This window comes from Battus philenor, unplaced genomic scaffold (genome assembly GCF_028537555.1).
Source record: "Battus philenor isolate CCGP_79_NKW_IND1 unplaced genomic scaffold, ilBatPhil1.0.hap1 SCAF_2, whole genome shotgun sequence".
NCBI classification, from domain to species: Eukaryota; Metazoa; Arthropoda; class Insecta; order Lepidoptera; family Papilionidae; genus Battus; species Battus philenor.
Window position 1 is genome coordinate 9091529 of NW_027181682.1, and position 121896 is coordinate 9213424.

General features: G+C 33.0%; 7 protein-coding genes across 12 annotated transcripts; 3 read left to right on the forward strand and 4 right to left on the reverse strand.

Annotated features, from left to right (window-relative positions):
* The first annotated feature begins 30138 nt into the window (after positions 1-30138).
* Positions 30139-36411, forward strand: LOC137921920 (uncharacterized). Its single transcript, XM_068764715.1, has 7 exons — positions 30139-30216; positions 31214-31327; positions 33272-33467; positions 33708-33928; positions 33996-34256; positions 35012-35170; positions 35357-36411. Exons 1-7 carry the CDS (start codon positions 30139-30141, stop codon positions 35504-35506), a joined length of 1179 nt encoding a protein of 392 aa, XP_068620816.1. The 3' UTR covers positions 35507-36411.
* Positions 36412-38548: 2137 nt separating this feature from the next.
* On the forward strand, positions 38549-51987 carry Cul3 (cullin 3). 2 transcript variants are annotated; one of them, XM_068764666.1, is made up of 16 exons: positions 38549-38661; positions 38979-39135; positions 42019-42216; positions 42435-42620; positions 42718-42921; positions 43789-43968; positions 44348-44542; positions 45178-45354; positions 45569-45739; positions 46740-46847; positions 46933-47057; positions 48157-48427; positions 49921-50090; positions 50798-50936; positions 51355-51507; positions 51878-51987. In XM_068764666.1, exons 2-15 carry the CDS (start codon positions 39076-39078, stop codon positions 51505-51507), a joined length of 2337 nt encoding a protein of 778 aa, XP_068620767.1. In that variant the 5' UTR covers positions 38549-38661; positions 38979-39075; the 3' UTR covers positions 51878-51987. The 2 variants fall into 2 exon arrangements, with proteins under 2 accessions (XP_068620767.1, XP_068620766.1); XM_068764665.1 differs by lacking the exon at positions 51878-51987 and having other exon boundaries at positions 38969-39135; positions 51355-51770.
* A 2-nt stretch (positions 51988-51989) lies between these two features.
* tctn (tectonic) lies at positions 51990-55349 on the reverse strand. The gene is made up of 5 exons (XM_068764720.1): positions 54852-55349; positions 54513-54743; positions 53934-54060; positions 53093-53271; positions 51990-53026 (listed from the first exon to the last, which is right to left on the reverse strand). The coding sequence occupies exons 1-5, from the start codon at positions 55347-55349 to the stop codon at positions 51998-52000; spliced, it is 2064 nt and encodes a 687-aa protein (XP_068620821.1). The 3' UTR covers positions 51990-51997.
* Positions 55350-55353: 4 nt separating this feature from the next.
* B9d2 (B9 domain-containing protein 2) lies at positions 55354-56607 on the reverse strand. Its single transcript, XM_068764668.1, has 4 exons — positions 56517-56607; positions 56311-56436; positions 55635-55860; positions 55354-55447 (listed from the first exon to the last, which is right to left on the reverse strand). Exons 1-4 carry the CDS (start codon positions 56605-56607, stop codon positions 55354-55356), a joined length of 537 nt encoding a protein of 178 aa, XP_068620769.1.
* Positions 56608-57771: 1164 nt separating this feature from the next.
* On the reverse strand, positions 57772-76030 carry tefu (Serine/threonine-protein kinase tefu). Its single transcript, XM_068765024.1, has 35 exons — positions 75745-76030; positions 75163-75259; positions 74852-75016; positions 74391-74620; positions 74173-74271; positions 73842-74075; positions 73633-73769; positions 73314-73547; positions 71960-73047; positions 71453-71874; positions 70671-71126; positions 70269-70589; positions 69657-70195; positions 69398-69569; positions 68779-69022; positions 68061-68278; positions 67715-67983; positions 67332-67539; positions 66932-67223; positions 66067-66537; positions 65791-65992; positions 64848-65013; positions 64669-64775; positions 64487-64594; positions 63852-64081; positions 62917-63147; positions 62277-62438; positions 61895-62001; positions 61691-61807; positions 61109-61210; positions 59704-59891; positions 59273-59379; positions 59065-59179; positions 58806-58942; positions 57772-58053 (listed from the first exon to the last, which is right to left on the reverse strand). Exons 1-35 carry the CDS (start codon positions 75943-75945, stop codon positions 57857-57859), a joined length of 8373 nt encoding a protein of 2790 aa, XP_068621125.1. The 5' UTR covers positions 75946-76030; the 3' UTR covers positions 57772-57856.
* Positions 76031-77245: 1215 nt separating this feature from the next.
* On the reverse strand, positions 77246-78998 carry LOC137922436 (pyruvate kinase-like). The gene has a single exon (XM_068765423.1). It carries the CDS (start codon positions 78996-78998, stop codon positions 77310-77312), a length of 1689 nt encoding a protein of 562 aa, XP_068621524.1. The 3' UTR covers positions 77246-77309.
* Positions 78999-98320: 19322 nt separating this feature from the next.
* On the forward strand, positions 98321-121076 carry tai (taiman). Of its 5 annotated transcripts, none has more exons than XM_068765427.1 (19): positions 98321-98790; positions 101458-101577; positions 104239-104536; positions 105167-105453; positions 106639-106835; positions 106922-107991; positions 108264-108509; positions 108591-108841; positions 109299-109526; positions 109939-110122; positions 110330-110455; positions 110530-110673; positions 111195-111309; positions 111414-111490; positions 112360-112519; positions 113134-113352; positions 114951-115166; positions 116664-116737; positions 119621-121076. In XM_068765427.1, the coding sequence occupies exons 1-19, from the start codon at positions 98597-98599 to the stop codon at positions 119726-119728; spliced, it is 4314 nt and encodes a 1437-aa protein (XP_068621528.1). In that variant the 5' UTR covers positions 98321-98596; the 3' UTR covers positions 119729-121076. The 5 variants fall into 5 exon arrangements, with proteins under 5 accessions (XP_068621528.1, XP_068621527.1, XP_068621529.1 ...); XM_068765426.1 differs by having other exon boundaries at positions 109296-109526; positions 119621-121075; XM_068765428.1 differs by having other exon boundaries at positions 109296-109526; positions 112360-112477; positions 119621-121074.
* The last annotated feature ends 820 nt before the right edge of the window (positions 121077-121896 follow it).

The window sequence follows — 121896 nt, forward strand, 5'->3', positions numbered from 1 at the left end:
TTACCGAGTTAAACAATTTTATTTGACTACATTTACAACAGAATACATTAAATTTAAAAGTGTACAGATTCCATTCACCTTTTTTAGACATTTAATTTGCTTTCATTCACATTTCAAATTATTAACAAAATTGTTCTGGAAGTGGAACCTTTCACCTCAGTTCCTTTATTCCAAACTGCATTATAAACGGAGTCTCGCACAAAAGTATTCTTATTGTTTTTCTTATTATATAAGTATTTATTGTTTATATTATTAAGTAATGAGGGTTCAGTATTTCCCTAACCTTAACGACCAATACTATTTTTTTACCGCATGCCTCTATCCTATAAATAGTACGTGGGATTTTTCTTAGGGCCGGTAGGTCTTGTAGGTAATGACAACGCGAAGCCCAAAGTAGTTTTAAAACCAATTCCAATTTTATTTTCATTTCATTTAATTAACCAATTTTTCATCACAAGGCGGGAAGTATTGTTATGCGCTCTAGTGTAGAATACCCGTGTTCGTACGCCGCTGACGACAACGTAATGTTGTTCCCACGTATAATAAATCATGATAAAAGAGAGTAATAAAAGCTGTAAATAAGTTATACCGGGTCTCATGATTATAATAAAAGGTTCAAACAATCACAAACTTGAAATAACCTTGCTGTGATTCCCTACTGGCATAAATCAATCAGTCAACAGAGGCTGTGTTCCGCGAATGAAATATACCATGCCAAGAAGATAAATTTAAGATTGTACATTTATTTATTTAACCAAAATATTTCATACAAAAAGTAACTAAACAAACTGTGATACACAAGATATTCTCGAAACTTCTAATCATAACCAGCACACTAGTGATTGTATAAATTAAACGTTGGTCTAGTTTTTTAAGCTGATGGTTAATAACGTAACAGTAGGTAAGTAAGTAGGTACACTGGAGATTTCTACACTAATTTCCAAGTAAAAGAACATACAAGTATAATCATTAGAAAGTTCTGTTAAAGTAACTAGAAAGTTTTGTTAAAGCAATTAGAATTTCCAAAGTCATTGCTACTGCATAAACAAGCTTAAATCACGAAAACATACAAGGAACAGAGCTTCCAGTAAAATTAACTCACGCTACGCAAGAACATTAGTAGAAGTTTCTATAATACACTGTCCTACGAATATCTTTATATAGTATATCGTAAACATCTCGTGAGATAGAGTTGTTATTAAACATTCAGCGTAAATTTATTACTTCTTGTTGCTATATGGAATACTGGTGTTGTTTTGTTTTTGATTAACAATTTTTTTATAAACTTTAAATTTTAAAATTTAATTTTCACTGCGCTTTTATGTATGGGTCTCGTCACCATACACTAACCTTTTGATATTTGATTTAGAAAATTCTTCTTTGAAAATTCGTATTTGACTATTTATACTTATCGTTTTTTGTACATACGAAAAAATTTTGTCCTATATCATGGATACAATAATATTGAATAAAGTAACCATACAACATCAAAGCATCCACTGGGACGGTAAAGATCGTTAGTTAACATGACTTTGTTATCGACAATAGCATTACCGAAAATACATTACAACTAAAATCCACGTTAGGTAACTCTATAATGACAGTTTTAAATTCATTATAACACTTAGCTTCAATTGCCTGATTTAGCCTAAAATTCTCCAAAGGCATTTAATAAGCTCATAAATATTATCAAAATTTAGCATGTTGCATCACGTCAGTAATTTGTAAGTTAATATTAGGAAACTACAAAAATTGGAATGAAGTTTGTTGAATCGTTTACCGTGGCCAAAGAAAACATGAATTCATATTTATGTATACAGATTATGACCTTACAGGATTAATATTAATGACTTACGTAACATTTACGAGCCGACGACATTATGATACTCGTGTAAGAGAAATATGTTTGCAAAATCCCTTTGAAACAAGGTTAAGTCCAAAAAAGTTTAGTCAAGAGATAATAGACGGACGTTTTAAAAGGAATGTTTTAGAACAGATATTTTGTTTGGGGAAAATTTCAATGTTTTATTACACACGCTTGTTTACAATAGCTTTATCTCTTTGAATCTCTATGTGATTAGGATTTTTTTAGTAAAGATGATTTAAAAACCGTTTGATTTTATTGTTCCCGTTATTCTAGTTTGGTTTCGAGCCTGGCCAAATTGAAAACCTACACTAAACTAAACTTAAAGTAAAATAGTCGAACCATGATTTTAAGGTTTTTTTTAAAGCTACCGTATTTATCTAACATGTTTTGATTTATTAAAAACAATACCACTTGTGGCATTTCTTACGATACCTATACCGCGTCACAAATCGCATCACACAAAAATTGTGAGTTTCCACTATTATTTTTTGTACGTATTGTTTCAAGCTTTTTATTGCTTTCATATAATTACACAAATATCTCATACTATAAAAGCAATACAGTTAAATAAAGAATAAAAGCCGATCATAAAGTTTTCCATGATCAAACTTATGTGCTCTAGAAAAATCTTTTATCCTCTTCCTTATCTATTTTAATCACCGTAATTAACATAAAGATACTGTTCGTATCCTATTAAAGTACTATTTCACATTTCAAGGTAACAGCTGCAGACGACTGCTTTCAAGTGATTATATTATATTTCAAAACTTTGCGTTAGTGTTTTGTTTGTAAGTGATAATTGTAAAGACTGTGCTGTTATTATTTACTAAATAACAAAGTAATATTCAACATGTATATCGTATTTTGCAACATTATATTGTAGATCCTAATCAATCTAAATCTGTCTGAATAAATTAGACAACATGTCTGACGTATATATTTTTGACATTGGCTTTTTCTACACCGCTTCTGTCCTTCTCTCACTAATTAAAATGAAAATTTTGAATATCCTACGCTTTGAAATATGATAAATAAGAACAAAGTGCGCAAATAAAATCCGTCATTAATAAAACTTTCTTAAGCATCGCGGTACTTACAGGGATCTATGTTAGGTCTGCAATTTTTCTCATATATATGTCGGAAGCTCACTGGAAAAACACTCGAATTTACTTCTAAAACTTTAATTTATACAATTGCTTAACAAGTCCTCCTCTAATCATAACAACAACCGACATCGGTCAACATTTGCCAGACGTCATTAAGTTTATTTTAAATGTTGCTACTGAAACTAAATACTCTCACACGGCCATTATACTATTTTCTGTCCCATATGAACTGATATTGTGTCAACCTACCGCGTCTTAAGTAAGGTGTTTAGTAGTAGCCTCAAGAAGCTTACCAGTTCCTCCAGCTCTTTGTCTTCTATTACCTACCAGGAATGACCACGTTTTACTTCTAAAAAAGTGACAGATTTCTGTACCAGTAGGTTCAAAGGAAGTGACGTGGCAAGTATTAGAGCCGAGTGCGGTGGAGTGGTCCTGTGGCTCTTCGCAATTTCACGCGAAACACGCGGAAAAGATGTCCTAAATATTTATTAATAGTATAGAGCATTGATAGATAATCAACCAATGCTCTATATTCAGAATGTAAACTACTGACTGTTAGACAGATGTAGAGCTGTTCTACAAATCATCCTAAGGGAACATTGTGTAGCTTACAGTAGAAGGCAATTAATTTGCAAACATTTAATTCAAATACTTTATACAGTCTTTTTTACTTTCCTACTCCAGCTTTAATCACATATTTTGAACTGTATTTTGGGCGATAATATTATTTGAAGTCAGATGCCTCTAACGGAAATTAATTTTTATTATGATCACATAGGCCTACTAAATAATTTATCTGTCCACAGTTATGTATGTCAATGTTGTCCGTATATTGGATAAATTTATTTCTTTTTTTAAAATTGATTTAATTTATTTATTCATAAATTTAAAAAAAAAAACAAGTATGTAACAAATATTCTCATCAGTTATAACTGAGAAAAGATAAACAAGCCTCAGAGTTGAAACTTTTAAAGCTATAATGTTTTATTTGGACATGTTAATTAAGAGCCATATAAGTTGACAAAAATTTAAATTTTACTGTGCAAGAACAAGATAGACAAAATTTAGAAGAAACATTATACAGCAAAACGTTTCTGCAGAATTTTTTTTAAACAACTCTTTCTCGTCGCATGCAAAAAGAAGAATCTAACAAACGCATAAATTAATTATACCGGTAAATAGTTACAATAAATGCTTATTGCAATTAGTCTTATAATATCCCTATTGCTGGGATAAGAGGCTCTTGTCATAGTGTGATTATTGAATGTCACATGCTTTATAATATGCCAGATTCCCTTGATACTTTGAACAGTGATCATGTTAAGTAAATCATATGTATAATTATATAAGTCATCATCTTCATCCACTAAACAGTGAACATGTGACATGGTGCGCAGAACTAATGGCCACAGGCTTCTTAAAGTTCTGGAGTTGAAACCACGACCCGGCAGGGGCAGCGCAAGGCATTCACCCACAACGTGGATAGACGAACTTGTTAAAATCGTCAGAAAACAGAGGTTGCAGGCCATTACCGCTTCCAACCTTTTTTGGAAGTCTATAGGAAAACTCATGTTCAGAAGTGGCCGTACTACAGCTGAAATTATGAATAATGCTGATGACTTTTTTCGATTATTCGATACACTAAGAGCTTTTGATCAAACGATTAAACCCATAATAATAAAATATACACCTAACAGCAATATAAACCTTAACACAATTGAAATGTCCAGAAAACACAGAATATAATAAAAATGGTTTATAATAAACAAAGTACTTAACAAAACAATCTAATACGTCAAAATACAGTTTTATACCATACCCGGCGATAAATATTACACATCGACCTTTGGAAAGAGACAATCGGCTAATTTAGGCTTCGTAGAGCGTTATCTCTGTCGCACGAAATACAAACAGTCTGGTATCTATTAGAAAACGTCACATAGGTAGTCTGGGACAGAGATAATGCTGAAAAGGTCGATGTGTAATATTTATCGCCGGGTACTATACCTATACGTAGAATTAACTATTAGTATTAGTATTAACTATCCTATAAGTAGTATTTTACACATCATTTTTGGAGAGAATATAATTATTCCGGCTTGTTTACTTTTATGTTTAGTATCTTTAAACGACGATCTACTAAATAAGGAAAAATTTTCAAAATCAATTTAAAGAAATTTTTTAGTGAATAATTTCACATTCTACTTTTGTTCTTAATAATTAAGATAATGAAGGTCTACACAAGAAACCTTTGTATGTTAACAAGAAATAATATTTACATTTAAATTCTTGCTGACTTTAGAATAGAATGATGTAATTTATGAGTATTCTGCAGCAATTTATTTTGTTAAAAAGAAACTTTACTGTACGAACTGTTGTTAGGTTGGATATTAAATTGGGTTCCGTGTCCCGCTGTATATTTCAAAAGCTTTACCAACATTGCCATTGTATAGAAATGTATCAATATTTTCTGTTGTTGTCCAATGCTGTAAACGATTCCTTAGAAATGAAGGATTTTTAAAAGCGATGAAATTGTCAAAGTACTTTATTTTAGATTCTTAAGAAATTAACACATTTTAAATTAAGAACTAGTCTATTGCAATTCTTCTATAATTTTACATTCTTTATCTTGTCTTTGTACTTAGTTCACAAACCAAAACATGGATTTTATAACAAAAATTTAGCTCCATCCAGATCCAATAGCAAGCTATTAGAATAAACAATACTAGTGGAACGCATGAAATTTGTATATCTTTTATAACCTTACTTGTCATGAAACGCCCAGAGAGAAATATAAACATGGACCTTGAGATCGAACCCAGCGCCGCAAGATACTGACAAAGTGAAACAACATCGGCAAGATGTATGCGTAGTGAAGCCTAAAGCTCAAAACTGTAACATCTGGTAATTTATGGAGAACGTCCTCTATCCCTGTATAAGAAATGCATGGCTAGGAGTAGTGCAAATAAAATTAACTTATTGTTATTAAAACAAAAGTACCTATAGTTACAGTTACAGCTCCCGGATACTGGATGATGGTGAAGCGATGAGAAATAAGTATGCGAGAATTCTTAGTTTAAGCTAATGATAAGCGGCGCACATTGTAAATGCAAAATGTTGATGTTCCATAAAAACAAAGAAATGACTATTCGACATTCGACAGTCATAACCGATAGCATCTCAAGTTTTAAAAGGCACAGCAACATTTCTAAGTTAATAAAATCGTTCAAAGATTCGGAAGTTTTAATACCCATATGCAACTCTATGATAAAATGTACTACAATAAACAAATGTATACGTTCCCCAAGGTACACTCTAAAAAACTATATGTAATGCAAAAAAAATTATTACCCTAACTTTCCAAAAATAAGAATACGAAAAGGTGGTCACTGTCTCATTTTAGCCACATATTAAATTTTTACAAAACAAAACCTTTACACATACGCCGTAAGGCATGTAATATAATATACATATGTAAAATTATTAATGATCTTTTAACAAGCAGTGACAGCCCATCTTTTGGGGAGAGGCCTAGGCCTTGTAATAGGCGTCTAACGGCTGACATGACGATGAATTTACAGTTTTTTTTATTAGAAGTAGCCCAGCGGTTCGTCGCGTTTTTAATGCATGTTTCGTTCACTTTTTTAAGATATTACACTATTTTATTGTATTTTCGAAGTTGTGAATCAAATAAATAAAAAAATAACAAGATATAATACAATATCTTTCACAACAACATATTTTCCACTAGTTACAGTGCGTTAATACCAGCACACAGGAACGCTTACTTTGCGGTAATATTTATTTAGACAGCCTCGAGCAAGAGAGATCTACTTCCAGAGTCTGTTAACTGGTCTGTGCAGATAACAGTGTTTCTAGCTAGAGAAATACATTCATGTTATGTCATAATAAATCATAAGAATTTTTAATAAGGGAATTTAACTTATATTATATCGTGGCTGGGCAAATATTTCCTATATCGATTCTCCTTCTCGCGTTTTCGTGTACTCTAATTGCGCAGTTCTCAATAATATGAATAATAAAAACCTGATTATAATTTCGTCGTCCATTCGTGTGAGTCGTTCATTTTAATGATGATCATAATCAATCATATTTCTTTATCACTCGTCGATAATACCCGCCTAGCATTCAGACATAAAGACGTCATAAAAGGTCGAACCTCGGCTTGGTCGATTGCTATTGCCTAGCTCATATCAATTCGAAAAGTGTTAGCACTGTGAGAAGAAATGGCAAAAGAAATTCCAGCAACGCTTCTATATAGTATGATCGGGGGCTGTCGTCCCCTGTGACATACGATTCGATCTCGTTTCCGCACAATGCTTGTACAATCACGTTCAAACCATAAAGTTATTTTAAATCACTCCGGACACACATTTAAAAGTGCTGCTAGTTCTCTATAACATTGCTTTCGGAACAGTTAAGGGACTCGGACACATCGATTGAAAATATTTATTAGGGAATTCGTTCGAAACTTAATAAAAGAATACTTTATTAGTGAAACAATTATTTTTCTACGTACTCGGTAAGTCGTACAATCATTGGTGTTTAGGAAACCGAAATTGGATAGTTTTATTACGATATTCCCATGGTATACGACCGCTCAATAAAATGCTCATGCCGTAATTATGGATAACTTAACGTCTCTTAGCACCGCATTTGTAAATAATACCGGAGGAATTTATGCTTTACGTACTTTATAATAGCAAAAGTAGCCATTAGTAATCCTTTACAAAAATAAAAAATAAAACATTTATAAGAGTGTCCACTTCTTTTATTTAACGTCTGGAATCAAATAGTATTCTTATTCGAATAGGCTGTTTCAAGCACTTTCGATCAACATGAAATGTCGGCATTGTCAGGCCTGCAGGAAGTTACCACCGTCTCGGAAGACAGTTCTGCTGAAAAGAGCCTGCCAGAAATTCTACAGTTGCTGTTTTTAAAAGAACGTTAAGTACGTTTAATTATAGTTTTAATTACTTTGTAATAACAACCACGTAAATGAACAAACCAAAGTCCATAGATTTCAATCAACTAAAAACTGTTGAATGATATGACAAGATTTATTTAATAATATACTCTAAATTTTTGATTTTAAACTAAGAATAAGAAGGTCTGAGTTATCTCGTGGAACTTTACTTAACTTTTATACATGGCTACACTTTTGTAAAGACAAAATTTATGTGTTGCGTATTTATTTTTATATTTTGTATTTATCGTGTCTGTCACTGTTTTTATATAACATGTTAAATTTTGGCGCATAATAATAAATAATGTGATGTGATTAGCCAAGTATAATACGACAGCTAAAGAGTTTAATTTACTGTGTGTCCCATACAAGGAAAACGATAGTGTTTTTAAACAATTCCAATTCCCCATGTCTCAAAGAATATATGATATATTAAAATGTATCGAATTGATAAAATTTCTCGATTTTCTCGCTGAGCAACACATCTAGCGATTCATTTTTATTTATATAAGTAAAACGCATTTCCAAAAGTCAGTCAACGATGCAGTCTGAACGAAAAGTTCGACATCAGCGATCGGCGACTCTCTTGACAACTACCTGTTAAGGAATCGTTACTTGATAAATGACTTCATGTCGTCTTAGTACAATAAAACACAGTAACTGGAATTAATTAATTTGAAGAATTTATTTTTGCGAAGCGTTTAACCGATCACAAAGAACTTCATTACTGATCAACTCAACTCGAAACTGGAAACAATTCTAGAATATTTTCACCTAATTTAATTGTTTTGTTATTAACTTTGAAAATATTATACATGCATTTCTGGATAATTTTACAATTTTTGATAGACTTTTGCTTCAGACTCAAATTTCCAATATTGAATTCCGAATATTAAGTATTCTAAACATTATAAGGATTATATAAACAATTATTTAATGCAGAGCTACATGACGACACTCATATATCAATGTCTTTCATCCTGTCGAAATATTCCTTATCGATAGAGCATCCGTTATCGTAAAGAAAATTTGAAATATTTTTTCTCTTTAGTGAAACTGACATTGAATTTATACTGTTCATAAATTATGAAATAACATTATTTTAAAGATTAAATAATTAAAGCTCAGTTATGCACTAATCTTTATTTACTAAAGCTACATATTCATTTAAATAGTTCCAAGGTCCAAAAGTCACATAGGAGCCATACTTATTAAGCCTGCATTCTGAACAACGATATGCGAGCCCTTGACGGATTGATTGATGACACATATCTTTGAGTTTGTTATTCATCCTTTCTCCTTTTTGGTATATTTACGTAGAAATATGTCACGCTATTTATGCTGGTATTCGACAACATGTATTGCTTCAGCTACTCTGGTATCGAGTGTGGTTCGGAACTGATCGAACCAGCACCACGGGCTACGACGTTATGGTCGCCGTCCATCTATTATACCAGCGATCCAAAATTTTTACAGTTTTAAAAATTTTTAAAAACCGCTTTGTGCATATAATGCAAAGGCAAATAGACACTCCAAGTTCCATCAATATGGATGCGCTGGTTCTACGAGTAGTCCACGGAATTAGTAACATTCGCCTCTGGCATCTCATCTCCAACGTATCCATAATCGTGAAAAGTCGTTACTTTTAGAATACCGCTGTTATATTTATGCGTAGTAGGCATTTTAATGAGTTCGCATACTGCTTAAAGTTCTTTTGTTTGACCAATATTTCTTTTTCTCCGCTAAAATCATTCATTTTAGTTCAGACTTTGTATTTAGTAAACAGTTCAAATCCATTAAACACGAACAAATGAGTAAAAGTATTTCTTCTTTCGTATAATTTATGTGTTTTATTTACCGGAAAACATTTCATTAAGAATTACGCTCTAAGACGTTGAAATGTCTAGAGACTTATATTTGGGGCGCCAGACTCCTTCGCTTATCCCACAAAGCAAATCAAAAATGTTACAAAGGTTAGAAATATTTTTTATAAAAATAAATAGATGGATTGTTTATTCCTGATCGTAATGCGAAAACAAAATATAATTCGTTAAAATACATTGTCGTTATGTACCTACACAGATATATGTACAAATATATGTGTCTGTGTGTATATATATTGCACATATATATATTTACTCAACGTAAAACGATATTTTACCTTTTATAAGTGTAAGGGCAATATCTGATCTAAAACATTCTCTTTGATGTGTACATTAACGAGAAAAACCTAAGGGGATAATTCGGATATAGAAATTGTTCAGACCCATTCAGTATTTATAGCCTCCACTAAGCATCGAAGAAGGAATGATCAACGAGGGTAACGTATAGTAAAAAAAAAAAGAATTGATTTCGTTGATGGAACTCAATTATACTTCGAACACAATTTCAATACAATAGTTACACTTAACTCCTTCCTATTTGAATCTCAAAATACAATATAAAGTCAATAAATTTTCTTTTCCATAGTCTCTTTGGTTATTCTAAGTTCCAGCAGTAAAATACCTGTATATATTGTCATGTAAAAAGTGTTCAACAGTATACATTTTAAATAATAAAATAATTTTAACCCTCTGAAAATAAGGATTTGGTAACAGAAACGGACATATTTTATTCGAAGTCGATCTACACTGCTGCCTTATAGGCATTTACAGATTTCACGGCCTTATGGGAGCCGAGACATAACTTAACTCATGAGCTCCCTCGGGAACCTCGGCTCAGATCCTCAGATCGCACGCAATATCACCAGATTGAAAATGAAAACGTAGTATACCCATTCCTATCTATTAGGAATTACATGGCGTAGTCGTGTGCGGTAAAAAAAATTACTGATTTAATTAATGTAGAGTTCAACTTTGACGTTAATGATAACGGTTATTATATACACATAAAACACTGTATTACTATTACGTTGTAAATAAATTGTATGTTCAGGGTCATCGGCAGGGCTTAATTTACTTTAAATTACTTCCCAATAAATAGTTTTTCATTGATTTTCAATTTTGTTTTACCTTTTGGCTTGAATTCGACTAGGCAATATCATAAAATACTGGACATCTAAAAGTCTTAAATATTGTATAAATAAGCGACAGCAAATTTTTGTTATTCAAGACCCAATGCCCAATTGGCTAATATAGTTAAAAATAGTGGTCGAAGCCCAGGAACCCAGGAACTTTGTTAACTGTAAAAGAAGGGGCTGTCGGCGTCTTTCCCCTTCGAGCCCGCAAAAATTACAAATGCCACTTGGATACCCGTGCAAACCCAATCTAAAAATTACAAAGAAATAGAACTTCCAACATATATATAGCCGTGGCTTCCATATTTAGCCAACAGTACGTAAGTATTACAAGTCTCCAAGTGATGAGGTAGAATTGATATTAAGAAGAACTCTCTGTCACAAATTTCTGTATAGCATTGTTTGTTAGGGGCGGGCCTTTACGCTTACCTTCAGACATTCTCGTCACGTCTTTGTTTCACATTACAAAGCACCTTAAGAGGGGTGACGTACATATTTTCACTTAAAAATAAAAATCATTAATTTCATAAAGATACATAACTGTATACAAGTCGATGAATGTGTTAATAATTTTGTATCTTGAAGACATTGCTGATGGGGTCACAAAAATCTCTATTATGGCCATATGCCACCAAACAAGTTACTACAGGACAGTATTTTGTAGAAATTTTTGCAAGCCTATTTTAAATTCATTGGACTAATAATTCAAGTTTTTTAAAAATAAAGGGTTTTTATAAAAATATTTTGACTTTGTAAATTAAGTGCTATAATCAGCAAAGTTGTATTAAAGCCCCTATTAACCCTTTATTCACAGAAAGTAAGCACGCGGTTTAAAAATTAAAATGCTCATTTCCGGGTTACTAGAAAGTCTAAATAGATAACGAAACAGTAAATAGGGAATTGTAATCCGGTGATCGTGGATTCAAATCAAAGCCCGTTTAAATTTTCGTACTCAATTTTTCAATTATTGGACTAAAAAACATGATCTATTCACTGAATTTATATCGCCCACAGCGTTAAAAATAATTTGCAAATGTTTTGGCTGATCAAATTGCATAAAAGCCATGACTATCTTAAGTTATTTATTTTTAGCACAAAAATAGTAAAATTCGACTACAAAAAAACTATTACTAAACATATTTTTAAACTTAAAAAGTTAACATCATTGCAATATAGTTTATATTATCTTTAGCACAGGCGGTATATCAGCTATAATGTACCGTGCCGGCTTCGTGTAGTCTTAGTTAAAAGTTTACAAATTCTGAACTTCTTAATAGGTAGCAAATAAATCTGTTATAAAAAGACTATAATATATACTACACAGCTTCTACATTCCTTTACTTCAATTAATGTATTGAGTAAATAGAAACTTAAACACTAACAATTATTATAACGAGATTAATTGTAGACTATCACGCGATTAGTTAATTAAATATAACATTAAACAATGCGTAAGTTTTATTATTCTTTCTAAATAGATTCTTCGTGTAGAGAGTGGGAGAATTTTTAAATGTAAAAAACCAAACTAAAACCGAAATTTAAATGATCGCCTGAGAATAATTATGTAGCAAATTCTTATGTAACCGCTCTGTGCTAATTTTATTAGATAGTTTTGTTTGTAAAAATGGTGGTAAATAGTGTTTTAAAATAACAATATTTTAGACAGAAAGGCAAAACGCCAATACAATGCCAAATACTTTACCATTTTTATCAATGGATGCAGGATATATTAAAAGAAATTGTTTCTGAATACAAACTATAATAAATGTGTCAACCACGTGAATATTGATTAACGTTGATATTTTATCCTAACGACTAATATCTTTAATGATTAATGATTGTAATGTATACGTTTTGACTATTCCACAACATCCATCATTTTTCCAATATCGCTTAAGTAGTTTTCTAATTAGAAGAAGCAAAACCTTAATATCTCTTTGAGATAATTTTAGTATTCAATAGCCGGATCAGGGTTTTATCCAACCTTTACATAGTACAATAATACTTAGTCTAGCAATAAATATTGTTATGAAGAAAAACAATTTTTTTGTAGTACCTAATATTTATTACTATTACAAAGTACTAGTTTAATGTATTAATATAAGACGATTAAAATATATAAAGCTTATTCGAAGTGGTCTCCATTGGCTGCAATGCAATTTAAACGTTGAGGCCAGATATCTACAGCAACACGCACTCTTTCTACAGGAAAATTCTTCACTGCGAATCATGTGGATTGAATCAAGCCTTACTCTCTAAAAGTAATCATTAATCATGATCCAGTGGATTAAGACCAGAACCGGTCCGGAACGTCGTTCGTAACCATTATTGGGTGGATTTTTATGACCCGGCGCCGAGTCCATTAAGGGCCATCCTTTCAGCAGGACTTGGTTATAAAAATCCGATGTTGTGAAGGGGCTTAAATACCTTCTCAAGAATAATATCTTTATATACTTGTGCCGATGTTTGGATACCTTTCCGCAAAAATATGGTTCAGTCACTTCTTCATAGCAAACAACCCTCCCCCCTCCCCCTCCCCTAACCACCGCTCGAGCAAGTCGGGTACTGCTTATGTTATTCTCCTTTTACTAATTGAGAAGCTTCTCTACAGCATTCAGCATAAATACGATCATTTCTTATGATAATATTAAAAATATTTTAATATTATACCATTTATTAGCTCAATTGTAAAAAATTTCCTTCCATATACTATTATTTTCTGTGACTTCTCTTTTTGTACTGTTTAATTAGTTGTTTTGATTGTACCATTCTATTTTTTTTAATTATCCGTAACGAAATAACTAGTGCATCGCTTATAGGCTGGAAGTCCTAAAATATATAAAGTACGCGACATGGTTCTAGGTGCTATCTTCATCTCCCGAGATAAAATCTTTTCCTTTCGGACATGATTTCTTAGAATTCTTTCCAGTACTGCTATGATCGCTTTTTTGTATGAACGGTCAAATCTTTTTCTGTCACAAACAGAGGAGGTTTCATTGCACATGTCAAAAGACCAGTATACAAACATTTGACTAACATCAGCCGTAAAGAGGATTTTAAAATTTGTATTCGGTGCCATACCTACTTTATATAATGTAATCACAGCGATTCGGTTTTCATTATCTCTCCACTCTATTTTAATAACCCAGCACAATGATCAATCATATAAAAATGACAGATACCAAATTCAATAATATTTTTTTGTTATAACAGTATTTATAGCCAGACTAAGTATATTATGTACGGTGTATGTGAAGTGTGTCATCATATTACTACTATTAAAAAAATCATTTACATAGCTGTAGATAATTCGCCCAGTTCTTATTCTCTTAATAATTTTATACAAATTATTTCCCATACCTTTATTTTGTACATTTACGGATGGAATAAAACTTTTTAGAAGTAAAATTTGATTGTAGATGTTAATCACCTAAATGATATCTTACTTGCTAATTTTCAACTTGAAACAATAGCGTGACTCAACAATGCTATTTCCAGGATACAATCATATATAATTCGCACTTTGTGCGTTAATTATATAGAATTGCCACTGCTCACAGACAATTTTTTAAAATTTAAATAAATTTTCACTAAATATTAATATCATCATGCTCCTCTCTCGTCCTTCTTTATCCTTCATTTATTCCTTTTTTACCCTTCACAATATCTAACATCCCGTTTTTTACTTTTCGTTTTATTTTTTATTCTTACTTCTGGGATAGGATGGAGGATTTCAGACCTTGCGACTATCTCCGCACCATCCCTCAGGCAAGATAATTCCACAAAAAACTGATCAGACAGGTGTGGAAGTTTCGAGTAGGTGACCAGTACCACCGGGCTCAATCTCCCTACCGCCCTGCCGGGAGTGACCACGCTTCATTTCAAATATGCGGATTGGTTCATAGACCCGAAGGTCCAGCGGAAGCAACCCGGCAAGAATCGAGCCGAGTACGGAGACGCGGTCCGGTGCAGTGAGCGTCTGTGGATTGTAACAGCAACGACTAAGCCGTAACAGTTACAATACGCCATAGTTGGTGACGACAAACCAAAAATCGAAGGTATGAGTAAATCTTATTGCAATGCTTTATTTGTATTTTTCACCATTTAGAAAAGATATAATTTGAATGTAAATATTTAAACATTAAAGTGAACATAATATTTGTCACCATTAGTAAAGGTATAATAGTAGAATTTGAATACGAGATAAGAGGAACAAAAAATTTTTTACCGAGTACAATCTACGATTAGACTATTAAAAAATATAATTAAAAGCTACTTTTTAGCGATTAATAGTATCATCATATTTTGTATCTCTTACAGGCGCACACAATACAAAACACAGAAACATTCAAATAGCGAAAAAAAAAACCAGCGCTTATAAACCAAGGTATCCTACGGGAAAAAAAAACATATAACCATAGCGAATTCGTTGACTGGGGTGATTTGCATCTCTTTGAAATAGGACATCCTTCTTGTTTTGTATACCTCGCTGCTGAATAATTTGACCGTTTCTTAAAAATTTGTCATGCACTATGTAACGCTATCTGCGCCGGTCTGCGGCAATATATTAATTCGGCTATTGTGGTATATGTTTCATGTGGTATCTAAGGTGGACCAACGCTTACAGCTGTGACCTCGTGGCAGCCCGTCATCCACTTTTCCGGTGACAAAACAATTTCCAAGATCTCACTGCTTATGAATGGCTGAATTATGTTAGAGTTTTAAAAACATTTATGTCGAAATTTATGGTCTTTTAAAAATAAAACACGTCGCTCTTCAGGGATCATCATAAAAATAATCGTAATGATTACAAAATTTTCTTTACATAATTTTGTAACAAACCATTGATGATTTGTTTTCGTTATCCATGTCCTAATTTGCAATAAAGAAGTAAATAAATAAACAAGCAAAATTAATACGACTCTACTTGTTATTTTAATTTAACTTGTGTAGTAGAGTGAGAGCCCGCGACGCCCAGACCTTCGTTATATTATAAAAGCTGAAAATTCTTCTATATATGACTCCTATACAGGTATAGGCAAACTCGGCCTATACAAACTGGGTCGCGGTGGCTTTGGCCGGTAACAGGTAGTAAAGTTGAGTAAAATTGTGTTTTAAATTTGTGATAGTATAAAACTTAGTTTAAATATATAAAAGAAAAAGTTTAAATATAAAAAATATAAAAGTTAGTTTTAATATATTTTAACTTACAATTATTATACTTCAATGTGTCTGGGAAGATAGAGGAACCATCGAAAATGACTGGGCATTGTGGAAACATTATTCGTATAGTTTTCTGAATAACATATATAAAAGTCAGATTTTATACTATAACGAAAGTAGATTTATAAATAATTAGACTGTGAGTGTGTCTGGAAAGGGGTTGTGACCGTCCTAAGTGTCCGCCTATAGACGGGGCGGTTTCTAATATGATTGTAAGTTAAAATATATGAAAACTAAGTTTTATACTATCACAAATTTGAAACACAATTTTACTCATCTTTACTACCTGTTACCTGCCAAAGCCACCGCGACCCAGGTTGTATAGGCTGGGTATGCTTTTACCTGTATAGGGGACATATATAGAAGAATTTTTAGCTTTTATAATATAACAAAGGTCTGGGCGTCGCGGGCTCTTAGACTATAGACAGACATTAAAATTCGAGCACGTCAAGCCTGTCATAATTTATTCACCGAAACTCTCGCGTTAGCATTTTACTACGATCTTCAAAAATATGGTAATTATACTAACACATTACCTAGCGCTCTGCGTGAATGCGAAATGTCCGCGCATAATTATGTCACGACAAGAATGCAATGTAACCCGTACATAGGGGCACTTGGACGTTCTGGACGTACTCAGATGAATGCATTACCTTTAAGATAATCATGCAAAAGCACATCAGAACCATTTTTTTCTTAATTACGAGAAAGATATTGACACGTTGGTTTTATGAAAAAAATAGTTATATTCATGGATATTGTGCGCGAGCTCACGAATATTACAAAAGTACCTAAAAACTAATTAAATTGTGTATTTTTTGCGTAATTTAATATCTAAAACATGGATATAGAGATAATTTTGCAACAAGGTATAAAGAATAGTTCACAGTGCGAATAATTTTTTTTATCTTTAATTGATAAATACGCTTTATGAAAATACATTCAAAAATATTTGTTACTTTTATGTACGTGTGCATGTTAACTACATTTTTAATCTTTCCACTATTGAAAGCCTATTTTTAAAAAGGTGATACAGGTCGAACATCGCGGGCTCGCTACTTGTGTTAACTCTCTTCCAAATCATTAAATTCGGAAACGTGTATTCGATTCGTCCAGGTATTTTTCTTTACCGTTCGTGAATAGTAATGATGCTTCGCACAAAATGTATATCTGTAATATATATGTAATGGGATTCGATCTAACCACCGCACGAATGTTGTTTACTGGAAAAACAAGAAACAGACGTCTTTTTTATGGATCTAATTGACATCGCTTATTTGTGACTGAGAAATGAATGGACATAATATATATTTAATTATTAACAAATATTTACTGCGACTTATTTTTATTTCGTAAGAATTTTCTTTAGGAATAACAAATCAAAATCAAGACATTCTTTATTCGAATACGCTGCTACAAGCATTTTCAAATCGTCGATCAACATAAAATGTTGACATTATTGTTCCAACAAGAAGTTACCACCCGCTCGGAAGGCAGTTCTTCTAAGAAGAGCCGACGAGAAACTCAACGGCTGCTGTTACCAATATAGTTTTATAAAGAGTACTTGACAATAATTAACTTCCTGAATGAGCAACAACGTTTAATTCGACTTTTATACAGAAAGTCCCTCTGATAGCAGAAAATGTGTTTTTTTTTTAAATAATGAATAAAGTTTCTGGAATACTTTATTATATACACCTCTTCCCTCCAATTTATCTGTTAATGTCAATATTAAATTTAATATTACTTCTAACATGTATTCGTTAATGGTATTGTCTAAATATTTTATTGCATTAAGGATAGAGTGAAAATATTTTACTATCTAAGCACAGCAAAAAAATGTAGTAAAATATTTTCATGTTTAACAGGATTGAGTAATTAAGTAAAAACTTTCATCGGATAAATGTGTAGAAAGCGAGTAATTTCATAAGACCAGATTTGGTGCGCTGCGATGTTAACAACAAACAAGAAAAATGGTCGCTGCATGTGTATCAACCGGCATTTTTAATGTGCTTAGTTGATAAGCGAGAGCCGCGCGTGGCGGTCGTGCCCTACCCGTAACGCACAATGACGCGCACTGCACTCCTTACCCATCAAACGCGTTGACCCATTTTCACTCAACAATTCCTGTCAAATAAATTGTCAAATCTATCTACAAGCACAACAGCATAAATTAATGTGACCAAACTTGAAACGCAGTGCCATAAAATAAATCGAAGCTACCGGATCGGGTGTCTTTAGAAAAACCTACTGAACATCACGAGAGTTGCAGATAACAATTACTTCAAGGTATATAGCTTTCTTTATTAGCATACGTGATTAAATGAATAGTGCTGTGTTTTCAATCTAAATAACACAGCTGAAATAACTCTATTAAATTTAAAAATGTTATTACCATCGGTAAACTACATGCCATATTCTGATAGTAAAATATTTTAATTGTGATTAAATTTGATGACAACAAAAATGAATACAAACTACATCACAACTACACTCTTAATTGTTATACAATAAACATATGAAAAGTCACAGCCCAGCGATAGAATACAGAGACTTGCGATCGAAAGACGCAGGTTCCATTCCCGGGATACAATCTTAAATAATTCACACTTTCTGCATTAATTTTGCCACTGCTCACAAAGAAGTTTCTACTGGATGGGCAGCAGCGTCCTCTGCTAAACGTGGCGATTATGTTATATCCTCCCATTCACATCTTTGAGGGAGACCTATGTCGTGTAAAGAGCGTCTGACGCATAAAACGAATTGTTATACCGAAATCTTATCGCCATTTTTCACATTCTGCTTATTTATTAAGAGCGATATTACAACCTTCTTTTTATTTTCTGACCATTCTGAATTTGTTCTTAACGAGTTTATGTATTTTTCATATTTTCTCATTTATGTATTTAACTACTGCATTATTTTAAATTAGTACGTAAATGAAATTATTTATGTAGAATATTATGTGTTACGTCGTTAAATCAATGGATTATTTGCATATTACATATATGAAAATATATGTAATATATATAATATATACAATATATGAAAAGAGTAATTCAATTAAGGAGAAAAGATTATGGTAAACAATCCGCGCTCGACTTGCTTGGTTTGTACTCCTGTGGATTACGGTTCAAACCTTCACTCTTAGGCCTGTATCGGGTCAGTGGAAATATTACAAATCTAATTACAAAAACTTAATACTAACAAATTTGCCACTAACTAAAATTTTCAAAGTAAACTTTAGGAAAGAAAAAATTAATTTTATGTTAAATATTAATTATTTTATTTACGTTTTCTAACTTAATCAATTATTTTTCATTAGGTTGAAACAGAGGTTTTTAATTAACCACTTCATTGAGAAAGCTAATTACAGAAAGGTACTTCATTATTTTTGAAACTACGAAAGCAAGTATGCCAAGTATATCTGATCCTTCCATCAACTCATAAAACTAATATAGCTTGTCAACGTCGTCCTATAAATTATATTGTTTTGGATATTAAATTTGCCGGTAATTATCAAGTTTTAATCTAGCAAGTACTTGTTTATAAAAGATAAACAAATTTTCGGGTATTTAATATTATTATTACATAGTATAACGACGTGAACATCATGGCGTTATTATGAAGAAAAAAGTTAAATATTTAGAATAGATAGACAGATATAAAATTAAAATAGAATGTTATTCGCTTTGTAGATTTCATTGTAAAGAGTAAGAAAAACATTACTATTTTTAAACGGTTGTTTCATATGTAATGAGATTTATATAAACTGATCTTTTATTCAAAAATTATCTATTATACTTTGACCTGAATATGGTTTGAATGAATTACAATACCCATCGAACTACGTTGTGAGATCTTCTATTACAGATATGAAATATAATAGAAAGTTTAGAGTAAGCTGTAATATACTTATTGCATCACAATTCTCCTGAGACATTATTCAGCAGTGAGAAAAACACACTTCCTGAAATATAAGTTGGATCACTTTTTGAAACTTATAAATCATATCTTGAAAGAAAAACGCTGGATGCAAACCGCTTACAGTTCGTCCTACTAAACCTACTACAGAAACGTTGTTTCTCGACGTGTCTTTTTAAGGTATATTATTATATATTATGGTTTTTTATTATAGTATTTAATATCATAACAAAGTAACACTTATAATATATTACAAATACATATACCTAAATTTCGTACAAAGGAATTTTTAAGGCGAATTCCTTACTGACAATTTTTTAGTAACGACGAAACACTCGAAAATTTGTTTTTGTCGTGCAAATTAGATGAATATGACAGGTTTTATTCAACTTTTATCCTAATATTTAATCAAATATTTTGTAAATATCTATTTGCAAGACAAAACTCAGCAATAATACTTTCAAAAAATTTACGGGACTAATCGGTTTAAGCAACTTGAATTACATTTTTTTTGTTTTCATCGTACAATAAATTCTTACTTAGATAAGCAGGATGGAATTTCTGTGAAGCGGTCTCATAAATTACTTGTAAATAAAATCAAATGAAATTGTTTTTTTACGAGGTATGATCAAAAATACGGTGACAAATTTTATTGCGAATAAAATATTAAGTTTATTCTTCAAATTACTCTCTTTGGCTAGCGATGCACTTATCCCAACGTTGGTTTTTTTTTCATCCTTTGTAGGTGAAGCGTTTGACCTTTGTTACAATTGTCTGGAAACAATGTCGCCGGCAGGTTGTTCCATTGCTTGGCCGTTCGCACTATAAAAGTATTAGCAAAACACAGTGCGGATGGAATGAATTTCAACCGTTTACTGATGTCGTAAATCCGTACGTCTTGTTGTTCAATGAAAGAAATTAGATGTATTAGTGTTGGTGCAGTTCCGCTGCACACTCTCCAAAATTGATTCCACGGTTGGAAGCACTCCAGACATGCTTCTTTCGGAAGGCCCTTAGCTCTTTCAATGTCGGGATTGTGTCAAAACGGTTTCCTTTCAGCACTTTTTTTATTTTAGTTGGGTGTAAATATGCAGTCATTTTTTTTGTCAAAAACTCGCGAATTAGTAGCGTTGTGTGGCTCTGTGCGTTGTCGTAATGGAAGAAGGAACCCTTTGCGCATATTCTGGATCTCTTTCTCCTTTATAATTTCTCAGCACAGATCCACCCATATGAGATGTGTAGTTCCCGAGGAAGCTCTCGCATCGTCAATTAATCGAACGATTTTTGTTACTTAATACACGTTTTCATCGGTTTTTAAGATCGAAGGGCGCCCATGAATCGGTTGAGAATGAGCAAAGGTTTGCTCATTCTCAACCGATTCATTCCTGCTTTTGAATCGCTCATACCAATTTTAAACCGTCTTCAAAGTCATTATCACATTACATTAATTTTAATATTACATGAGCTTCTTTGGCACTTTTTTGCAGCATTAAACAAAATTTTACGTTAACGCGTTGTTCAAAATCCATGATGCGCGACAATTACAGCGAACATGATCTCACTCTTCTGGCTGTGGAAGCCGATAGATAATTGCAACTTACAAATTGTTACAGACTATCTCAATGAATTAGATTATCGAACGAATTCATTCAAATGGACAAAGAAACGTTCCTGGTATATTAATTCGTCCATCGTTTTTTTATCACACCTCGGATTACCCGTTTTGTTTGCTATACAAGTATTATTGTTAAATAAAACAAAACAAAGATCACCAAAAATATGTTGTGTAGTAAATGTTTATTATATTATATCATATGTTTATTAACAAATGTCAAATGATTCGTCCTATGTAACATATTCAGATTCAGTAAAATTGAGTGAATTTATAAAATTTAATTTACTATTCCAAGCAATATTGCGAGTGGAAGCACCGTTTTGAAAAACAATAAAATAAATGAAATTTATTTCATGAATACATAATAACAATAAATGTATTCATGAAATAAATTTCTCGCGTTAGTATTTCAATCATTAGTTTCTAATCCGAAACGAATAAATAACATTATATTTTTCATAACTGACATTTCACGTGCACAAAATAAATTAGTACATTGCGATAAAATTCCTTATTTTACGGTACGCTAATTTAATTGTAACAACTACGTTAATAAGGCAACCTCTAATAGAAATTTGGTACAATACAATGAATGGTGTAATTGAAAAACCAATTATGAATCTCCTCTTTCAAATTGTGTTTATTATTCACATTGTTTATTATCCATTTAAACAAATTATTTATGACTTAATAATACTTTGGGTACTCTTTTGACGCGAGCTCTTTTTTGATTAAAAAGATTACTTTTAATTTTTAAACGGTAGTCCACCTAATGAAATTAATTATAAATGGACAGAAAATAAGTATCTATATCTATCAACTCTAAACACTCATATACCTTGTAAATCATTTTTATAATCATTCTATAAATGATATTGTTTTAGATATTTCAATTACCGTTAATTATCTACTTGTGATATAAAAGTTATGGTAACTTATTTTAAAAGGTTTACGACAACTCATTTTCCAGTAGTCCACCTTAAGTAACAAGAAATTAAACATCATTGGACACAAAATAAAAAATATTATCAATATTTTTATAGCATTTCTTAACATAATACCTGGTATACTACAGATAGACTATGGACTCGTTGTTTTTCTCCTTGTACTTATTAGATCGCAACAGACGATTAACTTCTTGTTATTCTGGTAATTCTTTAAAAACAGAAAAAATAAATTCATATCCAATAACGTGGCACCGAAAAGCCCCAGAGTACTAAATTTGGAACTATTATTCGCGTTCATATCGTCGCTATAGTATGTACAGGATTACGCGTACTAAGATCGTTATCATAGATGATTCGCAAATATGTCGCGTCATTACAGACGTTTATTACTTTATTCTTTAGATTTTTTTGTTTGTTTAATTTATTAAAACAATGAGCTGCGTCCTTATACAAAAAGTTTTATTACTTTGTTAATAGTGCTGTCTTGGTATAAATAACTACTTTTTCATTGTTTTAATATGATAAATTAATTACAATACAGATGTAACATAATTTATAAAGAAAACTTTATAACAATCAAATCGAATGAAAAATCGTTTCAAATCGTGAAGGTTCGCCTAGAGAAACAACTCTTTTTCATCATAAATATGTACATCCGCAACTTTTAAGCATAAATTCTTGAGTAAACCCAAGAGGCATAGAAATAAATTACCATGTCAGTCGTTTCGGTTGTACTATCAACTATTTCCGAACGATAGATAGATACATCACATTTCCGTTTACGAGCGTAGACCCCAGAACACACAGTAAACAGAATCGAATTAAACATAGAACAAAGTGAACTGTGTTCATAAATTTTATAAAACTTTTTTTAATTTCTTTTGTCCACGATAAATAAACACAGCATTTGAAATAATATTAACTATAAAAAAAACATTTGCTTTGTAAAATGTCTTATTACCATTTCTTTTCACGTGTGACCTTTGCAAGTCGGAATGTACAAACTAAAATATATATTTAGAATCTTTTATAGCGAGTTAGATGTAATATTTTATGTTGCTAGAACTTTTGCGCTAAATTAAAAATAATCCTTTTGGTAACAGAAAAAGTTAAAAAAGCAATTTGTTTGTTTTTGGCCAAACAGAAAATAATTTTTCTAAATCACATCAATCAAATTGTTCACATAAAAAAAAAACATTTTTATAAGCACACCTTCCTTTTATTTAGGTACGAATGATGTGAAAATATATAAAACGTGATGATTTTTTGTAGTAAAAACAAAATTCATCGACTACGAAATAATATCAATTATTTATAGTACAATCATTTATATAGAAATATTTCGTATTTAACCCTTATCTAAACTGGACGTTGATGGGCGATTAGAGTATGTAATGATGCACTTAATAATAATCTACATTTTATTATGTGTATACATAACAGGTACGGAACACATACAGGTACTGAAGCGAGAAAGCAAACAATTATTAAAATTATTATGTCAATCTTTAAAATATGAGAACACTTGAAATGAATATGATCACACTTTTTATATTCACATACACAACTACTTTTTTATACTTTATTTTATACAATAATATAATGAGAGGATAGTTATTAACAAATCATTAATTAAACTTCATTATCACTGTATATAAGAAACTCTTGTAAAAAAAAGAGTTTCACTATGCAAGTTTAGCCTTGTGTAGGACGCCGATGGTAATAACTGTTAATAATAGAACGTAAATGAATACATTACATTTTAATTACAAAAACAATTTCGTGTTTCAAATGTGAATTACAAAAAGCAGGCACTTTTAATAACATAAAGTAAAAGTTTCCTGTTTTATCTTCAAGTTTAAAGATGAAATGTCAACTTGAAATTACTTTTTTACCATTTCTTCTAAACCAATTCGAAGAGTTATATTTCAATTTAAATAAATTCAAAGTGCTCCAACAAGTAATGTTAGATAAATCACGAATAACCAAATTAATCATACGCAACAAGCATAATTTGACGAATTGTTACCACAGAGCCATGACTCATACCTACGTTTGAAATATGCAAGTAGGAAAGGTAACCACTGTACATACCTCTTAACTATCCACTACAGTAGACAGGTTAGGCTTAAAAATATATTACAGAAATATTGTCGTTGGTTCTACTAACTAACGACAATATTTCAATATTAATAATTCTTCGATCCTTCGAACATTCGTCCTTTTACTTTCATTTATGACTTTAGTGACAGATAAACATGTATGATTTTCACAGTAAAAAATCTTAGGTTTATATGGTATTACTTGAGAATTAATGTTTAATTTCAACAATGTATTATATATTATTAATTAATATAGTTACCGAGGAAACCATAGAAGGGTTAAATGTAAAACTATCAACCAAGATTTGCGAGAAATAATTAGAAATACATACACAAGTTACAATAAACAAGCCTTACGAATAGCAATAACGGCAGAAAATAAATTACTAAACGTGAAATTGCTTCTTATTTTCCCCGGTTCTTAAGAATGTACATACATATGTATACAGCATTCAAGCAGTCCTGAACATTAAAAGCAATGCGGTTTGTTTTTACGGATAATAGTGAAAATTTTTAAATTAATCTTAAAATTTGGGACAAGAATGATTTTAAAAACATTAATTAGTTTGAAATTAAAGATTTTAACAGGGTCACGGATTCGGCAGTCACGTTTAAATATAATATAAATCGACACTTTTCCTTTGTAGTTACAACTTACTTTTTTATTATACAGTATAAATTTAATTTATCTCATCTGAAACAAACATGGAGGTAAAAAGTGCGTTCAAATAGGAGCAAAATATCTTTCTAAAACTGTTATTTGTATAGCGCAGACGCGTTTTGGACTGATTTCTATATGACCTGTGATAGTAACTAGTTTGAAAATTAACGTAAGAAATTCATAAAATGACAGTGAAGCAGACAATGTATTTTTTTTAGAATATATACCGAGAGTTAGTTATTGTTGTCGCATATTTTAAGAAAAAGTATCCCTGTGTAATACGACATGAAGGCTACGATTATTTGTAACTGTTTCTCTTGCTCCCGTATAAATTCTGCCCAGCGAGTATAATTTAATTGCATTGTAGTTTAGCGGAAATAATTAAGCCACAAGTACTATCTTAGACGGCACCCTATTGAAGAGACGCACTTTGCATTCCTATTTGAGCGTGACGGACAGAACTTTCTAAGCAGTGAAATAAAAAGTGAAATAAATAATATTTGAAATTCTTCAAACAATCCTCAATATACAAAAATATTAAATGTAATACAACACACCACGCTTTACAATTTACTAACTTGCTGGTCACGTTGTGTTTGTGGGTTTTACTTGTGATTTGATTCAGAAAATTGACAAAAACTATTTAAATTATTTTTTGTGATGTGCAAACTACTGACTATGGTTAACCTTAATGAATATTACGATATTTTAAGAATATATGTATTTCAACATATGCATATGTACACTCTTTCTGAGTCTCATTAACCGATCATTCTTAGAAAGGTTATGTATGACAACAGATCTGATGTGAAGAGATCCGTAGCCGAGCCGAATGTAACTGACATGCCACATAGAGCGCAGAACAGTCAGTCGCTTGGGATCTTACAGTTCGCAGAATCTTACAGTTCTGGAGTGAAGCTCAAGGAGTGGCAAGCGTAGCGTAGGCCATGGTGCACGAAAGACCTTATTCAAAGTTGTCGTCGGAAGACGCTTTATGCAGGACGCTGATCCAATTGGAATACTATAGAGGAGGCATATGTCCAGTAGTACACGACCTTCGGCTGATGTTGTTTTATATATACAAAAGTATAGTATAATGTCATCCTGTACTCGTATACACAAACGTTCAAATAATTAATAAATCCTCGCTTATGTATTACTTATTATTCGTTTAAATTTTTTAGATTTGTGCAAAGATGTGTAAAATCATTTTCGATTTACGTAATATTACAAATACGTACATAAATATCAACAAAGTACTCCTTCAACCATTAAAGCAATAGCGCGGCTATTGTTTCGCTGTCAAACTATTATCACTCACTAGATACTTAATTGTACTTTAAGCTGTCAACAAAGGGAACATTAAAAACAAATTAAGCCTTTACATTATGTACAAAGACTTGCAACTATTTAATATTACACTTACTCATCGCTGGATGCCAGTTAATAACTCATTTAAAATATTAATTATAAGTCATGACTGCGATATAGCTGCAAACCTCTCACCAAAACATTACATTTTCAAAGAATCACCGCGTATCTGATTTTTCAGCTATTTACTGTACTCGGGACAACAAGTCACTTCACATCATCGCTGAGTATGTTAGAAAACAAGAGTGAACAATTGCCGATTGGCTAGTTTGAGCTGGAGCTCCTGGAGAACAGAGTTACTTTCCAGCGCTCAGCACTGATAGCCACAACCTTCTTATTTAATACCATATTGTGTAGTACTACTAAAAGAATTAAGAAAAGGACTAATATATAGCTACTTACGCTAATATATTATAATATGTAATTAAGCACCTCAAAAATTATTGACCAGTTATTAACTTGAAGTTAATAATTGTATTTTATAAATAACAATACAAACATTAATAGGCAGTAATTTTCAGCAGGAACTTAAGTAATACACCGAATATTATTTTTAAAAAATCTTTAAACATGAATTCAACAATATTTCTAAAATACATTAAACACATATCAATGTGCCAAAAGTGCAAACATTCAAGAAAGTGCAACATGTAAGAAATTATAAATTGTTTAACTAAACTACGCACTTTTGTAGCAAAAAGTTCCAGCGCCGTAATCGTACTGCGTCGTCATTAGTGTAGTGGGTGTCTTATCGATCCTAAGTATTTATGTCTCACCGTGATGTAAGTAACAGGCCAAAGCTCTTGGCCCATTAACAGCTTCCAATGCATTGCATTCCACTGATAGTGTGATGTAAGAGTTGGAAAAATGGTTAATTTAAATACCATCTCTATAAATAATATAGTGAGGAAGAAATCTTATTAGTTTGCTTTATTGCTTCTTTTCATATCAACACAAATTATAACGATAAATTCGCAATATTATACATAAATATACTTATATCACTAAAAGAGCAAATGTCTTGTATTAAAGTTGCACAAATTTGGTACAGTTTTATAAATCGTAAGAATTTATTACAACTCTTAATTCGGCAGTAATTAAAAATGCAGATTTGTGTTGTAATAAATCACTCAATACGTTTATAAATAACAGGGAAAATTAGTTTTATTTTAAAAGTTTCAAAAATTGAACTAATAATTTTTATCGCATTTCGAATTCGAATGAACCAAGGCTGTGTACAACAATGACAGTATTATTAACATTAACATCGTTGTGATATTAAAGATGGAGTTATGATTGGTTGCCAGTCAAAAAACTTACCCAGTGAACACGGAAAATTATTATACTAAAACACTTATTTTGAGTAATTTACACTTTATGATAGAAGAACCGTCGAAAGCGAATGCGTGATAACAAACTTTTTGTACTTATAATTTTTTCTTAAACTTAATTTTATTATTATACCCATATAAACAATTTCACAATGGCATTAAATTAAAAGACATATAAAATAAAACTTAAGATCATTGTTTACGTCGTATAAATATGACTTTTATTTATAAAAATGCAATATATTATATCAGTTGACAAAAGATATTTTTTTATAAATCACCGCCATTCACGACTGAAATACGACAAGACACAAAAACCAATTAGGAACTCTTGTAGGCGAGCTTTTGGCATGCGATTTATGTGTAAGGTCACTCTGTCCCGTTAAAGATTTTATGCATGTAAATTTCAATTTAAAAAATACTTACACATTTTAGAGATTAATATATGTACCTTTTTTCTCCTACATCAATTTAATTTAAAAAGTATAACTGAATGTCAGCAATATAAATAAAACAGATCATAAACAATAAAATATATAAATTAATATGAATAAAATATTTAAACTAATATTTCCGATATAAAAAGCTTTTTTGAAAGTAATTACTAAATAACGTAAGCAGATAAGAAACCATTGTATATTCATGTCGATAATATTTTAGATCATAATATTGTCATATCAGGTGATATCGTATATAGCTATCATCAATAAACGATCAATACCTGATATAAATTATAATTAGGTTTACCTCGATTAAAGACAAACTGAAACAAATATTTATAGTTCTCCAAATAGCGTGCAATGAATAATGAATTACAAAACAGTCACAAACATGTTGCACCAATCTTGACAAGAACTTGCTAGTGCCTGTTCCAAGTTTAATTTTGCGCTATTCTAATTATATCGTAAAACTATATTAACATTAAAAACCTTTTTAAATATTAACATTAAAAGCCTTTACAAATATTCATCGATAAGTAATAGCACAAATGGTGTGTAATTAAAATTTTAATGAACATTAAGAAACTAATAAATATAACGAACTATTTATATATAACGTCACAAAAATAAACTAAAGAAATAAAGATTAAAACAAATAAAGTTATGAGATTTTCAGAAAGTTAACCAAAACTTTACTAAACTATTGAAAGACGTTTGGTAATTTCGAAATAAAGCACACTTTCGTTATTAACTAGTTTTAAAGGAAGTGCAAAAGTTATATAGACATCTGATATGAGAAAACGACAACGAAAATGTTCTGTTATAAATCTTTATGGTATAACGTTTTATGTTTTAGCGTAACAATTTTTGGTCTTATCTCCTACCTTTGTTAAATTTCCCTCGTTTCATGGCATTGGTTAAGGTCTAGTTTTTATGAGATATTTAATTTCATAATTCATATGATAATTATATGAATTATGAGACTACAAAAACAATACTTTTAGAATGTAAATCTTGAAACAAATGCATATGCAGTTACTAAGGACTTCGATAAAAAATTCTCGATTTATCAACCAATTACAGGCAATTTACGACTACCGCTTGACTCGTTGCTTTGCCGCTACGTGACGTACTGGTATGAAGCAACGTGCCTTTGAATATTAATATTCGTAGCCGCACGGGTTTCCGCAAAATACATGATCTTCATTCACCTTCATCCATTGCCTCCATAAAATATATGCCAAAATAAACACGCAAAACAAAACCTTTTTTTAAAAAAAACTCGTAAATCATCTAAATTTTTCATCTTTACCTCATGTATTAGATTAAGTCATCTTAGATTAAGTCTATTTATACAAATAGTTACTTAAACTTGATGACGATGAGTTGAAAGGTTTACATACACTTTTGCATGTTAGTAACATATCGACTAAAGCAATCACCTGATTGTAATATACGACGCACTTCTCATCACCAAGTATGTCATCGTGTTTGGCAATAGTTACAGCTCTCCATGAATTACTTTATAACAAAATCCCACAAGGCAACATGTCTGCACCCGTCACCTTAAGGCATGAGACATGGTTCGTCTCAACAATGCCATTTATTGATAGTAATGCTGCCCGTGTAACGTAGCAGAATAATGAGTTCGATTTCTCGCCAGCGCATATCTTTACGGTTATATTTTAAATTGGAGCAATTGGAATAAATTGATTCATATTTCCTTCACTAAAAATCATTTTTATTGAACATTTACGTCAAATTATCTGCGCTGCAACTATTAATTTCCCTAGTTAAAAATAAGATTCAGTTAAAACATAGATTAACTAAACCCAACTGCCCGCCTACCCGTTCTCTGAATAATTTGCATAAATTGTCTCCGTCGAAATAACTCAACATTAACTTACTGTAGTTTGTGGCAATGTCAAACTCCGAAAAGGAATAAGTATAAATAAAATTTCCTCAACCTACGCTTTGATTGAGTATTCCACTGACAACGTCGTTATCAGTAACATTGAGTGGCTGAATTAACATTACTAACGTAGCGAACACCATGGCCATCATCGGCTCGATCGAGTTAAACGCGGCTTGTTTAGCATATTTATTATCAAACCTATATTCCTAAGTTGCCGTAATGTTTACCTTCATTCTTTGTTCACCGTATTTTTTCAATTGTAATAAAAATAAAATAAACATCATTAGAAAGTATATTAATATTTGTACACACTCAGTACACTCTTTATGAAAACAACAAGAGTTTCCTACTATATTATATCGAATAGGTTTTTACCGCTCGACTACCAATAATCCAAAAAACGCGAATTTTCTATCGTTTACAAATATTGAAACATAAATCAACGTTCAATGTGAATAGTGGAAGGAATTAATAATAACAAAGTAGGTATATTGGTAAGTTTCTAAACTGGATGATTTTTATAGATACATTTCTCGTCACTTTAATTAAAATTCTGTGGTAATTAAAACATATGTGACTGTTTATTATATTAAGTTACATAGCTACAAAATAGTATTACTTAACTAGGCTCCACAATTACCAATACTGGTATTTGAGATCTAGACGTTTGCAGACGCATCAGGATGGCTAAATGCCGTGTCTCGGCAGGATCGAATATGGATTGATAGGAACATCTTCATCAAGCCAAAGAGAAGGCTTACCATCACGCTGGTCTTCTCCAGTATCTTTTGCGGGGATCTTAAGAAAAGTGGTGCTGGAAGCGTATATTAATAATCCCAGTGACTGTTTACAGAACCAATGCATCGATACTACAGGAACTCTGAATGTCAACTTGCCTTTATCGTTGTATATTTACAAAGATTTTTTTCGAGTTATTCGTTTTCATGGCAGGAGAAGCGAAAGCCAGTTTAAAAAATTTTTAATCGCTGGAAAAATGAATGAATGGCGACCGTGACCGACGGCCGTAGACCCTTGAGCTGGTCTGATCTAGTCTGAATCACACTCGATACCACACTGCTGCAGACTAGCACAGATGGCGTAACATGGTGCGCAGAAAATGGTTAAATGTTCATGATCTTCAGTAGTAAGAGATACGACGCATAGCAGAGGAAATTTCAGCAAAATAATTATTCTCTTAATTTAGCCTACAAGCAATTGTATACGGCAACGCTGTTTGCCTAACGTTTTAGACAAACTGTTTTGTTTCAAATTTATATCCTTAAAGTTTAGTTAAGTTAGCATTGAAGGATGAGGACGGCTAGTAATTTAAAATAATTAGGCATGCTCTGAGTATTATTATTATTGTATAGAAAGGAACTTTCGTTTATTTCACTGACCAAAATGTACAAACATTTCTTATCTATTCATGTTGCCCCTACAAATGGACTAATCTTCGAGTCTAATAAATTAGTTTTTAAAAATAATCGCAGGTAATCAAAAACTGCTATAATGCAATAAACTGTAGTTATGTGCATAATACAAAGTATTGTAAATTCCTAACATGTTAATGTCTAGAGATAAGCACGCTAATGGGAATAATAATTAAAATTATTGCCGGCCTCTGTTTTAAAAAGTAAATTGGTAATCTACTTTTCAAGGTATTTAGAGATACATTAGTTTTAAATTCGTCTTAACTAAACACAGTATTAACAGCAGTCTCTTACTGATACTATATTAAATTATTTTAGATTTTACACAGTAAATTCTAATTTTGAGAAATACTTATGTAAAATATATACAATCTTTAAAACAAAAGTTATTATATAAATGTAAGTTGTACCCGACGCGCGTTTCTGTGGCTCAGACAAATTAAATGAAACAGAATAATTGGCACGTTCCATATGTATTCAATTTCATAATGTATGCGGGTAAACAATATTTAATGTCGTCGTAGTAATTTAAGTTTATAAGAAATTTCTGAAATTGAAACCAAGCAACGAAAATATTACATATTATAGATTTTAAGAATTATTTTGCCATAGATAAAAAATGTTTTTGTGCAGTCAAATGTAGCCTATTATGCCAACTTGTTGTGATACCCACTTTTCATTATCATATCGTATATCTCATGAGAGTTAAAATATAGCAGCCGTACCATTATTATCACCGTTTCTTTTGTACGATTAAACATCTTAACGAATATGGTAAGTCCTGTCCATTACAATTACCCTATTATGTGATTCTTTAATCTGTTTCTGGAAAAGCTGTGTCAATTATTTGCGAAACATAAAGCTTAAAATGAATAAAACATTCAGGGTAAATTTTTCTCCATTTATTTATTAATTGGCTACATTATGCAAAATATTGAATGAATACTATAGAGAATAATGATACACTAATTGTGAATCCCTAAGGTGTTCATCACGTTCGTTGTAACTATTAATTAACACACATTATTAATAATTCTCAAATGATTCTACAATTTTTAAGACATGCACGTGTAATGCTGCTGCAGCTGTCGTCTACTTTAATGCATTGTTGTAACAAATGCAATACGGATCATAAATTTGCAATGCGAGGATAGAACGCACGTCGTAAAACTAAAGCACCACTCTCCGTTAACTCCTGTAATTCAAACCATAAAAATGTTTTTTCTAAGTTTTTAGTCTAGTAATTTGGTTGTTTGAACAATATAATCATGCGTAATATAATTTCATAAATAACTATTATTAAAATCGTTTTTCATTGTCACTTTACATTTCGCAGATAGGACCATTAAAAGAATCAAGATGGCAATTGGGTGGAAGGAAAACTCAAGAGGACAACAACATAGCAATACGCGTTACTCCACCCGATGGCGAAGAAGATGACGAAATCGTGCCTCCTTTGAGACCACGTAGAAAGCTTAGCAGTCCACTTACTAGCTTGCCTACCGCAGCCGAAGAAATTACCGGAGGACCAGGTGAGCACGATAAAATTAATACTGAAATAAAACCTGTTACTTACAAATATTAAAAATTACGATTAGATTACATAAAGTAAAAATATAGGGTGATCTTCAATCCATACTTATAGATCTGTCAACACAACGACTGCCCATAAACAATTAATGAACAATTTCTGAATAGTTTAAGTAAATGATTCGCCGGTTTTTGAAGCAAAGTCGTATTTTGTATTCGGACATATTTCTATTTGAATACAGCTCCTCGCTCACTATCGCCGTTGGATCGTACAAAGAGACGCTTTAGTACGATGGTATCGAGCGCGGCAGCTGCAGCCGTGTCCCGTAGGCTTTCAGCCACCATCGGCTGGTGCCTGGCCTCGCCCACTCAAGTCAAACCACAAATAGTCCGACAAGGCCGCGCTCTGTGCTTGCAGTATATTAAAAGCCAGATTCGGAGATCATCTACGTGTTCAAAAAAGGTATGATTTTTTTAATAGCCGTTTAATTTAAAAAGTGCATGAATTTTAATAAAATGTTTTAAATCAGCAAATCGTGATGAAACGACTGCAACAAATGCTGGAAACTGAGTGCGGGGAGGAAGCGATATCTAACACGGAGAACGGTGTTCTAGCCGCGCTACGTGCTCTCTGCATGGCTCTCGAGAGGAAACGTCCGGATGCATTCCGGCACGTCGCCAGGCAGGCGACCCGAGCACCGTCTGCTATGTTACGTTCCGAAACGGCTTTGGCTGAGCTTGCTCTAGCTTTAGCGAGACGTATTACCCGAGAGAATATCACCTGGTCAAAGGTAAAAAAACGTTTATTGAATTCCTTTAAAATATTATAACAACATTAACCTCTACGTGGTTTCATACTTTGAGCCTCATTAGCAAGCTCACAGTTGCTATGTTCAAGATTCCTTCACAAGCTCGAATCAGAAATAAGAAGACCCCTAGATAAGTTAAAGATACCAACATAGCTCGGTAGATTGGCAAGATGTAGTAGCTGTAGCCAGGCCACACATCAAATGGTCGCTGGGTCGATGGGTGTTATGGTTCAGAAGTGGAAACCACGCACCGGCGCAGCGTAGCATGTCCATCCACAAGTGATACAAATGACTTTGTTAAAATTATTAGAAAACGCTAAACGCAGGCCATTTCCCACCGGTCTTACTGTAAATCTTTGGCGAAAGCCTTTTTTTGGTGTCCGGAAGGATATCTTTTAAGTGGAAATTTTACCTTCTAAAACCACTTTAGTGGTCTTCTACGGAACTCAAAGGTATCTGTACCAAAGCACATATGGTGGGGTAGCTAAACCTCCCCCAGCATCGTCGTTGTGCTGCCGCCACAGAAGACGAATGCACATTGCTGCCATGCTTTTATTGGCTTTGAGTGAACGATGTCGCGAAACCGATTTCCCTTGGTCGCCTCTAACGACAGGCACGGTATGCTATAACCCTATTGTAACGAGTTCCTGAGTAATTCCAATGAGTTATAAAGGAGGCCTAAGTCCAGATGATGAACTTAAATCTACTTAAAAATTACAAAACAAATGTAATTTAAGATTGCAGCCGTGTACTGTATATGCGGAGCTTTAGCTCGTGAAGCTGCTGAGGCATCAGAAGGGGAACCAGCTCTTGAGTTAGTCGCCGCACCCGCGGCTGCCATAGCTGATTTATTACACGAGGAACCTGGATCTTGGATTGCAAATCACGGAGGTTGGGTAAGTTTTAACACAAATGCATAACTAGCTGAAGTATCACCTATAAACCCTTAAAATTAATTTATAATGTTTTCTCTATAGATAATGCGATTACTTTTATCTCTGACCTTTTATATTTCAAAACATGTTTGTTTTAATCACGATTAACTAGCGCTTGAATAAATTCTCTTTTTTTTTAATTTTCAGAACGGGCTCATTGAACGCTTACGCGTTAGTGAACGTGATCAACGATCTGAAAAAACCCTCCGTGTAATGGTGTCGTTTTTTGTAACAGCTTGTTTATTGTTACTTCTTTTGAGATGGGTCATTCAAGGCCATCCCGCATACAGCGTATGAAAGATTGAATAAATGACTTAATTTATATAATCATTAACGTAAAGGTGATAAAAAAAATATTTTAAAAAAGAGCAGATAAACTTTATATGTATATATTTGTGTCAACAACTATATTACAGCTTAAGATAAAAACCCTTAGTTTTTAATTAAATAATTACCAAATATAAAATATATAAGAGGCATTTAGTAAAATATATATTTGAATATAACAGAATCAACTATGGTTTAGTTTAAGTGATGAAAATCTAAAAGCTTTTTAATGATAAAAGTAATGTACGGTTATTGATTATAAAAGATCGCTCCTAAATGGTTCACGCCAAAAGCCTTTTATCGATTCATCAATATCAACTATGAAAAAATAATTACGGAAATGAGACGAGAAGAATATTAAAATTTCCGGATTATAATTACTTTTGATTCGTTATCTTAATTTTATGCTGACCTATCTTTAAAATAATGAAGGCTTAAGACTGAAGTTCTGTGCTATGTGTTATTATTGCAACAGTAATTTCTCTTTTTTTATAAATTTTAGACAACTAGAATATAGTTGCTATGGAACAGCATCGCTTTTTAACTCTTTTCTTTAGTTTCTTACATAGATAATACGTATTTACTTTATAAAAAAATTTCTTTAGTCTGTAAGCGGATCAGATATGATAGTTTCAGAGAATAATAAATTATTTTTGCAACTCTGTTTTCTGATTTAATACCCATTTAACCGACCTTGTCCTCGGAAACATCTTCCGGTCCACTTCTTGTTCCTGCCGATGTCAATTCTGGATAACTCGATAACAAAAACCAAAGTGTATATTGTAACATAGTTTTTATTATTATAAGGAAAAGTAGAATATTAAACAGTGCTACAAATCATTTGAATTCCACATGTCTCGGAAAAAATAATTGTGTATTAGGACATAAATAAATTTACATTAAATACAAAATAGCTTTTGTTAATATAAACATGAATCTCTTCGGCCTGTATTTTTATGTCTAAGGATAATGAAAAACATTTAAATTGTTATTCAATGCATATTTGGTTATTGCCTAAGCAAGGAACCAACAGAAGTGAGTGAATGTAAAAAGTTTTTCAACAAACCGTCAAAACTACTAAGACGTTGATAGTATATTTTACAAGAGGCCCTATAGGTGTCTTAATGCATAATGTATAGTAATAGTGCATAAGGATAGTGTGCCAATTCGGTTTAGCTAAAACTAATTCGTAATAAACAATTTATATCATGTCTCTGTGTGGCAACAAACTAAATTATTTTTGAAAACCATAGGATAACACAAGTTCTCGTCCTTGATCAAATATATAAATACAGCAACTATCTAATGATGTATGTATTACAAAAAGAACTTTGTTTTAATGAGATGCTTTCTTAAAATCAATACCAATGCCTGCAATAAACATAACAACACAAGAGTTAAAGTGACCTTCCTGTAGTGTTTCAAGCCCGTCACGAATTACGAATTTAAATTAGTTCCAACTTAGTCATATAGCCAAGTAGTGAACCGAATTAAATACAGATCTCAATATCCTTATCGTAGTAGCATTTAAAATAAAAAAAATTAAAGAAAAAGAAATACGAGTCATGAAGAGACATGAAATTATTATTTTCACATAAACATCTCATTGTAAGATCACGTCCATAACAGATCTTCGTCTCTTTCATTAGCTTCTTCTTATAAGCTCTTAGTTGTTCAATACGAGCCATAGAGCAGATATATACCGGTTGGCACAAATTCCAGTCATAGTGTACCTCCAGCTAGTAATCGAATTTTAATACACATATTATAAAAAATTCCTATACCTTTCTTCCTTCACCTTGGAAACAAAACAGTATTATATTACACAACATAAATTTTCAATTGTAACCCCACAGATGTTTGCAACACAAAGATTATCTGCAAGTTATTTTTGCTTAGTTCATTTGATATAGGTGATATAACATTTTTTTCCTTTAATATTTATAAAAATTATACTTGCGCCATCTAGTGATATATCTGCCCCTTAAATTTTGCATAGCTATACCCCGGTGACAGACGTTCCAGTAAGTACGCGTTTTCGTAGCTCAGCGACCTAATTCGCACATCTCTCACCACAAATACGCGTAATTTGAAATGCCCCACGAGTGAGCCTTCCGACCAGTTTGAAATATTGCTCGTGGCCCGTATCGGCTCGCACGTTTTGTAGCACAACGAACCGCGAGCAGCAATGTTGTCTAAAGATGTTCGTATGATGCGTTAAGAAATCGGCTTATTAGTTTACTTTATGGGGTAATTTCAATAATTTCAGTCAATTCCTCCCTATTTATTTATTTTTCATCTGAGCGAATCAATCCTTTTTATCTTTCATGTAGATTTAATTATAATTTCTCGGTAAACTTTGGAGCTGTAAAAATAAAATAAATTCAATATCGTAATTGATTTAAAATTAATAATCTCTGAAGTATTATAGTTACATTATTTTTTAAAAATTACGATAAAGTAAGCAAAAATAACCTATGCAATTTTTAACAAATCAAAAAAGACAAAAAAATGTAACATATTTTTAAGACAAATTTTAAAACCAAAATTTTCTTCCTTAACAAAAAGAGATCTTCGATAATATCGAAACAATTTGTGTTAGTTCGTCTGTGTGTCGCCAACGTCGAGCCGAGTACACTCGAACGTGACTTACCACAATAAAATAACCAAAACAAAGTGTTTTAATGAGAACAAATATTTAATAAATCTTTATAACAATTATTGTAGTAATTTTACAAAACGTCAACTGTTCTCTTAAACTTGTCTGATTAATAGTCACGAAAAGAAATATTGTGTAATGTTTATTAGCTAATAAAAATACTATATTTTTATTACGTACAACACGCTCTTTAAAAAGCATCAAATAGTTAAAATAATTATTACATTCGTACACTAGATTACAAAAATAATTTATTTTTTTAAAAGAAACCCATTTTTTCACTAGTTTTACAATCTGTTGACAGAAAAATATTTATAAAATTTGCATTCGTATAATCTGTGGAATGAAATGAAGTGAAACAATTGAAAGAAAGAAATAGATATGCAAAAACGGACAATTATTCCCCTTTGAATTATATAGCAGTGAGTTATATCGTCTTAAAGAGTGCGGCAAAGAATAAATATTTGTAAGTTTCATTAATGACTATTACAAATGCATTTGTAGTAAATATTAATAAAAAGATACGTCATATTGTAAAGTAGAACTGATGCCATAGGTTTTATGACAAGAGAGCGACAGAGAGATCCTGATATTTTATTTGTCACTAACATATTTTCGTTTTGCATTCGCAGTTATTTCTGAATTTTAGTTAATCCCAACTTAAAATAAAAATTTGCTTAAACAATACAGTTCAATTTTCCTTAGAAATTAAATGAATGCTGCTAATATCTATTATAGTTGTGTCATATCCACCTATAAATTAATGAACTTAGCGGTTCTCAGATGTGGGAGTAACAATGAAGTATTATTGTGACGGTAAATGAAAAAGTAAGGAAGATTTTATTTATTAACTTGTTAGTGTAAAGAATTCGCAACCGCAATGATGAAGAGTACGTTACCGAAAGACAAACCTGGCAAAATGAGAATCAGAGCGTTTCCTGTAAGTACCCCAATGTTTATATTCCTAGTGTCATTTCGTTCTTAATAATTTGATTTATACCTGCAAATGATTATTTTAATCATCAATAATATTTCGTTACTTCTGATTTATCATCTCATTAAAAACCAGCACAATGATTATTCACCAAAACATTTTTTTTTTTCTCTAAATAATACCATGCTTTGATATTAAGTGGCTTTGGGTTAGTTGTTTTGTTGTGTTAATACTTACATACCTTGATGTTTATTAGTTAATGCAAATACACACACTGGCACAATTAGGGAAACACAAAACAAAGGTAGTTTTTTTTTATGTTTTTGTAAATCTTGATATCAAATTTTTATTCATGTGTAAGAAATCCCTCTTAAGAAATAATGTAAAATAAATAATAAAATAATTAAAAATATCATACTTTTCAAGTGCAGTGACAGGTTTTATGGTTCTTTTATGAATTTGCTGACATCCAGTGTTCTAATTGTTTCTGAAAAGAACTTTGTTGGATGCTGTGTGTGGTGACTGTGGTTCATTTAACTGTTTGCTTTCAATTGTGCATATTGGTCTGATAAAAATTGAGTGATTTACCAGTAATTTCAGTGGCTAGGGCAGGAACCATGAACAAGGAGGGGCATACCTACTGTTCAGTTGGTCGCACATTGGGTGTATCAACACCGGTGGTTCATCACATTGTATGACGCCATAGGACGACTGGATCTTATGTGCAGAGGCAAGCTCAAGGCAAAAATCAGTCAACCAGTAACATAAATGACCCTTTATAGGTAACTATTAACTATGTGAGCAGTATTAGGCCACACATTATCGTGCATAAAAATTAAATTATCACCAATGAATGGCACAAAAGGCATAACAGGGTTTTGAGATGTCCGTTGTGCAGTAAGTGATGCATTTTCGATGATCACTAACTCTGTGTGAACTCCCAAACATATGCTGTCCCATACCATTACTGACCCTCAACCATATGACACAGTTTCAGTGAAGTTGGTTTGGTTATAGCATTCTCCTCAATATCTCCACATCCTTTCGCATCCATCTATGAAATTAACACATAAATGGGTCACATCAGTGAATAAAATGTGGCTCCACTCAGTTGTCCAGTTTCAATGCTCACAAGTGAATGCTTATCTTGCTACACGATGAGTTGTCTCGTGTTTTGGAGCTTTTACTGGCACATAAGATCTTAAAACAACTGCAGTTAATATGTCTCCTTACTGTACGTTCACTTACATTTATGTCACGGACTTCTTGCAATCGATTTCGGGTCTGAACAGCAGATTGTTGACATTTCATTTAAAGTCTGCTAGACAATAAAACGGTCATCTATGTCACTGGTTGACTGATTTCTGCCTTGAACTCACCTCTGCCCGTAAGATTCAGTCATCCTGTAGCACCATACAACATGATGATGCACCAATGTCGATACACCCAATGTGAGACGGACTGAACGGTAGGTATACCCCTCCTCAATCATGGTTACTGTCCTAGCTACTGAGGTTGATGATTAAACACTCATTTTGTATCAGAACAATATGCACTATTGAAAGCAAACAGTAAATGAACTACAGTCACCACACACAGCATCTAACAAAGTTCTTATCAGAAACAATTAGAACACTTGATGTCAGCAAATTCTTAAAAGAACCATAAAACCTTGCACTTGAAAAGTGAGACATTTTTATCATATGTTATTTCTTAAGAGGGTACTTACATGTTAATAAAAACTAGATCTCAAGATTTATAAAAACTTTAAAAAAATTGTATATGTTCCCCTAATTGTGCCAGTATGTGTGTATTTGCCACACTTTTACATAGAAAAAAACCATGGCTAATGTAACACTTTACAAGTACAACCTTATTAAAGGCATAAAATAATAATTTAATAAACAATAGAAATGTTAGGATATAAAAAAAAAACAATTTACATATAGGTTTATTCAGATTGAAAAACCTTAATTATATCTGTTAATACTAAAGTAAGACAGGTGATAATTATGTAAGGCAGGAACAGAATTAACATTATTGGTATAAAAGTAACATTTTTTAAATAGACATTAAAAAAAACATTCAATAAAATATGTTTAAAACATTTAATCATTATCTCAATTCTATTAATTTTACTGTATGCATTTATTTATTGAAGAATATAACATTAAGCTGAAATAGTAGATTTTGACAGAAATATCACTTGGCCACTGTTTCTCCCTTTTGTATATTTAATATTTGTATTCAATGTAATGAAATTTTCACCCATGACTTTTTAGGGAAATTATCATAAATTGTAATTTTTCTCATTAGCTTTATTATGTGTGTAACTTGAATTGAATTGCAGTTTGACTGTAGCAATTAACAAAAAGTAGTAATTTCTATCTATTTAACTTCTTTACCAATCTGCATATATATTCTTATGACATAAATATTATTTTTTATTCATATCATATATTACTATCATATAAAATATCTGTCCTCATTTATAATAGCAGTGTTGAAATCTCTGGCAACTTGTATGACATTTGTTCATAAAAAGAAAATATTGTTATACCTTACAACAAAATTCTTGTGTTCAATATGTCACATCAAAATAATTTTTGACAACAGTGAAAATCTAAACATTCTAAAAATATATTTGTTATATCAATGTTTTTAACAATTTGTATTTTATACAATTTTGCTGAACCAAGTAGTCAATAAGTGATCCAAAATGACTAGAAAATTTCAAGTGTGGAACTATTCTGAACCATATTATCAAATGTATCCAGATACATGGGTGTGTGTTTTATTTTAAATTATCTGTGTAATCTGTATTTCAAAAAGGAAAAATAAATCAAATCAAATAGAAATCCTTTATATTTTGAATATTTTTTTTTGCAGATGACTATGGATGAAAAATATGTGGAAAGTATATGGAGTTTATTAAAGAATGCAATTCAAGAAATACAAAAGAAAAATAATTCAGGACTTTCTTTTGAAGAGCTCTATCGTAATGCATATACTATGGTTCTGCATAAACATGGTGAAAGATTGTATACAGGCTTAAAAGAAGTTGTAACTCATCATCTGGAAACTAAGGTATCTAATTTCTATTACTTGATTTGATGATTTATTACCTGTTCATCACTGAAGCTTTTTAATATTACCAAGGGAAAGTTATAATTTAATTATAAATAACAATACTTTATTAAACTCACCAAATAATTTTATTTTACCTTTAATCTGTTTATAATCTGTCTCAGTGAATAGTAATGCTTGATGTTTAGAGAAGAAATATTAATAGCATTATGTTTTAGGTACGAGAAGATGTTCTTCATTCACTTCATAATGGTTTCTTGCAAACCCTTAACTATGCATGGACGGACCATCAAACTAGCATGGTCATGATCCGTGACATTCTCATGTACATGGACAGGGTATATGTACAACAAAATGATGTTGACAATGTTTACAATTTGGGACTCATTATTTTTAGAGATCAGGTATGTCTGTTGAATATTTTAAAATGTTCAAATACATATATTTTTGAGTGCCTATTAATAAATTATGATTGTTACTAATTATGTAATATTTGTATAGGTAGTGCGATATGGGTGTATCCGTGATCATCTTCGACAAACACTTCTAGAGCTGGTGGCTCGCGAGCGTCGTGGAGAGGTGGTGGACCGTTTAGCTATCCGCAATGCATGCCAAATGCTAATGGTACTGGGTATCAACTCACGTGCTGTCTATGAAGAAGATTTTGAGAAACCTTTCTTACATCAGTCAGCTGAGTTTTACCGAGTAAGATAGTTTGTGTTTTTATACATCAATATGATAATAATATTTTATTTAGGGTGTAAAAAAGTTTGAACTATTATTTTTCATATTAAATGATTTATTGTGATAGCGAAGGATGCTGGAAGAGCCTACTTTATAAAAAAAACAGTTGAAATATTAGCTCCTCAAACACATGATTAGAGAGAAGTCCACAACAAATGTATTTGGTTGTTTTTTTCTTGTAGTCACTTCCACTAATATTTTTATTACAATAGGGTATTCAATTACATTAGTATTTTATATTAGAATTTTCTATTATATTAATCTACTATTTTATTATATTAGTATTATCTATTAGAATTTTCTATATTATTTAATAAATCTTTCAAATTTATTGTGTGATAATTAAGATGTGTTAAACATTGTTATCATCATCATCTCAGCTGATCCCACTGCAAGGCGTATAGGCCTTCCTGAAAGATCGCCACGAAGACGAGCTTTGGCGTTGCCAGCATCTGGCGTCTTCTCACGACCTTGACTGTCGTCGGTCCACATTGTGGGAGGCGGCCTATCCACGTTCGCGGGCGCCAGTAGAGAAGATTTCAGCCTCAACGACCTTTGGTTGCACGAGCGTTGTACTCTCGTCACTGTCACTTCAGACGAGCAATACTTTGAGCTACGTCGGTGACTTTAATTTCTTAGATCCTGCAAATCAAAGCTAGTACAACCGAAAATGGAGAGTCATTACTCTCTTTATGATCTTGAGCCTTCATATTAGACTTATTGTAGGCAACCACGTCTCAGATTCAAAGGTCATCACCAACAACACACACTGGTCAAAGCACTAGGAAACGTTAGCCAACTGCTAATTACTTAAGTATCCTTTTATAGATGGAATCTCAAAAATTTTTGGCGGAAAATAGTGCAGCGGTTTACATCGCTCGTGTGGAGGCGCGTATCGGCGAAGAAGCGGAGCGCGCGCGTCACTACCTGGACGAGACCACGGAGCCGCGCGTCGTCGCCGTGCTCGAGCACGAGCTCATTGAGCGCCACATGAAGACAATAGTGGAGGTGAATTGTGACTTCTTTGTAGTCAAGTAAAACCGTTTTAAGCTCGCGGATCTGAAAGAACTTTATTCGATAAAGCCTTAACAGCCACACAAAGCAGCGTCAGTCAACAGCACCGCGTTTTTAAATAACGTGGCCAAGATGAAATGTAATTTAAGTTTTGTACTAACTGGACTTTGAGGCGGAAGTTGTTCCTATAGCCCATATGGGTCTCTGTTAAGTGTCATTCAGAAGACATTAACAGTATTCTGTTTTGTTCAGTAAATGAATGAGTTATAATCTTTCACAATTACCAGTATGCATGTAGTAAAGTTTTATCACCAAGAGGAGGTAGGTATATTTGTTTGATATCGCAGTTTTCGATGGCTTGCTTTGTTTGCAGATGGAGAATTCTGGCGTGGTGCACATGCTGATGCACACGCGGACAGCAGAGCTCGCGTGCGTGTACAAGCTGCTGTCGCGAGTGCCCGAGGGGCTGCGCACCGTAGCCGACGCGGTTTCGGCGCACCTACGCGAGCAGGGCCGCGCGCTCGTGACCGATACACACCACAACACCAACGCAATCGCCTTTGTGCAGGTCGCTCTCCTTCACCAATCTTCTATGTTACATGCAATCTGCCTAACTTTCTATGTGGTTTTATGGCCAGTATTTAGCAAGTGTGAAATGATATTCCAAAACATTCACAGTGAAACCTGACACCTTTCATCTGTAAACTAATTCTAAATACATATACATATGATGAAGTTTGTAGACTGACTTAAGTTCTATATAGGGAGTTTAGCTATAGGTGAAGGTAAAGCTTATTTGTCAATTTTAAATCATTTACAACTTTTTTCTAACACCCTGCATAAATTGATTACTCTACAATTTGTTGCAATTCCTTCTGGCAGAACGTAATCTATTGGGACAAAATGCTTTTATTTGAATTTTTTTATTAATTTGTAATTATCATCACATTATTTATCATTTCTGAAACCATTGGTTTTTGGGATAGCATATACCATACATTAAAACTTTTACACCTTTAGCCAATAACCCTGTATTAATTCTCAAAAAAATTATGTTGCAATGAAATGAAATTTATTTTTATCTTACATGCAAACATTCGAACTGATTCAAAATTTTAGGACAACTGACTTTTCTCTATTGTGTTTAATTTTTTTTAATGTCTTATCTATACAGGTTATACTATAACTCATCTAAAATTGCAGAATCTCTTGGACCTTAAGGACAGATTTGACCACTTCCTGCATAACTCCTTCAACAATGACAAAATATTCAAACACATGATTGCATCTGATTTTGAATATTTTCTTAATCTAAATAACAAGTCGCCAGAGTTTTTGTCATTGTTTATTGATGGAAAATTGAAGAAAGGCGAAAAGGGAGTAAGTATTTCATTTAGATGCGATTGTTAATTAATTCTCCTCCTTGATCTAATGTAAATTCACCTAGCACTTGACAGTGGAAATATGACGACATATATTGCTGGTAAACTTTAGACAAATTTTAATGCATGATTTATGTTTTACCACATTAAATACATTTGAGTTTATAAAATATTATTTATCGACATGATAACAAAAAATATTTCTTCAACAGATGAGTGAACAAGAAATAGAAGCGGTGTTAGACAAAACAATGGTCCTGTTCCGCTTCCTCCAAGAAAAGGATGTCTTTGAACGATACTACAAACAACATCTCGCCAAACGCTTATTGCTCAACAAATCAGTATCAGACGACAGCGAGAAGAATATGATCTCCAAACTGAAGGTACACGCATCTCCAACAACTTATCTCTACAACTATTTTGTTTTGAATCACGTAAATGAAACATGTTAAATTCTTACTTTATGTTTGTTACATAACAACTTTTTGTCATAGTTCTTATTTAGTTTTTTCCCCCTCAGAGAGACGGTTTGTTAATTGAAATGGAGCCGCGAGTGTTTCATTGTATCATTGGTGACGTGTCACAAATAGAATCCCCTATTAATAATTAATGGCACTGTTAAACAAAGCCCTTGCCTGCTGCTCTTCATTTCTTGCGCAATCTACACATTTCTGCAAAATTCTTTACAATTTTCTATCAATTATTTTGTAAGTGAATATTGCTTACTCGTAAACTTAAATTCCATGTAGATATTTGAGAATAATCTTGCTTAAAGTCTAATTTATTAATTTATTGCACCGAGTCAGGCACATTTTTTTATCTCTAGTAAAGAATTTTGCAGATACATGTTACAAAATTAAAAGACTTTAAGCAGGTTTTACAGTAGATAATTTTTTGTATTTTGTATTGTAATGTTATGTGGACTTGGACTATTAATCGTATTTTTGTACAATTTTTACTACTAAATAAGTTGTAACAGTAGTCATTAAGTTAGTAACTGCATAAATATTATAATGGATTAGTAAGACTTTTGATGAGATCACGCATATAACTTGTCGACACTTACATATTCCATTGGTTAGAGGGCCAGCCTAAGCCTCGATTTAATTAACATAGCTCGAGGGCCCATCCAGAAGACTGGGTTTAGGCTCCTTTACATATATTTATTACCGAATTGGAAATAAAACATAAGTTACATCTAGTCTGTCCCTGACAGTACTTGCGAATACATCAGTCACAATCTTTTCCCCACTAAAGTTTTGTCACTAAATGAAAAAAAATACCTGAAATATATATGCACAGCTGCAGTATCCACATATTGTGAGGAATCCCCCCTGGGTTAGTGCTTAAAATTAACCATATATGTTTTAATTACCTTTCCAGACTGAATGCGGATGTCAGTTTACATCGAAGTTGGAAGGAATGTTTAAAGACATGACTGTTTCTAATACCATAATGGAAGAATTCAAGGAGCATGTACTTTCCTCTGGGGTAATTATTAGTGCTGATTTGTATTCTTTTAAAGAAATATCTTTTTAATTTTTACAAATACTAATGACTATTAATTTCATTGCAGACTAATCTTCATGGTGTGGATTTGTCAGTGCGTGTTTTGACTACTGGATTCTGGCCGACTCAAAGTGCAACACCCAAGTGTAATATACCGACGGCCCCGAGAAATGCCTTTGATGTATTTAGAAGGTAAGCCGACGATTGGTGGTGATACAAATGACTTTAAAATTTAAACCAAAATCCTAGCGCATGACCATCCACCTTGTGCGTTTTTTTAGCAAGTAAGGAAATCTCCAGTATTAGTTGATTGGTTAAGGATGTCACGGACTACAGACAATACTATATAGTACTAACATATTTCAGACATTGGCTGGCATCAACAGAAATAGCCCTTATTGTACCAAAATAATGTTTCTACATCACATGTTATTAATCTATATCACATAGACTGCAGGGTCTGTGCCTTTATTTTGTTACAGTTATAGTTTCTCCGGTTTGCCTTTGTTGTTGTGTCACATTGTTTACTTATATGTTTTAGTGCATAAGTTACCCAAATGAAAAGTTACTAAATAGTTTAGGGAGAGGCTTGGGCTGTAAATAGAATTAAAACAAATTAATATGATTGGGAATAGGTGAATAATTGAGAGTTGTTAAATTCTTAATATTTGAATATTTTAAATAGAAACGTTTATTGAGCCCAAAGCTAAACTAGCTGCCATGAAGCTGAGCATTCTGGGGAAAGTTCAGCAGTATTTTACATCAGGACAGCGCTTTGCTTGTAGCGCAAGTCCGGTCATGTGTACAGTTGCGAAGGTCATGGGGAGAACGCGAAGTACCAGCTTGAAGATTTGGTCTCCATACAGAGACGAGCCAAGAGGATGATTGGTGATGATGCTTTGGTAAGCACAAAGCTTGGAGCATCAGTGAAGTTGACAGTGTATCGATATTGTACAGACTGCATTTTGGAGTGTGCAGCGGAGTTACATCAAATAACTTTCAACTGTGTAAGGATTCACGACATCTGTACACGATTGAAATTTATTCCACCCGCATTAAGTCTTTTGCTAATACTTTTATAGTGCGAACAGCCAAATAGTTGTTTCCCTGACAATTTTAACTTACGACACATGAAGAGAGTGAACAGGTTTTTTCTAGGCAAACAAACAAAAAAAAAGTTATTACAACTTTATGCAGTAAAAAAATTCATTTTTTAACTGTAGCCCACTGGAAGAAATATAGACATTAGTATTAACATTATGTATCCAGGTAACAAAAAGTTATTTTTCAGCTTTTATCTGGCGAAGCATTCGGGTCGGCAACTGTCACTACAGCCGCAACTCGGCAGCGCGGACCTGCACGCGACGTTCCGCGCGACGAGCGTCGCTGGCGCGGGCTCGGGCTCCGGGGGCGCGGGCTCCGGCTCTGGGGGCGCTGGCGCCGGGGGCAGCTCGCCGCCGCAGTCGCCGCCCGCCGCGCCGCGCAAGCACATCATACAAGTTTCCACCTTCCAGATGTGCGTGCTGCTCCTATTCAACAAGCGCGAGCGCCTCACCTACGAGGTACGAATCGTACTTTAAGGTTAATTAACTTTGAATTTCTGTATAACATGCAGTATATGCCAATGGTCTCTTAAACGTTCCCTGCCGCGTGGGGCGTATGCGCCCCACGTTGAACTTTCCGTTCAAGCCATTTGATATTATCATTGTAAAATGAAGAATATTTTAAAAATTCAATATGCAGTCAATTACGGTTATCTTAGTACTACTGCTGATGCCTTCATTTATTCGTGGGGCGTATACGCCCCACGCGGCGTGGCGGACAATTTTGTTTCGCCGTGACCTTTTTTCTGCATTCTTCGCACTGCGATTAGTCATTTATTCGCGTGTCGTTGATACAATACGTACTGCTTTACTGAAGCTGGGATTGATTTATAGTTCAGTGTGTTAAACGAAGGAAATACGGTACGTACATATTATTTAAGTGTTATAAGTTAGGATATTATACATTAACAAAAGGTTACAATTTTTCCCGCCTTTTCTTTTTCAGACCTTTTCCAAATTTTACAATAATTACTCCTTATAAGCATATATGGCCGCACACAGCAACAGTGTTTCTAGTGATGATTCTGACGTGCCACTCGCACTCGACACGAATTTAAAAAAAAGAAAGCCACTTTAATTCGATAAGAAGTCGGTGTAAAATTTGTTTCGAAAGAAATGTTAAAAAATTTGGTTCCAAATCGGCAAGGAACTGTACTGTGAAAGTTGTAACATTCTGAGATAGTTGTGTGGATAAACCACACTTATGTATGCCATGCTTTAACAAAGTTCATCGTAACATCCCTTTGTAATTGCATACAAACTTTAATTTGATTTAAATATTATATTTTGAACTGATGTAGGCATGATAAAAAACTTATATGTGAGGATGCAACTTGCTTAGTAATGTTCAGCCAGGTATTTGTTAAACTAATTCCTAGAAAAATAAATTTATTCGTTTATTGTGTTATGCATGTTAAACTATACAACCGTTCCTTGATAATTATGATTTTTGCGGCATTTTATTTATTGTAAGGCATTCGCCAGAAACAAAATAATACAAGTGTAAAGCGTGGGGCCCATACGCCCCACGCGGCCTGAACGGAAAGTCTTCAAAAATACGGCCCGGCAGGGAACGTGTTAAAGACGATTCAATCACTTGTATATATAACGTCCACGTTATATATAGGATATATGCAGCCTTGGACCTTTGGACTCGGTAATAGGCACCTTCATAGAACATGTGCAACCTAAAACTAATTGTAATAATTACTTAACGTAACAGTTCAATTAGCAGCAATAATTAAATTCTACATTAAATAAATGAAGGTTTTTAGCACAATGTGAAAATCATCACGAGATCAGTCTTATTTTTGATTACAGTAGTTACAAGCTAATCAAAAGTAATTTTCTTATCTTCCTACCTCATTTCACAACAAGATCTTAACGCAACCTCTTCTGAAAACAATTATATTACTCACAGTTTTTACTATTTTCTTTAATATTGTTTTAAGGAAATTCTCAATGAGACTGATATTCCGGAGAAAGACCTCGTTCGCGCTCTGCAATCTCTAGCGATGGGCAAACCGACGCAGCGAGTACTAATCAAGCATCCCAAGACTAAGGAGATAGAACCTCCACACCAATTCTACGTTAATGACGCTTTCACTTCAAAGTTACATCGGTTAGTGTTTATCATTAGTTAAATTATAACATTAAGTTGATAATTACTATATCATTTTAGTGTCATTTACTCCTATCTTATCAAAATGAGGATTAATAGAATAATGAAAACAATAACATTTGTTTTAATAGATTAGTATAAATTCATACATTTGGCAACGCTTTTGTGGGCAACTGGTATGGCATTACAATACACTCCTTTGTTATAAATATTAAATCTAAATAATAACATAAAACTTAGCAACGAATTGTTCTACTTGCAGTAATAGAAAACCCGTCTGAGTTTCTTGTCGACATTTCCCCGACCAAGTTGCGGTTGGACCACTCTGAAGCTAATTTAAAAGATGTCAATTGCAGGGAGCTCGATCCAAATCACGTTTCTTTCAAATTGGACTTTTCGGGCATTCTTCTCGTGACGTACATTACTGGTCACAGTATATGCTAAAATTGTTACAATTGGTATTGACATGACCACAGTGACATTAAAATAGAATAAAATTTTGTGGCCATATTTCCTAATGTCACTGACAAATGATTGTCTAGTGGCATTTATAGCTGGCGAGATTAAGTGGCTAAACAGTAACTAAGTACGAGGTGCGCCCTCCCGCGGGAAACGATACGCGAAAGATGAATTAGGAGATGATGTCGCTTAAACGGATGCTCCTTTGAACTGGTGGCACATTGCATAAGCTTTTAATGAATCCGCAGAGTCAAGATACAAACGGTAGCCGCCAAGGGCGAGTCGGAGCCGGAGCGGCGCGAGACCCGCAACAAGGTGGACGAGGACCGCAAGCACGAGATAGAAGCTGCCATAGTTCGCATCATGAAGGCCCGCAAAAGGATGGCGGTACTGACCTCCCGTGTTTTTCTTTAATTCTATTTTCGAACACAATTACACATTCGATCATTGGGTACCAAGAAAATTTTTAACGATAATGAGACTATTATCTCTTATACAATATTTTTCAGATTAACATCCAGTGACATAATATTTCGTATTTTTATCTATACTAAGTGTTAATTTAATTATATAAAATTGTAAAAACCCTACATGTTGGCAAATGTAGGCCAAGTCGACTGTGATTAATCTAAATTTCATTGGCATTTCTGCTTTGACCACTTTTTTCGTTCGATATTCTGTCTGCTCTGTATTAGGTTATTGGATGAGTATTACTATATATATAATATATCTATGAAATTAAAATATTACTACGACATAATTTATATGTAAAATAAACATGGCTGAATGAAATGTTTGTCCACAGCACACGCTGCTAGTGGCAGAGGTAACGGAGCAGCTGCGCGCGCGCTTCCTGCCGTCGCCGGTGGTCATCAAGAAGCGCATCGAGGGGCTCATCGAGCGCGAATACCTCGCGCGTACGCCCGACGACCGCAAGGTCTACACTTACGTCGCATAGGTTCGTCACCAGCCACCGTACACCACCGTTACAACATACCACCATGCCACACTAATAATTCAATCCGCTTTAGTTCACTACACTCTTCCATTTAATATTTCTTTCCGTTAAGAACTATAACTCAATATTGAAGTACAGATTAGAAGAATCTATGTAAAAATAATTGTATATATATATATATATGTGGACGGCTTTAGTCACATTCTCTCAATGTATCATAAAAGTGTTCCTCGTAATTTCTTAGAGTAGTTACATTGAATTAAATATTTCTCTTTTTTAAACACAATGTTTTATTATCTATACCCCACCTTTATTGTCGTGACAGTTGCAGTGAAGTGTGGACGCGGCCTAAAATGCGTTTTATTTTCAGGCCATCGGTTACGAGACAGTTTGTCCATGATGGGTGCATGCCAAGTTAAAGTGATAGAAGTAACAAAGTATTTAAATTATTTCAATAAAATAAAATTATTAGTTATCTTCGATAGTTCTTTTATTTAATAAACAATGCTATAATGCACAAGTGACTAATTAAAACGACATTTTGTTTCTGGGTACGACATTCGTTTGATGGAAACGGGAAAAAGAAGTTTTTGGGTAAACTGAGGTGTAGATACGGAGGCCTGGCGACCTCTTGTTGCTTTAACTTATTAAGGTTGATGAAGTTAATGTCGATTGTGATCACAGCCGTGGGTTTTTCTGTTTCCAAGGTCACGTTACTTTGAAATCCTTCCACTTTGGCACTTAGTAACTTATTTTCTTTTACGTTTATGTTATTGCTTAGGTCTGCATATGTAAAAATGAAAGCCACTCGAGTTTCTAAGTTATGGCAAAGTAACTTGGAACTTTTAAATTCGCCATACACAAACTTGTTCTGCAATTCTATGGGCAACCAGTCGGCATCGTTTAGATTAATAGGATTGCCGTAAGGAGAAACATATGCTTTTCTATCAACACATAACTTCTCTTTAATTTGTCTCTGTATTCCAAAGCAGGCGTCTGTGGCATTTGATGTTGAAGTAATAGCCAAAATAATTTTGCATTTAGTTCTTTTGTTAATACCAAATTGTATATCTTTTTTTGTGAATGTAGACAATACACAAAACCCCGCTTGGTTTTCCGCATAAGATAAATAGCCGTTATCGTTAGTGCTATTGTAAAACTGATCCGAATGATTGGACTTTAAAAATGACACGATAACCGGCAAGCCCGTTATATAGCCCGGGTTACCACTTAGTTTTATAATTCTCTCTGAAGGAGTATTACTTATATAGAATTTTACATCAATTTCTTGTGTTGCATACAGGTTGGGTATTATTGATATGTTTTGAATATAGAATTTAACAGTAGCCTTAATGATCGTAGCATTATGAACATGAAAGATGTATACTAGTTTCCTGGCAACATTACACCAAGCGCCTGTGCAGGTTGGCTGGTGTAAGCTGCTCTCATTGTAAGTAAAACAACTGTGTCGATAACAATAATCAATTGTCCAATTGGTGCAATGGAATGATGAACAATTCTGCAAACAAAAACTTTATTACATTTCTTAATGTATTATGAGAAAAAATATTAAAAAAGACCGTACCACAACAGCGTTGTTCATGTTTTTACCAACGCTAATGACTGTAGATTCGTTAATAGTTTTAAGAATATGAAACATTTCCAAGTCCTTCATCCTCACATGACAACGAAGCTTTTCGTTCCTTAAGAAAATCATTGGACGTCTGGTACTACAATAACCATTTGCTACGGAGACGGGTAAATCTGCAAGCGTTTGCCAACATTTATACGATATTGAAAAAAACTTTGTTACAGAAAACTATTCGGTATAACTTTCAGTAGTGACAGAGAAACGTTAAAAAAATGTCATTAACACTAAAATTAATGACGCAACTGAAAATAAAGACAATGAAGTGCAATTTCCGCGGTCGAATCAGTATTTTCTCAATAACATTCTCGTCGCTTATTTTGTATGTACTTATGAATATTGTACGATATGATAATCATTTAGTACCGTTCACTTTTACGTACTTTATAACTTCCAATTAAAGAGAATAATAGAGTTATGTCTGGTAGAACGAGGATATATAAAACTAATGAATATGCACGAAGTTTTATAATGTATTAGCATTTTGAGTGAATCGATATAATATACTCACAACAAGAATGAGCAACGCGTGGCCTGTGGGCCGCTCGCGACCCTTTAAACGTGTTTTTGCGGGCCGCCTAGCATTTCAAAATATTGAATTTATTTTATCGACTCCCTCTTGTTATAACAAAGTAGTAGAATATACTGAACCAAAACTATCTATTTGTGACGAGTTACACGCAGGCCACTTGTTCGAACATGCTATACGAACGCGACGCGATTGATTAACAGCCTACACACTTAGCCAATAATATTTTGTTAGTAAAATTGCACATACCTATGTAATAAATAGATTGATTTTTAAGTAACAAAACTCTTTCCGTTTCACCTTTATAAGTTACTAAATTTACTGATTTATAATTATCATGCCATAAGTAAGCGTTTTTTATTAGTCCATCAAAATTCTGAAAACAAAAAAAATATTATTAATTCGATCTTGTAAAAATTGTTATTATATTATATTTATAATATGTACTCGTATTATACCGTAATATGTATTACACCTTCTTTATTATAAATATATATACTATATACATATGTATGTTTGTTTTGTATTGATATTCGCCTTCTAAATACACTTCTACAAACAAACTTTTACCCACCTCTATTACCCTAAACAAGAGGAGATCCCTTCCCAATTTAAAACTCAATTAAAAAGTGATTAGTAGAAGTCATATTTTCAATCGCAACAGCGAATAAGGAACTAAAAGCTATGCCGGGGGACAATGATACATTGTATTTTATTTTTACTTGATTACAAAAGAAATTACGTCCCTCTAGTAAACCTTCTTCAATAGCTTTAGTAAAGAATCAAATTTCTTGTAAGTTATTTAAGAGCAGATTAATTAAAACAAACCTTCTGCTTTAATACTTGGTTTTGATCAGGTAAGTTAGTTTTGGCAATACAAAAGAGATTTGTAAAGCCACCATTGATTTCAGTCACTTCCCTTTGATCACATTTTAATGGTTGAACCCAATGATTGTTGTACTGATGTTGCACAAAGTTCATGCATTTTTCACCAAATAAATCTTTATCTACCGGCGAACATTCGTCATCACAACAGCAGTTTATATCGCATTGGTTATACTAGAAAAAAAGATATGAAATTGTAACTTTTTTGCAAGTCCTTAAAAACAACATTTTTATTCTTTATTTATTATATGGAGTTACTTGATATTAAAGAGACAATTTTACCAATAAATTACAGTAACACAAATCATTATTTCTTCCTTTCTTTGGAATGGCGGTGGGTCTGACGGTTGTGGAACTTTTTCTTTCAAACCAACTTATCTCAGTAACATTGTCTAGTTCAGGTTCGGTTGTAAAAGTTTCAGTTGTCGTTTCACCATCGGCTATGGAAATGTTATCATCATATAGTACGTCAAACACTGAAAATGGCATGTCTGTTGTTGGAGCAATTAACATATTTTGCAGAGAAGTATTTATATATTTTGTTTCTGATAAATCTTTCGCTTCTTCGAAAACCTGGTCCTTGTTCAATCGATAATATAAAGCATAAGCATTGTCCGTGTTATCTTTTAAATTTTGCAAAGGAGTTTTTTGACTTCTAATTGTTCGATTGAGTAATTTTAGTTTCTCGTCAACATCTAATTTCTCCTGTATAAAATCCATTAGACAGAATTGAATTACTATTGACAGCAGGGTAAATACGAAATATGTAAGCAGCTTCATATTTTTAATTATATTCTACTCCAAATTGGTGAAAATTTCTTAATATAACGTTTATATTTAAATCTACGTTTTCTTTTGATTGAGTATTTAACTTATATCTGGAAAGAAAACATAAATTTTAATAATGTAAAACCAGTTAGAGTTGCATCTACTTAATTAAAACTGCATTGCATTTTTTTTTAATAGCTACAACTATGTTCATGGTTATAAAAATGGGAAATAAGCCATCTCTGAGTACCTAAAACTGAAAAGCAATTTACGTTAAACAACTGATTAAAAACATACCTATCTACACCGAAACCAACGACATCGTTATGTATGATTTGATGTGAACCCCCTAGAAAGTATTGGCGAATTCTGTCCGTAACAGTTGAAGCAGCAGGCACCCAGGACGGCACTTTTATAACATGATTTCCTGGAGACGTCGGTAAACCAAAAGATCCATATCCAACGACCCACGAACGCCCAATTGAATCGAGACAGCTTACTTGAAAATTTATTTTTGGCCACCCTTAAAAGTAAATGCATGTTACGTAGTAATAAAACCTTAAATATCAAATTTTCTACATTTACACAAAGAAAATAATAAATTTTTTATGGTAAGTTTTTGGGTTTTACAGTAAATTAGAATTCGAATTAGATGGGTAAAATCAAAACCTTTCTCTCATATTTTTAAGACGTTAAAATTTTATACAACTTTTTTGATTCATCAATAATGTAAAAGTTAAAAAAAGGGTAAAGGTAAATGATACATATATTAATTAAGTTAAATTGTGCGCACAGGGCTAAGAAATCAATAAATTATTAGATATACTGCAAAAGTTAATGTCCTTAGGTGTCTTTAAAGTTACAGTTATAATTCTGTTCAGTTTCTTTTAGTGTGCCGTGTATTTATTTCAAAATAATTTTATGTCATTGTTAAGATTTGATAATATAAAATTGGTAACAAATATGTTGTTACCTGAAATTCCTTTGGTTACGTAGTGAACGTCCAAGGGATGTGACCAAAATATATAATTATTGTAATTCGGCTTCCCCGATATGGTTTGTCCTTCTGAACATCCAGAAACTAGATTCCAATTCGGGCCTTTTACATGTTGTAAATATAATAATTAGTTACATAGTACATCATATTTTTATTCGTTTTAATGTTATTGCAATACGTACCAGATTGAAATGAATATCTACAAAATAATGAAGTTGAATATTCAGAATTCGTAACGCCACGTATTTCTCCAAGTATATGAAATTCTGCCATATGTTATGTTTGTACTAACATGTTATTTAATCGAAACGTTTGTTTAAAGTTAAGTTTCCATGGCAACCAATAACACTTTTTACTATGAAAGGGCCAAGTAATACAAACGTAAGATTTCTCTATCGCGGTGATTTGACAATTGCCACAAAAAATTATAACGTAAATCGAAATCAAAATTAATTCGTAATTATATTTTTGAATATTAATCTACAATTATTTAATATCATAGACTATATTATCTGGGCAGAGCTCTTTTGTAAAAGGAAATGGAAAAAAATAATGTAAAGGAGTAAGAATGTCAAAACACTAAAGATGCGTTTACACATGGTTGTACTTTTTTGACAAAGATCAAAAATTCGGTTTGTCAAAAATTAGTTTTTATTTCCTTACACTCATTTGAGGCCAATGACATCCATATTTCGATAAACAGTTAAATGTAATTCAATCCAAAAACACCAACTCGTAGAGAAACAACCAGTATAATGCCGGTATCCTACTGGAGTTTTCCGAACGTTAGCGTTTATGTTTACATTTCATCAGCAAGTGTTAACGTCGTGAGCAAGTACTGTTATACCGGTCGCGAATGTCTAGACGGCAGACGTGAGATCATATTTTAGTAATAGGTACAAATTAAGCGTTCAATTTAAATGTTTTATATTCTGTTACTACAAAGTTATAAAAAGTCATTCTTTTGTTCACAATGAAACTTCGATTATTCGTCAAACATGAAATTACGATTCGATTTAATTAAAAACCCTTACAGTGAGAAATTTTGAGAAAAATTATCTCTATTTTTATTTATACCTTCTTTTTTAGTTAATTTTCATCAAAGTACAAGAGTAGAATTGTCGGATTCTATTTCGTCTCTTAGCGAATACAACCTTAAAGACTCTTTCCAGCACGTAATAAGCAGATATTAAAACATTTTTAAGTTTACGGACCTTTCCGCTCCGTGAACTCATCTCCGATAAAGGAATAAAAGCCCGCAGGTTAGCAGCAACTACATCTACAGAGAATAAGTAAAACATTTTGCCTCCGTGTATATGCTAATTAGCTACTTATAACTAAGAAGATTAGTATGCACTATCTGTTATAACTCTGTTCAGCGAATTCAGTATTTTCAAAATAAAACAACATCAAACTATTTTAATTAAAATCTTAAATTATTTATATCAATTATACACATTTCAATTAATCATAAAAAGTATAATTAACACATTTTTTACCACGTGGTTATACTATATATTAGTTACAAATAGGGCTGCCAGCCAGGAAATAGTCTAGAGAGGTTGGCTGGATCGGTGGCGGTTTGTAACAGACGCGCCACGTGTCCGGGCACGGCCACGGCTCCGGGCGCGCTGCCTTCCGCGCCGCTCAGCTTGCTTCCTACCGCTAACAGCGCGCGCTCTGCGAGCCCCGACCTCGCAGAGGAGCCTTCTTGTACAGCTGGAATACCAAATATCACGTTACCTGTGCATGGGATAGACCTCCCCAAAAGATCGACATGATGGCCAGAATTGCTCTGCCCACATCTCAAGGTCCACCCGGTGGGAGCCTTATCCACGCTGTCAACATATCGCTCAAAAATAATTAAACTACATCATTATGTTCTTTAATTATTTTTGAGCGATATATTGTATAAATTGAGTTTAATTCCATTGAATTAAACTCAATTTACACAATCAGACTTTGCGCAGGCTTCCGATATTGCTTGTGGTTAAGGCGATTGACTCACTTAAGCTAACTTATTTAACAATCAACTTAAGTAATGAAGATGTGGCTAATGATTAATTTCTCGCGTTGTTCTCCCCGGCAGCCAACTTAGATCAGCTTGACCGAACTGATTACTAGACATTCAATCCTTATCAGTAAAAGGTTATTTTACGTAGCAAATATCAAGATACAAGTTTTCTTTAACACCATTAATTAGTAAGAAGGCTAATCACTATTAAGTAATTTGTTCAATGCGTCGTTGTCAATATTATTTATTTTCATTTTTTTTTAAATGTAAATTGTTGATAAAACAGAGGAGGCGGTTAAATCTGCTTGAAAAAAATTAAATTTTTGCTTTTAAAATGCCTCCTGGTAATTTTACATCCCAGTGTTTAAAAATTTTAAAACATTAAGATCCGTTGGATTTATCATTATTTTATTTTGTGCAAGACACAATTTAATGCACAAATTAAAAACAAACTCACAATTCTGATGAGAGTTTCTTTCCTTAAACGTTCCCTTCACTGTCCACGAGTACAAAGGATCACACAGCAGCACTTCTAAAATGGTCAGTAACGTCTCTTGGTTGTCCCGCAATAATTGCAACGTCTTTTCACAGCATCTGCAATATAATATTCGGGATCGAATAAAGGTATTAATAGTGAAATCTCTATAGCGACAGTAATTTTTTTAAGCTCATCAATAATTTTATTAACAGTAACTGTATTTATAAAAATAAAATACCTTCTAAAAATTCCTTCAATGCCGCAACAACCAAACCCTGCGATAATGTCCTGAGTTAATCGGAAGGGGACAGTTTCGGGTGTCGGCAAAGCTTTTCCTTGATCAAACGCGATCCCTGAAATTTAAGCACATTAATAAATTAACAGATCTTGATACATGCCAAAATATGTTCAATGAAAATAAACGACTTATAAATTGAAAGAATTACCAAAATCAATGTGGACAACTTCTGCAGTTCTTTTATCAATCAAAATATTCTGAACATGCCGGTCGCCTAAGCCCAAAATATATCCAACCATAGACGATGTAGCAACACTGAAATTTAAGAGAATATTTTTACAAATAAGACGTTAAAACAAAAAAAAAATGTATTCCTTAAATTGTAACAATTAAAATTGTTTTATCATTTAATTCCGTATTAATGTTATTTGCGGTAAATGTTTCTTACTTCATGTCTTGTGAAACTGTTATTGCCAACGAGCAAAGAACTTAAAGAAGAAGCTCTCGTCTTCTTAGATATATAGTGGAATTTCTGTTAAGAATTTAATTTGTAATGAAAAAACAGTTTCAAAAATTAATACTCCGCACACGACACGAATTTTAAACGTTAATATTCTTGTAAGAATTAAAGAAATTAACCTCCTCGTGTACGCCAGCCTCCTTTCGTACCAGGTGATAGGATCGTGATAATGTTCGGTAAAGAAATTATGAAAAACCGGTTTGAAGTTCGCGAGAATTTCCATAAAAACTCTTTGCTTTTCTTGATTGGTCTTTCTATTGTCATGGCATGCTTTGAGCTTCGTTCGTGCAGCAGAAGGTGTTATGTCCTGAAAAAACATTATTAATAAAAAAATTTAAACTTGCGGTATTCGAGGCGATCTTTAAGCAAGGCCTATGCTTTGCGGTGGGCGTCTATTGGCTGAAGGTGACGAATTGTCGTTTTACCCTAACAATTCTAATAATAAATGCCAGAAATATTAAAATTAACCAGATATTATTGATTAACATTATTACTGTAGTTAAGATAAAGTTAGATTCGCGTAACCAGCATGTCCTTGGATCAAACATCAAGATATATATGTCATCCACCAAGGCGCCCTACTAACCACGGTCGTGAATGTGGTAGGCACGATATTATACTTAATTTAATGGTATTAAAAATACTTATTTACAAGATCAAAAAAAATCTCATTAAATCAATAATTTTAGATAGAGATTATTTACTAAATAAAATAATTATTATCAAGACATAAACAGGAACAAAAAAACAAGGAAGGAAGGAACGTTAATTAAAAATGTATGTGTATATTACTTGACACAAGTCGGTTATAATGAATATTGAAGGCTGCAGAAACAAGTGTCAAGAGTCAAAAAGAGAGAATATCAGAGCTAATTAAACTCCTCCCAAACTTGGATGACAGAGGAGTTTCTGCTAACCTTTTCTCCCTTAACCAAGCCTTGGCGGCGGTATCGGAATGATCCAGCCAATTCTGCTCGCAACTTTATAATAACGAGCGGAGAGCTCTAGCTCTACTCTAAGACGTTGGAGGCTAAAGTCGGTGAACTTAAGGTAGTATGCGAAAGTGTGCACGTAGTTTCGATAGTTCTTTATGAAGAACCGAGGTTTTAGTCGGCAGGACTCCGGCGTAACACTTTTATTTGCCCCCATAATAAAAAAGGTATCATATGTAAAATATCACCAGACAAAATAGGGTCGGTTATAACAATTACTGCTACTGCTAGCGCACAATTTATTATCGTAAACTTGACCACGCTAGGATAAAAACGTACAAATGTACTGTAACCATTTTTTGATTACTATCTAAAAATAATTGAAGTTATCATTCATGACCTATACATTATACTTTACCTTATTACTTAGTTTTTTTTTCAATATTACGCCAAGTTAAACCTTGGTAAAAGCGGCACATTAAATTAAGTTAATAACAATGTTATCAATCATTTAAGCAATATTGTTTATAAATTATAATAAATTAATTTTTTTAGTCTATTATACATAATCTATAACCACGTTACTACCTACCTGAGGTCGGTAGCTTGTATGCGCTTCCAGCAAGTAGACGCCTAGCGGCATCGTACCTTCGCACCATCCCAAAACACCAGAACGCCGTGACATAGGGACCACCTTAAAGTTTTTGTTATTAATTATTCTACTTGCAATTTAACTAAGTAAAAGACTAGATAAGTGACATGATTAGAGTTAAAAATAACAATTCTCGAACTCTACTGAATTTAAAAAGAAAACATTGTTCGAGAAATCAAACAATGTTTACTGTAACGTACGTCACAGAAGGCTACGTTTTGAACAGTGTGTGCTCGACAAAAGAACATTTGGAAGACATACTCTTTAAAAAATCAAATCCGCTTTCTTATTCTAACGTTCATTGATTTTATGAAAACTATACTTCATAAATAATATTTTTTATTTAAGTTTGAAAACATATATCTTCCACGAGACACCCTGTATAATATGGAAATTAAAAATGTATAGTTTGGAGCTTACAGGTTCATAACACCGTCGCCATGCTTTAACATTAACAAATAATCGTTTCCCCAGACATAAGTATAAGATAATATAAGATAATATAAATTTTATGCGCTTTACCTTGTACGTGCGAATAATAAGTTTATTTTTATTCGTAATAGGATTATTTTCTAATAACGTGTTGACGATATTGAAAACTTGTTGCATCACTGCGTCTTGTCTAAGATCATCTTCGCCCTTAAAATGAGAAAAAATCGTTATTTTAATAATGATAACCGCAACCAGGCATCATGTCATAAATAAACGTATATCTATGTGTTGTACCTTAATCAACAAAATTTTCTTTTGTCCTTTTGAATTACGACAAGTTATCTTCTTTGGATAATTTATTCCACCTACCAGTTCGAAACTTTTTTCGAAAGCAGTTATATCTGTAAATATACAATACATTTTAACACTAATCACATTAATCGATTTGAAATAAAGGTAGAACAAAAAAAGCCTCTTATTTTAATAGGCTGAACCTATAAAACGATGTCGAAACTTTCATGTAGATTTGATTAAGCGTGAGGAAACTTAACAGCAATTGTTCGGAAATAAAATCATCCAACATTTTTTTTCATGTGAAAGTATTCGTTATTCGTTGTTTGCGTATAATAATGATAACCATACAAAAGGCGTAATAATTTTATATTAAAAAACTCACGCGCCAAAGTCGAGTAGTCCCCATTTTTAGCAATCGGAAAGTCCACAGTGGGAATAGGTAGAGCATCTAAATCACGAAGTTTCGATAGTGGTTCGGCCGACGGTACCGGCTGTGGCTTCATAATGTTTACTTTCGGCGTAAAATAAGCGAAGCTGATAAAAGCTGTCGACAAATTGTATTAAAAATTATAATCAGAGCGATATCATACAGAGACAATCCCCGCGGCTACATTTCTAATACATTTTTAAAACTAGACAAAAAATGTGAACATTTGATTTAACTGTGGAAATTACTGAGTTTCAACTTTATCGTTTTAAAGTTTTATTTCGTCCCTTTGCACTTCTGAACAAACTACGTTGTAATCAATATGTACGCAAATTTTAACAAGTAACGCCCGCTGAGTTTTTTTTTAAATAATATCTGCCTGCTTTAATAGGCCAGGTCGAGCTAATATTTTAGTACTTCATTATTGAAAGCAAATAAATTTTAGTGAGCCCAGACAGTGTCGAAATCTTTTAACTGCATACGTTTTCATTTTAATCTAAAGAGTTGTAGCTTCACTGTTGCAGTTTATGTAACATATGAAACTCTGCCTTAATTTTGATTTAATATAATAGACAAAAATCAATTTCTACTTCACCGTCACACATTAATTCCATTTGACTAATAATCCGAGTCAAGGTCCGCCGCTGCGACAACTGTCGCACCAGCGCGTCCGCGGCGGCGACGCGCGGCTCCGGCTGACTCGGTACCCGACCAGAGCTAGAACTCTTTCCCTTGCTGGCGTTGAGTATACAATTGTCTTTGTCGGAGTTCTTCAGATTAAACAGTATAGGCAACGTGTGGAGTGGATGTTCTGTAGCGCATATTTCTGAAATAATAAAACGAACTCTTAGTAAACTTAAAGTACACGAAGAACATTTTCAAAGCCTGAAGCAAACACTAAATATTTATGTAGCAACCATACTTGAACCTACGTTTTGTTTGTCTAATTGCTAGCTTCATGTCACACTTAAAGCAAAGAAAGAATAATCGCTTTGTTGACAGACGACGGACTTTGAGTAACGGCTAAAATTCAACAGAAGTTTGACTCATGCGGCGCGCGACTGTGAGAACTCTTCATATTATTTCCGCAGGCGTATATAAATAGATAGCCATGCAACTTTGAAAAGCATTCTGTATGTCACAAATGAACCTTAGTCAGTAGTATGACAACATTGATACGATTTCTATAACCAAGGAATCTTACATTGATCAGAAACATATCTACGTGTTTTTATGAAGGTATACACATAAAATTTACTAAAATCTGTAAACATTAAATAAAATGATACAAATAACAAAAAAAAAAACTAAACATTAAATATAAATGATATAAAAATATAAAATAAAATGATACACAAAAACATAAAATAAAACTAAACATAAAATAACACATAAACATTAAATAAAACGGTAATCCCCGCCTCGCCGCGAGCATACCTTAGGCTCGGTGCAGCTGTTACGATTGCATTAAAAGCAAAAAAATATGGAGAAATATTAAGTATATAATAAGTTCAATTTACATAACCTCACCTAGAATTTCCATGAGATAATTCGAAAAACCACTGTTTACAGTTGTAAGCCGCGGCGCTAGTTGGGGTAGCACCATAATGTACTTCCAAGAAGGTATGGCCCGTAAGAGTTCCCGAAGGTTTGTTTTCGTATCTTCAAACTCAAAGTCGGGATTATCAAACCAAAGAGATATCACTCTAAATATGGACAGATTGTTGTCTTCACAATATTTTAAAGACAACAAATAATATCTAAAACAAATGTTTATAAGTAATAATTATATTAGGTTAATAATGTTGAAACAGTCGATTCGTAATATTGGCAACATTGAAATATTTTAAATTTTAATCTTAACTATATATAAATGAATATATACATGACTTAATATTTGCTCTTTATGTTTTAGTTTAATTTGTATAACACCTTTTTCATATGCAATAATATTTAAGTCTCCCTTAGACACATCCCTACGAATAATTCGTGTTTTCTGGTCGATTCAGCCCTTAGGCGCCCACTGCATGGCACAATCTCCCCAAAAGATGCACGCCACTGTTGGCAGGCTAGTACGCAATCACAGTGCAACTTTCACGCAATATAAAAATAACAAAATTCTAAAGTTGTTAATGCTAACTATGAAAATATATCTTCATAAGTACCTCATCGCTAAATTTAGGAAACTCTGTTTTTCTACTCGAGTGTTGATAACCTCTGCTTCATCTAGTTGCATAAATCGATTGTTGGTCAGTAAAGCTTTTCTTTCATCCCTGAAAATTTTAAAACGATAGCTAGATTTTTTTTCGATCTAACACAAATTTTAGGAATGTTTCCAAAAACATACTTTGTTAGAGATTGTTGGGACACTTTAAGCGATGCCGCTGTATCCTTCATGTTCTCTATGCATTTCACCTTATTTTCAAAAACAGAAGAATTCATATAAGACACAATCTGAAAAAAAAAGAGTAATAATATTTATGTGATTTATCAAATTAGTAATTAATGAATTAGAAGAAAAATAACCTGTTTATATTCAGAGTCGGCAAATTTTGCAATATCATGATATACTTTAAATCTGGTCTCTGCGTGATCTGTTTCCTTTAGCATATCAAGACTCTTCTCTAAATATTTGTTTATGATATCTCTGGCGTTTTCGCGCTTACATTCGGCCATCCATAAGCCGTATTGTCTAAAAATATCAGAATTGATATTGAATTGACGGACTTTATATAACGTACACCTACATAACATGTACGTAAATATACATATGTGTACGACATTCTGCACAACCGCTGATACAAAGAGAAATTTTTGATTTACGGTAACATATCCGCGTTATTTTCTCACAACTGAAGGCACCTTAATTTCCTATAAATCGTGATTTGCCTGCATTCTGCTAAAATAACATTTAATTAATATTGATATATATATATTGTAGCTACCGCACTAGAAACGCAAGTGTTAACCCTTTGTTAAGTGTTGCAGGGGCGTCGGCCCTCGCCAGGCAGCTGCCGAAATCTCTTATACTACATGGTCGTCGTCGTTTCACCAGACGTAGACTCCCAAAGATTAGGACGATATATCGTAATTGTAACGTTGTCAAACACATTGGCGTTCTCAATGTAGTATTAAGGTGCGCAGAAAAGGACGCTGCTGCACATCTTGTGGAAACTTGCTTGTCAGCAGTAGCAATCTTACATAAATAATGTACAAAGTGGAATTTATATATGATTGTATCACCGAAATTGAACACCCGACCTACGAAGTTAATCCTATACCGCTGGGCTACCACCACTGTACGAATAGCCATGTAATTTTACCAATATGAGCGATCCGCAGAAACATTCTGTACGGAATAGCCATACAGTCTACTATACATAATAGTGTTTCATTTCATTTAAGATAGAGAACATCTCTACTCCTATATTGGCAACTCTTTATCACAAATAACACGTTTAAGTTATACCTCAAGGCAATCGCCCCCAGCTGCGTGTCGGGCAAGTCATCGCAGATGACACCATGCAACAACGCCAGTGCAATGTCCCTGTGCCCTTTGGCCCATGTGATTTGGCTCTCTACTAATGCAACCTTATCATTCATTTTTAGCTTTTTTGTAGATTCTAAAAGACGTTGGGCCGTTTGTACCCTATCGTTATTAATCGCGAGATCTGTAAAGAAAAAAAATATTTTTAATATTGTTCAATACAAAAGAAAAGAAAAATCTGTATTAATTTACGCTTACCGACGAAGTGCAACTGCAAATCGATTATGTTTGAGGACAAATTTTCATATTGCTTAGCTGCGTGTTCTAGTATTAAACTACGCTGTGAAAATAGTGTCTCCAAGTGGCGAAACTCCTTGAATGGTAGTTGTTTCTCTATCTCCCACCGAGCAAGCAGTTCCGAAAAACAAACTTTTCCACACCTAACGGAACAGTAGTCTTGTATATCGCGCAGCAGATGCAAATTTCCAATCACTTTGTAAACGTTTTGGCAGTTTTCCATATTGAGAAAAACGCAGAGCTTTGTGATAGCCAGTTTCGCTCCAGTCAGTATACGCGTAAGTCTTTCTTCTAGGCCCTGTTTTGGATCCGCGTTCAAGCATTCTTTCAAACAAGCGTATCTGTACGATTTTATAACAACATCGAGATTCCACTGTGATTTCTTTGTTTTTTCTTCTAATTCTTTAGTGTCCACTATTTCGCTCCAATCACCTACAAAAATGCGTCATCATTATTATCGTCAATTTTATCTGTGAGACGTCTCCTGCTGGACATAGGTCTTCCTCATAAATGTCCAACAGGAACAGTTGGAAGTGGATTGCATCCAGGGTTTTCCTACGAATTTAAAAAGGTCGTCTACCCTGTCCACCTTGTGGGTGTACATCCTAACATACACTACGCTTGCCAGCCTGCGGTCTGCGGTCCTTACTCCAGGATATTAAAGCTCCAGCAGCGAGCGATGTAACCTGCCCTATGCAACTTACTATTTACCAATTCGTTAGATTGGTTAGTTTACTTTAGTTTTATTATACATAAATATCATTACATATTTAAATTACATATTTTTACTAATAATTTAATAGAAATAATTAAAAAAAATACGCACCCAGGAACGACAGGCAGTCATATTTAACATCGTTCAGCTGTTCATTTTCAGGGTATGAGTTAATGTACTGCAAAGCTAGATGGTGCATTCCAGATTTGTGCAAAGACATCACTACGCCGTGCTGAAGACGATTATACATTTTACTGCCATTAGAAAGAGCAATATCATGGAGCAAGAGTGCATCCGTATATTGGCTCATGTTTAACAAATAGTTCCGTTTCTCGTCTTCGCTGGTCAAATGCGCGGTTCCGCAACCGTCTATGGCATCCAGTTCACCTATCGAAATGTAACACTGCAACAGAACATAAACGATAAATATCGTTATTGCTCTACATACAGACGCCGCTCGATAATTATAGTAAGTAAGGTTTAAATAACAAAGACAAAAAATAAGTCATACGTTTCGAAGAATCCTTTGAACGTTTTCACCACCGTGTAGATTAGCGGTAGCTTCGGGAGTCGACGGGGGCACGCCGCCATTTTCCGCCATCGCCCACAGCTCCCCGTAATAAATAGCAACTATGTTTTTATCGGCAAGGGTAGCCGCCCATGCCAATTTTTCGTATTCCAACTTCAAGAACTTTAACGTATCCGCTTCGCGAAATTTTCTAATGTGTAGAAAAAACAACTTGATTTTATATTTTAAGATGGGTATCATTAACTATAATACTAATAATTATATACAAATTTTAACAAATGTGGAGCTCTATTCTATGGAAAGGTTAATGAAGGACAATTTTTTATGCGACAATGATCGTGAATTGTGAAAGTATGGACACTTACCGCGTTTTAAAATTTATTCTCTGTAAACGTATTACATCGACCACCTCAAGTAACCAATGTACAATCATCTTTTGATTATCATCTAAAATATTTGATATCTTCGAAACAGTGCCATCGATTCCGTCCACAGCGTAGTCTTTGTAAGTTTTATTCCAAAAATAACTAAGCACCTCATTTAATCTTTGACCTATGATATGAACTTGGTCTTCTGCTGAATGCTCAAGTAATAATCCCACTAACGAAGGTAAAATTTTATGACACAAATTGGGCTGAAATATTAATAATAATGTTAATTAGGTAATACTTCGTTACATGGTTACCTATAAGTGTACCTACAAATAAATACCTTATAATTACTTATCTCACGCAGGGAAGACAGGTAATTTGATTGCGAATCTAACGTTTCCAAAAGGTCTACAGTTATTCTAGTGACCCATTGGAAGTGATCTTCGTTGCTTGCTGGTACCCACCGATTTGATGCTCTTTGAATCGAGTATTTAGCAAAAGATTCACACGCCGGCGACGTTAGAGATTTTAATATTTGATTATCAACAGCGTCTGCATCTAAAAATGATGTACAGTATACAGTTTGTGAAAATTTATTAATAATAGCTGGATTTTAGACGAGCCGCGAACTGCAACATTTTATATTGTCTCATTGAAAACTAAAATAAATTAGCGACGATTAGTGCATAAACTACATATTGTAATCAAAAGTGTCCGGATATATTTTTCTTCTATTCAAAAATTGCTATCGTACGACTAATTTTCAGATGTCGTTTCCAATACTCGGCTATTTATTAAACTAGAATTTAAGACGAATTAAAGTCGCTCGATGCAAGTCGCCTTTCGTCCGGTCCTAATGGAAATCTATAGGGAAAACTCATTTCCATTAGTGGTCGTCCTGCGGCTGGAATGATGATGATGAAAGTATAGCCGGCATAGATTGTAAAAGTATCATTTTAAATTTGGAAATGGCAGTGTACAGTATATTCAAGGATTTTTTACTTACGTTACCGGGCTCAATCTTAATATCTTCTAATCCTATTAATTTTAAAGCTTACCTATATTGATTGAAACTCCATCTTTAAATGTCATAACATGATATAATGCGTTTGTCATTTTAAGACTTATAACCGGATTTTCGTCAAATAACATTTCCAAAAGCGATTTAACAACAGCAAATGTAAAATATTCTGGAGGCCTCAGATTAATTAGTTTTGTGGTGTCGTTGGGTGGCACGGTCACTAATGTTTTTAAATCGTATGTACCGATTTCTGCCAAACAATCGCTAGCAGCAACAAGCATCTAAAAGTGCATTTCAATCAAATTTAATTACTTTAAATTATTAATGTAATTACGTTAATGTTATATGTTAATTAAAAATTAAATAAAACACAATTTTCCAACAAAACCAAAGTTACATGCGCGTCTAGGGCCTCTTGCAATCTGTGTTAAAAATTGGATATTTAGCGCGCAATGTGGACGACGGCTCGGGCCTGGAGTGGTAATCACAGCCCTGCAAGTGTAGCGCAGGAAAGTCCACCCACCAGATGGACAGACGACCGACCATATTGGAAACCTATGGGTGAGGTCTAGCAGTGGACGTCGTACGACTGAAGTGATCGTATAAGGTCTAAGTCTAAAAATATTTTAATATTTTTAAATTCTGTAGAATTTTACCGTATCGTCAAGTGAATTCCTTGAAATATTACACAAAGCCACAATTATTTTATGTATTACACTGTTATCACAATCTTCAGAAAATCCTTTGCTGTCCAAATCATCCAAAGTTGACTTTAAAAATATTTTATGAGTAGTCAAAAAAGTTTTCAGATTTTTAAGTGTAGCAACACTAGAAGGAGAATCCAATAAGATTATAATGCAATTAAAATATGTATGAAATCATTACGAACATATTCGCAAACGTACGTGTATTTACCTGGCGTTTAATAAATTACTTTGAAATGCCTGTAATTTATCTAAAAATATAACTTTTGTTGAACACGTTTCTTTTTTAACTCCAGAGACAACATTACACAAAGCTTCCAAGTCCTTATCGACTTGTATAAACTTTTCCATTACAAATTCAAGAACTATTTTACATTCGACGTAGGTATTCTTTTTTAACATCAAAACAGACACAATATTCGAAAGCGTGTTCTTATGTAAAACTTTATACAAAAAAAAACGTTTTAGAATTAAAAGGAGCGCTTTACACAAAACGCCTATTAATTCTGGACTTTCAGAAGTTTTCATAAAATTGGCGATGCCGAGGCACGCGAAATTACATATTACTGCATCCGAAGGAAATCCTAGAGGGATATTGTTAATAACAATTATAAAGGAATGCAACGATATGACTTGGTAATCAAACTGTTTTTCTGTCAGAACGCTATCCCACAGTGTGAATATAACTTTAAACAAAGCGAGAGGTTGATTTTCACAAAAATATTCCATAATATTTCCATCGATAAGCTCCTGAAACAGATATATCATACGTATTAATAAAATAAACAAAGTACACGAAAACCATTAACTTCGAACAACTTACTCCGAAATATTTCAGAATAGCACAAAAAACTTCCTCGGAATAACTATATGTTTCGATGGCTTGCGAAACGTCCACTGCGAACATTTCTTTAGTACCCAGGTAATCCTTTAAATGAAGAGCAGTGAACAACACCAGTTGATCCATGTTTTCAACGAACAATTTGGTCCAATTTTCATTTTTTAATATTTGTCGCATTTGTTGAAACATTCTGGTCGCCGCACTAATATTTTCTTTGCAGCCGAGATCATTTTTAATACCCAAGTTATATTTTTCATTGACGATGTACGGCAAGCTCAGAATGATAATATTACTAAAGCTTTTCTAATGAAATGAGAAAACAATAAGATTTTATGACATAAAATTTTACAAAGAGGATATACATTTTGTATTTTATTATATTACCTCTAAAATTAATTCCTCGGGCATATCTTGTTTAAATTTTTGTAACATTTCACTTGCATGCACTATACCTTGTTGACGCCATAAAATGTCCGCAGAAACTAACCAACTCATGTATTTTGTGGAAATTAAATGAATGCTTTCGCACTCGAATAAGTTCAAAGGCAGATCTCTCAGAGACTTGTTTATCTTTTGGGACCAACATTGTAATAAAAGTAAAATATTTTTTTCTAGATAGTTATCGACTCCTTTACAAGTCGTTTTAGATATAATTGTATTTAAAACTTTTTTCACAAGATGCTCGTCTAATGATCTTTCCTGTTGTAGAAGTAAAATTTCTAATACTATTTGGTGTATCTTTGAAGGTTTACTGAGCGCCATAATGAAACACGTATGAAGTAACGCAGCAGTTCGATTTCTTAACTCGTCCTTCAGAAATGCTTCGTTATTATCAGAGACCTAAAAGTGAAGTTTTTATTTTAATAGTGTAATAGAAAGTGACAACACACCTAAAAATAAATATTACGCGCAATTTTTAATGACTCTGTTCAAAGAACACGGAACACTATAATAATATTTTACATTTGTTGTATTTTATTTCTAAAAGCGCAAAAGCAAGCAATGTTTTGTATAGTACCGCAAACAGAGAATAAGAATAGGAGAATTAGAACAGAATCATAGAATACAATACAGTCGTTACCAGAAAAAAACTATTTTTCTATAATTATATTATAATCTGTTAAATATAACGATCAGTTCGAAAGTCTAAAGTAAGAATAACGTACCACTGTAGTAAATATATTTTTTAATTTTTTTAAGTATGAATCAAAATTTTCTTGAGAGAAAAACTCCGGAATTTCTTTAATCAGATCACTACAATACAGACGCAAACTTTGTAGATTTCCTTTGACTTTTTCGTATAAAATATCTCTGAACATTGGGTCAATGGGGTAGTTTTCATTACAACTTATGGCAATAATTTTTGCTACACATTTGTACACTAAGGCAGCAACTTCCGGAGGGTAGTACAAGCTTTCACATCTGTGCAAGTAGCTTTTTACCATAATCACACAATTTCGACGCAAGCTATCGCTGTGTTGCCACAATTTATCAATTATTTTTAACAATATTTCAAGGATCCCTAGAGTCGCTTTGGGATTTCGAAATACATCTTTGCACATGGATTGCATAAGTACAAAGGTTGATTCTGAAATGTGATAATTAATGTTAGTAGAGTACGCAATTGTTTTTCTTTGCAGTGAATAAATGTTAATTACATTTTTTATTTTTACCTAAAGGAGCATTTTCAATGTCAGATTGATTTAGTAATCGTATACATTTTAAAGCAGATTCTATATCCTGTTGAGATGACATATTGTACAGTTCTGAATTTAATATTAATTCAAGAAGTTCTTGCCTATAATTACTGTGTTTTTTACAGTACGCCGCTAATAAAAATATGCAATTATGTTTCAAGGAATTCATACTCATTTCGATGTCACAATCTTCTTCATCTATAGGAACATTGCTGCATAAAATATTATTTAGGCAATGAAAAAAATTATCATCAATGCACAAGCGAACTTCCTTGTTCAATTGTGCAACATAATCTTCAAGATAAATTAATTGAAAAACTTCAATTACTCTTAACTTTTCATAAACTTGTGCATCACTTTTCAACCTATGAATTGCAGCTGTGCATGTTATTTTAAAAATTCTTTTAAATTTCACCAACAACTGCATAGAACTGTTATTTTGTGAGTAATACTTTAATATGATGTTTAAATAAACTAAAACTATTCTTAACATTTTTATACATTCCAATAGCACAAATTCTTCTTTCTGAAAATTTGCATAGTATTCATCTAGCCGGTCTTCCAAGAACTGCAGCAAGGAGTTGTTCACTTGATCAATGATTTCTAAACCATGTAAAGTACATTTATTGTAAATAGTTTTATGCTCTGCAATCTCAAGTTCGAAGGTGCTGTACAAGATGCTTTTCTCAATATTTTTGTATATAATTGTATATAAATCAAAGTTTTCTAAATGTTCAGAGTATTTGTATGTACTAATATTCTCATTAGTTAACAACTTTAAAAATAATGTATTAACGTTATCCACATCGGCATTTGTGACGCCACTATTAATAAACCAGGTTAAACATTTTATTCTACCAAAATTGTAACAACATTTAGAATAAAAGTGTTCAAATAATATGTTCAATGTTTTGAGACTACTGTTATTAACTGGCATTCCTTTTTCAAAATACAAAACCAACAAGGGTTTAACACAGTAGTAATCCAATATTTTTAATGACAAAATTGTCTGTATTACACTATGAATTGCCACCTGAGCAGCCAATACACCACTGGTTGAATGTCTAAAAAAAAATTTATACCAATCATATATTTGTTTACAGAGTTAATTGAATATCACTGCACTTATTACACTTGAAATGTTTATTTATTTTATTGAATAATGTTATTAAAATATGTAAGTTGGATAATGTTATGGATGTATGAACTTAAAAATTTAACAAAATTGTACATGCACATATGTAAAAACCACATAATACAGAATTTAGTGTTACATTTGTTATTTTATGAAAACATATATTCTATATGTTGAAATTGCAGCATTACTTACCTTAAGCAAGAATTCCACAAAGAAGTTATTAATCTTTTGCAATCCATTGTTCTTACTTCATTTTTGGTTTTTAAGTTTTGTAAAACTAAACATGCTAAACTCTGAAAGTGACACCAAATTTCATTACTTTTATTGATGTTCACTAATTCTTCTATTATTTGAACTAGAAGTTTATAATCAGCTGCAGAAATGGAATATCCAAAATGCTCAACATATTCTTTTAAAATGCTAATCCTGAAAAATGTTTTGTTTTTTTACTACATTGACACACTACAAATGAAAATTTAAATAATATTTATATTACAATAACAATATGTACCATGGTATAAAATTTGTCTGGAATTCTTGTAATAAATCACTAAACTTTTTGCTCTCGTTTAATGTTGTTCTGGGTTTCTTGATACAATTTCCATCATAAAAATTATTTTCAGCCTCTTGTATAGATTTTTTAAAACTCTGAAATAAATTTTCTGTCAATACAGCAAAAGATGTCACTTGTAATAATTAATATTATTAAATGGACCTTACCAAGAAATAAATAAAGGCAGCAATCTGGTCAAAACTTATACAAGTATTCACTATGTTATTGTTCTTATTACATTTTTGTATATAACTTATTTCAAGACATATAAGATCCATAATGCTTTGAATACATCTATTCCAAGCATCCCAATCATATGCCAATGCAGATTTCTCATTTTGAATTTGTCCTAATGGGTGATGAATCTTTATTGACATGTGCAGTAATTTATGCAGTTGCAGCTACAAAAAAAAAATATTATCAAACAATAAGATATACAGTAACTGTAGACTTCACTACAGGTCCACATTAGTAACATAAGATTCACATTAGCATTACCTTCTTTTTGTGGTCCAAATTTTGATCATAAAATTCAAAAATAAGTGGTAAATTCTTTTCAATAAATTCACATATGTGCAATCGTGTTTCTAAATAAAGCTAAAAAGATAAATTAAGCTAACATAAATATCTGGCACATTAATAATAATATTATAAAACAACACAGCAATGACTCATAAAAGCTTACTCTAAAGAATAGACCAAAAACATGTTCTCACCATATCCATTATTAACATCATAATGTCAATGACCACTTCTATTATTTTTTTGGTTCTATTAATTTTTTGGAAATATTCACTGATTTTTGCCAGAGAACTTTGAAGCAAAGGTGCAAACTGACAATATGCCCCTGCATTTTTTATTATAAGCCAGAGAATCTTTAACTTCACAAAATCATCCAGTTTAGATATATTTGAATTACATGCAGTGATAGTTACATCCAATAGATCTGAAATGACATTGGCATAATTCTGTCATACCAGGACAGATATTTTTTTAAAAATATGTATTTATCATTATACTACAAAGTCAAGGTTGCAGAAAATTGGTAAATATGGATAGTGCAAGGCCAATCATTGTGGCAATCTTTGATTGATACCTATACAATACAGTGGGTGTCTATTGGGTGACATGATGAAGTTGATGAATTAAATCAATTAAAATATATGTCAATACTAACCCTCCCATGTACTAGGTGTTACAAGGCAAGAATAATTTTCAATAGTCAGTACATGTTTGTACAACAAAGTTAAATAAGCATCTCCAAATGCTTTAGTAAGTCTATTATTTTGTAATACAAATAAACATGCTTCCATAATCTTCTCACATTTTATGTAGGCTCTACCTAAAATAAACAAAAATATATAACAGAGAAGATAGAAGTATTAATCAATCAATCAATAATACATAGAATTTATAAGCTTCAGTGAAATCTTACTAAACTTAGATTGCATAAGTAATAAAACATATTGAAATTAAAGTAAAATTTACCCTTATTAGAACCAGCAACCGAAAGAAGAAGGACACTTGAACAAAGTGGGTATGTCACACTATGAAACGTTTTGGATGTTTCATATTTTTCTGCTTCCTACAAGTCAAACTTTATTACAAAGGTTATACATTAGTCAAAAATATAAGGGACTTAATAAAAGTGATAATATCCAATTTATATTTAATATCATGTAATGATATTTTTCATAGTACCATCTTAATAATCAATCATCATTGCAACATAAGAATCTTAACTTTAGAATTTCTGACTTACTAACTTTAAAATGCACAGATTTTCCAACAATTATTTAGGTATTAATTACTAAAAACATCAACTAAAGTTATTATGCACTATAATTATTTTTGATGAACATAAGATACTGCACATGTATAACTCAAAATAAGCTCAAGTTCCATAATGTTCGACAGTTTTCATAAAAATATAATTTGTGCAAAAACCGAAACCTTATTGTTGCAAAACAAAAAAATTTATGTAGTCTTTCTATAACAGCTAATAGTGAGCTGTTATTGAATATAGAGTACTGAAAGCAAAAATAAAATTAAAATTAAGACAAAATTTACCTTTAACAAATAATCAGTTACATTTTGAAACAAATCATTCCAAGAAAATCCAACTTTTCTTCGAGTATTATCAGAAAGCAAATCAGGTACAGCATTTCTCGTCAGATAATCTTTTAATAATTCGGCGTTTTTTTTCCTCTCCAACGCTTTATTAGTGGTCAAATTTCCAGAAATCTCTCTAACGGTTACTTCTAGAGACATTTTAATAAGTTTCAAATAATAGGTATGTTTTCGTTTTCATTAAAAATTATAGAATAATGTTGTATATCAATATTAGTGTTTACTAAATCAAAATTTAAACCTTAAAAATTAAAAATTGCTACTTTGTGTTTAAAAGTTATAACCAATGACAATCAGTCCAAGTTGTATTTTTTCTTCAATATATTTGACAACCGAGTTATTACCAGATAGTATAGTAATTCGTTGTTTTTTTTCCTTTTCATTATATACATGATTTTATATACATGATATTTGCTATACTTGATAATGTAAATTTCAATTCCAAAAGTTATTATCAAGAATTATTATTAAAATCAGCATAGATTTATTGCTAAAAGCGTCAAACCGTAGCATTTACTTCTTAATAGTTAACTATAATTAATATTTAACAATCGATTACCATTCACAAATGCGTGAATTCTTCAATAATTTTTGATAGTTTTTGAAGTAATGGATTTCAATCAACTACATATCCTTAAATGCTTATGCATATAACAATATATATATATATATATATATATATATATATATATATATATAACAATACAAACATCAGTTATTTTCTTGCTATGAAAAGACAAGTTGTAAATGCTATTAAGCTTTGGCTACAGTTGACGACAGATAAGATGGTTTTTTCGAGGAGGCCTCTAGTAATAAGCGAACTGTGCATCAATTTACATCTCACCAACCATGTCTTTTGTATACGAGACTTATCACTAATAATACCGAATAAAGGTTTCTTATTTGAAGTTAATAGCTTTATCTTTTCTAAAATTTGTGCATAAATCAATTAATCCATAATTAATAATAAAGTAAAATAAGGTAATCGAGTTTCCACATTTTTATGTTAATGAACATTGACTGGGCAAATATTTAACTAAAAGATTTATGGTACAAAATAGCTAATGAATTCGAACTTTCTTAAATGTTTCCTTATATGTCGCGTAGCTCGCATTTCTTCGCCATTTTTCAATTTCATTAGCTCTAGAGACTTTAATCACAAACGCAATAAAACATGCACCATAAGGACAAGTTCATTATTACCCAGACCTTTTAAAATATTACTGCAGGCGAAAAAGAAAATTATAGATAGATTCTATGTCTTAAAAACATGCAAGTATTTTTGTATTTTTGCAATTTTATTAAAAAATATTTAAAAATCTATGGGTCTTGAAAAAAACACCTTCGTTTACTATAATATATAATTTATTGTTCTAAATCTTTTTGTTCACGTGAAACTATCACAGTGTAGAAAATAAACAAAAATTGGCCTATAAATTAAAAAAAAAATGTGTTGTTGTAAATGAGAAAAAATTATATATCAGATCATAACAATAACATACATTTTATTCTACAAAAATTTTACTACGAGCGCTTGCATATAAAAGCCTTACGGAATCACAATATCCCACATTCCGTCGAGAACTTGCTATAACGACATATGCGTCACCTGTACGTACCAAACGCTTAATTTTACTATAGTCAAGAGCCGCTCGTATACGACTTTCAACTTCTGCGTCCCAGGCAGATTTAGCTTCTTCAAAATAATGTATCGTTCGGACTCCTTTGTAAAAACGCAGTTGTCTGGATGTATGACATGTTCTAGTAACAGCAATAATAGGGCACGCTGGTTTTGCATTAGACAGTATTTTAGCCGTTCGCCCAGAGTTAGTTAAACATATAATCATAACTGCTTGAGAACGCAACGCAAGCTCTACGGCACCAATACATATGGCTTTACTTGGTTCTTCTAAAGGACTTTGCATTAATTCCAAATTTCCATAAATGTGTGGTTGCCAAACAATTCTTTCTGCGTGACGACAAATGACGGCTGCAGCAGCTAGACAATGCTCAGCCATTCGCACTGGGTCATAAGATGGTGCAAATTTTTTTAATGGAGAATCATAATGAAGTTCTAATGAAATGACGTCTGCTCCATCTAACACTAAATTTGCAATATCGGTTACACAAAGCGTTGGAATTTGTTCGTTAATCACTGCTTTACTTATACAGGGTTTTCCAAGATTATTACATTTGGCCATAATTATTTTCTGTGCGATAAATATTTTTTCAACTGGCAAGTCAGTACTTAAAATGCTTCTGTCTAAAAATATACCATCCGCTTCTGTGAGAATATCATCAATGTTATCCAAACTTTGAACAGTATCGATAGAACCAAACACCAGAATATGATTTCCTTTATGAGATAAAATATTTCTTACATGTCGAATATCATTACTGTTTTGGGTATTTGGTAACAACACTGCATCGACGTCCGAAGATACAGCCCACTTTATCTGTTCTTCAAGTTGTTCAAAATTTTGTTGTGATATGTCACTATGGGAAACGGATTCTAAGCTTTCATTTTTATTTACGTTGTTTACTTCCCGAGGTACCTGAGATATTTGAACGGCCATTTTAGGACCTATTGCACCACCAATATCTACCGAACATTCTACAGAATCATCACCAACTTCCGATACTATTAATTTAATTTTATTACCAGTTAAACTATCAATAAAAACTACATCGCACACTTGTAGATCTATCAGCTGATCATATCCCACATACAAACAATCCGCAGTACCGCATTCACGCCACGTTGCATCAGTAGTCAATCGAATTGTTTCATTTTCGACAATCTCGACTATTGTTTGAGGGCCTCCTTTTAACTCTCCAGTAACAATATCAGGACCTTTGACGTCAATAATGAGTGCCAAAGGGTGAACGTATTGCAATTCAGTGCTGTAATTGTAGACGGCTTGTCTAATGCTTTGAATTATTTGACCACATACTTCAGGCTCAAGTTCTCTAATATTGAGATGAGCAACGGTCATTCCTGCAGCGATTAGTTTTTGTATAGTAGTAGGTTCTTTGTTACTAACACCAATATCACACATTAAACCGGTTTGGAGTTCTTCGCAAGGGCTATCATGAACACTCATTCCGCAATAATGTTTAAGTAATGATTCTTTAACATTCTCTTTTTTTAACTTAGGAAGCGATTCTAACGGAATGTGCCAAGGTAATGCCATAATGGAAAAAAAAATAAAACTTTATTACAGTACAATAAGATAACGAAAAATATATTATATATGTAGTATTTCAACAAAAATAAAACACGAGAATATAAATTTGACAATTCTTTATCTTTTTTAGATAGATAAAAAAGGTTTAAGTTAAACTTTGATTTGAAATAAAAACTTCGTTACAGCAAAAAAATTAAGAACCGGCCGCAATATTTAGATGTACGTATTATTTAAATTTGCTAACAAAGTATTTACTTTTGCTAAAGTACGATGTGTTCGAGCTATTGTTATAAACGCAGTTTAACACCAAAATATAATTATTTTAGCAATCTATGAAGTACTACAAACGGACCCTTCCGTTTCTTGAAGTCTTTTCCGATAAAGCTGTAAAAACCCTCAGAGCTAACAGCACTAACATCTTTCGAAACAATAGATTAGTACTACGCTAACACTGCTCACACTAACAGTTTTAATAATTTGTCAGGAAATATGCCATTTTACAATTTGTCACTCTGGGATCTTTTATTGGTTAACTTTATTGCATTATTTTTTTTAATATTATTTGATGATGCCTTAAATATCTTATCATCGCCATCAAAAGAAATTTCTAAGAAAGCAATAGTTTTTAGAACATTTATATTTTTGGCTTAAAAGGGGGTTTAAGAACGTAATTTATTTATTTTTAAAACCAATGACTTTTGATTACCCATTTACCCAACTGCTTATCGTAATTTAAATATTTAAATGTATTTATTAACTATTGCTCTAAGTTGAGGTTAAAAAAATTTTAAAATTTTTCACCTAACAACAATTATGAATTTTACATTTGTATATATGTATTTAAATTTAAAAATCAATTTAAACTTGATGGGTTTAATCTTTTAATATTTTATATAATGTGACTAAAGACCTCACTACCAATGTCTATTAAATAAAAAAACGCATTGAAATGAAAAATTAAAAAAATGTGAACGAGATTGCTTGACTGCGTGTCACGTTAGGCGTTTGGCAGAATAATAAAACGCTTTAGTTTATTTTGTCAAGGTATACGGATCGTTGCATTGTTGTGAAGTGCATCTTTTGAGTCAAGTGTTTCTAACTGTACTTATTTTGAACATCTTTTGGTATTCCGCAAAACAAACTTCTGTTTCTTTTACTTTAGGTTTGTACTGTGCGACCGTGAAGGTTGAGAATGTTACGTCATTTTCCCTCTAAGTTTCTCGTAGAAACATATATATTTTAAATTGTTTTGTGCATAAGTGTTTTTGGAGAGATATTAAATGTAATTAGTGAAAAGTTTTCAAAGTGTAATGAGTTTATTACAAATATTGGCGATTCAACACCGGCTGCGACGAAATGCCGCCATGTTATTTAGTTTTGCTGTCAACTACTGATCGCGGTTAACTCTTCTTTATGACTCTCAAAAGATTTATCATTATAACAAGTAATGTAAGTAACCTCTCAACTTATTGTGATTTAGGAAATCGTAATTTAGTTCGATGTTCTGTACAGATAGAATTATAAGGTGGATTTGTTTACTGCATTGTATTGACAGTCAATGTATTTATGACGTCAGTGTACGAGTTCACCTGGACAAGAACATCAAAATCTTTTGATAACCTGCACATGCTTCTTACATATTAAAAACAGATTATTGCATATTTTATGTCATTAATTTGTTTGTTCGATTCACTTTTTCATATTAAATTAAAAATTAAATATTAATTGGACATAATATATTCATACAACCATTATATTATTAAATTTCCTTTAATTGTAAATAATATTTAAAAAAAGCATTCATAAAGTATCTTTTGATGTAGCTTTAATTGATAAGACTTGATTTAAATAAATATCCTTATTTTTTCCAAGATATGGTAGTTTTTATGAACTAATTTTAGCTATATATAATATAAAATATTAGCTGCTTACTGAGTTGTGGGCACATTAAATAAGTTTAATAAGTTTAATTCAGAAGAGCATAGTAAAACATTATTTTTGAGTCAAAATTTTAACAGAACAAGAAAACTTATGCAAATTTGTGCTTAATCCATTTATATCAGTTCATTTGCATCTTTAAGATCTATTCTTATTTTAGCATACTGAACTTTGGATTATACTAAAGTTTTGCAATTAAATGAGAATCTAGGTTTGGAATTTAAAATCTAAGAACAGGATTATTTACAGGAATGATAATATGATATTCATTTGGTTTGAATGTTGAATGAATGATTTACTTGATTGATTGATACCAATCATAGCAGGCTTATTATATAAAAATGACATTAATTTAAATGTTTTTCAACACTTGCTTTTATTTAAAAGTAGTGAAGATTAGATTTAATACAAAAAATTTTGTTGAAAGTTATTATCTTATGGGATTCCTTAGAGATCTCGGCAATGAACTATTAACTGTTTGTAGATTGAATTGTTTTTTGGTTGTTAATAGTGCTTTGTTATAACTAACACCATAAAATGATGGCTGCAACCTAATAAGTTTTCTGTAATTATCTGTATTGTCTCCTATACTACACTGTTTGTACCATTTGTAATTTTCTGTATTGTCTCCTATTATATATATCCACTTAGGTACATTTGTACCATTGCAGTTTTTTATGTAGGTTTTTATTGTTTCATATTTATAATTCTAGTGAAAGGCATTATAAAATGTTAGTGCATGAATGGCTGTTATCACATTTTTTTTAAAGTTATTGACTTTATTTTTATACACTATATTTACTTTGAATATTGATCAAGAGATATCAATATAGATAATTGATTGTTTAAATTTTCTTGAAATTAATAAAATATATATTTATAGTTACAGTAAATGTATAGAATATTTAAATACATATAAATATACACTGAGTGAAATAATTTTCCTCTTTTCACTTTGACATCACCAATGTTGATATTTTTTAATATATTTGTTAGTGATTTTTAAAGACATTTACCACAGATCTGAAAGATCACACAGATCTGAAAGAGGTTAATAGATAGCGTAACTTAAATCTCACCCATATTAATATATCATATCATAAGCAAATATGACTTAAATCCTTAGAAGAAGAATCTCAGCTTCACAGCCTCATTGGAATTTTCTTTTTTCAGTGAGGAAAAAAATTTTTGGTTTGTGATATTATAAGCAAATAATTAAACTTTATGGGGAAGCCTTGATTTTTTTAAATTTAATTTGTAAATATTTTATGGTTATAAAATCCTGCTTTCTTCTTTTATTGGTGAGTTTTTCCCAACATTTTTTATTAATTTATATTATTTCAACATAAGATCATTTAATTATGAGTAGAATGTCAGAAGAGCCCAGTTTTGTAGAAACTAGAATCAGATTGAACTTTCTTATAAGGCTTAATATTTATTTAGTTGACTCACCCAATGTTATATAATTTGTGTCTGTATATAGTTTATGATTTTAATTTGCATTAGGTTATGTACCCCGGTTTACTTTTATATAGTTTTGTGTCTTACAAAACAAGCTTCTGCCCAAACATGTATGATTTTCAGGATAATTGGTTGTTTTTATGCTTAAACTTTTTGTTTATATTTTATTTAGTCATTCAGTCTATGAAAGCATATGTACTAATTTTATATGATTAATTTAATTCTTTTTGGCTTCAAGTACTCGTTTTCTAAAGTGTTTCAATTTAATAAATTTACTCAATCTGGGTTAAAATTTCTTTTGGTGCAAATTATTATCTCTTTTATTTGTTAAGTGTAACTATCTTTTTTTTAAATGTGGATAAAGTTAATGTCATAATTAAGACTAGTTGTATAGTATTTATTTAAACCAAAATTAGTTCTATCCTAAACTTTTTGTGTATTTTATCCCACTCCAGTCACAATTAATCAAATAGCTATGTTATTTCTCCTTAATGATAAACATATTTTTAAAGGTACCTTTTCTTACAGTACATAGATTTTAAAATTAAAAACATGAGACCTAGTATTTGTCTTTAGATTACTCATAAAGCCATTTATTAAAAAATTGAAAAGGTATGGACTTTCACAAAAAATGTAACCTTTAATTTTACTAAAGTTGTATTTAAAACAATGATGGAAATACCAGTTGTTAGGCAAATTAATAAAGTTTATGAAATTTATTTAAAAACCCAGATAAAACAGTTTTAAAATCTACCTAAAAGTAATTGAAGTTTAAAAATTGGTGTTTTTGATAAACTATTTCGACCTTCTTGAATGGCTCAATTAGTATGTCTAAAAAAGGACACCATAATAAGGATAAAACTTTTACATCAAAAATTTGTTACAGTTACTTAGAAATAACTTTCAATATAATAATTACAAATTAGCTGAAACATATATTTTTCTATGATACAAAAATTAATTTGTATTATGTACTATTTTATATATCAATAAGTTTATTTATTATTTAGGTCTTTTTTTAAAATAAGTATTTAAATGATAAGATTATCATTTTAAATAAAAAATAGAGGGAAATTATATCAAGGATAGTAACCAATTGGCTAATATCTAAATTTCAATACTGCACAATCTTTGACTTGTTAGACTGATAATTGGTATCTCACAATTTGTATTCTAATGATATATTTCATTAATTATTGTATACTACATACATTTAATTTAAAAAAAAAGTTTATAAAGTCATCTCTATATCTTTTATGAAAGTCAACTTTTACTATGTTTTAGTGTTACATTGTGCTACCAACTTTTACTAAGTCTGTGTAAAAGTCACTTAAAAAAGGTGATATAATTTTAAAACTTACAGACACTGGAAACTACTTACATACAGACTAATTGTCAATGAATGGTTTGAACCCAAAGTCTAAAACATTGCATTATTGTTTTGGAAAAACTCTGTTCAAAGAATTTAAAAGCATCTATTTTAAAAAAACTAAATTTTGCAACATTTTACAATAATGGATACACGATTAGAAATACTTATGATCTGACAGTCATCAAGAATAAAAAATGTTAAATTGCTGAAATATTTCCTTATGATAACTGCTAAGAAAAACAAAAGTAATGAAAAAAGACCTGCCAATAGCAAAGTTGTATTAAAAATTTTCTCCAAATAGAATTGTATTATAGTTGCACCAAAAATTAATGTTTTTGTGGGTCTGAATTGTATGCAAAATACACTTGTTATAAAAACAAGAGTTGATATATGTTTACTGCTTTAATTTTGTTATTAAATTCAGGTGGTAAAAAAACTATAAATTTTACCCAATAAATATAGACTGCTTATAGATGAAAAAGACAATCTCTAGACCAGAAGAAATTTTTGTAAATATCAGAATCAAATTTTCTAAACTAAATAAACATGTTTATCTACACCTCTTAAAAGAAAAGAGCTCAATGATCAAAGCAATGCAGCAAAACACTGAAAGTTTTTAGATACCAACAAATAAACTGAATATTATCTCATGATATATGTATCACTGCATCCTGTAAAATAGTGTGATAAACAGTGGGCCTATTCTTGTTAGGGTTTTAATTCACGTTTTCGAACGCAACTAACGTTTCTTGAAACTGTCATAGTTTATCTCTTTTCTTTTTGGGAAATGGAAGTTGCTTAGCTCTGGGCCGGGATTTTACGTAAGAAGACCCCAAAAATCTTTCATTTTCCGAGTATTTGAGTGAATTGACTATTCGTTTGACCCGTCGGAAGAGGGCACACAGGCAAACAAGAGCTAGGTCACACTGTTGATGTTTTGTCAAAAAACATGGAGGCTATAATTTCACGACATCTGTCAAAGAAACGGCGTCTTTTCTGCCCTGCACAAAGCTTCTTAGCGCCTAAATGACCGTGTAAAATATTTTGAACTGATTTACCAATGCCCAAGTTTATTTAATTTGTTGGTAGGTAAATCTGTTAGCTTGTGTCATGTGCCGGAAAACTTCAATGATAGTTTCTGGAGTCGTTCTTGAAGGACGTCCCTCAAGCGGATAATCACTGACGTTATTACGATCACGTTTGAACTCGTTAAACCAGTTATAAATGCACAAGATGGAGCTTCATCACCAAAACCATCTACTAAAGTATATCGTAATATTTTTGCTTAGGAAATTTTAAAGGAATATTTTAATTTTAAAGGAAATTTTCACCTGTTAAACCCTTAATGCTGAAACGTTATATTTAACTTGCCATTCATTTCTAAAAGTTAAAGTTAATAACAATGTAATGACCATTTTAAAATTAGTAGATTTCTGTATTTGAAAAGTTAAGGTAATTTTTTGTAATTTACTTTTAACTAGATTGAGAGTTTTTTAAGAACCAGAATGTTCCAAAGATTTCAATAATAATCGTTAGGATGAATGAAAAAACTTTTTCTTCCGAACTCTACCTTATTAATGAAAACAAATTCATTAAATTTCTGGGAAGATCTAGGCTGAACCTAGATTATCACGGTATCCGGTGAACTACTATGTAATGGATACGAGGACGTTATATTTATTCTAAGAGATTAATGCCTTAGGTATAACCTATAGTTATCAAATTAATTTTCTTAGGATTTATTCCCATTGCTTTGAACAATAAAATGTAAATTAACCAAATGCTTTGGCTAGTTTTTACTTACTCTATGTACTGCTCATTATCGTTTTCGTTTACCATTTTAGCCAAAGGATGTGTACCGCTTGCCGTAAGTTTGTGCCACCGATGTATTACTATCACGTTTCAATTCTCTCTACAATTTTTTTTTATTTTAAGAACCTGATACCTATTTAACACCTGTATCACTAAATAATTAAATGTAATAAAAAACACGAAATTACTAAATCAGAAGTGGAAAAGATTCCTAATTAGAATTGGTGGTTTTTATTCGTGTTTACATTATTTACATTCAGAAAAAATGAAATGATGCATTTTATAGAGCAGTTGTCAGCGAATTTGTTATTGAAAAAGGCTTCATTTGGTTACATTTTTATACCAATACAATATTAATTTTCATAAAAGCGGTGTATTTATTCGTTTAAAAAATTTTACTTCAGACAAGTTAATAGTCAATATTCCGTATGCACTAAAGTTTTCGTGAAAGAGCGTAAGCAATGGAGCAAAGAACCGCATGTGCTCGCTAGCCGCAGTTTTCCGATGTCACTGTCACTTGACACTTCTTGACAAATCATCATCCTGCTTCGGGTTGAGACGATACAAACTCGATTGAAATGTGTTGCTATGATTTATGTTCCACTGGTACGTAGGGCTCGTTGCTTCTGTATATGTAGTCAATTCGTCTTGTTTGCTATTCCTTCGGTTTTATTACCTGCTAACAAATAGTGGATGATATGTATATTAACCATGATAATAGTAACAAATGATTATAATAACTATGTGCCAATTCGTATGTAGTGTTACAATCCCTTTGTTGTATAAATCTTGAACTTCGGTGAAAAACAGCAACATGTCATTTACTGATACAAATAAAGTATGTAACGGGTGAAAATGAAGGCTCAACAATTATCGTCAAACAAGCGAATTTTGTGTGTGGTCGCGACGTGTTGGAACCTTATCCTCTATGTTGATCAATTCCGGCCGTTTTTCCCTATCTCGTGCACGACAACAAAATTGTGTCAGTCGTAGAGATTCGAAACAGTTTTACCGGACGAACGATGAATTAAAAATGCCCTTCCATTTCAATATACATGACATTTATATATACGGTGATTCGCTGAACAAAACGATTAGTAAGTACGCAGTGTGTGTAACTAAAATGTTGAAATTTCGCCGCTTTTTTACTTAATTACATTTTTAATATATTGCATGTACCCCAGTAGTTTTTAAAGATAGATTGGAGAAAAAACGTAATTTTGTTATGCAGACCCTTAAAATCAATGATAATGTTTAACATTTATAAAAAGACATATTTTCATCTCAAATTCATTTCAAATTTTAGACAGCAATGATTAACTGCGGTTATATGATAGATAATACGTAGTTTTTCAGCCAGTTTACGATATTAATTACTAGTTATCTAACATTACCATCAAGTACTCTGAAGTATTTAATATTTACAAAAAAAAAATCAAACTTTCAAGAATCGAACTATTGAAATTGCCTAGCTTAGCCTACCTATTGAATGGGCTAATATGACAGAGAAATGGATTAGTTATTCAGGTCCTCGTGGGCCTCGTTTGGTCCACCGATCGTGTTACATCCTGTATGCACACAGCATTCTCTTTTTCTAATGAATGCAGGTTTCGCTACAGTCTGAAACATGACTGCCCTTTAACCTGATATTTTTGGTATCGTGGCACCTACAGAAGTTCATTACGAGTGACTACGTTTTAACAGAGAATAACAAATTAGTCATCATGCATTTTGTTTTTCACTGAACACGCATGGAACCCAAATAACGAGCTTTTTGTTTATACATACTTCAAATACGTCAAAACCTTTTAGTGAAAACACCTATTTCTTAAACTATGTCTTAACTGCTAACATTTGGTTCGTGCTTTTTCTTAAATGGCATCGACATTATCCAGAGCGAGTTTCATCTTTTACATCGAAGCATCAGTATTGTACATTGATAAACTAATATTGTGCTATTCTTACTGACGATTTTGTTAAGTCTTTAAATTTTCTTCACGGCTGGGTTTTCCCCTATTGTGAGTAAACCTATAAAACCTTTTAATTTCTTGATAGATTCACTCATATGGGTTGATGTTGATTGATTTTTAGTTTTTTTTTTTTTAAAAGCAACTCGAAACAAACTTGACAAGCCAAGAGATATAAGTAATCAGTAAAACTTCATTCCGCTTTAATATTTGTATTATGATCTTGTTATTGAAATCCCTACGATAGTGTTTGGATATGTAACTCTGTCTGCTCTGTTAATTTTCATATGTTACTTGCGTCAAGAACAGATGTAAGTGTTATCCAATTGGACGGTATTTTGCATAGTTTAGTTAGAAGTAATGAGATTTTATTCATTCTCTTATAGGTTTCTTTGAAATGTAAACAAAGGTTCGATAAATAGTAGCTAGGTTATTTAACGAACGTTTATTAAGTCTGTTACCGCAAAACATTTGTCCAAATGTTAATAAGCACAATTTATACATTCAGCTCGCCTTTTAATTAAATCTTTAGTTTTCTTTATCTCAAATACAAGTAGTTTACGAACAATTTGCATTAGGATAGCTTTATACTATAACTTGCTTGTAAATCTTAAACAAGAAGCCAATTGATTAGGAAACGAAAACAACGTGGTGTTGCTAAGTTATTTATTTCCCCTCTGATACATGATTCTATCTCACGGTTATTTAATACCTCATTTGTCAGCAAAAAGCTTTTACGCCTATTTCCAATCATCCCTATATGAACACCCAGAAATACGGTCACATTTTTTTTTCTTTTGGAATGCGACAGGCCAATAACTTCTGGCAGTACAAAGTTTGCAAGGACGGGCAGGCAGACTTGTTTACTCCTAACAATAATTGCATATGCAATAATAAGAATTCGAAAACGGGTTTTATCATTACATTATTCATCATTATATCCGTCACCAATGATTTTTGGATAGATTCATCAATCGAAACGAAAATGAGTTATAGATTCATCTTTTTAAATCTTTTACGCCTGTAACCAATCACCTGTATACTCATAGCAAAAGTTGCAAAGTGACCCTCTATCCGCACACAGCTTTACCAATTTTTATAAACAACGCTTTTTGTTCTTTTTTACAGACTTGAACTATTGAGTCATTGCTGTGATCGTATAGTCACGGAGCGACAAGGCAAGGCGCTGTGTAATGCCATCTTAATACATGAACCATATATGCAAGTTTTGGGTATTGAAAATGCACGGTAAGTAATTTTGTTGTGCATCTTATCACAAAACTACCAATAAGTACATAAGCTTTTGGATTATTTGAAATATTTTCGTAATTTTATTTTTATTTCAACTGTTACATTTTTCATTCAAAACCCGCGTTTGGAAAAACATCCATTTAAATATTAAAAATTCAAAATTATGTCTACGAAATTGCTGAATTTTTTATATGGTCAAGGTTGAAAATTTAATTATACTTAAGATAATAAATTCAAATTATATTTTAAATATAACACATCAATTAAAACTCACTCTTGCCATGCATGGACTAGCTGCTATAAATACTATAAATGAAGGCGGGCAGTAAATTATTGTTTTGATCACCTATTCGAAAAAAGCTTAAATAGTAGGAAATTTTTTTATTGATTTATATGGACATAAAAGAAAAACAACAAAAATAATAGAAGAAACCATGAACGAAGCGAACTTGTTTAATGTTTTACACATAAAATAGTGGATTCTGAACGGTTCCTTGCATAGCATAAATCTTCGACATTGTTCATCTTCGGTCCTCCGCCTTGGCCTTCAGGATTCCGCTACTGAAACACAAAACTTGACTGAACAGTAACGGGACTGGCATCGAATAAATAAATGAATCCATCAACTCTCAAGGAAGGAAAAATTACTTTAAAAATTACTTTCTTAACTCAATGCACCTGTATGACTACAATATAATCACTTAGAGAGCTCGTGAAAAAAGCATGCGATTATTTACAAGCTCTATAACAGGGGTGGCCAAATTCTTTGATGAATACGCATTTAAAACACGCATTAGAATGTTTTTTTTTTACAAATATCACATTTATTGAAATTATTGAAACAAAAGTACACAATAAGTGTATTTAAATATTTAAATAATTCGACAATCAATTAGAGCCAAAAATAATAGTTCAAAGAGTAGCATGTGGCTCGCGAGCTGCAGTTTGCTTACTCCTGCTCTATACGGTCACCTGTAGAGGATTTCATCTTTCATTCACCGCCACCGATAATTTTTCTCCCCGTTCACTATACACATTTGTTGTTGGGGGCGGGGAGGGTGCATACAACATCTTGACACTGACTCTCCTCTTCTCTTCTATCGCCACATTGCCATTTCCTTGCAAAAGTATAGACATTGGTTTATTCAATATCAATTTATAGACCTTCCATTCTCTGCGCTTCAGTGAACTATGTATAATACTTGCTTAACTATGAGTTATATTAAGGGCACTCACAAACGATATTTAGCGCAATTACTAAGAAATTTTAAAGACGTGACTCTTTCTCTAATCTTCATGGCTTTCTCTAGACACGTCTAAAGTAGCGCAATTAGCTTTTAGGCAGATAAAATATTGAAATATATCTTATGACCTACACACACACGTCAAATAATTATCTCCTCGTGTTATGAAAAATGTTGATATAATTTGAATATATCGTAAGTTATAATCGTTAGACAATTTACTTCACACAAGGCACAGTGTAAAAACGTCATCGAATTATGGGGGCGGCCTATGACTTGAAGTGTTCGTCTGTCGGCTGACATAATGATGATGATGAATGGACAACGTAGGGACGGCTGTCAAAAACAGAATTTAAATCTTAATAGTGTGCGCGGAAATGCTGGTCGTCCCCTAGAGTACATGAGCGGTACGTCAAGAAAGAGTGTTCTGAAATATCTTGTTTGCGTCTTGTTATTCACGCCCTCCGCTGGCTCAGAAACTACGAAATAATTTTTAGTTACTGCTGTAGTAAACACCTCACTATTGACTATACTTTCAAGATTTACATAGAGATTAGATATAAACATTTTCAAAGCAAACAGCTCTCACAGGGCACTATGATTCCCGTTTCCGGGAATGGTATTAATTACAACAAAAAAAATTTTAACAAAATAATAATTTTCAAGATTTTTTATATCCATAAAGTAGGAAATTAATAAGAATTCCATACGAGGAAAAGACGAAAAATCAATAGTGCACAATCATCGGCGGTGCTGTAATATGTACTCGTCGGACCTAGGGGTCCAACAAGCAGCCCATTTATTTGAAATAGAGGATTTTCTCGGCAAGTGGTAGGGGACCGGATCTGGAGCTACCGCCCAGCTACCTGAGACTACAACACCCGTCTTGTCAGTTTGGTGTGGAATCCTCCTGCCTGGAGGAAGGTGAAGAGGTTGCCCGACTTGCCACTGCGGCGGCCGATTTGGTTATTTATACCGACGGCAGCTGTATAGAGGGAAAGGTGGGTGCGGCGGCGTTCTGCGTTATGGGACGTTGCACAGCAAAAAGCTCAAGTTGGGCAGCTGCTGCACCGGTATACCTGACAGAGCTGCTAGCATTAGCAGAAGCGACAGGGTACGCGGCCGGCCGGTTGGCGCATGCGGCCATACTAAGCGACTCGCGGTCCGGTCTCCAGACAGTCGCAAGATGTGACACCCTCCATCTCTTAGCGTTAAGAGTGAAAGAGAATTTTATGAAAGCGATCTCTCTCGCTTTCATAAAATTCGGAATTAGGAAGAATGTTAGTTTTTACTGGGTGAAAGCGCACGCGGGGACGGCGGCGAATGAGAGGGCAGATCTATTGGCAAAGGACGCGGCCCTGAATTGCAAAAGAAGACCGGACCACGAGGATTGCCCCATCTCATTCGTCAAGCGACAGCTTAGAATAGAAGGTACATGGAAGGAACGACGGCATCGACAACCGCAAGCTCCGCAGTGTTGATGTAGACGCTGACTTGGTCCAGCTCTTCACGGGGCAAGTGGGGTTCTCTGAGTACCTTCACAGGTTTAAGCTCAAGAAGGACTTTGTGCCTCTGTGAACGAGGCGTGGGCCAGACCGTGATTCACCTTGTGGCCAACTGTCCCGCGTTCGGAGGATTCCGAATCGACTCCGAATGCCGGTTAGGCACGAAGATTTGCGAGGACGCTATAGCCTCGCTTATCGAGAATGATGAAATACGACCAGAGTTTCTTAGGCTATGTAGAAAAATTGTGATAAACGTAATAAAAAGAATATGGGAGTCAATAATCTAAGAAAAACGTCAATAAAATAAAACGAATGTACGCAAAATAATAAGCATATAGATAAATTACGTAAAAAAAATTACAAAAACTGAGAAACGAGGTGATGGATGAAAGGCATCGGTAAAAAGGGAAAATGTAATGAAAGACATATGAAATGTAGAATGTAAGGAAAGAATGAAAGATGCATGGAAGAAGAGCACAAAAATAAAAATATGAGTGAAGAAATTATTAAAAATAAATAAAGGTCCCTAACCCATAAATAAGTTAGGAGTTCGAGAGGCCTCCAATATCGGGGGCCGTAATAAATAAATGCGCGTCACTCGTTGTAATTGAAACGGTTTAAATGTTACTTTACACTTAAGATTTTAGTTCGTTTATTTTAGAAGGTCTAGCATACTGCTACGTAGAAGATGGTTAAATTCCTTTATAAGTTTTACTACACTACCAACTTTTGTCATGGTCTCCAATAATGTATAGAAAATATGTACAGTACTTTATAATAAGTATTTGTCGCGACTAATTTGGGATTGGTATATTAATATAAATTAATTTCCTTTCAATCATATTTAACAAAACTTTAATATCAATACATAAGCATATCTCAAAGCAAGAAATGAAGACAGGACGTAGAGTAATATTTCTTCATTGTATCAGAAGCACTCCGAGGTAAACATACAACAAAACAAGTTCAACACGTTTTCCATTTCTTCAATAAATTTGCTTCTGAATTATTCATAAACTTTATAACATATGACGGATTTTGAACACTTTAACAATTAGGGAGAATATAAAAAAAAAACTAAGCTAACTGATTTCATTATTTTAATATTTTTATAAACTCAATATATTTATTTCACAATACGTCATCGGTTACCTGTTATGTGCTTATCGATTTTTCACTATTTCTTACCACGTTACCTGAACGTAAAAGGAGTCAATAATGTATTAACCATTTTTATACTATGTTTTCCAAATATAAATTCGTATTTAATAAGAAAGAACATTTACTTGAAAAGATGATTAGAATCCAATATAGTTGTAATTATTGCTTTGAAAATGAAATTAGTTATATTAAGGGAGTACAAAATGTATACATATTTTATCGTAGAAATCATGCTCTATTCAATATGATTCGTTATCATGGCGACGAAATGACGGCTGAAGCGGTTGGCGGTCTCCATGGCGACTCCGGGAGCGTTCTCTGAGGCGTTAGCTTACGATCAATTCTTGGCGTAGGAAGCCCGCACCCGTCGCCGCCGCCTCTGCTTCTACCTTTCCCGCGCACCTCTCATGCGCAGTTCAACTCGCAAAATATTCTATATTTATACCTTGCAAGTTATAGAATATATTCGTCTTTACAAAAATTTCCGTAGCTTAACATAAAAACCATTTAATTTGTATTGTTAATTTGAATATTAATCAAATGAGTATAGACACTTTAAGACTGATATCATAAAGGACTTGCCTATAAGTTTTCATGTACTCTTGCATCCCTTAATCTTTGCCTTCATTTTGTTAATTGAGTATTTGTTGTTTTTAACCTTGTTCTCTTCTTACTGTTGGGATACATACAGATTGACATGGCCGTGATGTTGATGAAATCTTTTTTCAATTTTTTTCTATCTTCCGTTTTGCCTTTTAATTCATAATTGTAAAAAAAAAGTTGTGTACATTATTACTTTAATCTTGCAATACAGGTCACTTTTATTAACATTTTTATAATTACTCCAGTTTTCGAAGAGTGATAGATATAGATGATTAATAGTAACCTTTAATATGATCAAGGCAAGACTGTTTTTTGATTCTATCTTCATAAAAATGTGGCCAATCCTCGCTGTTTCTTTTAGAAAACATCTAATATCGGGAAATTTGTTACTGGTAATAAAAATATCTGCTTATCTTTTAAAGAACCTCAAAATTTATCGAGAAATTCAAGTGTTTGGGTTTTTGAAAAATACATAATATTAAAAATGAGGTAGTACCTAATAAAATTAATAAAAAACGTGAATAAAATCTTACAAAAGAATTTAATGAACGATTTAACCAACCGGTTGGTTCCATGGCCTGGAGGAGGATTATGTTAAGCAGTGGACGCCCTATGGTTGTAATGATGATAATGAATGAATGGTGTAATTGTTTGAGTAACTTCGTATCGTTTCTAAAAAGGTAATTGCCAAATTTACAGGTCACTCTTACTTTTGTCACACACCGACTCGACGATTGTTACTCGAAGAACATGGTTTTAGACATAATAAGAAATAGTTAAAACCTAGTAAATCTTGCGTGGTGCAAAAAATAACGAAAAGGTCCTATTAAAGTTATGGTCATTATATTAAGCAATAAGTCGTGATAATTAGGTACGAATGAAATAGAGGAAAAAATAATATTGTATATACGTCACTGCTTTAAAGAACTCCATACTTGTTTGCGACACTATCAAATCTTCACCCATTGTATTATTACCATATTTGATAAAGAAGATGGTTTTTCATTTTTTTAAATGAACGAGTTTATAATTGCTTACTAGAGATCTTTATAGTTATGTTATGTTATTTGTTATATGTTTTATCAAAATTAATTTCGTCTTGTGAATTTTTCAATATTTTCCATATTCATTATGCGTAAATCAGCAGTAAAGCAAATCTATTTATGATATTAATTACATATTTTATCATCATAGCCTTTGGTGCACTTATTTGCCATTTATATTTTTTTTGAGAGTAACTTATAAATTAAATAATTATGACCAATACGTAAATAGGTTACCTGTTCCTTAATGTTTTTAATGTTTACTTTCATCGCATTTGGATGAAAATTAAATGAATGCTGACAAGTTTTTCGGAATATTTTTGGCCTCGTTTTAGATATTGAATAGATCAAATGTATAATTAAAAATTGCCCTTAAGTTCTCTTATCTGTTATTGTAACGGAAAAGAACGTGACCTTGACCCCTCGGAGCATAGGCCTAACCTGCCCCAAAAGACTTAAGTTTGTTGAAAGTTGGCGGTCGATATATGAAGTTGGAGTTCGCGCTTGCGCTGACTAGCAGCGCCATCGATCTGCTCGCCCACGTGACGCAACACGTTTGCGGGAATTCTTTGCAGAGTCCATGCTATGCAACACTTGGCACGTCATGGTATTTTATTCACAACGAAAGTGATGTCTACGTAACCCGACCGACAGTCAACAAATTATTACTGCCGTCAAACATGTTTACCTAAAAAACGATATTGGAAACCTGTCTAAGACAATTGTCTTATCGTCATCCTATTTGCATTTTTCACGAGAACGGTTTGAACATTTTTTTCGTTTTAAATGTAAATTGTGAACATATATATATATATATATATATATATAATCTATTTGATTTATTCGGTATCCACCGAAATGTATTAAAGCACTTGTTCTTTTGCTATTTTCTCATTATTAGGTTGCTAGAAGTTTTTTTTTTATTATAAATAATAATAACGTTCAAATAATACTTAAGATGTTATTAATTGTCATCAGTAAGATTTTAAAGCAGGCTGTGTGTGTCTGTGGCGAACACTTAAAAAATACTTCAAGCAATAAATTAAAAAAAAGTATCGAGATAAAATGGGAAACCTTACGGTTCAGGAATAAGATCCAGTGATGTGTTCACTATCAAAAGACCCTTACAGATATCCTTACTGGTAGCCATCATCCTTAGTACTGAAAAGAAACAAGGATGTTTTAAGGATGTATTATTACTTGGCAGATATGTGTATTATTTCAAAATATGTTGTTTATTCCAACCGGGTACACTGTTGCCGAAACAGCATTTATAGAATTCGCGGATTCGAGAGAGTAGAGTGTTTAGCCTAAAACCCTTTTCAAAGTAGCAAAACGGGAAGGCTGCCGAGCTCTTGGATAACTTAGGCAGATGCTCCATGACTAGGCTGAAGGACCCCCGCGAGGGAACTTTTGCTTGAGCTGACACTCGTCGCTGATACCCTTTATCAAATATGAGCATTTATTGCGACGAATTTTCTTGGTATTTGAAATTATAAAAACAAAATTCTACTGCTAAAATGGGTAAAATGGAACCCGGTGGTACGAAAAAAAGAAAGATCGCATTTATACACACCATATTTTGTTTCGTTTTACTAATATTCGAAGCTATTTTGATCAAAGATTACATTAATTATAATCTTGTTCATGTACGAAACGTATGGGCCTCTCACTCCCCAACCAATATATTATATCATTTATGTTTTCATTACTTGTTTTATTTAATCAGATGCTGGGCGTCTTTTGGGATTGAACTTCCATAATTTCTTATTGACATCATTTTGCCGGCATTCATAATTAACAAGGCATAATATTTTCCAGAAATAGGCATATACCGTTTGGGTTAACTAATAATTTATTTTTATTTACGATTGTCTAATTTATAAACATTTATGTTTTTAAAACATTATTGAAAATTTAACTCATTATTTATTCTATTTTATATGAGAAAATACCATGGATATAAGATAAGCGGGGTAAGGTGTTTACCTAGTAGCAAGTGCTAGGCTCTATCCGTAGTAAACTAGACAGGGTTCTGGAATTCAAAATGTGATTTATTTGAAACACGAAATGTTGCATTAGTTGCGTTTGTATTAAATAAGATAGTCTTACGACAAAGTTTGTCATGGATGTTTATTTCAAAATAAATTTCATAAATATTTAAAAATATTACTTTCAACATTAATGTGTCATTCTTTGCTCGCTGTTCTTACTTTTGTTTCCATAAAACGAATAATTATTGTGGTTTTTGTTTATAAAAGGTGACACTTTTAATTTCACAATTTATATTTTAAAACAAAAATATATAGGCATTTTAATTATACGATACACATGTAACACTTATGAATGTATTTTTATTTTTATATTTAATGGATTCAGGCGTTACATTGCGGAAGTCCATCCTAAATAAGAAAGGACCAATATCTAGCCACCTCCGCACATGCAGTGGTTGTCGTGCATGAAAGTGCACCGCCCGCCAGCCCGCTCGTAAATGCGCATGCGACAGACAATGCAAACTAAGAGTTGTTACACAGATTAGTGCTAAACACCGAGGTGTTGACTCCTGAAGATGCCCCGTGGAGGGGTGAAACACGTGTTGAGTGAATTTACGGTGGCGGTTGTGTAGTTTGCATTGTCTGTCGCATGCGCATTTACGAGCGGGCTGGCGGGCGGTGCACTTTCATGCACGACAACCACTGCATGTGCGGAGGTGGCTAGATATTGGTCCTTTCTTATTTATTTTTATTTTGTATGGGGTTAGATACTATAAAATATTATTTAATAAAGCTACAAAAATATTTACATTGAATGAGATTTTTGGAAATGATTATTAACATTAACAAGGTTTACAGTTATCTGCATACATTTAATTTACTTAGTCATATTGTCATATTAGGGCATAAACAGTCAGTTAAAGTGAAGACACCGGCGAAGCGGAATTAGAATGAAGTGCGCGGCTCGCCGCGACCGTGTGCCACGTCATTGCCGTGACCTACTGACATAGATCTGCGGGGCCGCCTGCACCGATATCTGCACGCGCGCCGGCTCTTCCTCCACTACTTCGCTTTTTAGCATTATCCCTCTAAATACTATCATTTGCTGCATTCATACAAAGTGACAACGATACAATATTATTCACTTACTCATATATGAGATTTATTAGAAAATATTACAACGTGCACTTAAGACAATAATCAAAAATGTTATTATTTTATTTAAAAAATAAATAATTTAGTCATAAAATGATTACGTTACTAACGTATTGTATTAAAAATTACTAAATATTACGCAATGTATGACCTTGTTATCTAAATTGTGCACTTGACACGAATACTGCTCCATTTCACTTTCATGTCTACAAATGTATTTAACTATCTACTACGCTGCTCGTGATAAAATATCGTTATTCAAGTACCTACCTACAACTTTTATCTCCTGTAATAAAATATTTTTCGCTTTATATCCCTTTAAATTGAAGATAATGACAATTTTTAATTTTTTTTGTTTATCGTAGAGATACATTCCCTCTTAAATTTAATAGCATAAATTGTTTTCCAAATGATTGGGCGATTTTTTAAAAAAAATATTGCGTAATGCTACCAGAAAAACTTTTTTTTATTTTGTGATATATTTAATAATATTTGTATTTGAGAATTTGTAAACAGTTTTATTTACGTCGCATTATTTATCTCTATTTCAATAATATTCTTTCGTGTATTATCGGCGTTTATTCTCTCTACACTAGCACTTGGTCGCCTCAGCGAGCGAGATCGAAGACATTCGGTAAGATAGGAATGAGGCGGGTGTGAGCGTAGCGGCGATACGGTTCAGCCGGTCCGCCGCCGCCGCCCCGCACCTCCGCCGACGCTCCGTGTCGTATCGCGCCGCCGTGTTGATAATTTGTGAAGTAGAGAACGACAAGGATGTATGTATATGTACGTCTCGTCTTTCAGTTGACTTTCATCGTCGTTTTGTAGCGAACGTTTCGCACGGATTTTGATATAAAATTGCATTATTAGCTGCGTAGTTAACCCGGTGGACGGTTTGTCGGTGGAATAAGTAATACTAACGTTTCGATGTTGTTTTAATCATATAAATAAACCAAAATAAATTTATAGTTGAAATCTGTTAACGAATTAGCGACGCGTCAAGCGTGGCGCAATGCAGTGCGTGTTTGGGTGCGGATACGGACTGTGTTGTTTGAAGTTTGCTCAGGCGGACGTTCATCTTGGAAGCGGTGGTAGTGCATGGTCTTGGAGTATTGTGTAGCGATGCTGCCCATGGTGCAAGCGGAACCCGTGCTTTTTAATTCCGCGGGGCACTCGGTTGATGGAGTCCCTCCGTCGGCGACATTGCCACCTTCTCTTAATTCGGATTCTGATGTTGAGGAACTAGTCGACATCTTTTTTGACATTGATGTTGCCGTGAATACATTTCAAAGGTAATTAAAGAAACGTAACATTTTTTGTATTGGATTTGCGTGTGTACTGGCAACAGAATTGCTTTAACGGCATTGAGACTTGTAGAAACAATCTAAAAGATCTGTTATGTGAAGCGATTGATTACTTATTTGAGTCGATATATTTAAAATATATTAATTAGGTTTTCTTTTTAATTAGTGAACTAATAGTCATTGGTGAACCCAAAATGATGTATTGAATCGCTTAATAGCTTTTGTTATTAAAACATTCACATTTTATATATCCACTTCTAGGTAAAGTTACTTATTTTAAAATTACGATTTACTTAGGTACTTGCAGTGGTGCGTTCTGTAATATACATTAACTAATTTATTTAATTGCAATCCCAAAATATTTCTAATAAATATTAGCACGTTTATTCCGGGCGAGTGTTTTAAACTTGAAGAATAGTGGTTGTATCCTGCTTGCTTAAACGGCAGAAACACACCAGTTATACAAGTTTTTATCGTTCGCGTGTTTCATCCTTGTTACGAATCAAATTTGTTACGTGTTGGTATTTGGCTATCAAATCTGTACTTTATACTACAAGATGTCCTTGCACATTTATCTAACTTTTTAAGCAATAAATTGATGCTTTGTAGTTTAGACTTCAACGAACGAAAAACGACCTTGATCGCCAGCTTTGGTGCGTAACAAATTCGGGATATATGTACTTATCTACAAAGCTCTTATCTTTTTGTAATTGCTCTTATTTTCTTAAAAATTATGAAAGCTTTGATCGCAATTTTGAATATTTAATATACTGACAACTAATATTACGTAATTCTTCCATATAAATTTTAATTATTCAATAATATGATTTGCTGGTTAAATAGATTTTGTGTTATTAAATTTTGATTAGTTTTCATAAGACAATAATTTCTATGTACGTTGTAAAATATTTTAAATGTAACTTGAAAAATCTAAATCAGTATATTAAAAAATCAGTATATTATAGACGATATTTCATTTTTCACTTGTGCCATTGATCTTTCGAATGTCTATCTCGTGTTAACGCATATTTCAACATTATGATATTTTAGGTATATTTTGTGTATTTTATTAATTTTTTATATCGTCATGTCAGTCACAGCATGTTTATGGGATGTAACAGGAGCGGTGTTGGAAATTAATATATTATAATTACTTTGGCCCAATTTACCGTTGACAAGACGCCCATTTCGAAGAAACGAAAAGAAAATTATTCCAAAATGTGCAGAAATGTTTCAACTTTGAATTATTATATCCTAGTCGTAACTATGTTTGTTTATTATGTTGATATGTTATTGTTATTGATCAAAACAAATAAATTTATGGAAACTCAAAATATTTTGATTAATTTAAGATTATAGTAACCGCGTTCTTATAAGTCTTATTGATGAACCATTACAGTGTTTAACCTTCTTAGTGGAGTAGAATTGGGGTGAAGTTTAGGTAGTGCTGCCAGTCAGCAACTAGTATGACTAATACTCTGTTAAGTAACACTTGAAAAAGCGAAATCTTCGATCGCGTAACACTTTCAATAAATATCAACTTTCACTCAATTTGTTTTCACCGTTGCTGACTGAAATGAAATTAGTATTAAACAGACACGTTTTTTTATTCTTAAAAATGTGTCAACTTTACTATAAAGTATTTATTAACGTTATAATTTACCTAAGATATTCTTATTAATAATTTTAACAGAGATTTTTTTATATTAGAAGTTAGTTAAGGGCCCCAAAATTTTCGCGAATTATTTATTACACTCTTCTGGTCACGCTTATGGAGCGTTGTTATTCCGAACATTATTATTTCAAGGTTGCGCGGCCGGCCGCCCGTCGCAGTGAGGTTGCGTTGTGGGGCTCCTCGGTAGGCGTCGTTTAACTGCTATCGCCGTCTCTCTTTCGCATCGAGCCACAGCCTATGCTGTACTTGGCATTCTATATAAGTATCGTCGACTTGAACATAATTCTTCGATAGCAGCTTCATTACGACTCTATGAAATTGCTTGTTTTGATAACGTCAGTGCTAAGAGTAAATCATACTCATAGGTACACATACTGATAAATAATACTTGTGTGTATATGTATGTGCGCACACACCCATACACAAACGCGCATACACACAGATACGTGTGTGTAGATGTATATATAAATATATATATCTTTATATGTATATAAAGTGTAATATGAAACATACTTATTAAACAGTATTTATGACTCATTCAAAAACATTAATTTGCATCATTCGAGTAAATTTCGTAGTATTGACCCTCGCAACTGGAATATATAACTGATGCTGCAGTCAAACGTTCATCTCGCCACTGCAAGTAAACCCAAGTGACGTGAGTTCGAGATCCCGCGTGGCCATAGTTTATGTATTTTGTATTTTGTAGGCGACGCATTATTATAGTACTCGATTATTCTTACATCACTTTAGTAATGTATCCGTACATAAATAAATTACGTAATAACAATATTTTAAAGGTTTTTTAATAAAACAATTTTTTTTATTTATCTTGTGGCCGAAAAAGTGACGAAGCAACTATAAAAATCATTACATTGTAAACGTCACATTTGATATCTGTTTATTTTTAATGTAATTTGTCCATGTTATGAGTGGAATTATCTAATTACTAAAATAGTATTTGTTTGCTGCTCTTGTAGAATTGAATCCTGTGAACTCCAACCAGGAGACACATGGAGGGGAATGCAAGGCAAGATGAGCGTGACAGCGCCGGTTAAGAAGATAAGAAAAAAGTCAGACAATAAGCCACAATCGCAAATGTACGTATTATACGGTCCGAGATGTTGTATTACAAATGTTCGGATGTTTTAACTCACGTAGAGCGACATGATTTGCAAATGTTGCTCTGCTCTGAATAAATATAATAATTGTTTAGGTTTCCTATAATAAATAATGTATCGTTTTGGAACAAATCACACTTATCAACGTAACCCTTGCGTTTTACCATAATTCAAAATAATCTTGTACTTGTAGTAAACTATGTGAAACAAACCCTAAGCATTAGTTTTTATGGAAAAAATGAACAAGTGAGAATTATATTGCTAGAAGCACAAAATTAATAATTACTTCAACCTGTTTTTTTATTTAATAAATTTATTACGTATCTCAGGCATGACGAAAACCAAAGATTCGATTGTTCGTGTTGTGTGATTCATCATGATCGAGCTTGTTAAATCATAATCATTATAACAGTTCGTGAATTTTATATAGTTAATGTGGAAAAATTATTGGCGTTGTGTTAAAATTAAAAATCTAGTTTTTATTTATTTGGTAGTCAAAATATTATTACTTAATTAACTTTATTAAAAATTATCACAAACATTTTTACCAAAAAAGCTTGAATGTTCTTGTAAGGTTCGAATTTAGTCGGAAATTGATATAGTAGAAAAAAAGTTACTACACATAAAAATGTTTTTTGTTTACTATGTGTCCTGCAGTTTATACTGCCCGAAGTTATTGGCCTATCACGTTCTAATAGAAAAAAATATTTATTAATATATTTTGGTGTGATGATTTTATACAGGGTGATTGAAATTTGATGATGTTGCAGAAGAGTGAGCTGACACATTTACTATTTTAAAGATTTTTAAACCTATTTTCAATCACATCCACACCCCACAAAACGGTAAAGAAAAAAACATTTCTCTTTCGATAGAAAGCAAATAGGGCTTTTCTGAAGCTAAAACTAACATTCCTTTATCGAAAGCTAAAAATATAAATTCTATTTAATATCATTAAAATGAAGACTTTGTTTAGCTCATTTGTAGTCGGATTTTTTAATATGTGCGTTGATCGAGCTTGAAAAGAGTGTAGCCTGGAATTTATTAAAATTCGTTTCTATATATCTAGAAAAATACGAACTCCTATAAAGTGAATCAAATCAAAATTAAGCTTTGCGACAACACTGATCTAATCTAAACATTTAGATAAGTTATGAATTTCTAACACGAATTTGAATGCGTTAATTTTAATCGATGAATCATTACAATAGTGTACAAGTTTTAAACTCGTGGCTTACGAAGTTTTTGGTGCACTGAACTGAAGTTCGACAAGACTGAATTCTAAGACAATTTTCAAATTTTTTGTGATTCGTTTTATAATTATGCACAGGTTAGTTTGTAGAATGGTCCTCTATACAAAAGATCTTATACTCCAATGGAATGTACTAAGAAAGAAGTACGAGTTTTTTTAGTATATTATTATCGAAATTAAAATGATAATGATGTAATAAGACTGTCAATAAAATATAATGAAAAGTAGTATCATTTAGTAGCCTCTGATAATGGATAAGATAAAAGACAGAACTAATTGGATTCGTCCAACAGTAATCATTGCTAAATACAGGTGAAAATTTTGTTATGTAACAATGACTGTTGTTAAACGCGTGATATATTTTTTTCAATTTCTTTCTTGTCATCACCATCAGCTGATTCTCTGTTTTTTTCCTACTAAATATACGTAATTAAAATTTCCTTTTTAAACTGTTAACCTACTCAATTTAAATGTCATGTAATTTTTGCATATATCTGCAATATATAAACATTCTTCATGATGCACTTCGAATTTATCTCAACTTTTTGTTTAAAACGCTGAAATTTTGTCTTAGTGTGTGATCAGAATATATTAGTAATAAGAGACATGATTGTTATTTAAGTTTTTTAACTTATAACATGACGCCTTTATCTGCTTCCTATATCAAACGGCTTGTTTGGTTTCTAAGTACGCCCCATTTTTAAAATTAGAAATTATTAAATGTATTTCATTCAAATCAAATCTACGGTAATGTAAGGACCATGTTAACTAAGGACAATAATTATTTTGTTTTAATTTTTTAGGTATTTTGTATTTATACCCGGTTACTGATTACCTGATTAGCATTTGAAATGTGTTTATCCATATTTGTAGTAATATAAAAATGTGTCCTCTCTATTTCCCTTATCTAATCTACTGAGTTGTTGCTTAACTTTGAGTAACTTTACAGTAATGGTTACTACACCACTTCAATACAGTTTATAAACGCTACCGATGCTGTCTGCGAACCTCCGCGTAACGTTTTTTTTTTATTTTATTGCGAAGATGATTTTTGTAAAACGCTACAAATTTGCAATTTTATTCAATTCTTTTATTTAATTCATCAGTAGCCTTACATATTTTTTTACCATCTCTTTAAGTTTTATAGTATCATGATTATTTTTATGATTGGAAAGTGACAGTTAAAATTTTAATACAAAACGAAATACATAAAAACTACCAAGAATATTATTTATCCCATAGATAAAATGCTATTTTAATCTCCCCTTCGATAGAAAGATGAATAAATAATCAATAATCAGATGTTGCTATTTATGCAAACAATATTAAACAAAAAAAAATTTAATTACATAGCAATTTTTAAAAATTCATAGTAACTTACATTTCAGAAATAAGTGTTATAACGAAAAAAGGCGGCGCGAGCTGGAAAACGAAACCATAAACCAGCTAGAGGAGCTTTTGGGCACTTGTTTAGCCGAGGTAAAGCAGCCGGATAAAAACGGCATTGTTCGCGAGGCAACGCGTCAAATTCAAGAGGTTCTGAAACGACGGCGCGACTGCCCCGGCGAGTGCCCACTGCGTTTGGCTCATTGTCGCTCGCCGGTGCAGGCCGGAGAGATCACCTCCACGCAACCGCAACCCCCGTCGGTCAACTTCCAGTACTCAGAACTTACTACGCTTATTGAGGTATTTATCGTTTTATTTTTAATATATAAGAATACATTTATAATGCTTTTAACGAATGTAGCCTATGGAAAGACATTTTGTAAGATTTTCTGACATTATCCCTTTGTCTATGAAATTTAAACAATCGCATTTTGAATTCTTGTGATTGAAATTCATTTGACATTGTAAAAAACTCAAATTAATGTTCTGTAAAATTGAAAAGTAATGATACTTTATTGTTTAGATACTCTTAAAGTACTTTATTCCTCTTTTATAATAAAGCTGTGGTTTATTTGGTGTTCCTTGAAATATACTTAAGTTTTATCTTAGATCATATTTAATCTTGTTTTTGTTTATGACGATTTAAGATACTTTTGTCAAATTAATCTAGCAAAGAGATGATGCTGATGGTTTTGACGAAGCGATGTAACCACTCACTAAGAGTAATATCCTATTTTAAATATATCATTGTTGTACCAGGGACATAGCATACTTGAGTTCACACATTCGGAGTTGCCACATTTCATTAGCTCAGCAATTTTATATCAGTAATGTTTACACACTATTGCCATTGAATGGCATTGCAATCTTAATTTGCCTGCTTAATTTTGATTTTTTTTGGATCCTTTTAAATATTGGTATTTCTTTCAGGCTCTCAAACATTATACTGGTAGCCTGGGCTGGGTTTTATTAGAAATTAACTCCAAGGGAGAAGTAGAATGCGTGACAGAAAATATAAAAGAATTAATTCTTGTGGATAGAACGGAGCTATACAAGAAATCGATATTTTCACTTTTGCACGCAGGCGATCATGCAAAATTAAAGCCCATATTAAGAAAAGCACAAACATTTTCCTGGAGTTCAGGTGGCGTTGATAAATTTCAAGCTATTCAAGTACGGCTTCTAATCAAGAATCCTAATGGTAGCGACAGTGCTGGGTAAGTTTTCAATAATTATTAATTTATAACATATTTAAATTTGTTGTGTTACATTGTTTACGGAGACCTCATTATTTCTATTGAGTAAGTTTTTCGATTTTATGTATGCATTTTTTTTCTTTTTGTGTTCTTACTTTCGTTGTGATGTAACAATATTAGACGTTCTTCCGGTTAAAAAACCTTTCGTACTAAGGACAAAAACAATTTAGCAGCCTTGTTAAGCCCAATAATCACACACTCCTGTAAAATTCAAACATTTCATATTAACCGAAGTAAGCATCACACACATTTTAGACATTGTTTATCACAACCCTTCTCTTATCGAGACCTAATCTGCATCTGTCATATATCCAAAACACCCTACCACAAAGTAAAATTTTGCGTTAACTGGGCAATCGTCCCTGAGTTTAATTAGAAGGGTACGGATAGTAAGTGAAGTGTCTGTGCTATGTAAAGCTAAAGTTTCTCATTGCAAGTGGAAGCGAAGATCGACTGGAATAATGTCCGACTCATAGTGGCTTTGGCAGAAGACAAACAGATATCATATGTATGACTAGTAGTAACCATCAAAGCTATTTCATTAATATGAAAATATATTTCAATAGCTATTTAAGTTACACATGTAAAATTCACCTTTTATACTTGTGACATACGTAAAATTACTACTCTTTATAGTTAATGGGTGTACGTAAGAGATGGGCTTCATGAAAAATATTGGCCGAAGAAAATGTCAAAGAATTACTATATATAATTTGATGAAAAAATATATTTTACACCTTGAGTACCTGTTACCTGTCAAAAGCACTATGAGGTAAACTACTCACTTGGCGATCGCATCTAGCTGTATTGGAAGTAATCGCTAAAAAGATATTTTTTATAAAATAACGAAGGACGCTCGTGGGCTCTTGGGCTATCAGTGATTAGTACTAACTAAAAGGGTTAGCTAGTTGTCTAGCTGCTTCAAAAGCTTAAATCTTTATTTAATGACATTAACATTCGAAATTGAAGTATCTGTAATAGTAAGAATCTTTAAGGATGTCATGTTGATAGTTTGACATGACATTGAATAATTAATGAGGTGAATAGACATTTGTGAGCATTTCTTATAAAAAATGGTAGAATAGCAATTCTGGTTAAGATGTTTTATTTATTTCTGAAGTGTGCGAGTTGTCTCGGATTGTTCAGGCTGGTGGATGGTGTGATCCACGCTGCGCCGGTACGCGGCTCGTCGTCGGAGGAGGCCGGCTCCGTCATGTGCGTCATCCGGCGCTGCGAGGACGCGTCGGCCGCTCTGCTTCCAGTCGACGGCGGCCCGCCCGCCATCACTTCCAAACTTACTGAAAATATTGTCTTCAGATTAGATTGCAACTATACTATTTTATGTACGTTGTAGATTTTCATACTTGCTTTAATTAAAGTTAAATTACTCTTGATTGTTTTCTAATTATTCATTATTTTATGGTTTCAGCTTGCGACTTAAGTAGGGTGGAAAACTGTATAAACTCTCCTCTGTCTCTCGTTGGTGCTTGTTATCTAGAACTAGTTGAGAGTAGTGATCGTGATCGCGTGGCCGCGCACTTGCAGGAGGCCGTGTGTCGGCCCGGACCGCCGGTAGTGAGTGAGCCTTTTCGGTTACGTGTCGCGGCTGATAAACCTTGGTTTAGGGTCAGTGCTCAATCGCGCCTCTTTACGGCAAAGCCGACTTCTGGTGAACTTGATTTTATCATGTCGACTCACACTGTACTCGGAGACGACGAAGTAGATCTTTTGGAGGTGGCCAGTTCTAGACCGACCGTTGGCGGTCCATTGATGACGTCCGTTGCTAACGGAGAGTCGTCTGGCTGTGAAACACGATATCGCTCTCCTATGAGTCCCACCGAAGCACAATTTTCGATCAACGATTTTGATCTCGATTCGTGGACACCAGGGTTTCAAATTGGAGAAATGTCCTGTGAAGATACAAAAGAGCGAAAGGACGGAACAAGTGATGATTCGGGAAATGCACCTTCGCTTCGCGCGACGCCTGCTTCAAATGAGGGATCCCAATCATCAGTTCCAGCGGAGGAACCTAATCGCCTGCGTTCGTTACTCAGTCAAAAACCAGGCAGCGTTTCCGATTCTGTGGTGAATTCGAATAATCGTATCTTGAAAGATCTGCTTAACCAAGACGATGAGGATGCGACAAGTAGCGAGACGTCGGCACCACACACGCCTCACACGCCGCACACGCCGCACACTCCGGGCGCTGCGATGTCGCCGCTGCATACTACGCAGGCGCTCGGGAGGCCGCCACCGCATACGCCCCACGCGCCCCACGCGCCGCACACACCGCACGCGCCTCTCACGCCCCATGCGCCTCTCACGCCCCATGCGCCTCTCACGCCCCACACGCCGCACGCGCCCCACACGCCCCACGCGCCGCACACCCCGCACGCGCCCCACAGTTCCCATGCGCCGCATGGTCAGCATACCTCTCATGTGCAGCACCAGTCTCCGATGCAGCAAACGCATCACAACAATTCAGAAGTGTTATTAAGGGTAAGTTTCAAATTGTAATAATCATTATTACCTTAAAAAGCAGTTAACAATTTATAAAACGTAGACGACAGTATCATCGATGCGGGGTGGAAAGCCTTCGGGGAGAAGCTCTAAAGCTTTTAGCTCTAATATTTTTGAAACAGGCTAGGAGAATAAAACAAAAGAATTTATATTATTTCTTATATAAATACCCGCAGATTAAATATAACTATAGATTAGCAAATACACACAATTCATACACTATCGTAACATAAATCCCCATTATGTTTTAGATATTAAAAGAGAAAACGGACGAAGACAATGAAGAGAATAGAAGAAATTCTTCAGATAGCACGCGCAGCACTTCACAACCATGCGCCTTGCTGTCTCAGTTACTTTCTCCAAACAATGGTCCCTCGGGAAACGGTCGCCCTCAGGAAGTTAGCGATAACTATTTGGAAAGAATAGGTATGAAGCGAAAGTACGAAGAAAATAAGGCTCCCACTAATGTTAAGAGGGCGACGCCTGAGAATCAGCAGGTATCATTACATATTGACAAGTCCTTTATTGCTTTATTGAAAAATACACGTTTATAATAATGTTAAAACAATCGGCAACAGGTCACTTCTAGTGCAGTCACGGTAGCCTCATCGGCACCCTCTTCGACAGCTGCTAGTCCTGCCACAAGCAGTAGCAACAACCAACGCCCTCTCCGACAAAAGAACCAAATACTGGTGGCACTTTTAGAGCAAGCCACGCCATTCCCAACACCGAACCTTCGGGGCTACGAGGCTGTACCTCGGCCCAGGTTGCCGCAAATACAACAACATCAACATCACCATTCAACGTTATCCAACATGCTTACCCCACAGTAAGGAAATATCGATCAAACCAATTATAGTTTAATAGAGAGAACGCGATAGAGGTGTAAGTTTTCTATAATTCAAATTTAGCGCAGCAATCAGCCGATTACTTTTCATTGAATTATATATTAGTCGAGATTTTCTGAAATTAGAGTTGAATTTTACTGAGATCCCAGAGATCCAGCTTGTATTCTTTTAATACAGAGTTTAGTTTAACCTCATACCATACCATGTGCCGCCAACATAATCCAAAGATTGTGATATATAGATATATCACTTAATCACTGACAATATTATTTGTTAAGATATCTGTCAAAATAAGAAAGGTAATTTGTTTTATATTGAAATCTATTTCATTGGCAGTCAACACAGCTAAAGATTCTTTAACAGATGCTTTTTGTATTTTAACATATTTTTTTGGCATATGTCAATGAGTAAAGAACATTAAAATCTGCTATCCAGTAGTCGAGCCAGTAACGTGAATGGCGGAAGCACGGTTTCTACGGCTACGAGCGGATCGGCGAACGTCAGCGGGGGCAGTGTAAATGCCACGTGCTCCACCGCCAACATGAACGCGTCCAGCCACCTGCAGATGGTATTGCAGAGCTCTACTCGCAGCAGCTACCCGCACTCGCCCACCACAGCGCACTACGCCAACTCGGCGCCGCATCTTGTCTACAACAGTCAACCGTCGTGAGTATTACCTACTTTATAATAAATAAAAAATGTTTCTTTATAAAGTCTGAAATTAACGCATACTACCTTAAAAAACGATACAAGAAATTTCATTTCTCAAGTAACTACCAGCAATAATGATTTTCAAAATACAACATACAAAGGCTTGCGCGGTACTATTCGACGTCAAAAATATCATTAAACAGATTGATTGGGTATCAATACAATGACGTCACAACAAATTAATTTAAACATTTTCAAATAGTATATAATACACACACATGTATATATATATATATATATATATATATATATATATATATATATATATACATATATATATATATATATATATATATATATATACACACACAATTCTGATCATATATTTTCAATAATATTTTATTGTATATTATGGGAATAATTTCAGAAATGACAATTCCCGAAGTCAAGGCAACTCAGGAAGCGGCGGTGATAACGATGCGCCCAGTGATTTGATGCTATCGTACATATTAGACGAAGTAATTGAAAACATGCCGTACGCCGAGAGACCAGCGCCCGATGTGAACGTTCTTATGAATTTGGAGAACCGTCAGCCCAGATCGGAATTTGTTGTAAGTTAACTCTTAATCGTTTCTTGGCCCTCAACGATTAGTTTTCTGCAACAAAGACCTGCAGGTGATATAAATACAAGTAGCAATTGAACCAAGCAGCTCTCAAAAGCAAACTACTTCCATAAGCCGCCTTATTAGTCTCATTATATTTAAAATTAGTGTTTTATTCGTGCAGATAATACATCACAATGTGATTTTTTTTTTCAGGGCATGAAGGAGAAAAACGCTGTTATAAACGCAATTACCCAAAGCCTCATGCAGTGTGAGACAGTTTCTAAGAACCCTGTATCTTCAAGTCCTGCAGCTCCTCCAGTATATTCTGTTCAAAGCCCGGTATGATATTACACATTGAATATTGTTTTTTACTTTAAGTATAAGTTATTAATATCTAATCGTCTTTCAATTAGATGTCGTGTAACAGTATGGCTAGCGGGAGTAGCTCGATGTACGCAATGGGGCCGCGCCCCGAGGATTCACGTTCGCTCGTAGAGCAACATCGCGCCCGTCTGCTGCAGCAACAGCGTTCTCAACAGATGCTTGTCTCGCCGGAGGTACGTCGGAGCAAGTATTGCCTTAGTACGAAAAACGAGTAATATCTTAATATTGTTACGGTCCGTGCCAAGGTCATCAGAGAAGCCCTCTTTCTTATAGAGAGATCTAGGCTAGCATTTGACCGCCTCAATACATGTAAAGGATATTTTATGTCATAATTGAGCTTGGGGATTGCTCCAATTACTCAATTCGAGTCATCAAAGTTTGTAGTTCTGGCATCAGGGCGCGATTGAAACCCTCGTAGCCTTTGCTTGAATGATGTCTTATGAGGGTGCTCAATATATTTATAGTTTCTATAAAGTTAGGCTCTTCTGGCATTGTAGTTATGACATACACAATTGGTCACTAAGATCCTATGTGGATAATAATATAAATAAGTGAATAAAACCAGTGACACTATGAAAAGGCACAAAAAAGATATGTTATTGGTCAACTTTCGGAGAGACCTTTGCCTTGCAGCGGGTGTCTGACGGCTGATATGACTTTTTTTTGTAATATTTGACATAATTGTTTGATGTAGGCTGCAGAACAACCACAAGCTGATTTGGGTTCCACTATAAACGCACTTGTGTCGGCGACGCCTCCTAACGTCGCACTAACTCGTACTGATTTTCATCACCTTTATCATCAGAATAGTGAGTATTTTGGATAAAAATAACATAAGACATTATTATAATTAAAAAAATTAAAAATGTTTTATTTTAAGCGTTAAAATAAAAATGTATGTGTTTTTTTTTAGGTCAAATGGGTTCGAATTATGGTACAAATAAAATCACAACATCTCAACAAAATCCAATGCTCAGCCGGCAGCTGTGTGTAAGTGTTTTGCTTTTTAAAAATTCAGGTTTCTAATCAACTTGTTAGATTTAAATTAAAAATTAAAGTATTATCTTATTTCAAGAGAAATCAAAATGTCTAGAGGTGGACATGGACAGGTTAAATAACGAATGTGGTTTTTCTATTTTCACAAAGGTAAATCAAGAGGTTGGTTACTGACGGAAACATTATTGTGTTATTTTTATATAAGATACTGTACTTCTGCAAACCCCTGTGACACCATAAAAACTATTAAAATTACACTGTACAGTTTCATTACTTACAATTTGAAATAAACAAATTATTAATACACCCAACTCTTTTTTTACACGAATTTTTCGTTCTCAGACGAATCCTTAAATTTTCTTTATAATTTTACCATGCTTACAAAACGTTATCTATACAGTAACACAATATCTGTGGGGGTGTACGAAGTTATTAAAACCAATATTTATTTAATTTCAGCATACTCGTATTTACTGATGATAATATTTTTGGTTCTGTCCGTAATATGAGAGCACGCACGCTTATGAAGTAGTGATGATTCGTAAAAAATATATTTTTATTCCTAATTTTAATTTAAAGTATTTTTACGTTTAGTATTTATGAATTGAACTTTCACAAACTCGATTTCTTTTTCTCGTAATTAAAATTAATTTTAATTTTATAAATTCTTATTTAATTTGGATTTCATTATATTTTTACACCTGATAGGATTTTTTAAAGTTATCGAGCATGTCCTCAAATTAAAACCTTATGTCATATGTATTTTCTTGCATGATTCTCTAAGGAACAACAAGAGTTGGGTGTGTATTAAGTTATAATAATAAAGTCGTGTTATTAATCGCTCACTGCGTGCCTGTCGACAGAACACCGGAGCCGGGTCGGGCGGCTACGCACACGCGGCGACGGCGGCGGCGGCGCTGCACACGCCGCATACCCCGGTGTCGCACCAGCCGTACCATCGCGCGCCGCGCCCGCACCTAGGTACGAGCGCGCTTTCCCGTCCTTTGTGGACCAACCAAACATGTACTTACTTTTCATTATTATTATATTTCTATCAAAGTATCTACCGAATAGAATTGTAAATGTTACAACGCTCCATAAACGAATTTAGTAAATTTGTTTTTCAACCTGTGAAACCAATAGGTAAAAAATGTTTTTTGGTACGCTTTTGCATAAGGATACTAATTTAGAAGTTAAATAAGAGTTTTCCGATAGATTTATTAAATCCTAGGCATGACATTTGCTAGAGGAGGTTTCGATTTCTCAGCATGTTCGTAGAATACTAGAAATAGTACAGTTTTCATTTATATTCTTCAATTGTTGCCGACCCTAATATAATATTATTACTAATTGCATGACTATACTATAGCTTTATATTATTTTCATTAAGTGAGGTGGTAAACAAAGTTTAATACGTTGTATGACATTTAGACGCATGTGTAATTTAGATTTGCGTCAATTCCTATAAAGAGGAAGTTTCCCGGTAATGCATCGACGAGGACGTTCAGTTAGCATGCGTACGAGCGGCGTTTTAAAGTATAATAGGTTCCTGACGGGCGAAGTACAACACATTAGGTAGGTCGCGGGATGTAGTGGGCACATGTTCGCGTGCTTTGATAACGCGGCGTGTGTGGCAGTGGGCGGCTACTATGAGGAGAGCGAGGCCAGCGGCAGCGGGTACTGCGGAGAGTATGCGAGGCGCGCGGCGCACGTGGCGCACGCGGCACACGCAGCGCACGCGGCCCACGCGGCGCACGCGCCTCAGCCGCCGCACCCCCCGCACCCGCCGCATCCCCCTCACCCGCCGCACCCGCCACACCCGGCGCACACGCCGACCCACGAACAACAAATGTCCTGTAAGTACGCACTAAGGGCAGCCCTGCAGTACTTACTACACCCAACTCTTTTTTTACACGGTAGATACGTTCCTTAGAAAGGCGTATGAAAAATGCATGTGACATAGTATATGTGAGTGTGAGGACATGTTCAAAAACTTTAAAACATCGTGTAAGTTGAAAAATATCTTAATATTTTGTCAAAGAACCTTCCAAAAAAAGTATTACTTAAATCCATATAACGTAATTATTTATAAAAAAAATGATTCAAAATTCAATCCATTAGTACCAAAAATTTAAAAATATAAATTGAAATTAGTGTAAAAAACGATTTGTTTAACTATTCATCGATACAGCAAGCGTGCACGTTTATTATGGACTAGACTAAACACGCTATCATCATCAGATACTTCTGATATTTGTGTCTAGGATAACTGTTGGATCTGAAGAATTTCATCAGTTATTTTGAAATGGTGTAAAAGAAGAGTTAGGTGTATATAGAATTCTATCCAAAAAATCATTATGATAATAAGTGACCTATCATAATTTTTGTAAAACATCGTTTTTTATGAAAGTTTTGTAATTTTTTTTATTTATAAAACTGATCATTTTAAAATTTATATTATTTACTGATTTAATTCAATATAATAGTAATATTAGTTTAGAAAAATGGATGTATTTTTGTCGGTTGAAAATTAGAGTTGTCTATAACTAACTTGTTATTTATAACTAAATTTCTAAAAGATACTGCGCAAGTAATGATAACGCCAAGTATTAAATTCCTTTTAAAAAGTTATTTGATAGAGGTAGACAATAGAAGTTTTTTTTCATTGTGATTAACAAAACTTATTACTTTTAAGACATGAATAAGGTTAATAAAATATTTTCTCATACAAAGGTAAGCATCAAAACACGTGTTAGTACTTTTATTGTTTATGATGAACTATTACTATTAATGCATGATAAAAGTTATTTCAGTATTGCTTAAGCTGCGTATTTATGTATTTACATCTCGCAATCGTTAATGCTTTTAAAAAATAATAAAAAGCCTGTATTTTTCTATTATTAACGCAAAAAAAATTCTACAAAAATTAACACTAGGAAAATGTTACATAAGGTTTTTATTTTTTGTAACTTTTAAAAAATGTACATTGGAGGTGAGTTTATTTTTATGATATTTGTTTAAGTGGGGATTGCGGGAGTGTGAACCGTGTATTCTAAACCGTGTAACTAAGGAAATAAAAGTCGAAACTTAAATATTTCTAGATATTAATATAGAAATGTATTACAAGCCATATTTTTAGAATTTCTGTTAACAAATTAATAAAAACATTATTGGTGGTTTTTGAATTTACCTGCTGAAATGATGCGAACTAGAAACAGTTCAGTTGTAAATTTATGTTTTTGAAGCCAGGTCAGACAGAATTTCCTTTCGCCCAAGCCATGAATATAAACCAGTATTCTTAGTCATAGTTTTTAAACAACGATCAAGCAATGATGACTTATCTGGGAAAAGTTCTTTTCAGAAATAGTATCTATAAACTTGTTCCAACTGTTAGATTGCCTCGGCAGAAATTTTATGGAGGGTAGTTTTGGTTGTAATGTTGCATTTCGTTTAGGTTCCGGCACCGGCGGCGTGTCGAGCGGCGTGTCGAGCGGCGCGGCGGGCGTAGCCGGCGGCAGCGCGGCGGGTGGGCCGCCGGCCGGCACCTCGGAGTACGTGCGCAACGAGCTGCGCGCCGTGGTTGGCGCGCGCTCCGCTCGCCCCGACCTGCACGCGCCGCTGCACGCTCCCGAACTCGACCCGCTCCTGACCTTCGACATGGCTCCGTCCGGTTAGTACAACTGAACTCATCTTTGTGATTCACATACATGTCATTTACAAAATTTTTACTACATTGACTCTCGATTCAATTTAATCATAAATTTAAATATCATAGGTAATATTTTTACTATAAGAATTGTATATGTTTTGAGAAATGTAACAGATAATATATTTACTAGAATTATGCATTTCTCATCAGTTATATTTATTTTGGTCACCTTATATGTACATTATATTTATACGATCAGAGTCAAATTGGTAAATATAATTAAAATTATCATTATTGCTTAAACCATTTAGTAATAATGTATTGTTGTGGAATAAATGTTGTTACTAACATTTGACTAATGATAACACTACAAATCTCAGCAAAAGTATGTTGTCTTCAAATGAATCATAGCATATATCTAAAACATTAGTTCATTCTAAATATTTTCCAAGACAATGGGCTTGCAGTAAATGATAAGGAAGCGCTTATTTAGTAAATCACGCTCCGGTGTTTTCTATACAACTGTTAAAAATATTTTTTTTTCTTAACCTGTTGTGTCCCGCTGCCGAGCAAAAGCTTTTTGTTTCCACTCTCCTGCATATCTGGTTAATTTAATTATTCGTAATAATAATAATAAATCGCTGATATATAGCCCTTCAAGGAAATTGCTTCTGATTCCTTAATAAGTTTCGTAGAATTTTTGTTTGTACTTGAAATATAACCCCAATAAGGGCATTATTGTTTTACCATTTGTTAACAATTTTTTTTCGATTCGAGTGATTTCGGTACAATTAGGTTATGTTTAATTCTATACAATGTTGACTAGACATAAAATGATACTGTTTTTGCTGTATTCAAGACGAGACCATTATGTTAGGAAGATACTCCAATGTAATTTAAAAGACTTAATTGTTGATAAAATAAAGGAATGTTATTGTTCTTGTCATAAGATTTCAATACGTATGGGTGGGGATAGCTTATTTTATTAAGCGGTCGACTACGTAGCGCGGTGGTAGATGTTAGCGCCAATGATTCGTTGCCAAGCTGATGTGCGCAAGCGTACTATGTTTTGATGTGATAGTAATCGTTGCTGGGCCATTGGGCTAGTTAGACGAACTGTCTTACCTTTTATGGTGACTGTCGCAAACGTCATGCAACAACGAATTTTATGTTTCAAAACTTGGCTATCACTTCAATGCTATAGCTAGAGCGTGACAACCATCCCACGAATGGTGTGCTTGTGTGAACTTTATGATTTCAATAAAATACAAGTTTGCCTGAGAAGGAAAAGAGGATTTTTTAACGTATTTTCTTGAAGAAATTTATTCATCAGCAAACGTCTGAATAAAAATTTACCTTCGAGGAATTATGAATTATGATTTTGAGTAAACAGTGCGGTAAACGACTACTTTAAAAAATAAGGATAATCAAAATAATTTAGTGTCGAACGGGAGATGGAACGATCATTGTCAGTGTCGGGGTTAGTCACTGCCAATGTATTCGTGTGTACGTATGTAGGTGGCGGCAGTGTGGTGGGGGGCCGAGCGTCGTCTGCGTCAGCAAACACGTGGGAGTCGCAACAGAGCACACCGGTAAGCTTGGGACGCGGCCAGCGAAACCAAAACAATCACTTCCACACATTCTGTATCGGTTTTCATTGTTTCGTAGATCTACATACATACTTATGATTATTGCGTAATGAGTCTGCTCTGCTGCGTGTGTTGTCAAATCGATCATATTGATACCTAGAAGCTGTTTCACAGAAATGTGCCAATATCTGCCGACCGCTACCTGTTGCACCCATTAAGCTTTCATTACATGTCATTCTCTGCCTGAAGGTAAACAAAAAGCATATGATATCAGACGATAATAAGCGAAACTTCATTTATGGGTAGATACGACTACGATTAGACAATTTTCGTAGTCACTTTATCTTCGGTGTTTCTTGGTACATTTCTTATATTGTTTAAGAAGCTTTTGTGATGTGATGTCTAATACTATTTTCAACTATAGTGACTTTGATTTCTGTGTACTGCGCATTCTCAGATATTTCTTTAGAATAAGAATATTTAAAAATGTTAAATCAAAACTTTTGCTTCTAGGATTTTGTACCTGTTCGAATTTGAGCTTGTTATATAAGAAAAGGGGTAATTCGCATGCGTATATAGTAAAGTGTGGTGAAGGTAATAACTTAACAGTACAACTAATTAAATGAAGAATTGTTACAGTTTGTGATAAATGCTTATTATTTGCTTTGGAAATGCTATAGCATACGAATTATTTCGTTGAAGTGCAATATTACATACGACTGAAGTGATGCATGATACGTTATGACTCTGAACGGGCTCTAGAACTAGTGGACACGAGACTCCATCAAATTTATATCAGCTTTTACTATTTTTGAAACTTCACACGCTGCTCATATTAAAACATATTTTGATTTTTTTTCTCTTCACCTTATTTTGATATCTGAAAAACTGGAAGCAATTCATTCTAAATTTTCAAGTGAGTAATTGATCGAATCTCGTAAATTTTCATTGCCCGTTTAATGGCCACTTACGTCAATAGATTTTATTACATTAGAATTTTTATTAATTAGATGATAAAAGATTCTAGAGACTTCAACGTAAAGTTGCTAAGGAATATGATGAAATAATCGGAATTAAAATCTCTATTGTAATAAAAAGACTTTAAAATTTTACTTCTTTAGTTTATAATAATTTAATTGATATAAGCGGTAACTTATAGCATATAACTTTTTTTACATGTTTGTTCGACTTGGTCGGAAATAATGTAATTTATTGTTCGGCGCTTTATTTAAATTACTTCAGTTAATTGTATTCTTAATTAATATTCATATTATAAAAAGCAAAGGTGATTCACACTTTGGCGTACTCGCACGCGACGAGTGATCTGTGCGGTGAGAACTGCAAATTATTAAAATATCAATTTAATTAAGCAGCAAATATTTGTTGTAATAACTTCATGCATTATTTTCACTTTGTGAAATTAAAACTATTAAACAATTACGCTTTTAACTTACAAATGTGGAAAATAATTCGGCAACGTAATACAGAAAAACAATAAAAAACTAAGGCACAACCCAAAAAAATTTTTTCTACTAATTTTTATGGTTAGATCTATGTCAACCTTTTTAAACGCAGTCACAATAGCATTTGATGCATTAAATGGCTTGCCGGAATATCGAAATAGTCGCATTTTACGATCTTTAACTTTGATTAGTTCATAATAATATCATACTTATATCTAGGCTGTTTTAGTAAAACAGAAGCAAGATAAATTATAGTGACAAACAAATCACTTCGACCATCTGGGGACATGTTTGTGCACTTTTCATTATAACAAACTGAGAAGCGCGTTAACCCGATGGTGAGCAAAATAGCCAACTCATTACAATGTAATGCTACTCGAGCTTGCAGCGTTAGGCGCCTTGCGACACGAGGTGATACGTTTCACTGTTGCAATCGTTTAACTTACTGTAGCCGCATTTAAAGAAGAAACACTATAATGTTAGGACACTAGAACTTGACAACAAACAAGCGGGGCCACCTCGGCTCGAGCCCTAACCCTTTCCATTTTATAAGACACCATATTACAAAACTATTTGTAATAAGAAAGTGTTTGAATTTATAAATTTATGTTCATATTAATTTACAATGTGTTGATTGCCTTCAATATTATAAAGTTATATTTTACAATAAACCATTAATTTTTGAAATTAGACACCCTGCTGCTAATATAACACGAGTGTTAGGTACAAATATTATAATACAATAGTGGCAAGCATTTCTCTAATTGTTAGTGCTAAAATTATATAATATTTCTCGTGTATTGCGGTGGGTGTCTGACATCGCTATTGAGGACAGTGGCTCTTATGAAAATATAAGAAAAGTAATAGTAATATTGTGTATACTATAAGTTATAACCCATAATGAATATTATAGCTCTTTCAGAGCAGCAAGTATTCAAACGTATTTATATAATATTTTTCGTGACAATTCCATTGATGAAATAATGTTTTAAAATGTGTCTTTAATGCGGAGACTTTTTGACGAGCAACTTTACATTGCAGTTTTTGGAGAAATATAGCAATAGTATACCTAGTTCTGTTATTGAAAAATATGAAAAAAATGTATTCCAAAATCGCTTAGACATTTAATACCGCAAGTTATACCGATATAAAGTAATGAAAACATTTAATGTAAATGTCTTTGACCATTACAAACCGAAGCAAATATTTACTATGTGTGTTCACTGTATAATACATAAGTGATGTAAAATTAAAATTTTAGGTTATCAATTATTCACATTATATTATTTTTACACTTGGCGTGGCATTTTTTGGTTACACATTTGGAAGTTTACTCATTCCAAATGATGTCAGGTGCTGCTGCAAATGATACAAATATAGATAATCTATTGTAAGTGATTGAGTGTCGTGTGTTTGATATCAGAGTACTACGGAGGAGGGCACGGCGGCGGGCGGTGATGAGGCTGCGGCTGCGGGTGCGCCGGGCGCGGCCACTAGGGCGTCGCTGCTACAGAAGTTGCTGTCGCAGTGACGAGCGTCGGCGGCCTGCGCGGACACGGTCCCCCCGGATCCGCCCGCTCTACACCTCGACGGTCCACCGCGTTGAACTTGCCAGTTCACGTCTACGCTCCACATGGTACCTCTCCGGCTGTAAACCTCACACGTGTGAGGGTAATGTAGTACACGTATTTATAGAATGTCGTTTTAGTTTAGTGCTAGTGCTCCTTTGACGTGTAAATTTTTGTCTATTACTTACTATATAAATTTGTTTTCGGTCGTAAGTTCTTTAAGAACTTCAACGATGTTATGCGCGTAAGATCCATCGAAGGAATAAATATTCGCGATCCACAATTTGATTGACCCGTACGTATAACAAATAACGATATATGTACAATACAAACATACCGCGTGCAATACTGTATAGAAATAAACACATATTTTTGGCGTTGTGAACGTTATGTATTATAGTATGAAAGTCAGATGTTACCTGTTATGACAAAGTAAGATGTATTGGTAGTGAGGGATGCATTACGCGACTTCTCCCGCTGTAGCGCCCCTGAGAATAATGCGAGCAAGTGTACCGAAATGCCGATCAGAGGTTTTGGTTACTCGAAGCTCTAGCGTATAGTCGGAGAAGATTATTATTATGTGTAAATACCGTGTTGTTAAATTATAGCTGTTGCTTCAATGTAAATATTTTGTTACAATATCATCTTTGTGCTTCTTTTACTTTTTAATTTTTGGTAATTTTAACGTTATGGGTTATCATTTAAAACTTAACATATATTACTTTATAAAAGTTATGGCATAAATATATCCATCCCTGTCAGTTTTATTCTGCTACACCGGACATTGGTTAGTAGTCCGACACGTAAGCGTAAAAAAGCTTCTAATCGTTCGGTCGTAGGCTATTAAGTGATATTATTTAAATTTGCATAATACTTACCTTAATCCTGTTTTGGCAGTGACGTTCAAGTTTATAACATAATAAAGTACATAAAATTTCGCTCTCCTGTTACTATGGTCGTTTTAAATTTTTGTTTTTCTTATTCTGAAATTATTTATCCATGATTATCAAAGGCAATGAGAACAGTGTTTATTATAATTATTCATAAAATTCGTATTAAGCTTTATTATATATCTATCCAATATGGTTTATATTTTTAACTTTTTTATATTTTTAGCTTTAACTCTCACCCAGCTTATTGTTTTGAACTATAACAAGTAGAAACGTGCAATTTTTTGAAAAAGAGAGAAAAGATCTGTCATTGCATTTAAAAAGTTGCAATGTATCACAGGTCAATATGATTATAATTTAATTTACCAGTGATTTCTTTGAAATAAAAATCAAAAATGTAAAAGTATTTATTGATATTTTTATTATTTTTCGATGTTAATATTTTGTTTAGAAATAAAATGATTAAATAATATCATTTTGCATCATTATTATAATAAAAATCTCAAGAATAAATTGCAGAAAATATTATTATATAACGGATATTGTTCCATATTGTTAGTTTTTATGAATTTAACAAGTCAGTATAGATAACGTCATACAATAACTGTTACCAAATCCAAAAACTGTTCTCCGTCTATATTGTTAAAAATGGATATTAGAATCATATCTATGTGACATTGTTATTATTTAATCTTCACTTTATTCACGTAATGTGAACACCTATAAACAATGTCTATCATAAGATACAATAAAGATTGATAAAAATTAACTTGTGTAAGGATGACATTATTTGGGACCAGCGCACAAAAAATTAAAATGAATCGAATGAATAAAATCAGCCCTAATCTAAATACAAATTTCATATTAAATTCTTTCTTGGCGCTAGATTTAGTATTTCTCTTGTTAATAATAAACTCATTCATATTCCGTACGACGATTTGTGTTAATAATTATTTTTTCAACTGACAAATATACAGTTAGTGCATTGTCGAAAATTACACGTCTCAAGTTTGTATCTTTTTACGTAAAATATTAGTGGCATTTAAGACTTAAGTAACAAAAAGGTACTTAACTGAATATGAGGGAGATTACGTAAACATATTTTACGAGTTCAAAGTATTGTATTTTTTCATAACAAAATTTTTACAAATCCCCCACCATAGTATGTAGGGAGTAGGTCTACACTTAACGAAATGTGTGATGATTATATTATTACCTACCTAATGATGAACGTACAAATA

What these genes read in the sequence shown, in the direction of transcription:
- LOC137921920 (XM_068764715.1), top strand. Translation starts at nt 30,139, where the DNA reads ATGTCTGCACCCGTCACCTTAAGGCATGAGACATGGTTCGTCTCAACA. An exon ending in AGAAATTACCGGAGGACCAG is followed by an intron (nt 33,468 to 33,707) that starts GTGAGCACGATA and finishes ATTTGAATACAG; the next exon opens with CTCCTCGCTCACTATCGCCG. An exon ending in TTGCAAATCACGGAGGTTGG is followed by an intron (nt 35,171 to 35,356) that starts GTAAGTTTTAAC and finishes TTTAATTTTCAG; the next exon opens with AACGGGCTCATTGAACGCTT.
- Cul3 (XM_068764666.1), top strand. Translation starts at nt 39,076, where the DNA reads ATGATGAAGAGTACGTTACCGAAAGACAAACCTGGCAAAATGAGAATC. An exon ending in GCCTTTGATGTATTTAGAAG is followed by an intron (nt 47,058 to 48,156) that starts GTAAGCCGACGA and finishes GTTATTTTTCAG; the next exon opens with CTTTTATCTGGCGAAGCATT. An exon ending in TTCACTTCAAAGTTACATCG is followed by an intron (nt 50,091 to 50,797) that starts GTTAGTGTTTAT and finishes ATGAATCCGCAG; the next exon opens with AGTCAAGATACAAACGGTAG.
- tctn (XM_068764720.1), bottom strand. Translation starts at nt 55,349, where the DNA reads ATGAAGCTGCTTACATATTTCGTATTTACCCTGCTGTCAATAGTAATT. An exon ending in TGTGTTACTGTAATTTATTG is followed by an intron (nt 54,744 to 54,851) that starts GTAAAATTGTCT and finishes CTTTTTTTCTAG; the next exon opens with TATAACCAATGCGATATAAA. An exon ending in ACATGAACAACGCTGTTGTG is followed by an intron (nt 53,027 to 53,092) that starts GTACGGTCTTTT and finishes TTTTGTTTGCAG; the next exon opens with AATTGTTCATCATTCCATTG.
- B9d2 (XM_068764668.1), bottom strand. Translation starts at nt 56,607, where the DNA reads ATGGCAGAATTTCATATACTTGGAGAAATACGTGGCGTTACGAATTCT. An exon ending in TAGATATTCATTTCAATCTG is followed by an intron (nt 56,437 to 56,516) that starts GTACGTATTGCA and finishes AACATGTAAAAG; the next exon opens with GCCCGAATTGGAATCTAGTT. An exon ending in CGTAACCAAAGGAATTTCAG is followed by an intron (nt 55,861 to 56,310) that starts GTAACAACATAT and finishes TTTACTTTTAAG; the next exon opens with GGTGGCCAAAAATAAATTTT.
- tefu (XM_068765024.1), bottom strand. Translation starts at nt 75,945, where the DNA reads ATGTCTCTAGAAGTAACCGTTAGAGAGATTTCTGGAAATTTGACCACT. An exon ending in ATTTGGACCACAAAAAGAAG is followed by an intron (nt 74,076 to 74,172) that starts GTAATGCTAATG and finishes TTTTTTTTGTAG; the next exon opens with CTGCAACTGCATAAATTACT. An exon ending in CCGACTCTGAATATAAACAG is followed by an intron (nt 64,776 to 64,847) that starts GTTATTTTTCTT and finishes TTTTTTTTTCAG; the next exon opens with ATTGTGTCTTATATGAATTC.
- LOC137922436 (XM_068765423.1), bottom strand. Translation starts at nt 78,998, where the DNA reads ATGGCATTACCTTGGCACATTCCGTTAGAATCGCTTCCTAAGTTAAAA.
- tai (XM_068765426.1), top strand. Translation starts at nt 98,597, where the DNA reads ATGGTCTTGGAGTATTGTGTAGCGATGCTGCCCATGGTGCAAGCGGAA. An exon ending in AGATGCTTGTCTCGCCGGAG is followed by an intron (nt 110,674 to 111,194) that starts GTACGTCGGAGC and finishes TGTTTGATGTAG; the next exon opens with GCTGCAGAACAACCACAAGC. An exon ending in CTTCGACATGGCTCCGTCCG is followed by an intron (nt 115,167 to 116,663) that starts GTTAGTACAACT and finishes GTACGTATGTAG; the next exon opens with GTGGCGGCAGTGTGGTGGGG.